At 37.2% G+C, this 117,856-nt stretch overlaps 3 protein-coding genes across 14 annotated transcripts; 2 read left to right on the top strand and 1 right to left on the bottom strand.

Annotated features, from left to right (window-relative positions):
- Nucleotides 1-26,215: 26,215 nt before the first annotated feature.
- TOR1AIP1 (torsin 1A interacting protein 1) lies at nucleotides 26,216-71,126 on the bottom strand. 9 transcript variants are annotated; one of them, XM_036859043.1, is made up of 13 exons: nucleotides 69,993-71,126; nucleotides 68,205-68,282; nucleotides 62,114-62,173; nucleotides 61,163-61,207; nucleotides 43,590-43,631; nucleotides 42,600-42,686; nucleotides 39,688-39,744; nucleotides 37,511-37,552; nucleotides 36,900-36,968; nucleotides 36,051-36,071; nucleotides 30,851-30,895; nucleotides 30,437-30,493; nucleotides 26,216-28,033 (listed from the first exon to the last, which is right to left on the bottom strand). In XM_036859043.1, exons 1-13 carry the CDS (start codon nucleotides 70,483-70,485, stop codon nucleotides 27,246-27,248), a joined length of 1,884 nt encoding a protein of 627 aa, XP_036714938.1. In that variant the 5' UTR covers nucleotides 70,486-71,126; the 3' UTR covers nucleotides 26,216-27,245. The 9 variants fall into 9 exon arrangements, with proteins under 9 accessions (XP_036714938.1, XP_036714929.1, XP_036714954.1 ...); XM_036859034.1 differs by having other exon boundaries at nucleotides 69,978-71,124; XM_036859059.1 differs by lacking the exon at nucleotides 36,051-36,071 and having other exon boundaries at nucleotides 69,993-71,119.
- Nucleotides 70,039-113,529, top strand: TOR1AIP2 (torsin 1A interacting protein 2). 4 transcript variants are annotated; one of them, XM_036859107.1, is made up of 5 exons: nucleotides 70,039-70,167; nucleotides 101,788-101,966; nucleotides 103,974-104,705; nucleotides 106,860-106,961; nucleotides 108,101-113,529. In XM_036859107.1, exons 2-5 carry the CDS (start codon nucleotides 101,933-101,935, stop codon nucleotides 108,859-108,861), a joined length of 1,629 nt encoding a protein of 542 aa, XP_036715002.1. In that variant the 5' UTR covers nucleotides 70,039-70,167; nucleotides 101,788-101,932; the 3' UTR covers nucleotides 108,862-113,529. The 4 variants fall into 4 exon arrangements, with proteins under 4 accessions (XP_036715002.1, XP_036715001.1, XP_036715000.1 ...); XM_036859106.1 differs by lacking the exon at nucleotides 70,039-70,167 and adding an exon at nucleotides 74,819-74,929; XM_036859105.1 differs by lacking the exon at nucleotides 70,039-70,167 and adding an exon at nucleotides 82,059-82,134.
- LOC118898629 (torsin-1A-interacting protein 2) lies at nucleotides 74,802-89,042 on the top strand. The gene is made up of 2 exons (XM_036859108.1): nucleotides 74,802-74,929; nucleotides 86,414-89,042. The coding sequence occupies exon 2, from the start codon at nucleotides 87,083-87,085 to the stop codon at nucleotides 87,476-87,478; it is 396 nt and encodes a 131-aa protein (XP_036715003.1). The 5' UTR covers nucleotides 74,802-74,929; nucleotides 86,414-87,082; the 3' UTR covers nucleotides 87,479-89,042.
- Nucleotides 113,530-117,856: the final 4,327 nt, after the last annotated feature.

The following is a 117,856-nucleotide window of genomic DNA, read 5'->3' as shown; positions in this document are numbered from 1 at the left end:
GCTCGAAGTCTGAAAATTGCAGCTTCTCAGTGTTTACGATGTTTCACCAGTTGTCCAAATAAATCTTCTGTACCCTAGTCAGTTTCAGAGTAATTGCAGCTCTGCGGCGGCGGCAGTTACCCACTGCTGGCACTGTGGCCGTTTCATTCGCGAGAGTTACAATTCTGTTCAGCATGCACCCTGTCTAGTGGCTTAAGACTCCAGAGCAAGTAAAACGGAGTTTCCTCCCCTTAGGTGTTGGCATTGATATAACTGTGCTTTAAGAGACTTTATGATCACCATATCGTCTACCATCCTTATCCACTTTCCCCAATCCCTGCATGGTGAATTCTATGATCTGTCAAGACTTAGCTTAAATGACATCTCTTTTGCAAATAATGCCACCTTCTGCTAGGTGCTCACTGCAAACAAGCTCTCCACCCGTCACTTTCCTCCACCTTCTGAACTCATATAGCTATTTATCCAGAGACTGTTTCTCGTCTTGAGGACTCTTTTTTTTCTCTTCTCTTTATACACCAACAGGGCCTAGCATAGTAACTGGAACATTGTAGGTGCTCAATAAATGCTTGTCGAGTGGATCTTAATAAAAGCTGGAGGCAGTAACTGCCCCCTCTCTTAGGGCCTATAGCTGTGCCTGAATAGGAGGTAAATGGATGTACAAAAATCCTGCACATATGTAAAATGTGTACTGTGTCTCCAGGAAGCTGTGCTGGGGGGAAAACAGGAAATGTGGGTATCCCAGTGGTGCAAGTGGTAGCAAGAAAAACAACATAAGGAAAGAGTTAAGTTTTCCCCAACCTTTCTATGTAAAGCAGTGGGATAGATGCTTTTCATGTTATTTTACTGAATTTATTCAACCATCTTATTAAGTATTATACTCATTTTGTTAAAGTGCTGAAAAGCTAAGTAATTTGCCCAATATTCCACCATGAATAAAAAGCAGGTGTAAAATTTGAGGTCTCCCTTACTCCAAAGGCTATTTATATTTTTTTCACCCCCATGCTACCCCCCTGGGCAACAGAGAAAACACCAAAATTCCTGTCACTGTGTGGGGAGCAATGCTATCCTCATATCAGCCTATGCACGATTTCTACCCCTTATACCTTGTACTGATCTTTGGCCTCTCCTTCACTTTGAAAATAACTTTGACACATCAATCCCTCTCCTTTTCAACATCCTATAACTCCTATTGTTTATACCCTACAGGTTGGCTCCTGAGTATATTGTTTTGTACTGTTTGCTCTTTCATGAGTGTAATTAATCTCTTGAACAAGATTGGAAGCTTAATGAGGAAAGGTTTGTTACCCTGCCAGTAGTGCTAGGCACAGTGCTAGGCACATAATAGGTATTTAATGTAGCTCCCTTTTTTTCCTACTTCTTAGTAGACACCAAGATCAGATTTTTCTGAACTTTATATTCTTTGTTGAGTAATGTAGCTTTGACTCTCAACTTTCTTGGAGAACTTGATCTTAGCCCCAAACTTCAGACTGAATCTCCAACTGTCTTACCCATCTCCACATAGATACAGAAGTCATCGTTACCTCCAACTCCCAAATTAAGTTTATTGTTTTTCCTCTCCTCAATCCCACAAAGCCAGCTGCTCTTCCTGTCCTGTATTTCTGTTAATGGCCATTGCAAACACATTTCTGAGAACTAAGAGAATCAAAAGTTTTAAAATACTATATATTCTTCTCTATGCCTTGCTCCTACCCAATCAGCTATTGTCTCTAAATACCAATAATACATATTTCTTATATCTACTCCCCTTTTGTCCAGGTGCACCACTGCTCTTCTAATTCAGGCTCTCATTTCTCCTGCCCAGATGATTTCAGCAATCTTCTTAGAGTTCAGCTTGAGTTTTTGTCCCTGGCCTGCCAAGATAAGTAAAAATTCCTCACCTCAGTCGTTAAGGCTTTTCTCAATATGACACCAGCCAAGCTTTCTATCTTCCTAAAGTAAGGCAGCACAAAAAAATAGAAAGGGCAAGGATGTGGTGTCAGGAAGATTCCAACTCAAATCTTGACTCCATCACTTGCCCATGACCTCAGAAACCTCCATTTTATTGTCCATAAATCATGACTAATATACCTACCATATAGGGTTGTGTTAAAGATTAGAAATAACATCTGCCAAGAGCCTGGCACATAAAAGAGAGAAATAAAGAGTGGCTATTATTATTTCCCTAACTGGTTGTAATGTTCAAGCCAATTTCGATCTCAGACATGGCCCGTTCATTCCTACTTCTAGACCTTTGTTCTGTAACCTGGATCACGTATCACCCTGGTTTGCAATTTCTGCCACATTCCTTAAGTACGAGCTCAAAAGCTACGTACTGCAGGAAAAATTCCATGACTGCTCATCCTTTGCAGGTACTGAGTGCAGCCCTGAACTCCACAATGCTGTGTACCTCCTTAGGATTGTACCTACTATAGATAGTTCTGCATTTATATTACACACCTTTGTCACATTAGACTATAAAGCTCTTTGTCTCCTTCACAGTGGTTTAAGAGCATAAACTTTGGAGTCACATAGACCTGGATCAAATCAAATAACTTTGGTCAAGTTACTTAACCTCTTTGTGCCTCAGTTTCCACATCTGTCTAGTAGAGATTACAATTGTACCTACTACTCCATAAGGTTTTGTGAGGGTTAAAAGAAACAACACATGTAAAGGACATAGCATGGTACTTTGTGCACAGAAGGTGTTCAAAAATGTTGGTTATTTTTACTGTTTTTTATCAACTGAATATGTGCCTTGCATATGCTAGGCACTCAATATTTGTTGAATTTAATTGAATGTTTGTTGGATTTAATTAAATTTGGGGTGAATAGCTACATGTTTTCTCTCCTGAGAATGTAATATTTGACACTGATCTCTAGACATAACAAATCGAGAAATAGAGAGATACAGCTATGGTGGTGTCATTCGCTATTTGAGGTTAATTGAATGAAATTATGTGTCAGGATTGGCTAAAGACATTTCTATTGAAATGTCAAGCCTAGGTGTCAAATCTGATCTGTAATCTTGTCCACCACCTTTTCAATAATAAATTCAACCATTCAGACTGCAAATTTCCCTTCAATTCTAACAAACTATGCAGACACCAAATTTAAGGATGGGTTTTCTGCTTACTTTCTTTTTCTAGATTCAGTCTTTTGGCTTAGTTTTGAATTTTCTAGGGCATTTGGTGTTCTGATGTGCAGAACTATAAAAAAACTAAAATTTATCAGTAAGAACTTTCTTTGACAAGAAAACAGAGACAGTCGTTTATCTTCATATATATAAATATTTGTGTATGTGTGAGTGTGTATGCCTGAGCACACAAGCCAAGGTAATATTGGTCAGAGAAGTCATTTGACAGCAAATCCAGAGAGTGAAAGGAGAATAGGGATATCTATAAAGGCAGCATTTAACCATATTTGACTGTTATTAGCAAGAATATTAAGTTGCAATTTTTAATTTCATCATTCCTTTTTCAATTGATATATAATTGACATACAACTTTATATTGGTTTCAGGTGTACAACATAATGATTTGATATTTGTATATATTGCAGAATGATATCACAATAAATCTAGTTAACATCCATCACCACACATAGTACCAGAATTTTTTTTCTTGTGATGAGAACTTTTAAGATTTACTCTCTCAGCAACTTTCAAATATGAAATACAGTATCACTGACTGTAGTCACCGTGCTGTACATTACAACTCCATGACTTATTTATTTTATAACTGGAAGCTTGTACCTTTTGATTTCCTTCACCCATTTCTTCTGCCCCCACTTCCCCACCTCTGGCATCCACCAATATGTTCTCTGTATCTATGAGTTTGGTTTTTCTTTTCTTTTTGTTTTTGTTTTTAGATTCCACATGTGAGATTGTACGGTATTTGTCTTTCTCGGTCTGAGTTATTTCACTTAGCACAATGCCTTCATAGTCCATCCATGTTGTCACAAATGGAAAGATTTCATTTTTTTTATGGCTGAATAATAGAATATTGTGGCATATATATATATTATATATATATCTCACATTTTCTTTAGCCATTCATCTGTTGATAAGCACTTAGTTTGTTTCCGTATCTTGACTATTATAAATAATGCTGTGATGAACACGGGGGTGAATATATCTTTACAAGTTAAGTGTTTTCATTTTATTCAAATGAATACCCAGAAGTGGAATTGCTGGATCATATGGCAATTCTATTTTTAACTTTTTGAGGAACTTCCATACTGTTTTCCGTAGTAGTGGCTGCACTAAATTTACATATCCACCAACAATGTACAAGGGTTCCCTTTGCTCCATGTCCTCATCAGCACTTGTTATCTCTTGTCTCTTTGATAATAGCCATTGTAACAAGTGTGAGGTGACATCTCCCTGTGGTTTTGATTTGCATTTCCCTGCTGATTAGCCATGTAGAGCATCTTTTCATGTACCTGTTGTCCATCTGCATGTCTTCTTTGGAAAAATGTTAAATTACAGTTTTTGAGTGAAGCCCTAAGGCAAACTGATAGCAGCAACCAGAGTAAGTTATGGGATGGGACTCCAAGAAGCACATTTTCAAAGGAGTCATATGAGACCAGTTATGTGATTCTTCACATAACTTCACCAAAGATCCTTCAACCTGGTCACTGATATGAAAGAATTGAGAGATTGTAGATTCAGAGGATTTGAGGGGAAGACTTTTGAGGAGAGAACAGGCAGTGGGAATGCAGAGGTAGCTTCTTCCTTACCTCAAGCTAGTGAGAGAGGGGCTTTGAGGAGAGCTACATATGTGCTTCAGAATTTGGATGCTGGAGTAGTCTGAGACTGGAATTGGGCCTGGAAAAAGTACAGCAGCTTCTGTTCTGAGTATCTGATGGTACTCGTGAAATTAAGTATTCCTTGCTCTAAAAGGGGAGCCAGAGATTAGTGACTCCCAGGAACTAGCTGTGGGACCCATGTCAATAGTATTCTACTCTTTGACTTAAGGTGGGAAGATATATAACATTTGCTTATACATACATAAAATATCTCTACAGAGGTACAGAAGAGACTGTCAATATGGAAGGAAACTAACAACAGGGAGTAAGAGGGAGACTTATCAGTTGTAGTCTCTTATACTTTTAAAATTTCGAACTTTTTTTTAAAGAAAATGTTCGTGGTTTTATTGTATCATGAGGCATTGAAACGTCTGAACAAATCAATATCTGGGTGGTGAGGCAGCTGCTTTCTCCTTCACTCCTTTGGGTTACTAGAGCAACTTGTCAGTAAAAAATGTGACTATACAAACCATTCAAAAAAATAAATATTTTTAAATGAAGAATAGGTATTTTCCTTTTTAAAAAAAAGAAATTAAAATTGAAGGAATCCTCCCAAGAGGGTGGCCTGAAGGAGTGAGTGAAATCCAGAGAAAGAAGAGTATTTGGCTGGGAACCAAAGATGAGGGGACCTTGGGAGTGGCCTGCTGAAGGGGAGGCAAGACGCACATCCAGGGAGTTGTAGCTATGGCAGCCAGGCAGGAGATCCTTTAAAGAAGCCAGGGAAATACCCCAAGAGAAAGAATTGGCTTTAAACATCCACCTTACAACAGTAGCAGTCAGGTGAGAATGTTCTTATAAGCCTCACAGCTCCTGCCCGCCTCCCCAACTTCCTGCCTTCCACCCCAGGTAGGGCAGCAAACATGAGGAAATGGAGATAGTCCAGACAGAAGAAGAAAAGCACCTTGCTCCCTCCTGGAAGGAGACAGCAAAAATGCAGGAAGCCCTAGATAGGAGGGGGTAGAAGTCACACCTTTGGGTAAAGATAGAAATGTTGATTCATATATTGGGCTGGACATTTTATTACTGAACTAACACTGTTTGTCAGCTAATGTGAGTTCAGACTTTTTATTAAGTAAAATTGATCAGAAAAGTCATGGGAACTTCTTGAGTTTTATCCAGGAGTAAGAGAAGGATTTCCCTCACAGAACAGATATAGAAGGACAGCGGAAGAATAAAGTAAAGTTGTTTTTATTATCACACCCCTGAGTCTTGCTTACTCAGCATGCAGTTACATGACCTTTACCATAAGTAGAGATAGATCCTGAGAGAACCTGAGCCAGCAAAGAGTGACAGTGGAGTTAGAAAAGCAGAAAATCAGTCATAGGTGCATTAGTAACATTCCACAGGCAACAGGCAAGAATGGAATGATCAACAGTGGGGAAAGAAAGAGAAGAGGGAGAAGAAGCAAGAAGACATAACAGAAGAAGCAATAGCAGACATAATCCACCTTTGGAAAAAGGAGTTAAAGAAAAAATTAAAGATTAGTAGCAACAGTCCAGAAAAGTTCAGTGATTTAAAAAAAATACCCAACAAGTTCACTGAAAGTGGTCCACATTCTCAAACTCGTTGTTATTGAACCACAGTAAGATAAAGAGCTTGTGTAAGGATGTAAATCAACTACATCAGTAAGCACACTACCTAGGTGAGCTGACTTTTTTTTTTTGAGATAAAACTTTCTTGATGAAAGAAATGGTACAATGGGACTTCCCTGGTGGCGCAGTGGATAAGACTCCGCACTCTCAATGCAGGGGACCCGGGTTCGACCCCTGATCAGGGAACTGGATCCCACATGCATGCCACAACTAAGACCTGGTACAAACAAATAAGTAAATAAAAAGAAATGATACATTGATTTATATTCTGATACAAGCTCCTTATCTCACCTCAGACTTGTATTAAATAATTAACTTCTGTAAGAAACCCAAGTACAAGAGATTTCATGAAAGCATTGTTTATAATCTGAAAAAATAGGAAATAATAGGTCCGTCAGCAGGAGATTGGGTAAGTAAGCTGGGGAATACTCATACAATAAAATACTAAGCAAAAATGAAAATAAATTAAAGGCTAAATCTCACAAACACAGTTTTTAAAAAGCAAATTGCAAAAGGATATATACATAATACCACTTCCATGAAGCTTAAAAACATGTGCAATATTGGTATAGCTTACTCAGGAATACAAACAAATGTAGCAAAATATTTTTAAGCATCAAGGAATAAAAAAAACTGAATTTGGAATGCGATTACCTCTGAAGGAGCAGAAGGGGAATCAATACGTGGTAGGGGTGACCGCAAGAAGCTTCAACTTCCTGTGTTGATAATGTTTTTATTTCTCAAGCTGGGTGTGGCTATACAGATGATTGTATTATTATTTTTCATAGCGCTTTTATATCCAAAATATTAAATAATATATGTTAAACATAAAAACAAACAATTTAAAAATCTATGTGGGGAATGGGAGGAAGAACAGCAAGATGGAAGAGTAAAAGAGCACAAGAATGTAATTTCACCCAGTAGAAATGGTATCCTACAAAGCTGGGGCTCAAGAAACTTCAACTTTGCAACACTGGACAGAAAAGTACAGTCATTCTTTTCATCAGAGTTTAAGCCAAGAAAAAGCAGCAGTAACTTCCTTGGGCGTAAATAAGCTTCAGTTCAAGTAAGGAGCAACCGTCACCTAGGGGATGCTAGTGTAGAATCAACTTGACTGGTCTCCTGATTCAAAGCTGCTGTCCCATACCAGCAAAGAGAGGTCATCCTATCACCTCAGCCCAGCCCCTCCTCTGCCTACATTCCTATGAGAGGAAGATGTGTCAGTGAAAAAGCAGTACAGCTGGTTCTAACTGCAAAGAATCTCAAAGATAATGTTAACATTGTCCACACTTTGATTAGCTCAGACAAAAATTAAATTGTCTTCTCTGGCATTTATTAATTGCACTCTTATTACATCTTTTTTTTTTTTTTGGTCAAAAATTTCCTAGGCCTAAAGGTCACATGAAAAGTTTTTAGTTTCGCTTTAGACTTACTTTGTGTGACTTTAAAAAAAATCAAGATACTAAAACTGGAAAAACTAGAAATTTGATTTTTTTTTTTTTTTAATTTATTTATTTATTTATTTATGGCTGTGTTGGGTCTTCGTTTCTGTGCTAGGGCTTTCTCCAGTTGCGGCGAACGGGGGCCACTCTTCATCGCGGTGCGCGGGCCTCTCACTGTCGTGGCCTCTCTTGTTGCGGAGCACACGCTCCAGACGCGCAGGCTCAGCAGTTGTGGCTCACGGGCCTAGTTGCTCCGCGGCATGTGGGATCTTCCCAGACCAGGGCTCGAACCCGTGTCCCCTGCATCGACAGGCAGATTCTCAACCACCACGCCACCAGGGAAGCCCTAGAAATTTGATTTTTAAGTATACATTTCTCTAATAATAGAACACCTATTTTAAGTCAAGAAAGAAAAAGAATGGTCAATAAGTGGATCTACTTGAAAAGTAGAGAATCAAGTATTAGTGACTTTAAATAAATAGAAAATATATTTCAGAAGCTTAACAACGTTAATATTGCAGATAGTATTTTCCAAAGATGGCTGTACCAATATATTTCATCCTACATGCTTTTCTTAAAATGGGATGTTGACATTCCTCTCTTGAGAGGTGGGGTCTGTGTACCCTCTTCTTGAGCTTAGATGGACTTTTGTAACTGCCTCTACCAACAGAATACAGCAGAAGTGATGCAGTGTGATTTCAGAGGTTAGGTCATAAAAATCAATATCACTTCTGCTTGGTGCTCTGTCTCTAGGGACATGTGCCTTGGGAATCCTTGTCTGACATGCAAAAAAAGTCCACTGGAAGCTGCCATGCTGGAAGACCACATAGAGATAGAGATGCCCAAGGAGCCCCAGGTATTCCTGCTCCCAATTGTTTAATAATCTTTTCAGCATTAACCACCAGACACATGAGAAAGTGATGGTTCCAGATGATTCCAGTCCTGATCTGTATTCATCAGGGTCTAATAGAACCAATGGGTTGTGTAAATATGTATATATAATAAAAATAAAATAGTTAATAAAATGTTATCTATAAATGTATGTGTATTTTCTGTATATGTTATACACACACACACACAGATATATATATGTATAGAGAGAGAGAGAGAGAGCGCACGAGGGATTTATTTTAAGAAACTAGCTCACACAGCTGTGGAGCCTGGCAAGTCCAACGTCTGAGAGTAGGCCAGCAGGCTGGAGACCCAGGGAAGAACTGAAGTTGCAGCTTCACCTCAGAGGTAGTCTGCTGGCAGAATTCCCTCTTCCTTGTGGGACCTCAGTCTGTTTTCTCTTAAGACCTTCAGCTGATTGGATGAGGCTCATCCATACCACGGAGGGTGATCTGCTTTACTCAGAATCTATTGATTTGATGTGAATCTTATCTAAGAAGTACCTTCATAGCAATATCTAGGCTGGTGTTTGACGAAATATCTGGGTACTGTGGCCAAACCAAGTTGGCACATAAAATTAACCATCACACCAGGCTTTAAGCCACCCTGGCTAACATCACTGGAGCAGAGACAAGTCCTGCCCAAACTGTACAATTGTGAGTAAAATATGGTTATTTAAGCTACTAAATTTCAAGGATAATTTGTTGTGCAGCATTAATAATGGGACATTAAATTTGTAAAATGTAGTTAGTCTACTTGTATATGCATTTGTTACATCATTCACTTTTTTTTTTAAATTAATTTATTATTTATTTATTTATTTTTTAATTTTTGGCTGTGTTGGGTCTTCGTTTCTGTGCGAGGGCTTTCTCCAGTTGCGGCAAGCAGGGGCCACTCCTCATCGCGATGCGCGGGCCTCTCTTGTTGCGGAGCACAGGCTCCAGACACGCCGGCCCAGCAGTTGTGGCTCATGGGCCCAGCTGCTCCGCGGCATGTGGGATCTTCCCAGACCAGGGCTCGAACCCGTGTCCCCTGCATTCGCAGGCAGACTCTCAACCACTGCGCCACCGGGAAGCCCCATCATTCACTTTTATTTTCACATTTGTTTTAGGCAAAAGTGATACTAAAACTTTATAATGTCCAGTAAGGTTTGGAGCCAATCAGAATGGAGCAGGGTCAGAGGCTCCCCTTTTGGGCTGGGGATAAACTCCTTAGTTGTTAGGTCTTGGGAATCAGTTTGCTGAGGGACAGCAGTTATTCAGCAGCTAGTGTAGAACTATTTTAATATTTAAACAACTAAACTAGTACAGACTAGTTAGACATCAGCTAAGAATTACGCACAATTATTGCAGTGTTTGCAGTGGGATTTAGCCCATTTGTTTAATCATCCCAATAGCCCTAGGAGAAATACATGGTAAGAATTTGCCTTTGGTAAGAATGCACTGTACCACCTCAGCAGAATCTATTTTTCACTGGACAAACCTGTAGGTATAACTCTAAGTATTATGTTTCTCATGATGGATGCCACTGAGTCCTGAGACCATGACTCAGCTCAGAGGAACTGCCCTGGGATTTTGAGATTCTGTGAGAGGACACATGATGAGGCCCATTGCTGATCAGAAATACATAATGTAAGAATACACCTTAAAGTTCTCTGAAAATTCAGCCATTCAAGTCACAGATAGAATCCATCAATAAGGCAGCAGTGTTTGTCTACCTCAGTGAAAAGAGGACTTAGGATTTGAGCTCACTCATGGCTCAGAATCTCACTCTTCTTTTTTTTAAAAATAAATTTATTTATTTTATTTTTGGCTGCGGTGGGTCTTCATTGCTGTGTATGGGCTTTCTCTCATTGTGGCGAGCGGGGGCTACTCTTCGCTGCGGTGTGCGGGCTTCTCATTGTGGTGGCTTCTCTTGTTGCAGAACACGGGTTCTAGGCGCACGGGCTTCAGTAGTTGTGGCTCCTGGGCTCTAGAGGGCAGGCTCGGTAGTTGTGGCGCATGGGCTTAGTTGCTCCATGGCATGTGGGATCTTCCCAGACCAGGGATCGAACCCGTGTCCCCTGCAATGACAGGCAGATTCTTAACGGCTGTGCCACCAGGGAAGTCCCTCTCACTCTTCTTAAATGTGAGAAGTTACTGGACCATTGCAGAAAGCCATAGCTCGGAAGAAAAGAAATCCTCATTAAACAGTGTCTAGCAAAATGAAAACAGAGATCTTCACTTCACTCAATTTACTTACAACCTCTTGTTGAGTAAATATTAAAACATTATTTTTGCCTTATTGCTAGGTAAAAGATTTAACCCTGTCGGAGAAGGTGAGACATCACTCTTAAGAAAGAGATCAGAGAGGTTTTCAATGTATGTTGTAGCTAAATGAGTTTAGCAGCAAACAACCCAAATAGGCACAAACTAACTTTTGGATGGTCTGGAAATTTATTTTTTAACTTTAAAAAAGATCTTAACGGGAATTCCCTGGCGGTCCAGTGGACAGGACTCAATGTTTTCATTGCAGGGACCTGGGTTCCATCCCTGGTTGGGGAACTAAGAGCCCACAAGCCTTGCAGCACAGCCGAAAAAAAAAAAAGATCTTAACATCCCCACTCCAAATAATCTATAGACACAATTAACATTGAGTTTGCACAAACCAGTTGCTGAGAATGAAATTCTTGTGATAAAATACCTCAGGATTCATAAGGACTTGAAATTGTCATATTCGAATAACAGGGTATTGTTGGTTCAAATCATATCTGATTCCAAACTCTCTACTCACACCCACTTGCCCTATGATTCTTTTTTTTTTTTTTAATAAATTTATTTATTTTATTTATTTACTTTTGGCTGCACTGGGTCTTCACTGCTGCTTGCGGGCTTTCTCTAGTTGCAGCAAGCACGGGCCACTCTTCGTTGTGGTGTGCGGGCTTCTCATTGCGGTGGCCTCTCTTGTTGCGGAGCACGGGCTCTAGGCACGCGGGTTTCCGTAGTTGTGGCATGTGGGCTCAGTAGTTGTGGCTCGCAGGCTCCAGAGCGCAGGCTCAGCAGCTGTGGCGCACGGGTCCAGCTGCTCCGCGGCATGTGGGATTTTCCCGGGCCAGGGCTCGAACCCACGTCCCCTGCATTGGCAGGCGGGCTCTCAATCACTGTGCCACCAGGGAAGCCCAATGCCCTATGATTCTTAAACAAGGAATTTAACCTGGATGGACCTAGTGTTAGCAGGGATTCTGGTTTTAGGGTGTGTTTCTATTTTTGTGGTGTGGGATATGACTCAAAGATGTGATGGAACTGTAGGGCAAACAGTTAAAATCAGTGGTAGGACCTACACTTTCTCCCATCCTGTTTTTGAGTTATTGGTTCATAGTGGTTGGTAAAGGTAGCTAGGAGTTAGGAAGCTGTAATGTGTAAAGTTGACATGAAAAGGACAAACATGCCCTTCACAAAGGGCATGCCCTTCTTTGCAATCACAAGAAAATGTAGACCTGTTTAACATAGTGCTATGCATTTAGCTCTAATAATTAATAAAAACTCATTGAATGGGGCTTCCCTGGTGGTGCAGTGGTTGAGAATCTGCCTGCCGGTGCGGGGGGCACGGGTTCAAGCCCTGGTCTGGGGGGATCCCACGTGCCGCGGAGCAGCTGGGCCCGTGAGCCACAATTGCTGAGCCTGCGCATCTGGAGCCTGTGCTCCGCAACAAGAGAGGCCGCGATGATGAGAGGCCCGCGCACCGTGATGAAGAGTGGCCCCCGCTTGCCGCAGCTGGAGAGGGCCCTCGCGCGGAAACGAAGACCCAACACAGCCATAAATAAATAAATAAATAAATAAAAATTAAAACTTAAAAAAAAAACAACAAACAATTAGGGATTTCTTAAAAAAAAAAAAAAACTCATTGAATGGATGGATGGATGAATTCATTCCATCAGTGAAGTAGACTGGGAGAACTAGCTGGAAGTCTAAGGAAGAACAAAATCCATTTCTTAAATATCTGGTTGTTCAGATCAAAGGAGCTTTGGGGAGACTGAATTATCTGGAAAATTGCTTCAAATCCACATTTTACTTTTGATAGATAATCCCTCTCTTAAGATGAGTACTGAAGTTCTCTTGGAATAGAGCCAGGCAATGACGTTAGATAGTTTCTTCCTTCCTCTATTTCTGGTAAGGTCAAAAGCAAACCAGGATTTAGCACAAACCTGAGGCTGACATTTTTTTTTTAATATGGAGGATTAGAATCATAGATTCATTCATTGTAGCAATTGTGAGAAATTAGAAACAATGGGTACATCTCAAAAACATTGTTTAATAAAAGCATTGTTGGGTGTGAAAAAGCAACTTGCTTAAACAGATGTCTACACTCTGACGTTTATGTAAATTAAAAAAATGATTCTATACTTACTCTGTGGGTACATGTATATATACAAGTATACAACAATACATAAAAATGATAAACTCTGGTGTTGGGGAGCAGATCTGGATCAGGGTGAGGCTGACTTTTGATCATTTTATCTCTATGATTTACTTCTGTCTTCCTAGTTTTCCTCAACAAGATTTATGAATGAGACAACCAATATATTTAAATCTAAGTACTAAGCCTTTCCCATTTTCCCCAAATTAAGTTTTATACTTGTTAAGAACAAATGTACTTCTGAAATGTGTGATTTTGAAAAGTTTCTAAGCTTTAAAAATTGTATTTTCCTGTATTTAATCTCCAAGAATCTTCAAAGATTGGTCTCTTTTAATGTTGAGTACCTTCTTTTTGGTATTTTACCTACTGGCATTGCTTGTAAATAGCTTAGCTAACAGACATGGTAATCCCTTTACTGTACAAAGGCAAACCCTGTTTCTTAGAACACTCTTAAAGAGAAAAACATCACTCTTTAGAGCATCTCTCGGTTTCAGTGCTGATTTATTGACTAATTATACAAATGAAATGTGTGATGAAACATCTTATAGCAAGACAGGTGTAATTAAAAAAAACCCTGAAGAATATAAGTCAGAATGAGGTTATATGTAACCAAACCAGGTTATGTTTTGCAAGGGGTAAACCATCCTATGTACAGGCGGTGGAAAATTTTAAACTCTTGACAGGACATTTTCTGTGGCCATTCCAAAAATAGAAAAAGGCAGCTGGGAAGAAGACCCACAGGTTTTAATGAGGCTTATCAGCCACTAAAAACACTCCTGGAATCCCAGGATTGAGTGCTCCCCACCTGTTGAACAAGAAATGAGAACATGTGAGCATTTGGTTACAAATCCTAGTGCATGAACAGAAGGTCCACATAATATTATAAGGGGGCAAAAGCAGCTGGAACTGTCTGACAGAAAAACTGACAGGAAGAAACGAGAGTGATGGTGAAGAGGTAGCTGGTTTTGGAAATATAAGTGATTGCATATATCAAGCATGAATTGAAAAGTTTGTGCAAAGCAAACATATAAACTGATGTAACATATGTCGACAATTATTTTACGTATATAAGTGGTTCTGGTATAACTATTACGTATGTATTTTACATAACTAATATATGTATTTATATAGTGTACACTATATAATTAACTCTTGTATAAACTCTAATAACCTCTGTTATTCACAGACATTGTCTTGTTTAATTCTCATGAAAACCTGAGCTGTATTAGCATCATAGGGATGAGGAAAGGTGAAGTGGCTTGCTCTCAGTCACAGGTTGGAGGGTGGTAGAGCTGGCACTGGAAACTCCACCTTCTGAACCAGAACATATTCTTCTACTACACAGTGTGGTTGCTCAAAGCAGTTAGATGTGGGAATTCCCTGGAGGTCCAGTGGTTAGGACTCAGCACTTCCACTGCAGGGGGTATGGGTTCGATCCCTGGTGGGGGAACTAAGATCTGTGGTGCAGCCAGAAAAAAAAAAAAAAAAAAAAAAAAAAGCAGTTAGATGCTCTTTCGAAAGAACACTGGGATGTGGATTTCTGAATAAAAAGAATATGAGTGACTAAGTGAGAAATAGTTGGATTTTGCTGAATTCATGATCCCTCTCTTCCCCCGAGCTCTCTAGTCACCTTTTGTTTTTTTTTTTTAACTGAAGTATAGTTCTAGTCACCTTTTAACCAGCACACACCGGTGATAAAGGAAATGTATATCTCTGGATGTTCATATGCAGCTCTCTGCCCTTGACCTCTGGTCAATAACTTTAACCCCGAGTTCAGGCCAAAATGAAGGAGCAATTTATTAGTTCTCCATTTTGAAATGTAGTTAGAGTTTACATGCAGTTAATATTATAAACCTTTGCATTTGTCCTGTGAACAGTTTACTTTTAGCACAAGTATTTGGTTAGTCGAATATAAACAATTTATATTTGTGATTCTTGTCAGAAGTAGTAATATGAAAATTACTGAAAATTTTCAGTAATATGAAAATTACTGAAAGCACTGAAAATTTTGTGTTTGTGAGGCAGACTATAAAAGATTTATAGGCGCTTGGATATTAGGACAAAGGGGAAAAGTGAGTAACATTTTTTTTTCATTTATTTATTTATTTATGGCTGTGTTGGGTCTTCGTTTCTGTGCGAGGGCTTTCTCTAGTTGTGGCAAACGGGGGCCACTCTTCATCGCGGTGCGAGGGCCTCTCACTATCGCGGCCTCTCTTGTTGCGGAGCACAGGCTCCAGACGCGCAGGCTCAGTAGTTGTGGCTCACGGGCCTAGTTGCTCCGCGGCATGTGGGATCTTCCCAGACCAGGGCTCGAACCCGTGTCCCCTGCATTGGCAGGCAGATTCTCAACCACTGCGCCACCAGGGAAGCCCCAGTAACGTTCTTGAGAAAGGACAAAAACCAAAAAACACCCCCTCCTCCCATAATATGTTCCCATAGAGATTACAGAATTTTCAGGGACAATTCTGAGTTGAGTGGGAATAGAAAGCATAGAATAATTCCTAGACCTCTCCTGCTCATGCCTCACCCTACTAAAAATAACGTATGACACACACACGTACACAAAATAACCATTAGGACATTGGATATTAACTGACATAATTTCACGATGGTTTTGTATTAGATACCGAAAATGGGTTTTACTAAATAACCTTGACCTAATGTGGATACTCTTGAATCTGGGAGAATTTATTTTTAAATCACCTCTTAAATTCCTCCCACAAAAAGCAACCATGACCTTCAACAAAAGCATTTTCATTGAATTGTTTACAGAAGATAATATCAGTTTTAAAAATACATTTAATACAAACTTACACCAATAAATGTCTTTTGGTATCTGGAAAGCTGACCTAGTGATAGTAACAGAAATGTAGATTAGATTCCTGAAATAAATTTCTGGTTCCATCAGCGACTCCTTGTGCATGCTTAAGCAAGTTATTTAATCTCTTAGTATCTTAGTCTCTCCACCTATAAAATGGGGGTAATAATGTTTGCTATTAGATAATGTCAACAAAGCACTTGGAGAACTCAGATGAAAGGTGCCAGAAGTATTTTGTTGTCTGAGGCATGACCTCATACTGTCTGAAAAAATGGACTTTACCAGGGTTGCTGATTATTCCAGCACCTTATTTCCAAACTTTTCTTGTTCAATTGTCTTTTGGCTTTATTCATTTCTATTTATACTCTTTATGTATTTTAACTTCATTGTTCTGTTTGTGTTGTTTTGAGGAGAGTTGATGCTTTGAGGAAACCATGATTTAATTTGTCTTATGTTTGGTTTGTTCATTTATTTAAACTCATATGCTTATGTCTAAGATTTGAAACAAATGAAAAGTCACTTAAACAACCTTCTAATTATAGGAGACAGCTATAGCTATGAGAGTGATATTAGCCTTATCTATCCATCCCTCTTATTTGCATTATTTATATTTTATTTCATAATAAAAGTTAATTTTTAGCATGCACAGATGCATATTCCTCCCTGCACACTCTGTGAAAGATTTAAGGCAGATGTTGAGACTGTAAATTTTGATGTTTGTGTCCCTTTTCTAGAGGAATGAGATAACATGCTATAAGGGCAAAAGATTAGTTACTTAGAACTAAATCTGAGCTAAATCTATAGTCCAATCAGCTAACACACACTGATCTCAAGACAAATGTTAAGGGTAAAAGGGCTACTTCAGTAATAACCCACATGACTCAAAGAGCAGAGCTGCTGATTCAATAACAGTAAAAACTTAGAGGTGAAGTCAGAAGTAGGAGGTTGGCTACATTTCCTGAACATGAAAGTACTTCATTCCCTGTGTCTGTCAACCTGCTTATCCAAGGCTAATAAAAATATTTCAGAGAAGCAAACCTTTGGTCTTTGGAACCTACCAGTTAACAACAGAAAATCTAATCCTTTGGGACTATTTCCAAAGGGAAAGATTTTACTGGAATTTGCCCACTAAGATGTTGTATTTCAAGTGGCAAGTATTACATCACTCAAACCCAGCTTGAGTCATCTGTTGAACAATGGACAAATTATTGGCTACAAGAGATAAAGACTCTTTCAGAGGCAACATCAAACAAATATTTTGGGCTTTACAGTATTTTCAGATATTATAACCTTTGCCAATTTTATAGAGTCAGCATTGACAGAGATTTAATTCAACCTACCTCTAGTTCAACCTACATTCAAATTTTGGAAATCAGAACCACAGTAGGCCTTTGTTGTTAGAAAGATATTCTTCCTAATAGAGTTTCAAATGTTTTTACTAGGTTTTATCTCTTTAGAGAAGCATAAATTTCATCAGATAATGAAGTGATCTTATAGGTCGTGCACTATGTTTCCTTAACTTACATCCATCATATGTTATGGTTTATAAGATATGGTTTAATATCATTTTCACTTCTTAAGAAGTAGATATTATTATAGGATAGAATGTAGCATGATGGTAAAAAATGTAGGCTCTGGATCAGACAATCTGTGTTCAAATTCTATCTCCACTGGTTACTAAGAGTATAGCTTTGTATCTTTGTTTCCTTATCTATAACAGTCATATACTAGCAGTATTTACTTCAAAGGATTATGAGATACTACTATATGTACGGTGCCTATCATAAGTATGTGCTTGGCACATATTTAGTGCTCAATAAACATTAGCTATTATTCATTCCATTTATAGACTACACTAAGCTTAGAGTGTGACACAGGTGGGGGTCTCTGAGAAGCAGACTATGAAACAAAATTTAGTGTGCTGGATGTTTACTAGGGAATGCGCTGGGTATGAGCACCTGTGGAAGGGAGGAGAAGGAAGCAGGATGTCACACTATGATACAGGTGCTATAGCCTCAGCCAACCTCATGCGGAAGCTCTGGAGTGCAAATGGCCTGTCCAAATTGCATTGTGTTGGGCTGAGAAGGCTGAGCCTCTATATTCCGTCAATCAGCCATTGGATGTACACCCCCTCCCCCCATGGCATGACATTGGGTAAAGTGACTCTCTGCAGCTGAAGCAATCCATGAAGTTGCTGATGGTGAAGGCTGTCCATTAACCGTATTCCCAGCAGCTGGCACAACAAATTCTTCCTCTAAGAGGGTCTAAGTGGCACATCTCTGTGTTTAACACAAGGTTGTCTGTGTAGCACTTGGAAAATAATCTCAGCAAATTACAGTTGCTTGAATAAAAATGAGGTCTTTAAGGCTGAGAGTAGGACAGTGAAGCTACGTAAGAATAAGCCATGGAAATATGAAAGAGCTATCCACATGTGATGGAAATCTTTTTTGTTCTTTATAATTTCCCGGATTTTTGGAAAGGGTGGATACTGGTAACTGGAAGCCCTTTGTTTAATGAACATTGTGATGGATTGAGGTTTGTGATGGAGGTGTAAACTGGGAGAAAGCCCAGGTACTCTGTAGAATAAGGGTCACTTAGGAGGCAGAAATATAAGCCAGCCACAGTTGATGCCACACAGATGTGGAGAGGAGAATCCTTGGTCAGAATTTAGATGAACAAAAGTGGCTAACATTGTACCGTTTGATGTGCTCAGCACTTTTTAAGTGCTTTGTATGTATAACTGACTTAATCCTCATAACACTACTAAGGTAGTAGTTATGTTATTTCCCCCATTTTAGAGATGAGGAAATTGAGGCGTAGAGAAGTAATTTGCCAATGTCATTCAGTGAGAAAAGTGTTGGAGCTGGGATTGTAGGGCCTGTGCTCTTATTATCCTTTCCCAACTGTTTATGTGAAATTACCAATGCTTTTGATGCAATTGGACTCTTCCTTAGGAATTCCAAGAAGTGCTGTTTTGCCTCAAGGCTGAGGGCGGGCAAAACAAAGGCTCCATGGTATACAGGGACAGCTAACACCTAGGCTATGTGGAGGTATTTCAAAAAAGATAAACTGTGAGTCAACACTGCAGGCCTCCAGTTACAAAAGCATGATGTCAATGTATGCAAATATGAGTCAACAGGTGTGTGTCTCACTCCACTCAAAATTCTTTAGACCCTGGGTGTGTGCAATATTGAATTCCACAGAGCTGAGCAAGAAGGAAAGAAAGAAAATGGCTTAAAGGAAAATCACAAATAAGAATCTACAAAGTTGGCACACAACTCAATATCAAAAAACCAACCCAATCAAAAAATCAGAAGACCTAAATAGACATTTCTCCAAAGACATACAGATGGCAACAGGCACATGAAAAGATGCTCAACATCACTAATTATTAGAGAAATGCAAATCAAAACTACAATGAGGTATCACCTCACACCAGTCAGAATGGCCATCATCAAAAATCTACAAATAATAAATGCTAGAGAGGGTGTGGAGGAAAGGAAACCCTCCTACACTGTTGGTGAGAATGTAAATTGGTGCAGCCACTATGAAGAACAATATGGAGGTTCCTTAAAAAACTAAAAATAGAGCTACAATATGATCCAGCAATCCCACCACTCCTGGGCATATATCCGGAAAAGACAAAAACTCTAATCTGAAAAGATACATACACCCCAATGTTCATAGCAGCACTATTTACAATAGCTAAGACATGGAAACAACCCAAACGTCCATCAACAGATGAATGGATAAAAAAGATGTGGTATATATACACATATTATATATATATATATATATATCCTATATATAATTATATATATATCCTATATATAGGATATATATCCTATACTATATATATAATATATAATATTTATGTAATGTAAATATTATATATCCTATAATATACTATATATAATATAGTAATATACTATATATAATATATATATAGTATAAGATATATATATATCCTATATATAATAATAGGATATTAGCCATAAAAAAGTATTAAATATCCTTTCATGCAACATGCATGGACCTAGAGATTATCATACTAAGTGAAGTAAGTCAGACAGAAAAAGACAAATATCATGTGATATCACTTATATGTGGAATCTAAAAAATAATCCAAAACCTTATTTACAAAACAGAAACAGATATACAGAGAAAACAAACTTAGGGTTACCAAGGGGGAAAGGAGGGGAGGAGGGATAAATTAGGAGTATGGTATATACACCATCATATATGAAAGAGACAAAAAACAAGGAACAAAAAACTGTAAAGCACAGGGAACTATGCTAAAAAAAGATATTCAATATCTTGTAATATAGTGGAAAAGAATCTGAAAAAGAATATATATATACCTATACATCTATATATATCTGAATCACTTCACTGTACACCTGAAACGAACACAATATTGTAAATCAACTATAGTTCAATTGAAAAAAAATTCTACAGTGTTGGAAAAATACTCCAACCTGTATAGAGCCTGAATAGATTGGGGAGAAACATCATATATCGGGTTCTAGAGACTCTCTGCATAGTGGTAAGAATAGATGTTTTAAACACAGACAGCCTGGGTTCAAATCTCTGCTTTACCACTTTTTACTTGGGTATTCTTGGGTGTCATTTTATCTTTCTGTGCTTCAGTTTCCTGTCTATAAAGTTGGGATAATATTACCACCTCACAGGATTATTGTGAGAATTAAATCAGTTAATACATGTAAAGAAGCTGAAACAGTGTTTGGGGCATTAATAAGCACTCAATAAATAGTAACAAAAACTAGAAAATGGTGAGGGACAACTTAATACATATTCAAAGGTCTCGATATAGATCTTTTCCATCTTCATGGTATACAAAGTAGGAGAAAGTCCATTTAAACTATGAAATTGAGAGTAGATTAAAAAAATTGCTCATCAAGAAATGCCCATAACTACTATGAGTAAATATTCTCTTATGGGCTATATAGAACGGAGCAGTTTCTCTTCTTGAGTTTAGCCTAAGAATGGTGCTCTCTAAAAGTGGGAAGAAAGGGATTTCCCTGGTGGTCCAGTGGTTAAGACTTCGCCTTCCAATGCAGGAGGTGCGGGTTCGATCCCTGCCTGGGGAGCTAGGATCCCACATGCCTTGCGGCCAAAAAACCAAGACATAAAACAGAAGCAAGCGACTTCCCTGGTGGCGCAGTGGTTAAGAATTTGCCTGCCAATGCTGGGGACACGGGTTCGATCCGTGGTCCAGGAGGATCCCACTTGCCATGGAGCAACTAAGTCTGTGTGCCACAACTACTGAGCCCATGTGCCACAACTACTGAAGCCCGTGTGCTCTAGGGCCCGCATGCCGCAACTACTGAGCCCGTGTGCCTAGAGCCCGTGCTCTGCAACAAGAGAAGCCACCGCAATGAGAAACCTGCGCACCACAATGAAGAGTAGCCCCCGCTCGCTGCAACTAGAGAAAGCCCGCACACAGCAACAAAGACCTAACGTAGCAAAAAAAAAGAGAACCAAAAAAATAAACAAAAAAAACAGAAGCAATATTGTAACAAATTCAATAAAGACTTTGGTCCACATCAAATAAATAAATAAATAAATAAATAAATAAATAAATAAAAGTCGGAAGACAAACTCTAAAAAGTCAAGTTTGAATCAGAGGTTACATGGTCACTTACTACCTCGCTTGCCCAAGAAACAGACTGAAAACTAAAGAAAGCTCAGTATGTTTGTGAGGGACTTACAACAAATTAATAATAGCCATTATACATGAAAACAGTACCTGAAGTTTTGTTAACTGTGCCTTTTTTTTTTTTTTTTTTTTTTTAGCATAAGAAACACAAAAGCAATGGGAAGAAATCAGAACACATTTGTAGCAGGGCTACAAAGAGGACTTGCTTAGGTCAAATTTACCTAGGCAGAGTTATGACCAGGACCTAGAGTTTAAAACTTCATTGTTGTTTCCATTACCTTTAATTCCCTTTCACTGATTTTTTAAAAAGGCAAAATGAAATGAATTAACCAGAACAGCATCACATTATGTAAAGGTCTATAAATCTGAAGATGTATTCAGTTGTCCCTTAACCGTATCTGCCCACTCCTTGGCCTGACCTCAGAAGACTGCCCTACTCTATCCCCAACCCATGGTTCCTGTTAAAGGAGTGACCTAGGCAGCTATGTTTAATCATATATTCTTTTCAGGGATAACCCATACACTGGACTGAGCCAATCAGGTTCACCCTCTTGGTGTGTTTAAGACACATGTTGGGGGGACTTCCCTGGTGGTGCAGTGGTTAAAAATCAGCCTGCCAATTTGCAGGGGACATGGGTTTGAGCCCTCGTCTGGGAAGATCCTATGTGCCACGGAGCAACTAAGCCCGTGTGCCACAACTACTGAGCCTGCGCTCTAGAGCCCGCGTGCCACAACTACTGAAGCCCACGCACCTAGAGCCCGTGCTCCGCAACAAGAGAAGCCACCGCAACGAGAAGCCCGCGCACCACTCAAAGAGAAGCCCCCACTCGCCGCAACTAGAGAAAACCTGCTCGCAGCAATGAAGACCCAACACAGCCAAAAAAAAAAAGACACAAGGGGAAGTTGCTGAGGCATAGCAAGCCAGAAGTAGAGAGGCAGAGGGAATGGCTGTGAGGTCTCCATCCAGAACAGTCCTCACAGTTCCCATATTTTCCCCTCTTGGAGTCTCAGATGTATATTCTTACAATACCCACCTCACCCCTCCTTTCCTCTTTTGCTGATTAGACAGGGTTTTTATTTACAATCAAATAATTCCTGACTAAACATGTGAGTCTCTACTTCAAACTGCTAAAAGTCAACAGAAAGACATGCAGAGATAAGAATTTAGTTTACCACTGTGTGCTTAGTATTTGGGGAGAGAAGATAGATGAGCTAAATAGATTGAGGAGGTATTTTTACTAGTACAGCGCTTTGAAGAGTCCTCTATGAGGTATTTTCTCTATAACATTACATTTGATTACCAAACCTTGTCATTTCTACTTCTCAAATATTTTTCTTATCCATCTTCTCTCCACATCCATAGCCATCTCTTATCTGGACTATAATTACCCTGTTACGCAACATGAAAAGATGTAAGGAAACTTCCTAGCTCTTTTAAGAAAACTCAAATTCCTAATCTTACTGTGGAAAGACCTTAAGGCCTCCCAGTTTTCTTTCTTAACATTCACCTTCCCCTTGGGGACCTCTCACTAATGATCCTTGCTTCCACCAGAAAAGGGCCAGGTTTCCCTTCTGAGATTGGTCCCCTTCCTCTTTCCTGAAATTATTCATAGCCCTACTGAAGCCAGGTTGAAATAGTTTATATAAAAAAGATTTAGAAAAAAAAGGCTCAGGAATAACAGGAAAAAAGCAAAACACTGAGAAAGATGCAACTTACCTATTTTTGCTAACCACACAGGGCTTGCAATTTTTATTTAACAAATATTTGAGCACTTTATATGATTACCACTATGCGTAGATTGATCACACTCTCCTGCTCTCAAGAGGCATATGGTGATCCAGCAATCCCACTCCTGGGCATATACTCAGACAAAACTCTTAATTCCAAAAGATACATGCACCCCTATGTTCATAGTAGCACTATTTACAGTGGAATATTACTCAGCCATAAAAAAGAACGAAATAATGCCATTTGTAGCAACATGGATGGACCTAGGATTATCATACTAAGTGAAGTAAGTCAGAAAGACAAATACAAATATCATATGATATCACTTACATGTGGAATCTAAAATGTGACACAAATGAACCTATCTATGAAACAGAAACATACAAAGAGAACAGACTTGTGGTTGCCAAGGTGGAGGGGGGGTGGGGGAGGGATGGAGTGGGAGTTTGGGATTAGCAGATGCAAACTATTATATATAGGATAAACAACAAGGCCTTACTGTATAGCACAGGGAACTATATTTAATAGCTTGTAATAAACCAAAATGGAAAATAACATGAAAAAGTATATATGTATAACTGAATCACTTTGCTGTACAGCAGAAATTAACACAACACTGTAAATCAACTATACTAATAAAATTAAAAAAAAAAAGAGGCATATGGTTGTGGGAGTGTGCTAAGTGCTGTGACAGGGGTAATATAGGATGAACAAGCGTGTAAAGAAGAGGCACCTGCACCAGTATTTCAGGGTAGGGAATTAGGTTAGGTTCAGTAAAGTTCTGCCTGAAAAAAAATAAAGCATTCACAACAAATAAGAATTAGCAGAGTGTGAGGCTGGGAAAAGGGAGAAGGCAAGATATGAAAAATATTCCAGAGGAGTCCAAGAGTGTGCAAAAGACAAGACTATAATTTGTAAATTGCAAGAGGTTTCTCCCTGTTCATGCTCAGGTGATGGGCTATATTTCCCCTACCATCCAGAAGAAACTGCAAGCCCACCAGGACTTCTCTGAATCGAGGCCAAAGATAGGTTTAAGGCAGGAGTTTCCTCTTTTTCCAAGTCAATGGCAGTCAATGGAAGACTTAGTTTGGTTTCCCAGACTCAGGACTCACACCTTCATCCCAGGTGGCTAATGCCAGTAGAATCTTCATACCATAAGATTTTACTCTGTGGCCTTGATAAGGACAATGTAGAAGAATAGTCCACTTTTTTTTTGTAATCAATGAGAAATGCTTCCTCATATTGACAACACAAAGGTCGCTTTCCGAAGACCTAAGGTCACAGGCAAATTGGGCTTTATATCTTTAGTTTAGGTATTAACTACGCAAACCCTTTCTAAGTTTCACTTCTCTTCGTAGAATGAAAATCAGGTTTATTTCCAATCATTGAGGACTGGAGGTTTAGAAAACCTCCTTAAAAGTAATATAAGAGTCATTAAAAGAAGGGAAGCAAATTAAGTTTTTAGAAATTTGTAAGGTCAGTTTTGCACTGTGGTTTTCCCTGGGCCAATGTTGTCACACAAAGTCACAATGTGCCTAATTTCTAGAGGCCCAAGTTCCTATTTTCAAGCCGATGATTTATTAAATTTTCCCCTCCAAACGGATTATGGTAACATGTACAGAACAAAATGTTTTAGGCATCAATGATCTAAAATACAGATGTTCTTGAGCATGCACTTTCAATGGGGGCAAAAAAACCTTATTCTTCAGGTGTATAAAGCATAAAAATATGCAGTCCATAAACACATATAGAGTATATATGCAGTATTAAAATTTCATGGGGGTAGATGATTAGGAAAAAAAAATCTAAAAAGGTTCTTTAGAGAGGTGAGAATGAAAAATTTGAGAAACATGGTGTGGATTCTTTTGCCAAGTGGAGAATACCTAAACTAATTCCATTTTAGTGATAATTCAAAATCCCTGGATGAAACAGAAAATCATAGTGATTATATTTCCTACCAGTGTACTTGTGAGTGGCTCCAATTCTTTGTTTGGCTTTTGTTTCTCCTAGCAGAAGTCACTAAAATTGTTCAAGTGTAAAGAAAACTCTAGGAATAATTTTTTTTAAAGGTATATGAATCATTCAGTTTATGACACACAAGAGTACAAACCAAGAAAGTAAATTTATTTAAATTACTAAAATAGCTTTTAAAGTCATTTACAGATCAGCTGCTACAATTATTTTTCCTGATATAAGTAATATTAATTACTTTAAAATTATTTTGGTCAATGAAACATTTAAAAAAACATTTGTTTCTCCATATAATATATATATATGTATAAAATAAGTCTTTTCAAAAACTCTTGTTTTAGAATCCTCTATAAATCAGAATATCTGACTTCTGACAGTCAGGAACAAATTACAATAAGGGGTGTAAATTTATGAATACTGGTAGTCCTAGTGGGAAGAAACGAGACTGTACTCTACCACCAGTCATGGGATCCTCAAAAGGTAAATGATGAAGCCATTGACAGGCTCTAGTATTCTAAAAACAATACTTTCATTTAAAGGTTTGTAGACAATAAAAAAATAAAGTGGATCCAGAATTTTAAGCTTCTAAGAAAACCAAAGCAGTTGACGGATGAGAAAGCTGTTAGTGATGCAAAGTTAAAACTGAAATTCTATAGTAGTACAGTAATGTACAGTAGTACATTTTAACATTCTTCATATATGGTAAACTTCACTTTCTTTTTCGCTTGAGGCACTCTTAGTAGAATTTATCACGTGCATTGTAAATCTTTATTCTTGTTACAAGAGTGTCATTAAAGGACTCAGAATGCAACAAGTAGACATGCAGAAAATCAAATCCTTCTTCAACAGCCCAGGAGAGCTGGTTAACAAATGGTTTACCAATTCCTGAAATTGTATTTCTTAACAAAACTTTCAGGATACGACCAAAATAAATGGCTCTGAACTTACCCATTCTTTTTTTTTTTTTTTGAACTTACCCATTCTTAAGAGCCAAGTGAACAAATATACTAAACCTCATCATACACATGTTTCAAAATCTTTGGGAGGAATAAAAATTTCTTAAAGGAAAAAAAAAGGACATGTGAAAAACAAGTCCCAACAGAATTCACTGAGAATGCAGTTCATATAACTATGTTTGACTAACCCTAAGCCTCAGTGGCTTTCTTTTTGGCCACGTGGGGCGGCTTGCAGGATCTTAGTTCCCTGACCAGGGATCAAACCTGGGCCCTCGGCAGTGAAAGCGTGTAGTCCTAACCACTGGACCGCCAGGGAATTCCCTCAGTGGCTTATTTTAACATTTCATCTTGAAGACTTTTTCCCCCCTTTCCCTCCCCATTCCACAACTTTTCCCATGTCTCCTTCTCCTTGCCCTCCAAAATCAAAGGAAAAAAGCAAAAAACAAAAAACCCAAACACACACTCGGATGGCCTTTCATTATTTTTGTTCCTACAAGCAGAAGCTGACTACGGAATTCACAGCTAAACGATGTAGAAGAGGACAAAAGGGGAAAACCCACAGTTGCGTTCAGGGAGCTGTCTTACTAATAACTCGACAAACTGTGAAAAAAATCTAAGTTAAAAAATTGGGTGGATTCATAGGAAGGAGACTAATCCCTCCCACTGGTCATACCATAGCAATAATGATTCAACCCAGAATCTAAGCAGATCCTCTATGGGACTGCATATAATTTACAGTCCTCAGATATCATTAACACAGATCTCAATGGAAACAAGGAAACGATTCTCTCAAATAACAGATAATTAGGTTGAATAAACGATTTAGATATTCCATGTTTACCTCAGAACTTAACCTCCTTTAAAAAGAAACCAGTTCTTTCAAAAAGAGCTCTGGATCCTGTCTATGGTTAGAAAGTTTGAAAAATTCTCAGAACTTGAGACATGACTTTCTCTTCTGTCTCCTCTTATAAGCAGATGCCCCTTTTCAGGTCATTTTCAGGTTGTACAGGCAGGACTAAGTGAGAAATACGGCTCCAGAGTCCACTCAATTTGTCTGGGTCCATATGTTTGTAGGAGTTGGGTGTGTCAGAGTTGGTGAACTTGACTTTGAGGAAATCCCTCACTTTTTCTTCAATTTCCTTTAGGCCTAGACTGGTTCCAAGTGTCTCCTCCTCTAACAAGACAGTTAGGACTAAGGCTACATCTTTGAAGGCTGCATTTTCATGGTCACAATACTTATAGAAGATCAAAGCAGAGCCTGCAGGCAGTGACTCAAAGCGGTGGACCACAGCTGCATTCTGGCCATTTAGGAATCCATTGCTTAGTTCCTGATCTACCTCTAGTTTGACAACATCACTGTCTTGAGTTGCTTTGCCCGCCCCATCAATCCGGATTGCAGGAACACTTCGGAAGGAAGAATAGGCATCAGCAATTTGTTCACTCAGACACTTGAGTGCTTCTTCAGCATCTCGGGCAGCAGTGAGCAGCAAGATAGCAGGCTGAGGCCGAGGGTGGGAGCTATTAAGATGTTTTTCCAGGAATGTTAGGCTCCTTTTCCACAGCTTCTCATCTTGACCTTGGTACTTATTCATAAGTTGCTTCATCTGGTTCTGGAACTCTTGAACAGCAGTGGTTTCTGCTTCAGGAGTACGAGTGTACCAAAAACACCCAATGAGAAAAGCAGCTATCAGGACACGGGGCAACCACCACTTCACCTTGACAAAAGATGCACTTTTGGGTTGTCCAGTCACTTCTGCTCGGGAAAAAAAGAAATGGTAGACACAAATATTATTTTCTTAGATTCAAGAGCAAGTGACTTTTAAAGCCAATATTAATCTTTATAAACATTAGATAAAAGAGGAAGGAATTTAAAGAAGGGAGCTGATAATTTACTTTCTTAAAGAAATAATTTAGCACATGTGTTTTAAGTTATGTGTATGAGTATGCATATGTCTCTTCAATGTCAAAATGATAAAGAGACTTAGAGGAAAAAGTAGAATTTAAGTATATGTAATGGCATGTGCAAGTCAGAAAGAATACAATTTATAAAGCAAAACTATTATTACTACTGCTAATATTTGGGAGGTAAACAATATTAAAAGACACTTTACAAAATAGTTTTAAATTTAGAAACTAACATGGATTATTATCCAAGGTGGAATGTTTATGTATATAAAGGGATAAAGAAAAGGATTCATTATAAGTGAAATCTTCCATATAATAGCTAGCTGTCCCTTTAATTGCACTGATGCCTATCTTTGGCTGTATGCAAGTTAACACTGGTAAAACTTCGTTTGCAACTCATTCCTAATTATTACTGGCAATGATGATATGAATTTACATTTACCTAATGCTTTTCAGTTTAAGCACTTTCTCATATACCACATCATTTAATAATTTAATATGACAGCAACAGTATTTTTACACTTCCTATTTATTGACTGCTTTAGACTAATAATTGTACCATGGACCCTCTAGAGCAACAGTTCTCAAAGTGTGGCTGGTGGGGTATCTCAAGATCTCTTCAAGGGGGTCCTTGAGGTTAAAACTATTCTCCCGACACTAAGATCTTATTTGCCTTTTTCCACCATATTGACATCTGCCCTGATGGTGTAAAAAGCCATGGTAGGAAAAATAACTGATGGTTTAGATGAATCACAGGGCAGTAGCACCAAACTAGGACTGTCTTTGTATTCTTCATGGCCATGTATTCGAGGTTATCAGTTTCACTTAAGAACATCCTTCATGAAGCATTTAAAAGAATTTATCTTATTAGAACTCAACCTTGATAGAAATCTTAACATTCTATGTGAAGAAATGGGACATATATATAAAGCACTTCTGCTACATAGAACAGTGTATGGCCGTTTCAAAGAAAAGAACTTTGTGCAACTGAGTTGTGAGCTGAAATAGTGCTTTTTTCATAGAATTCTTACTTGAAAGGACAAGTGACAAACTGTGGTTAGTCAGACTTTCACATTTGGGAGACTTTTTCTGGAAAACGAACAATGTGAGCCTGTTGCTTTCAAGAAAACAACTGACTGGGACTTCCCTGGCGGCGCAGCGGTTAAGAATCCGCCTGCCGATGCAGGGGACGCAGGTTCAATCCCTGGTCCGGGAAGATCCCACACGCCACGGAGCAACTAAGCCCATGCGCCACAACTACTGAGCCTGCGCTCTACAGCCCGTGAGCCACAACTACTGAAGCCCACGTGCCACAACTACTGAAGCCTGTGAGCCTAGAGCCCGTACTCTGCAACAAAGAGAAGCCACCGCAATGAGAAGCCCGCGCACTGCAATGAAGAGTAGCTCCCGCTCACCGCAACTAGAGAAAGCCTGTGCGCAGCAAAGAAGACCCAATGCAGCCAAAAATAAATAAATAAATAAATTAAAAAACCAAAAAAAACCCAATATATTGTATCAGTTTGAATACAGAAGCAGAATGAAACTCCAGCTCCATTTTATTAAGCCAGGCATTAGAGATCAGAGAAAATACAAAGCAATCTATCACTCTCCTTACTAAATTGTTTAAAAATAACTAACAAACATTAAAAAAATTTTTTCCAACTTTAATCTCTAGGTAAATATGGACAGGTATAACTCATATATATTTTTTTAAGTCTCTTTTTAAAAAAGGTCTCTGGGGGTCTTATTAATTTTGCTAGTGGAAAGTGGTATTGAGACCAAAGAATCTGAGAATCACTGTTATTTTCTTAGTACTCTTTCAAGATAATAAAAAGGCTTAGAGAACTAAAGAAACTTGCCCCAAGGCTATACAGAAGGTAAGTGGCCCAAACTAATTCAAATTCAGGTCTGTGAACTCTAAAAAACTATGGTATTCCCATTATGTCATGCTATGTGCATCTTTCTTTTGACTCAACAAGGTTCACTTGGTTAACAGTATTAGTTGCTTTACTTGTCAACTTTCACTTTTGGTCTTACGGATAATAAAGTAAAGGGGGAAGCCAGATGTTTTTTCACAGAGTTTGTCCTTAAAGACTTTTACTGCTGGTAAAATATATACTTTTTCCTTTGAAGTGCTTAAAATATAATTCGTCAAATAGCACGAAGTTCTTTGGTGTCAAAAAAATTTAAAAATCATTATGTTCACCAATTTTAGGGACTCATTTAATGAAAGCTGAATAGACAAACTTACGTTGGCTGGAGGTTGATGGAGATTGGTTTCCAAGCTCTGATTTCTGAACACCGTCATCTAATGATAGGAGTAATAAAGACTATCAATTTATGTTTCATAATTTCAGTATTTCCAACAGAAAAAGAAAATACAAATTTCACCAAGAGAAAATAAGGCAGAGATCTGTCAGAAACAGAAGAAAAAGCAGAAGATCCAAGTGTCTATTAGATTGACAGCTGCTTGAGACACAAGACTGATTTCTTTCATAATTAATGTAATGGTCGAGTACAAAGCATACTCTTAACACATTAGTTTTGTGAGAAAGCCTTGAAGAACTTGACCCAAATTATTTAATGGGAGTTGCGAAACTTCTGGGACAAGGTTAAGAGGACAAAGAAAATAAGCACAACTATAATAAAAGGTAACAAATAATACCATCTGAAAAACTGCCATATATCGAATGCTTGCCTGGTGATGACGCTGTAAAGAGGGAAAGAAGGACAAAATATGATTATGGATTACTGAGCTCTCTGGATAAGGGGTTTTAAGGTAAAACTCAATCTTAATCTTCACCAATTTCTACCTCAAACTGATTCAAATACTTCCTCTGGTGCTTCTGACCATTTCAAATATCAGTAATATTTTAGAAATTACACTGAAAAACTTTTCACCATTTCTGGTAATAGACAAGTAATTGTTTTAGCTTTGTGGTTAAACAATAGATTTCAAAAATAATTTTCCCACAGCTCCATCAAATCTCTATTTCCATCAAACTTTAGAAAACAAATGAAAAGCTCTTTCCTTTTCCTCTCCGTCCTCCTTGTAATAGCCACAGATTTTAACATCTAAGAGAGAGGAAATGGAAGGACAGGGTTCAGAAAGGGAAGAGGCTGAGTTACTCATTTGTATGATCTACATTACCAATACTGTCATCTAGCACTTGCCTGGAGTTTTATAACTTTATGTGTATAAGTGATCTTCCTAGTGTTTATCAACAGTTTTCATTTGAGAAACACTGGACTAAACTGGAGGAATAAAATTAGCACTGCTCATTTATTTATTTTATATATATTTTTTACAGAAATAGCCTTATTTCTGGTCATATGACAAAAACCCTCAAATGGAACAAAATGACATCAACCTTAACTCTAAAGGCATATTGTTTTGCAATTACTAGGTTAGCCTAGGAAATGGTATCATTTAGAAGCTTCAAAGTTAGGTAACCAAAGTTAAAACTGTCTTACTAAAAAAAAAAAAAAATTTCCATTAGATAATGTTTATCTTAAATACCTCACTCCATGGTTGCAAAGATCAAATGAGATAATATATGAAAATGCTGTGAAGTGCATGATGATATTAATAATGGAGACTAACTAAATAATAGTTATCATGAAACATATGTAACATTTATATAACTCATAAGAACATAAAATTAAGAAAACAAAATTAACACAAACAGAATTAAGAAAAACTCCCATTTACAATAGCATCAAAAAGAATAAAATATTTAGGAATAAGATTAACCAAGGAGGTAAAAGAATTATACACTGAAACCTCTAAAACACTGATGAAAGGAATTAAAGCAGACATAAGTAAATGGAAAGACATCCCATGGTCAAGCAATCTACAGATTCAGTGCAATCTGTATCAAAATTCCAATGGCATTTTTTACAGAAACAGAAAACAATCCTAAAATTCGTATGGAACCACGAAAGACCCCAAATTTGAAAGGCCAAAACAACTTTGAGTAAGAAGAACAAAACTGGAGGCATCACACTTTCTGATTTCAAAATATATCACAAAGCTAGAATAATCAAAACATTATGATACTGCCATAAATACAGATATACAGACCAATGGAAGAGAATAGAGGGTCAGAAATAAACCCATGAAGAGATAGTCAACTGATCCTCAACAAGGGTGCCAAGATTACACAATAGCGAAAGGATAGTCTCTTCAGTAAATGGTACTGGGGAAACTGGATATCCACATACAAAAGAATGCAATTGGACCCTTATACCATACACAAAAATTGACTTAAAATGGATTAAAGACTTAAGAATTGAAACAATAAAACTCCCAGAAGAAACATGGGGAAAAAGCTTCTTGAAGTTGGCCTTGACAATGATTTCTTGGATATAACAACAAAAGCACGGACAACAAAAGTAAAAATAGACCATGGGATTACATCAAACTTAAAAAGCACAATGACTTATGTGATCAAAATCACAATGAGAAATCAACTCACATTATCAAATGTATTGTGGCTATTATCGAAAAAACAGAAGTGCAAGGTATGTGGAGAGGATGTGGAGGAAAGAGAATCCCTGTACACTGTTGGTGGGAATATAAATTGGTGCAGTCACTATGGAAAAGAATTATGGAGGTTCCCCAAAAGGTTAAAAATGGACTACCATATGATCCGGCAATCCCACTTTTGGATATATATCCAAAGGAACTGAAATTACGATCTTGGAGAGATATCTGCACACCCATGTTCATTGCAGTAATATTCATAATAGCCAAAACAGGGAAGCAAACTAAATGTCCATTGACAAATTAATGGATAAAGAAAATGTGATGTATTTATATATATATATATGTATACACACAAATAAATACACAATGGAATTATTATTCAGCTTTAAAAAAGAAGGAAATCCTGCCACTCTGGACAACATGGAGAACATTATCCTAATGAAGTAAGTCAGATACAGATATGCAAATACTTCATAATATCATTTATGTGAGGAACCTAGTCAAATTCATAGAAACAGGTGGTTTCCAGGGCCTGGGGAAGGGGGAAATCAGGAGATATCAGTCAAAGGGTACACAGTTTCAGTTAAATGAGATGAAAAAATCCTAGAAATCTACTGTAGAGCATAGTACCTATATTTATTGTCCTATATATTAAAAATTTGCTAAGAGGGTAGGTCTTATGTTAAGTGTTCTTATCACACACATAATAAATAAAGAGGGTGGGAGGAAACTTTTGGAGGTGATAGATATGTTCATGGCATAGACTACGGTGATGGTTTCACAGGTATATACTTATCTCCAAACTCATCAAGTTGTATACAGTAAATACATAAGTTGTACACATTAAATGCATATCAATCACAGATGAATTGATAAAGAAGATGTGGTAGATATATAATCAATGGAGTATTAACCATAAAAGAGAATGAAATAATGCCATTTGCAGCAACACGGGTGGACCTAGAGATTATCATACTAAGCAAAGTAAGTCAGAGAAAGACAAATACCATATGACATCACTCATATGTGGATTCTAAAATATGACATAAATGAACATATCTATGAAACAGAAACAGACTCACAGACATAGAGAACAGACTTGTGGTTGCCAAGAAGGTGGGGGTAGGGGAGGAATGGACTGGGAGTTTGGGGTTAGCAGATGCAAACTATTATATACAGGATGGATAAACAGCAAGGTCCTATTGTATAGCAGAGGGAACTATATTCAATATCCTGTGATAACCCATAATGGAAAAGAATATGAAAAAGAATATATATATGAATAACTGAATCGCTTTGCCATATAGCAGAAATTAACACAACATTGTAAATCAACTATACTTCAATAAAATATTTTAAAAACCAAAATGAATGTATGTCAATCATACTTCAATAAAATAGTTTAACCTACAGTTAAAGAGCATGTGAAACACTTTATTTAGAAAAAAAAAATCCATCAAGATCATGTTTATCTTGAATACTTTAATCCATGGTTGCAAAGATCAAATGAGACAATACATAAAAATGTTAAGTGCTCTTCTATGATGATTTTAATGATATAGAATAGATAAGTAACAGTTATTATAAACCATATGAAATATTTATATAATTTGAAGAACACAAACTTAGTAGGGTATATATACTGCTGAGGCAACACACTGTCTAAAAGGTAAACTTTATCCTTATTAAAAATATTTTTAGAGACAGTAATAAAAATTCCTTTAAAAAGATAAAGCTCAGAGCTTTTCTAGTATGAAGAGTATGGTAACAATCAATCACCCTATAAAGTCAAAAGCAGAGGGCATGAATCTTTCATAGTTATTACTACTGATTATTACACAATATATTGTTAACAATAAATAAGCATTAATTATTTATGTGGTACATTTAGACTTAAAACATTGTGTTCACATATATAATAAGCTCATTAGAATAACCTAGTTATAGGCACTATTGTCCCAACTTTAAAGTTAAGAAAATTGAGGTTCACAAAGTTTAAGAGACTTTACCAAGATGACTCAATGAGTAAGTAGAAGATCTGGGACTGGAACCCAATAGCTCTAACTCCAAACTCTCCTCTTTTCTCTACACCACTTTTAGAGACAGGTTCCAAAGCATGTGTATTAATGAAGCACAGACTCAGAGGCCTCACTGTTTTATCACCTGGGACACAGCAGAAGTACAGACAGTGGTTCTATCTTTCCCCAAAGATCTGGATACAGGCAGAAACCTGAACTGGGGGACCTGTCTACCTAGAGAACTGGTGCTAACATAGGGTGATAATAATGATCCGAAATCCAGGTTCTTGAACACCTAAATCTAAAAATGAATTTTTTTTTTCTCACTGAAGCAGGCAGAAGTGTATAGTTAAGACAATGAGATATGAAACTTGGAATGCCAAGGAAAAGTTTTTTCAAATGATGTTAGATTGAAGAGAAATCTATAAGGCTGTTTGGAAATCACTGCACTCTTCTACTCTGATTGAAAATTCTTTCTTCCTGCAATCTTCTACTCTGATTGAAAATTCTTTCTTCTTATCTTAAATTCCTTCTGTGGTCAAAAATCTAAAAAATTTTGTTATCTGCACCCGAATGTGCAAATTTCTGCTATATAGTTTCTCTTTAACTCTGGAGTCCTGTATATATGGTAGATGGCTATCAACCAGTATACAACTATTTAAGCCATTAACAAATATACAAACTTAAGACAAAGTAGGAATACAAACAGAGAAAATACTATAAATGAGCTATCAATTTAGCAACCATAAAGATCTATTTCTACATTCCAACCAGATCTTCAATATAATTATTTTCCCTTCTGCATTGCATTTGTACAGTGTCTTAAGAGAGGACAATGCAAACATTTTTTGACAACAATATGTACTACACTTCACTTTTCTGGAAGTAATTTATCTGCTATTAGTTACCCAGAGTATATAGTTAAGAACTAATAATATCATAAAACTCTGAGCTTTTCATAGTATATACACTTAAACTCATGCAGTTTTGCTTCCAAGAGTAATTCTTAGATCTTCAGAATGTTTTAATTTTTGATACTGGTTATAACCATAATCTTAAAAAGCTGAATTAATATTTGGTTTCCTAACTATAATAGGTCAAGAAGAACAAATTTTAAGAGGAAATGGTCTTCTAATAGCAAGTATATACAGCAATAAGAAATGACAGCCAGGGAATTCCCTGGCGGTCCATTGGTTAGGACTCTGCGCTCTCACTGCCGAGGGCCCTGTTTTGATCCCTGGTTGGGGAACTAAGATCCCACAAGCTGCGAAGCGTGGCCAAAAAAAAAAAATAACAGCCAACAATAAGGCGAGGGCAAAAAGCTATTTCAGTTTTAGACAGCTGAAGAACTCACTTACGTGTATGGTAAAACTTCACTGCTGGGGAAAAAATGAATTGCAACCATTACTACTTTACTGATAGAAAAACAAAGTCACAGAGGTTATCTTGTCCAATTACAGTTAGTCATTTCATGAGCAAGAGCTATATGATGGGGATTTTTATATTATCTAAATAAAAGTAAGGGACACCTGATGACCTCGAGACCTACTGTGGCTACATGAGTAAGGAAGGGATAGAGGTTAAAGGTCACTTAAGGCATGGCATGGATTTTTTTTTTATACAGTCAAGGTTTAATGTGGACACACTGCTATAGAAATTATGATAGACAATGAATTCAAAGTATGTTTTATCGCACCTATTTATTTCTTAGATTCTATGACATTTAATCCATCCTAAACCTAAACATGAAAATACAATTTGAGGATTTCAGCATTTACAACTTAAAATAATGGGTATGCAAAGCTGCTCTAAGTGGTTATTTATACAACGGTAAACAACTGTTAAGAATAAAAACAGGTACTATCAAAAGATTAGAATTTCATTTTCATGTGCAGATTGTACTGTTGCTAGACAGAACTGACAACTTGTCAAGTACAGACCTACCATCCACTGGTTTTCTCGCAGCACTATCTACACTCTACACCCAGTCCATCTCCGGCCAATCCAAGTAGATGGAAATAACTAAACTGGTAATCATAAATGTCCTTTATTAATGAGCTCACAAGCAACCCAAATGCTTATCTGATGAACTAAACAGTTTTATATGTTAAATAATCAAGAAAACAGCAAATAAACTTAAAATTACTTCAATAACAGGTAGTAATTTAAAAATTTCTTCAGTAACAGGTAGAGATTTATCAACTTACTTTGCATCCTAGTCCTTATTCTCGTGGTTTGTTCAACCCATTCCTGAGAATTTTTTTGATATCCCGAGCCTGAGACAAATATATATATCAAGATATCATTTCACATACTTTGAAAATGTATACTATACCTCAATGTTATAAGGTAAATTTATCAGAAAGGCAAAACAAATTTGGCGAGGAAAACAACCAAAGCAATAGGTTCAAAAGTAAAAGATAATGTCAAAGGATCACATTAGTGAGGATGAGCCACTTCCCGCAGCAAAAAAGGCAGCAAATAAATACATAATCTCCTAATAGACAAAACTATGTACAAGTCCTTTGCTATGGTCTATGACTGCATTTATTAACACTTGAACTTCATTAACACTTTGGTGTTAATTAAGAAGAAAAAGGTTAACCATTTACTTTTTTAAATAAATTATTTTCAGGAAAGTAATCCTAAACATATTTCTACATCACAAAGTACCAATATTACATATAGTATCAATTCGTGGTGGATTAAAAGGCAAAGAGGGTAAAATGACTTTGAATCCTATTCAAATTTTTGTTGGCAGAGTAAGACTGGGCTAGAACTGGTTGATTGATAAAAGAATAGACAACCAACCACTTACTTAGCACTAATGGTTGCTTATCAAAAGCTGTGAAGTCTCGACCTGAAACAGAAAACAGAGATAAGGTCATAGAAAACGAAGAACGGAAATAAAAACAATGAAGATGTTCCATAAACATTTTACTTGTTTACTACTGACACCAAAAACAAAAACAAACAAAAAAAATCAAACCTTTCTTTCATCAGTCCCAAACATATACAATATATATGTATTTTCCCTTTTCTAAACTTCAAAATGTTCAGGAATTGGATAATAAGAAGCCAGCTTTAAGAGCAACTCCATCAAAATAAAAGCTAAATGTACTGAATGTTTACCAGGTACCAAGTATAATTTTATCAACTCTCACACTTTATGTGGTAGATACTATTATTCCTATTTTACAAATAAGTAAACTGAAATTGATAATTTTCCCCAAGATTACATATGTAAAAGGTAGTAGGACTGAGATATAAACCCAGGCAGTTCATATATAACGGTATATACTATATAAGCAAATTTGTGAACACCGAAAAGTAGTTATGCGGTGCAAGATGCTACTTCATGTTTTGGGATGGTATTTAAGGACAACTGTAAAATGATACAATGGGATAATCAGAAAATGTTATTACAAACAATTATAACATGGTAAATTTGCAAATCTGCCCTGAAGAAACAAGTTACTTCTAGCTACTGATACAAGTAGCAATATAAATTTATGTTCAACTTATTTTCTGACTAAAAATGCAGTACGTGCTGGCTGTAACAGAAATGCACCATTCTAGAAATGCATAACCTAAAAATTCATTAATATCTATTAAGTGCCTATTACGTGCAAAACATTGTAGGAAAACCATGGTGAATAAGACAGATGTATATTCCAGATTTGTTTTCAGTCTACACTAACAAAGAACGTTTTAAAAAACTAGACACACACTTTTTTGTATTGTCTTTCATTGACTCTGTGAAGTAATTTTTTAAAAATACCTTTGCTTTAGGGCTGCATCTTAGAATCAGTGGTATGACACAGTTTAACTGGATGGTTTTCTTTCTCAGTGATACATAAAAGCAATGGCATTTTAGATTCAAGGAAATATATACCTAATTGTATACAAACAACTCATTTTCCATAACTGAAAAGTATACCATTGCATAAGTATAGCATAATTAATATAAGGAGACACATTTCAGAGCTTCCAAAGATCAAAGATTTAGAATAACAAAGGGCAAACATATAAGATAATCCAGAGAGTAATTTTCCATAAATGACTGATTTTTGTTTCAGCTGCTTTTGTTTTGTCTCAGTTTAAATTCCAAACCCAGAACCTACTAAAAACTAAAAAAAATATATATATACACACATATAAAGTGGAATCCTATGAACACAGTAATTATAAAACAGATTTCCAAAGACTTTTTCTTTAAAAATAGTCCCATATTTTTAAAATGGTATTGTGGAAGGAAAAAAAAGTTCTTGAAGATTTTACATTCCAGGATATTTTTGGTTGACTAATAATTAATTTGAATTCTGGGACTTGATTTAAAAATGGAAAAAGAAAAAACAGTGTAATTTCTGCTTAACCTAAGAGATACATATCCATTGTAGATAATCTGCAAAATATAGAAAAAAAGGAAATGAAAAATGTCAACAATTCTACCATCCTGAACAAACACTGTTAGCATTTTAGTATATTACTTCCCATTCTTTTCATGTGTGTTACATTTTCTCAATATTTTATTACGAAAATTTTCAAAGTTGTAAGCCAGGCTGTAAGACTTTTATATACGCACCAACTAACTTACCATTAACTTTTTACTTTACCTGATTTACCAGTTATTTATTCATCCTTCCAAACTTTCACAACACAGTTTAAATCATACCATATAAGTAGGCTCAAACTACTATATTAGTTAATTAAACTAAAACAATCAACAAATTTATATTGCAAACAAGGACATTCAACAAATCAAAGAAAGCAGTAGTTTTTTGTGTTTTTTAAATTCAGAATCAAGGTTGGGTCCAGAGGTGATTAACTCAAGAAGCAAATTCAAGATGCAAGATGAGGGTTTTTTTAGCATTCACTATACCTCTTTTTCAACATTTTACATTAAACTGCAAAAGAAGATCTTCAAAAATAAGAATAGCATTTGACCACACCCACAGGTAGACTTTTAAGAGTAAAAATCATGGTTTTACTTACTTTGTGATGACTGCCAAAGTGATTCTGGATATTGACTTGATGATCTGGTGGTTTGGTCTAAAAACAAAAAAGAAATATAGTATACTATAAAGCATATTTAACTTTCTAAGTGCACATTTAACCAGAGAACGATGAGTAGTCAAAAGAGCAAAAATATTCAGATAAACCCAAGGGAATTCAACACTTGAATGTATAATTTATTTTAAAAAATAGTTTCTAAAGGGTCAAGTTATGTCTAAAAAATTAATTATCTGTCTTTTCTTTTTAAAGAGAAAAAAAGATATAGAGAATGGCTTGAGGTAAAGAAGATAATGAAACCTTTGAGCTGGGGAAAATCTTGAAAGTTTACAATAATGGATCTTCTGGAAATCATTACTATCCATTTTGTCTTAAATTTTTCTTGCAAGCGGTCGATATGTATTTTAGCCTTCCCTTCTTAAAAATCTTAATTTTTTTTCAGCTAAAAGTGGAATTTATAACAAAGTATGTCTAAAAGCAGTCAGACTGCTATCTTGGAGGCAAAAGCATTTGACACAACCAGGTGGTGGTTAAGTATTTTTGTTGGTGTACTCCTATAACTAAAAAAATTTTGAGCATCCATCTCCAAAATATATTTTTAATATTATATACAAGCATTACTAAAATAATATATTAACTAATGTGTTGTATATATTATAAAACAAACTAAAATAGACATTTTAAATGGATGAAATAAAAGATGTATATACACTAAATTCTAATATTTTCCTCCTGCACTCCAGTGGATCTTCTAGTACCTCTTTGGTAATAACTGGCCCAGAAGACAATCTAGAAAGATCAGTATTCTTTTTAATATGCCTCACATCTTTGTTCTTTAGCTAGAGTTTTCTTCTGTATGGGGTATGCATGCTTCAATAAGAATTTATTAGAATTCAAAAGGGATCACAGAGCCTGGGGTTTATGTAGCTTCAAAGAGCCGCACTGGTAGCAATGGCATCAAGCTACTGGCTATATGATTCATGACTTAATTAGTCTCTAATTTTTAGAGCTGTATGTATGCATATATGAAAACTAACAACAGCACTCAATTTGAGTGTCTACTATGTGCTAGGTACTCTCTAAGTAATTAAACCTCACAACAACCCAGATGAGGGAACTGAGGAACAGAGAAGTTAAGCAATTGCCTGAGGGCACAAACCTAGTAGTGGAAGAGCGAAACCCAGTGTAACTCCAGAGCCCAAGATCTTAACCACTACGCTAGAGTGTTGCATATCTCCTTTGGGATTTCTGTATCAAGAAAGAATGGTGGGGCTTCCCTGGTGGCGCAGTGGTTGAGAGTCTGCCTGTCAATGCAGGGGACACGGGTTCGAGCCCTGGTCTGGGAAGATCCCACATGCCGCGGAGCAACTAGGCCCGTGAGCCACAATCACTGAGCCTGAGCGTCTGGAGCTTGTGCTCCGCAACAAGAGAGGCCGCGATAGTGAGAGGCCTGCGCACCGTGATGAAGAGTGGCCCCCACTTGTCGCAACTAGAGAAAGCCCTCGCACAGAAACGAAGACCCAACACAGCCAAAAATAAATAAATAAATAAATTAAAAAAAAAAAAAAAAAAAAGAAAGAATGGTGAGGGACTACCCTGGTGGTCCTGTGGTTAATACTCTGAGCTCCCAATGCAGGGGGCCCGGGTTCGATCCCTGGTCAGGGAACTAGATCCCACATGCTGCAACTAAAGATCCCACATGCGGCAATAAAGATCCTGTGTGCCGCAACTAAGACCTGGCATAGCCAAATAAATAAATAAATATTTAAAAAAAAAAAAAAAGAAAGAATGGGGAAAAATGAGGAAGGGTGGGAAATATGTAGAATAAATGCACATAAACAGCTTCTGAGCTTATTTTTAAAATGGAATGATTAAGTAAAACATAGGAATTACAGAAATTCTCAAAAGGTGGTGAGGGGTAAGTAGAGACTTACTCTTTAATGGAACTAAAATATAAAATTATTATTTACACTGTTTACAAATTTGATCAGCACCCTCGTAAGTCTCAAGTTGGTATTTTTTTCTCTTCAGTCGATTCTTTCCTTGAATAAACTTAAACATCAATTCACACGAACAATCAGAAATTGTTATTGCTAACTGGATGTGAATTTGAACAATTCAGAGATAAAAGCAGTAATCTAAGTTTATTAAAACTTCCTAAAAGCTAACTAACACTCCTGATAGTGTAGTGAGTCAATGCCAGTGTGATCAGTTTCTGTATACAAATTTTTTTTAATTTTTAATTTAATTTAATTTTTATTTATTTATTTTTGGTTGCATTGGGTCTTCGTTGCTGCACGCGGGCTTTCTCTAGTTGCGGTGAGCGGGGGCTACTCTTTGTTGTGGTGCACAGGTTTCTCACTGCAGTGGCTTCTCTTGTTCCAGAGCATGGGCTCTAGGTGAGCGGGCTTCAGGAGTTGTGGCATGTGGGCTCAGTAGTTGTGGCTCGCGGGCTCTAGAGCACAGGCTCAGTAGTTGTGGCACGCAGGCTTAGTTGCTCCACAGCATGTGGGATCTTCCCGGAGCAGCGCTCGAACCAGTGTCTCCTGCATTGGCAGGCAGATTCTTAACCACTGCGCCACCAGGGAAGTCCCTCTATAAAATTTTTTTTAAAATCACGAATAACTCTTCTTTTGAGCACAAAAATATCTTATGTTCCATGAACAACAAAGCAAGGTAAAAGTGATTTGTTTGTTTAAATATTACATTACTAATCAAATGTATACATGGAATCAGTAATTTTAAAAAATGTTTAAAAGCACACTTTTTAAAAAGTAGTTTTAATAAATACTTTAAAATACTTTTTAAAAAAGCAAATTCGCAGAATACCTTTACACTTTAACTAAAAATATAGCTCCTAAGATAAGAGTCATATGTACATAAAGCAATGTTACCTCCAGACTCAACAGAATCCCCGGATCTGACCTTAACAACCGTAACATCACCGTCAGAGCTGTCTTGATCATTTTCCTCCATTTCCCCTAAAAAGAAATAAAAATATACTAGTATAGTCTTTATTCTAAGGCTCTAAAGATCTGGATTAAAAAATAAAAACAAGTAATTCAACATTAAAATGAAGCCTTTTAAATAACTGGATATAGAATTGCTATTTATTATGCTTACTATCCTGAGTCACAAAGTTCTAAATAAGCTAAAATTGAGCTCATTTATTTTATTTTCTCTGAGGTAAATAATTATATCCCAAACGAATATTCAATAAGATTATATTCTGAGGCTTTAATGTAGAGTCGAAAAGTAAACAAATGAACATTAAATAGAAGAAAAGTTTTACCTTATGGGGAGGAAAAGTACATATAGTTAGTGTATATAGTTAGTGTATAAATTCAGACAAGATTAGTTTATGCATTAGTATATTAGTATATACTAATATGCATTAGTATATGCACATATATGCAAACACATATGCATATGTGTTTGCATATATGTGTGTGTGTTTGCAAACAGGGTGTGTGGATACATACACCCGTATACAAACATTTCAGTATGCAGGTGACTAATCTCAGATTATGGTGAACTTAAAAATGGACTAAATTTTACTGTACTATTCAAACATAGACTGGTTATGAGAATTTGAAAACTGATTATTTTAATACCATAATCAAAGGCCAGCACATGCCAGAAACAGAAAATATTAGCTTTGCTTAAATTAACTCAAACAGACAAAAGATGCTTAAAATGCACAGAAAGGCTATCATTCTATCCTATTTTACCTGTCCATTTAACAGCTCAGATAAGCATGAAAATTTTTTTTTCCAAAAAGACACTATATTCTGCTCTCTCTCTTAAGTATTTAGCAAAATTGCTTCTAATCTTAACAACAAAAAGATTTAGAATATATTGCATGATATTTTAAGAGAAAATACCTTCTTCTGAGAAATTGACCTTCTGTTGGACACTGGTGGCTTCTAGAACAGAGAAGCATACATGTTGTATGTAACATCATAAGCCAAAGCTCAGGAATAAATAAGAGCATCTAATTTAGGAAAGTGAATATTACATCACACCAATTAAACTTTTTTTTGTTAAATTATAAAAAAAAAGAATCAATTATTTCCCTTTACATTATTTCAGGAATAAGTCTGCTACAAACTAGAATCAGAAAGAGTTTACTGTTCCTTCACCCAGAGGTCTATTTGTATTATAAAATGTAACCTGTGTTTGCAGAAAACATGAAACTCTATGTTGATAAATACAGTCCCTAAAGGTTTACTGTATTCTTATTCTCATATCTGCTAGATTCCCTATACTCTTTTGAAAAGCCAACCACACCAGGAGAGTTGAAAAACCAGTTCTTTAATGCATCAGTGCATCCAAAGAGGATGTAAGAAAGGTAAAGAAACTCTCCTAGTTCCAGCAGGTCCACATACACCACTATTTCTCAGAGCCAGAAAATCTGGACAAAGATAAACGAGCAAAATGTGTCAAACAAATGCAGTATTTTTACATCGGCTATTCTGACTTTTATTTTTGTATTTTTGGCCGCGCCCTGCAGCTTATGGTATCTTAGTTCCCCAACCAGGGATCGAACCCAGACCCTCGGCAGTGGAAGCGCAGAGTCCTAACCACTGGACCGCCAGGGAATTCTGTGATTTTTTTTTTTTAAATAAAGGAAGATATACCCAAATGCAAGCATTGCACAATTGGGCTAAAATACTACTGAATGATCATATGAGAGGTAGTATGTTCCACAAAGCTGAAAATTTGTGTTTGCTTTCAGATTTTCCTCTATTGATTTTAACCCCTATTTGCTTTACAAAAGAAAAAAAAAACTGTACTGTAGAAGGCAACTACCAAAACATTATATGGTGAATTTGGAAATACTTTTTAAAAATCAGTTTAATTAGATTGGTATAATACTAGTCAAACTACTCTTACTCAATAGTGGCAAGTGCAAATCAGTATTTGCCAACATTTTTGCTATAAAAAAAATTAACCCTGAGAAAATTGCTAGTAATACTATGCTACTCTTTCCTTAGAAAGACTGTCCTTTCATTTTATCTTTTTTCTCCAAGCAGAAAAATGGAAAGTCAAACTTGTCTTAGTGCTATTCCCTTAAAATTTGTTAATATTTCCATTCACATAAAAAGGTATTGTTCCCTTTTTGAAGTTTTGTTTTCTAAGTGCATAACTATTACAGTATTTCTTTTTTGGACAGCTGTTTTGCTTTATTCATTTATACAACTATTCACATAGCATGCAAACAAAAAATATTTTCTTAAGAGTCAATGGTCATGTCTTAGTTATTATTTTAATAATAGTAAGTCCTTAATATTTTCATGTTGCTAGTTAGTTTTCAAAAAACTTCATGTCTTTTCTGATTCCCATAATGTCATAAGGGAATACTATCATAGGTAAGGCTCAAAGATACTAAGTGAATTGTCTAAGGGTGTCAGGACTAACGAGTGACAAAAAAGGACTTGAATACAGACTCTTCTGATTTCTAGTCTACTACCCTTCTACCACTGCATCAGTTTTGTTCATAATGGCACATAGTAAGCACTCAGTAATTTGTTTAAATTTATTTTTAAATTAATTTTTAAAATTCATTTTTAAAAGCAGTTTAAGATTCATGAAATTGAGAGGGAGAGAGATTTCCCATATGCTCCCTGTGCCCAGACATGCATAGTCTTCCCCATTACCAACATTCCTATCAGAGTGGTACATTTGTCACAACTGATGAACCTATATAGACACATCGTAATCACCCAAAGACCATAATTTACATAACAGCTCAATCTTGATGTTGCACCTTCTATGGGTTTAGACAAATGTATAATGACATGTATCCACCATTATGATATCATAGAGTATTTTCACTGTCCTAGAAATCTTCTGTGCTCTACCTATATTCATTGCTCCCCCATCTCCCACCCCCACCCCAAACCCTTGGCAATCACTGATCTTTTTATTGTCTCAAGAGTTTTGCCTTTTCCAGGATATCATATAGTTGGAATCATACAGTATGTAGCCTCTTCAGATTGGCTTCTTTCACTTAGTAAGATTCACTTAAGGTTCCTCCATGTCTCTTCATGGCTTGATAGCTCTTAACACAATAATATCCCATTGTCTGGATGTTTACTTATCCACTCACCCATGGAAGGACATCTTGGTTGTTTCCAAGTTTTGGCAATTATGAATAAAGCTGCCATACGTGTGTGCAGGTTTGTGTGTGGACATAAGTTTTCAACCCTTTTGGGTAAATTATCAAGGAATGGGATTGCTGGATTGTATGGTAAGAGTATGTTTAGTTTTGTAAGAAACTGTAAAACTAACTTCAAAGTGGTTGGACCATCTTACATTCCCAACAGCAATGAATAGGATTTCCTGTTGCTTCACATCCACATAAGCATTTGGTGTTGTTAGCGTAGGTATGTAGTGGTATCTCGTTTTCAATTGCATTTCCCTGATGACATACAATGTAGAGCAACTTTTCAAACGTTTATTTGCCACCTGTATGTCTTCTTTGGTGAGGTGTCTGTTACGGACTTCAACCCATTCTTAAATCAAGTTGTTTTCTTATTGTTGAGTTTTAAGAGTTCTTTGTATATTTTGGGTAACAGTCCTTTCTCAAATATGTCATTTGCAAATATTTGCTCGCAATCTGTGGCTTGCCTTCTCATTCCCTTGACATTGTCTTTTGCTGAGCAGAAGTTATAATTCTAACAAAGTTCAGCTTATCAGTTATTTCTTTCATGGATAATGCCTTTGGTTTATACCTAAAAAGGCATCACCATACCCAAGGTCATCTAGATTTTTCTCCTATGTAACCTTCTAGGAGTTTTATAGTTTTGTGTTTATATTTAGGTCTGTGATCTATTTTGAGTTAATTTTTGTGAAAGGTGTTAAGGTCTGTGTTCAGATTTTTTTTTTTTTTTTTTTTTGCATGTGGATGTCCAGTTGTCCCAGTACCATTGGTTGAAAAGACTCTCTGTTCCATTGTACTGCCTTTGCTCCTTTGTCAAAGATCAGTTAACTATATGTGGGTCTATGTACAGGCTCTTTATTCTATTCCAACGATCTACTTGTCTATTCTTTTGACAATACCACATTGTCTCAATTACTGTAGCTTTAGGTTTAGTTTAGCTTGAGGCTGAGTACTGTCCTACTTTATTCTTCCAATATTGTGTTAGCTATTCTGGGTCTTTTGTTTCTCCATACAAACTTTAGGACTTATTTGTTGATATCCATGAATTAACTTGCTGGGATTTTGATTGGTGTTGCATTGAATCTACAGATTAAGTTGGGAAGAAATGACACCTTGACAATATTGAGTCCTCCTATCCATAAACATGGAATATCTCCCCATTTATTTAGCAGTTCTTTGATTTCATTCATCAAAGCTTTGTAGTTTTTTTCATATAGATCTTGTACATATTTTGTTAGATTTATATCTAAGTATTACATGTTGGGGTATGCTAATGGTAATTATATTGTGTTTTTATTTTCAAGTATCTCTTGTTCACTACTGGTATATAAGACAGTGCTTGACTTTTGTACATTAACCTTGTATCCTACAACTTTGCATAACTGCATAAGTTCCAGAAGGTTTTTTGTCCATTCTCTTGGATTTTCTACATAGACAATCATGTCATCTGTGAATAAAGACAGTTGTATTTCTTCCTTCCCAATCTGTATACCTTTTATTTCCTTTGTCTTATTGCATTAGCTAGAATTTCCAGCACAATACTGAAAACGTGTGAGCAAGGACATCCTTGCCTTGTACCTGATGTTAGTACAAAAGCTTCCAGTTTCTTACCATTATTACACGTTAGCTGTAGTTTCTGTAGATAGTCTTTATCAAGTTGACAAAGTTTACCTCTATTCCTAACTGAGGATTTTTATCATGAATGGGCGTTGGACTCTATCAAATGTTGTTTTCTGCATCTATTGATATGATCATATGATTTTTCCTTAGTCTGTTGTGTTGGATTATATGAATTGATTTTCAAATGTTAAACCAGCCTTGCACACCTGAGATAAATCCTATTTGGTTGTAGTGTATTAATTCTTTTCGTACTTTTAAAAATTTGATTTACTAACATTTTGTTGAAGGTTTTTGCATGTGTGTCCATGAGAAATATTTTTTAAACATTTTTTAAAAAACTTAAGTAACATTGATCTGTAAGTTTCATGTGTACAGCATTTTATTTCTACTTCTATATACCCTACAATGTGCTCACAACCACAGACTTATTTTCTGGGACTTCCCTGGTGGCACAGTGGTTAAGAATCTGCCTGCCAATGCAGGGGACACGGGTTCGATCCCTGCTCCGGGAAGATACCACATGCAGCAGAGCAACTAAGCCTGTGTGCCACAACTACTGAGCCTGTGCTCTAGAGCCTGCAAGCCACAACTACTGAGCCTGTGTGCCACAACTACTGAAGCCCATGCACCACAACGAAGAGTAGCCCCCACTTGCTGCAACTAGAGAAAGCCCGTGCGCAGCAATGAAGACCCAATGCAGCCAAACATAGATAATAAACAAATAAATTTATTAAAAAAAACTTATTTTCCATCCATCACCATGCAGTTGATCCCCTCTACCCACTTCCCCTTCCCCACTGCCCCTTCCCCTCAGATAACCACTACTTTGTTCTATCTACATGTTTGTTTTTGTTTGGTATGTTCATTTATTTTTAAATGTTTATTAGTTTTTTTACATTCCCCATATGAATGAAATCATATGTATGTCTTCCTCTGTCTGACTTAGCTCACTTAGCATAATGCCCTCAAGATCCATCCACACTGTCACAAATAGCAAAATTTCATCTTTTTTTATGGCTGGGTAGTATTCCATTGTATACATATACCACATCTTCTTTATCCATTCATCTGTTGATGGGCACTTGGGTTGTTTCTGTACCTTGGCTATTGTAAATAATGCTGTGATGATTATAGGGGTGGGTGGTGGTGCAGATATCTCTTCAGATTAGTATCTTCATATTCTTTGGATAAATGTCCAGAAGTAGGATAGCTGGATCATATGGTAGTTCTATTCTCAATTTTTTGAGGAATCTCTAAATAGTCTTCCATAGTGACTGTACCAACTTACATTCCTACCAACAATGTATGAGGGTGTCCCTTTTCTCCATATCCTTGTCAACACTTGTTATTTCTTGCCTTTTTGAGAATTTTAACAGATGTGAGGTGATATCTCACTGTGATTTTGATTTGCATTTCCCTAATAATCAGTGATGTTGAACATTTTTTCATGTGCCAGTTAGCCATCTGTATGTCTTCTTAGGAAAAATGTCTATTCAGCTCCTATGCCCAATTTTTAATCAGGTTGTTTGGGTTTTTTTTGTTTTTGAGTTGTATGTGTTCTTCATATATTTTGGATATTAACCTCATATTTGGTATGTCATTTGCAAATACTTTCTCCCATTCAGTATGTTGTCTTTTCATTCTATTGATGGTTTCCTTTGCTGAAGAAGCTTTTTAGCTCGATATAATCTCACTTGTTAAATTTTGTGTGTGTTTCCCCTGCATGAGGAGACGTATCTAGGAAGATACTGCGAAGACTGATGTCACAGAGCATATTGTCTCTGCTTCTTCTAGAAGTGTAGTTTCATCTTATATTCAAATATTTAGTCCATTTTGAGTTAGTTTTTGTGTATGGTTTGGTCTAGTTTCATTTTTCTGCATTTGGCTGTCCAGTTTTCCCAATACCATTAATTGAAGAGACTATCCTTTTTCCATTGTATGTTCATTGCTCCTTTGTCATAAATTAATTATCCATATGTGTGTGGGCTTATTTCTGGGTTCTCAATTGTGTTCCATTGATCTATATATGTTTTCCTGCCATAGCAACCATGCTGTTTCTATGTCTTTGTAGTATAGTTTGGAATCAGGGAGCGTGATACCTCCAGCTTTGTTCTTTTTTCTCAGGACTGCTTTGTCTACTAGGGGATTTTTGTGGTTCTATATAAGTTTTAAAATTTTTTGTTCTTTTCTGTGAAAAATGTTTTTGGGATTTTGATAGGGATTGCACTGAATCTGTAGTTTGCTTTAGGTAATAAGTACATTTTGACGATGTTAATTCTCCCAGTCCATGAGCATAGAATATCTTGCCATTTATTTGTGTCTTCTTCAATTCAACAGTGTCTTATATTTTTCACCGTACATGCCTTTTACCTCCATGATTAAATTTACTTCCAGGTATTTTATTATTTTTGTTGTAATTGTAAATGACATTGCTTTCTTTCTTTCCTTCTTTCTTTTTTTTTTTAACATTCTTATTGGAGTATGATTGCTTTACAATGGTGTGTTAGTTTCTGCTTTATAACAAAGTGAATCAGCTCTACATAAACAAATATCTCCATATCTACTCCCTCTTGCGTCTCCCTCCCACCCTCCCTATCCCACCCACCTAGGTAGTCACAAAGCACCGAGCTGATCTCCCCGTGCTATGCACGTTGTTTCCTTAGTTGCTCTGAAGCATGTGGGATGCTCTTGGACCAGGGCTCAAACCCGTGTCCCCTGCATTGGCAGGCAGATTCTTAACCACGGCATCACCAGGGAAATCCCCAGATTTTTATGTATTGATTTTATATCCTGCAACTTTACTGTATTCATTTATTATTTCTACTTCTTCCTTCCCAATTTGGACACCTTTTATTTCTTTTTTCTTATCTAATTGCTCTGGCTAGGACTTCCAATACTATGTTGAATAGGAGTGGTAAGAGTGCACATCCTTGTTTTATTCCTGATCTTAGAGGGATAGCTTTCAATTTTTCACCATGGAGTATCATGTTAGTTGTGGGTTTATCATATATGGCTTTTACTATGTTGAGGTATGCCCCTACTATACCAACTTTAGAATTTTTATCATAAATCAGCATTGAATCTTGTTAAATGCTTTTTCTGCATCTACTGAGATGATCTTATGGCTTTTATCCTTCATTTTATTAAGGTGGTGTATCACGATGATTGATTTTATAATGTTGAACCATCCTTGAATGGAATAAATCCCACTTGATCATGGTGTAGAATCTTTTCGATATATTGTTGAATTCAGTTTGCTAATATTTTGTTCAGGATTTTTGCATCTATGTTCATCAGAGATACTGGATTGTAATTTTTTGTTGTTGTTATCAACCTCTGGTTTTGGTATCACGGTGACATTGGCCTCTTAACACATTATTGACCAGGGGATTGCTGCAGAAACTAACGCCTGTGGCGTCTCTGGTCAATAATGTATTAAAGTGAGTTAGGAAGTATCCCCTTCTTTTCAGTTTTTAAAAAAAATTTATTTATTTATTTATTTATTTTTGGCTGTGTTGGGTCTTCGTTTCTGTGCAAGGGCTTTCTCTAGTTGTGGCGAGCGGGGGCCACTCTTCATCGCGGTGCACGGGCCTCTCACTATCGCGGCCTCTGTGAGCACAGGCTCCGGACACGCAGGCTCAGTAGTTGTGGCTCACAGGCCCGGTTGCTCCGCGGCATGTGGGATCTTTCCAGACCAGGCTCAAACCCGTGTCCCCTGCATTGGCAGGCGGATTCTCAACCACTGCACCACCAGGGAAGCCCTCTTTTCAGTTTTATGGAACTGTTTGAGAAGGATAGGTATTAAATCTTCATTGAATGTTTGGTAGAATTTGCCTGTGAAGCCATGTGGTCCTGGACTTTTGTTTTTGGGGAGTTCTTTGATTATTGTTTCAATCTCGGTACAAGTGATCAGTCTATTCAGATTTTCTATTTCTTCCTGATTCAGTCTTGGAAGGTTGTATGACTCTAAGATTTTGTCCATTTCTTCTAGGCTGTGCAATTTGTTGGTGTATAGCTGTTAATAATACTCTCTTAAAATCCTTTGTATTTCTGTGGTATCTGGTTTTTTTCCTCTTTTGTTTCTAATTTTATTTATCAGAGCCTTGTTGCTTTTTTCCTTAGTCAGTCTAGCTAACAGTTTGTCAATTTTATCTTTCCAAAGAACCAGTTCTTAGTTTCATTGATCTTTTCTACTGTCTTTTTAGTTTCTTATTTATTTCTGCTCTTATCTTTACTTTTTCCTTAATTATACTAACTTTGGGATTCATTTGTTCTTCTTTTTCTAGTTTCTTTAGGTGTAAGGTTAGATTGTTTGAGACTTTTCCTGTTTCTTGAGGTAGACCTTATTGATATAAACTTCCCTCCTTGTAAAGCAACCATACTCCAATAAAAATTAATTAAAAAAAAAGACATGGATGTACTCTGTAATGATCTATATGGGAAAAGAATCTTAAAAAAAAGTGGATATAGGTATAACAGATTCACTTTGCTGTAAACCTGAATCTAACACAACATTGTAAATCAACTATATTCCAATAAAAATAATTAAAAACAAAAATTTAAAAAAAAACCCTTCCCTCTTTTACTCCATCCCATAGATTTTGGTATATTGTATTTTCATTTACATTTGTTTTCAAGTAATTTTTATTTCTCCTTCTATTTCTTCATTGACCCAATAGTTGTTCAGTTTCCATATATTTGTAATTTTTCTAGTTTTCTTCTTGTAGTTGATTTCTAGTTTCACTCCATTGTGGTAAGAGAAGATGGCATATGACTTCAATCTTCTTAAATTTATGGAAACTTGTTTTGTGTCCCAACATATCGTCTATCCTTGAGAAAGCTCCACGTTCACTTGAGAAGAATGTATATTCTGCTGTGTTTGGATGGAACGTTCTTTAAAAATCTATCAACTCCATCTGGTCTAATGTTTCATTTAAGGCCAGTGTTTCCTTGTTGACTTTCTGTCTGAAAGATCTGTCTGTTATGTTATCACTGTTACGTCTTCTTGATAAATTGTCACTGTTATGTCTTCTTGATAAATTGTCTCCTTTATTATCATATACTGTTCATTTTTGTCTCCTGTTACCTTTTTTGGTTTGAAGTCTACTTTTTCTGATATGAGTATGGCTATACCAGCTTTCTTTTGGCTGCTATTTGCTTGATGTAACATCTTCCATCCCTTTACTTTTAGCCTATGTTTGTCTTTAGAGCTATGTTTTCTAGAGGAAACATATAGTTGTTTTTCAATCCATCCAGCCACTCTGTGTCTTTTGATTGGTGAGTGCAATCCATTTATATTTAGGGTTATTATTGATAGATAAGGACATAGTACTGCCATCATATCTTTTTTTTCCTGGTTGATCTATACCTTGTTTCTCCTAGTGCTTCTGTCTGGCAATTTTTATTTATTTATTTATTTTGATGTGGACCATTTTTTTCAAGTCTTTACTGAATTTGTTACAATATTGCTTCTGTTTCATGTTTTGGTTTTTTGGCCATGAGGCACGTGGATCTTAGCTCCCCAGCCAGGGATTGGACCCGCACCCCCTGCGTTGGAAGGTCAAGTCTTAACCACTGGACCACCAGGGAAGTCCCCTGCCATTTTGGTTGGGTGGTTTTCTAAGATATTTTTCTCAGGTTTCTCTCATTATGTTGTGTGTCTCTGCTCTATGTTAATGTTCTGTGTTTACCCTGAGGTTTGTATAAAACATCTTAGTTAAAATAGTCCTTTTTCTACTGATATCTTCATTTACCTATACAAGTTTCCCCTTTTATGTTTTTGTTGTCTTAAGTTATTCCTTTTCATGTTGTGAGTTTGTTATCAAGGTGAAATAGTTATATTATTCTGCTTTTTTTCTCCCTTTAACCTTTATGTGATGATAGAGGGTTTTAAAAAATTGATAGACCGTTGCAATTTTCTAGTTCTATTTATCACCTTGCTCAAAGTTTTGTATATTTTGGCCACTTTGTTTCTGGTTGAAGAGCTCCTTTCAATAGAGCTTGCAAGGCAGGTTTAGTGTTGATGAACTCTTTCAGCTTTCATCTGGGAAAGTCTTTTTCTCCTTCATATGTGAATGTTAACTTTGCTGGATAGAGTATTCTTGTGTGACATTTCTTATCTTTCAGTATTTTGAGAATGTCATTCTACTCCTGGCCTGTAGAGTTTCTGCTGAGAAATCCACTGATAGCCTAATGGGGGGTTCCTTTGTATGTAGGTCACCATTATTTTTTCCCTGGCTGCCTTTAGAATACTGTTATTGAATTTTGACAATTTTAATATTATGTCTTGGAGGAGGTCTTTTTGCAGAGGTAATTAAGTGTTCTCTTAGCTTCATGGGCTTGTATATGCAGCTCCTTCCCTAGGTTTGGGAAATTCTCAGCTATTATTTCTTTAAATAACCTCTCTGTTCCCTTCTCCTTCTGGGATACCCATTTTCCTAACGTTGCCCTTCCTAAAAGAGTTGGACTTCTCTCATAGGATTTCCTCGTTTTTAAAACATCTTATTTCTCTTTCCTCTTCTACTTGTATCATTTCTAGATTTCTATTTAGAGGTCACTATCTCTCTCTTCCATGTGGCCTGCTCTATTTCCAATACTTTCTAATAAATTCTTCATCTTATTTATTGTGTTCCTCAGCTCCAGAATTTGTCTGTCTTTTAGAATTTCAATGTCTTTGGTAAGGTATTCCTTCTGTTCATTAATTTTATTGCTGAGCTCATTAAACTGCTTGAGTTTTATTGTATCTCCTTCTGTACCTTTAGGATAGCTATTTTTAATTCTCTATCAGTCAGATTACAATATTTCATGACTTTAAGTTTTGTTTCTGGAGAACTGTCATTTTCTTTTTGTGGTATAGTGTTACTGTGGTTCTTCATGTTGTTTGATGATGAATTGTTCCTCTGTCAGCGCATTTAATATTAAACGACAGGTTAGGAGTTAGATTCCTTTGTTTTCCAGTCAGTGGCACTATCACATAAGTTTTTAGTTTTTCTTACCTGAGCTGCCACTGGTTAGTACATCTGAGTGGCACTTTCTAGCCTCCACTTTCTCTGTAGGAGGTGTGGCTCTGTGCCTTTGTTGTACCTTTTTGTGCCACCAGGGTTGTAGCTCCTTGCTTCTGCTAGAGTTGCTGTCGTCACCAAGATGGTGAGCTCTTTCCTTTCCTTGTGTCTGGGATCCCGAGACACAGGTTCCACCATCGGGGGAAGGGGAGAGGATGGAGGGGGAAGAGGGAGCTGGAGTCATGCAGGCAACTCTACCTTGTCTGTTGTAAGGTTTGCAGGCTATGCCACTGTGAATAGGAGGTGGAGGGGGCTGTGGATGTGGGCACCTCAGCAGCTGTTGTGATGGGGTCCTAGGCCCCACTGCTGCTACCCACCAGTTACTTGTGGCCATGGGTGCTGGTGCACTCAGTTGGCTCAAGTCATGCATGTAGCCTTTCTTGCAGTTACTGGGTTCTCTGAAGCTGTGGGCTCTGCTGTCCCATCAAGGGACTCAAATTGCAGGCCCCATCTCCACTGTTTCCTCAGTTCCACTTCCACTAAGTGTTAAAATTCACCCAGCTTTAGATGTACAGATATGTGGAATTCTCCAGCATCCTGTTGTTTTGGGCAGAGGCACCTTTGTTAATTTGTGGATGTTTCACTGGTTGTAGAGTGAAGGGGAGAGACAAAGGTAGATGCTTCACTCTGCTGTGTTTCTGACATTGGTCTATAGTTTTTTCTCAGGATGTTTTCGTCTAGTTTTGGTATTAGCATAATGCTGGCCTCACAGAATGAGTTAGGAAGTAATTCCTCTGCTTCTATACTCCAAGAGGTTGTAGAGAATTGGTATAATTTCTTCCTTAAATGTTTGATAGAATTCACTAGGAAACTCATCTGGGCCTGGTGCTTTCTGTTTTGGAAGGTTATTAATTATTGATTCAATTTACTTAAGAGATATAGATCTATTTGGATCACCTATTTCTTCTTGAGTGAGTTTTAGCAGATTATGTCTTTCGAGGAATCAGTTCATTTCATCTAGGTTATCAAATCTCTGGCACAGAGTTGTTCATAAAATTCCTGTGTTATCCTTTTAATTTCCATGGGATCTATAGTGTCCCCTCTTTTATTCCTGACATCAGTAATTTGTGTCCTACTTTTTTTTCCTTTTTTTTTTTCTTCTTTCCTTTTCTTTTTTTCTTAGTTAGCTTGGGTAGAGGCTTCACCTTTGAAGGATAGTTTTGCAAGGTACAGTATTCCAGGTTGGTGGGGTTTTTTTCTTTGAACACTTTAAATCTTTCACTCCAATCTCTTCTTGCTTGCATGATTTCTGAGATGTTAGATGTAATTCTGACCTTTATTCCTTTACAGGTCATGTGTTGTCTTCCTCTGACTTCTTTTGGGATTTTTTTCTTTATTTTTGACACTCTGTGGTTTAAAAAGGATATGCCTAAGTGTATTTTTATTTTTTGGCATTAATCCTGCTTGGTGTTTGTGAGCTTCCTGGATCTGAATTTAGTGTTTGACATTAATTTGGGAAATTCTCAGTCATTATTATTTCAAACATTTCTTCTGTTCCTTTCTTCTCCTTCTATTATTCACATTATGTATACATTATTACACCTTTTGTAGCTTTTGCACAGTCTAGGATATTCTGTATTATTCAGTCATTGTTCTCTTTGAGTTTTGGTTTCAAGGATTCTATTTTTTTTAATTGAGATATAACTGATACTTAACATTGTGTTATGGGTAAGGTGTACAATGTGTTGATTTGATACATTTATATATTGCAGTATGATTATCATCATAGCACTTACTAACACATCATGCCACATAATTATCATTTCTTTGAGGATTCTGTTGATATATCCTGTAGAGATTCTTTCCTTAGCCGTGTCCAGTCCAATAAACCCATCAAAAGCATTCTTCATTTCTGTTACAGTGCTTTTTTATCTGTAGCATTTCTTTTTGATTCTTTCTTAGGATTTCTATCTCTCGGCTGACATTGCTTTTCTGCTCTTGCATGCTGTCTACTTTATCCATTAGAGTCCTTAGCATATTAGTCATAGTTGTTTTATATTCCTGTTCTGATAATTCTAACATCCCTGCCATGTCTGGTTGATGTTGCTGTATCTTTTCAAATTGTGTTTTTTGCATTTTGGCATGTTTTGTAATTTTTTCTTGATAGCTGGACATGCTGTACTGGGTAAAAAGAACTGCTGTAAATAGATCTTTAGTAAGGTGGTGGTCAGGTGTTGGGGAAGGGGAAGTATTCTATAGCTCTAGGTCTCTGTTTTTAGTTAAGCTTATGCCTCTGGACCGTGAACTTCAAAACAGTTCCTCACCTTTTTTCCCTTCCCCTTTAGGTGCGACAGGATGTTCAGAGTGGTCTGGTGTTGGGTATTTCCCTTCCTTCAGGTCAGTCAGGCTTTGATAATAATAGAGTAGGTTAGGTTCCAGTTAACTAGATTTCCCTGAGGGCTTGCCTTGTTAAGAAGAACAGAATGCCCTGGCATATTTCAAAATGTTTCCTTTCTCCCTCTACCTTGCAGAAGTATGAGGGGATTTTTTGCTGATATTCATTATGGGAGCCTGGCTGAGCTTCTGGAGGTAAATTTCACAATATAGTAGGGGCCCACCTTTGACTGGGTCCTCCTGGAATTTTTAGCTCTTCAGACTTGTCCACGCTGAGCCTCCAACAATTCATCAACTGCAGCTCAGATTTTCCTACCCAGCACTACCTCCTGCAGAGGCTTCTGCTTGTGAATCTTGGCTCTAAGATAAGCCATGACCTCCTATGTTTGTCTGTTTCTCCAATCTTGGGGTCAGTGGTTTTACCTGTGTCATCTCCTCTCTTATGGATCTAAGAGTTGTTGATTTTTCAGTTGTCAGTTTTTGACTTGTTATTAGGCTGAAGTGGTGACTTCCAAGCTCCTTACATGTGGAACCAAAAAGTCTTCCTCAATACTTTTATTTATTTATTTATTTATGGCTGCATTGGGTCTTCGTTGCTGAGTGCAGGCTTTCTCTAGTTGCAGCGAGCAGGGGCTACTCTTCGTTGCAGTGCGCAGGCTTCTCATCGTGGTGGCTTCTCTTGTTGCGGAGCATGGGCTGTAGGCGCGTGGGCTTCAGTAGTTGCAGCACTACAGGCTCAGTAGTTGCAGCACATGGGCTTAGTTGTTCCGCAGCATGTGGGATCTTCCCGGACCAGGGCTTGAACCCATGTCCCCTGCACTGGCAAGCAGAGTCTTAACAACTGCACCACCACCAGGGAAGTCCCTTCCTCAATAATTTTTTGAATAAGTGAATGAATGATGGGAAAAGGCTGAGAAGTGAATTCCTCCTAAAATGAGAGGTTCCAACAACACCTAAGTGTAAGTCATGTAATACAGCAGCTTGGCTAAAGTTACATTTATATTAGGGCATTATGTTTTATATAGTTTAAATATTATTTGGTGTAGCAAACTTTCTTTAAGGCTGAACTGATGTTTGAATCTGCGTTAATGGAAAGAAAAGTATGTTGAAGGTTTATATTCATTCACCCAACTATCAGAAAAAATAAATTATACAGTAATCCTTCCCTTTTTCATCCTGATACAATTTATTTCCATAATACTTTTGAAGTTCCAGGTCAATTTGTCTAGAGCCAATTAACTAATAATCAGTCCTTCATATACCAGGTTGCCTAAAATTCAATCTCCTTTTTTTCTGTTTATGTTAGTGTTCTAATTAGCATGGGGGAGGATTTAAGAATTATTTTTTAACCAGCTTATATAACGGAGTTCCCCATTTACTTTTAATACTTCTAATATGTTATTATTATATTTGAAGTATTTATTTTTGAACACTTTAAAGACTTTTAATCTGTGTCTAAAAATCCTTTCTTTAGAATTCCATGTTCCTAACAGTAAATATTTATCAGCACTATACAAGACATAAACAGTAACTTGTCAAGCTAGGCTATCTTGATAACATCACTAAGAACAAAAAACGGTATTATTTTGTGCCTTACAATCCAGTAATATTTTATGAATTAGACAGCTTAAATAATAATAAATCTTGTACATTTAATAAGTAATCATCATTGTAATAGGCTTTCGTCTTGACTGTATATACATTTTTAAACATGTTTCTCACTCTAGAAAATGAAACTCTAGAAACCCAAGTCTACCAATTTAGAATGTCATTCTGAAAATTATTTAACATAAAATATCTCAAAGAGCCACAGTTAATGTGAGTGTTGCCTCTAATGTAAAGGAGTTTCTCATATTGCCTGAACTCTAAAGGTAAAAGAGTGACATTCTATTACAAAACAATTACAAGTATTGGCGATATTTGTAATTCTCCTTCCCCATTTTGCCTGCGATTCATCCTTCAAAATTAAATTCAAATGCCATCTCCATAAAACCTTCCTGACCTCTTCCAGAGTAGGGAACTTCTCTAGGCTACCATATATATATATATATACCACTGTTTTAAAACTTAAAACAATTTTCATTTTTTTAACCCAAGCTGCAGAGAATGTACAGATAAATATTCAAATACAATCTCATGGTGAATCAGCAGTATCTATGACTACATAGCTTTTAATTTCATTTCCCTCTTTTGTCATTCAGCTTCCTTTATTTTAAACCTCTTGGCTGCTACATGTGGAAGGTTAGAGCATTTAAAAAAATTTTTTTTAAAAAAGGTATTACTCTTCCCTACACTCATGCAGGAACTTTAAGAAATTAAAATCCCATTTGGAGCAATAATACCCTTAATCAAAAAAAGTTATTAAATTATAAAAGCTGTGGCTTTTAGACAAATGGCAATAATTAAATGTGCTACCAAGGAGGTGTCACTTTTCTAACAACTTCAACCAATTAGGAAAAGGTACTTTCAGAAGTCCTAGGTCTTTATGTCTGCTGTTAAAGTAGACCACTTACAACCACTTCCTCTGGTGGGTGGAGACCATCCACTAACTGTATCACTTTCTGTTCACTTCCTTTTTCCTGGTCATCGTTTTTAAGAAAAACACAAAGTCCCAGGTATATTTCTACTATAGATTTTCCTATTCCTAGAGACTTATGGACTGTGTTCGTCTGAGTAGTGAAGGGTCCTCAAGGAAATATAAACTTCGCTTGTGTTGTGTCTGGGGACAAAGACATGAAGATTCAGAAGTGAGACTATCATACCTTCTCAAAGAGAAGACTAGATAGAATACAGGAGAGTCACTGTGTCTCCTGTCTTTTTGTGTTGTCAGGAAAACCTAGTGTGGAATGTTACAATAAATCTATGTCCAGACAAGTATGGAACTCTCTGAATTTACTTAGAACAAACAAATGCTAATTTGGGTGATATGCTGTGTTTATTTCTGCCACTGATAAAATCAGGGGTTGGCAAACTTTCTCCATCAAGGGCCAAATAGTAAATATTTTAGGCTTCTCTAGCCACATGTAGTCTCTGTCATACATACACACACACACATACACACACACATATATGTGTATGTGAGTATAAAATGCAAAAATCTTTTCTTAGCTCACAGGTTGTACAAAAACAAGATTGCAGGTCAGATTTTACTCAGAGGCTGTAGTTTGTGGACCCCTGCTATAGATACCTTCAAGAAAGGTACCTTTTAAGACTGTTCAATGCCAATCATGTTTTGGAGAACAGAGTGGGAAAGCAAGAAAAAGAGAATAAAGAATAGTTTGGAAGTATCACTAGTGCTCGAGCTCCATGAATAGCCATTTTATATACTCCAAGATGTACTAGCATTACTATTAAAAAAAAAAAAAAAAAAAAAGAGGGTGTCATTCCCTATATTGATCTCACAGAAATTCCCTTTAAGCTGGAAAGCACTTTTTTAAAGTTAGTTTTTATTATAAAGTACTTATAGAAATGATTTCTAAATCTAGCATACAAAGAACATAAAAGTGCTAGATTATTTCAGCTCCAAGTTCTCTTCTAATTAAGATTCTGTGACTTAAAAAAATTTTTTTTAAAGTTTTGAAATAGAGCATTTGAGAAACTGGTGGGTGAAAGTACACATGATAAGTTGCGTACTACAAGGATCATTTTCAGTACCCAGACACTATAAATGCTGAAGTCTCTAAAAAAAATTAGCCTGAGCTTAAGTGAAAGAAATTTAAAACAAGTTGCAACTATTTATAAAGAAAAATGAAGCTTCCCTCCTTTTGACTCATCTCCAAATTTAGAAAAGAATTGTAACCTAAGTCCAACCACAATCAATGTAAATTCACTTAAAGCCGCAGATCTTGGTAGCTCATGTCTTACACCAAGGCAAACACTGAAAAGAATATAAACCACTTCAACAAACATGGCAAAGAACACTGAACTTACCTTGAAAAAGCTCAAATTCACTTTCTAAATCAAGAAAAAACCTTAATTGGTAAACTGATATCCTTTTCTCCCGATAGTGTGAACTTGACTGCTAGTAAAAACTAAAATATATGTTCTTATATTTTCTTACATGAATTTAAACAATAATATAACAAAAGACATAATTTTAGAGAGAATAAAAACCCAGGTGATTAAGAAAGTTTATGGTCATAAGGACACTGCCCCTCAAGCTGAGATAATGAACAAAGTAATAGTCTCAAGCCAGTGACCAAATGAATGTACTCCTGTATTCTACTGATAATTAGACACCTCAAAGAGAACCTACAAGAATTAGAGATAAACAAACCTAATTCACTCATTTTAGTATTTCCATTTGTTTTATATGACGAATCTGCAAGAGAGATAGCAAGAAAATGATTAGAGCTGAAAAGGAAATGCATCATATGGTTCTTTACCACAGGTTCATCATCAAAAACTTAACAGATTTTTATCATTTGTAATACTTAAAAGGACAGCCATCTATCAAAGAAAAAAAAAATCAACCGAATTCTCTTTTAAAGGGAATGATTGAGGAGTAGAAACCTCACGTGAAGATAAATAAGCTTCCTTTTTAGTTCCCACGATAAAGCACCCTTATGGGTCTGTAAACTCTAAAAATTAAGTAGAAGTAGACCTCTTGGAATGGCATTACTAGCTTTCTTTCATAGCCATGAAATCAATTTAAGGGCAATACTCTTTTAAGGTTTTAGTCAAAAAGAAATGTAATTAAGGCAGGGAAAGTTTATAGCCCTGAGCCACAAAGCCTCAGTCTTGAATTTTTTATTAGCATTATACTGGGAAGAATAAAAAGTCCCTGACCCTAATTTAAAACCATTTTGCTAACAAAAAGAATCATAGCAACATATAAGAAACAACCTCTTAAAAAGAATGAGGAAGTCCTTTATACACTTATATGGAAAGATGTCTCAATATATTTTAAGTAAAAATAAACAAACAATAAGACAGTACAGAAAGGAGTATTTATTGGGCTAAAAACTGGGTTAAAAAAATAGAGGAAAATATCATTTATACATGAATTTCTCTATATCTCCATAAAATACCTCTGGAAAAATACCTAAGAAACTGACAACATTAGTTGCCTCTGATGAGGAAACTGGGTGGGCAAAGGTCAGAAGGGGTAGGGAGACTTTTCATTGTATATTTATATAAACTTTTGAATTTTGAACCATATGAATACATGTAGTACCCTATTTAAAAATATAAGAAAGTTGAACCAACAGACAAAACAGTCTCTTACCAAATCTTGAGCTTCTTAGAGGGGGTCTACACAGGCTGATTACAGGATCTTTACTCACCACTAATACAGGAAGAGAAAACATTAAAAAAATATATAAAATGTCAAACATATTAGATTTATTATACAATCATCTATTTAGTCAGCCAAGTTTTTTCTGAGCTCTCCATTTTGCTAAGTATGGGAATACAATAGTGAACTAGAGAAAAGTTTCCTGCTATAAAAAATTTATGGACTTGATGGAAAATTTTGCAGTTTTTCTCACCAGACCATATTTGTATAACAAGAAAGGAATATCAAATAACACTCTTCTAAATTTCTCAATTAAGAACCAAAATCTGTACCATAGTACCAACTCAATTATCTACCCCATTTGTGGCATACCCTAATTGTGGATTATTTATGTCATATTTTAATTTGAGGGTTAACTTCCTGAGACTTAATATACTCCCTCCAATTATTTAACCTTGTGTGTGTTCAGGAAATGCAAACTCCAATTTTTAAAACAATGTTAATGTTAGCCAGGTTTCAGACTGTCTATGGTTCAATGGCATAGGGTTAATGAGGAAGTCAATCTCATTAAATAAAATATTAATGTTAGCCTAGAAATCCAAGGTGTGTTTCCTCAAACAGCCTCACACAACATAAAATAAAATGCAATCTACATCTAAATTTGGGTTATATTATGCTTTGTTTCATTTGTTTCTATAAAAAAGCAGTATGTTTGGCTCTGTATGAGAAGTGCAAAAACCACATTCTGAACCAGCTATCCCTGACCCCTGCCATTACACTGGCTGCCTATGTTTGTTTTCACAAAACTGACTTAACCCAATTTCCCCTTTACAGTATCGAGAAGAGAAATCTTGAAGGGACACCCATTCATTTGTTCTAAAAATACTTACTGAGCATGATTTTGTACCTCTTCAAGACAGAGATGTAGAGAAACAATTAAATTGACTTTGTGTAGCTCAAAAACACAGAACTAAGATCAAGAGAAAGTTACAGCAAAGTAGCTTTTAGTTCAATAGTAAAACGAAAAACCACCAAATTATTAGTGTTGTCTCCAAAACAGAATGGAGAGTGAGGGAGTGATTTCCACATCACTGCAGATGATCAACAATGCAGATACATGTTAACAGAGAAACACCTACACTGATAGAAACTGAGTAGATGACTTCCCTAAATTGTCCAGTTCTAAGATTCTATGAAATATTATCAGTTGTTAGAATTTCACATATCAGGTATTTAGAACTTATATAAGTAGCTTTAAAAAGAAATCTTGTACATGTCTGTTACTCTTATTATTACAACTACCTTCCTCTTTTTCTCCTCTGTATTCCCATCCTTTTCAGGTTTAATTAAAACCTAAAACTTAACTTACTCTATAGACATCAATTACTATTTCAGTCCCCATCTTTTCATTTAAGCTTTTCTCATATGCTCTACCATATATATAGCCCTATGTAAGATACCTGAAGGAGACAGAGTAGCCCAGAGAGGTATTAGAGAATAAAATAAGAAGTATCCTTTTTTTTTTTTTTTAAATTGAAAATGGCAGACATAGTGAGGCCGGCGAAGACTCAGCCACATCCTTCCATTGCTTCTTTTTTTTTTCTTTTTCTTTTTTTAAAGGCGAGGGCTTCCTCTAGTTGTGGCAAGTGGAGGCCACTCTTCATCGCGGTGCGCGGGCCTCTCACTGTCACGGCCCCTCTTGTTGCGGAGCAGAGGCTCCAGATGCGCAGGCTCAGTAGTTGTGCCTCATGGGCCTAGTTGCTCTGCGGCATGTGGGATCTTCCCAGACCAAGGCTCGAACCCGTATCCCCTGCATTGGCAGGCAGATTCTCAACCACTGCGCCACCGGGGAAGCCCCAGAAGTACCCTTCTTTAGTAGCAATCTCCTTCCTTTGCTGCTTTTGCTCACCATTGCACCCCCAGTCTCTAGCAAGGGGACTGGTATAAAGTAGGTGCTCAATAATATCTGGAGAATGAATGAATGCTGTAACTACAGCAGCCAAAGAATCAAATGTTCATGACAAAATAGAAGGTATTAAAAATATTTAACTATAATTATTTAGCTAGAAACCATAACTGTTAAAAATATTTAACTTTAGGAAAAGTAAATGAAATTTTCCTACTGTATTTTTAGATTATGAAATTAGTTTCATAAAAGGAATGAACCTGGCCATAGAAGAAGTTATACAGGTATATGTGGACTGAACTGACTGAACAACCTAATGGTTATTTCAATGTGAAAATAATGCAATTCTGAAACTTCAAACATTAAGCAGAGTTTAAACCATATCCCTATTCTAAACTAATACAATCAACATTTTTTCACGACTTCAAAAACAGGATGACAAATGATGTAGTTGTCTTTACTAGGTTGTTTTAGAAAGTGGCCCCCCCAAAAAAAAAAAAAAAAAAAAAAGAAAGTGGCCCCTTGCTTTAGGTCATTATTTTCAAGGACATTTTTGGATAAAGTTCTCTCAGACCACACCACTGGCCCTACATACAATTATGGCACAATTTTGAATACCAAAGTTAAATTTAAAGTCTATGATTCTACAAGAAGAAGGAAGGGACTATCTTTTTCTTTTTTAATTGACGTATAGTCAATTTACAATGTTGTATTAAGTTTCTGGTGTATAGCAAAGTGATTCAGTTATATATATATATTCTTTTTCATATTCTTTTCCATTATGGTTTCTTATAGGATACTGAATCTATTTCCCTGTGCTATACAGTAGGACTTTGTTGTTTATCTATTTTATATATAATAGTTCATATCTGCCAATCCCAAACTCCTAATTTATCCTTCCTCCACCCCCCTTGCCCCTTTGGTAACCATAAATTTGTTTTCTAAGTCTGTGAATCTGTTTCTTTTTTGTAAATAAGTTCATTTGTATCATATTTTAGATTCCACATGTAAGTGATATCATATAATATTTGTCTTTCTCTATCTGACTTACTTCACTTAGTATGATAATCTCCAGGTCCTTCCATGTTGCTGCAAATGGCATTACTTCATTCTTTTTAATGGCTGAGTAGCATTCCATTGTGTGTGTGTGTGTGTGTGTGTGTGTGTGTACACATATACATATACACATACCACTTCTTTATCCATTCAGCTGTTGATGGACATTTAGGTTGCTTCCATGTCTTAGCTACTGTAAATATTGCTGCTATGAACATATGGGTGCATGTATCTGTTCAAATTAGAGTTTTCTCTGGATATATGCCCAGGAGTGGGATTGCAGGATCATACGGCAACTGTATTTTTAGTTTTTTTTAAGGAACCTCCAAACTGTTTTCCATAGTGACTGCACCAATTTACATTCCCTCAAACAAGGAAGGGCCTATCCTTAAACTTGCACTTAAAGCAGTTTTCCATCAAAGTTGACTCCTGTTTAAATAATTCCTCTGCTACAAAGACTTTATAACCATTCATTTAATGACTTCCCTAAACTCTTTCTCCTTTTATTAAGAGGAATGATACAGGAGCATGCCAAGTGCTAGATGTAGTATAATTTTTAAAAGCACCTTTTAGAGTAAGAGAACCCCCAGTATCTCAAGTCTCCCAAAGATGCACATATCCTTATTTCTAGTTATATTGTAGCACAGTATGATATCGATATATTCCAGGTAATCTATGCATGAGTTCCATCGATCTATCATCTATACTGGGAAATGTTTTGTCTTTTCCATTACCAACTATAGCATGAGCTTCTTGAGAAAAAAGAAATGCTTAAGCAAAATTTTATGAACTTCACATCTCCTGTAAAGTGCTGTGAGGAAAAAAAACCCCACCTTATATCTGTATGTTTTACTGTGTACAAACTGACTTGGCAAGTACTGTATCATTTTTGCAGTGGCCTTGTGAGTTAGGCTGGGTAAGTCATACAGATAAAGGCCTGAGGTTCAAGGTGAGAAGCTAATTCAACCAAGGTCCACTGCTCTTTCCACAACATTATGCAGCCATGTACCTCAACAGCAGTCCTTAAATACAGGCCTAATGTGAACTCCAAAAGACTGTACGAGACATTCTATTGTATAATCGTTTTATAATGGTCTATAGGCTGGTGCTCAACAGTCTTCATTACATCAATTTACTTAACTCCATAATTTTTATAAATTTACTGTAGATTTTAAAAATGAGAAATTTTTGTTTCTCCCGGTATAAGGGCCATGAAATTAAATCTCCTGTAAATAAGATTTCAAGAATATGGTTTTTCCACAGGCCTAGAAGGACTTCCCTGGTGGCGGAGTGGTTAAGAATCTGCCTGCCAATGCAGGGGACACGGGTTCGAGCCCTGGTCCTGGAAGATCCCACATGCCACAGAGCAACTAAGCCTGTGTGCCACAACTACTGAGCCTGTGCTCCAGAGCCCGCAAGCCACAACTACTGAGCCCACGTGCCACAACTACTGAAGCCTGTGTGCCTAGAGCCTGTGCTCCGCAACAAGAGAAGCCACCGCAATAAGAAGCCCACGCACTGCAATGAAGGGTAGCCCCTGCTCACTGCAACTAGAGAAAGCCCACACACAGCAATCAAGACCCAACACAGCCAAAAATAAATAAATAAATCTTAAAAAAAAAAAAAAAAAAAAAGGCCTGGAAAATCTGTTTATAGCACCTATCACTCAAAGCATTTTTCTAAGGTAGTTTATAATCTTAACACAGTACCATAGGCTATTCAAGGAATTAAGCATAAAGGGTGTGTTATCTGGAACTAAACTTGAACCAGATATTTATTCATTCAAAACTGAGAACAGAACAGTTTAAATTATAAGGAATAATCTTATTAGAAGCAATGGGTAAGGAAAGAAGTCAGGATTTGGGTTTAAAAATAAAAAGCCAGAGATGATCAGTTTCAATAGCTACAATCATTTATTGCTGTGGACTTTCCTAATATCAAAAAAAGCAAACTGAAAATAAATGGAACTAAAAACCAAAGGATGTTATGCATTAATGACAACTTAATCCTTTCCCTTGCTTTTCAAAACAGTTTAAACAGGTTTTAAAACATTAAGTAGACTATCAAATGTAGCCTATTGCCATGTTACATTGATACTAAGATGCAAATATTTTTACACTTTAACATCTCTGAAAGTGGGATGTATCATAAAATCTAAGGCATATTACAGTGTAATTGGCAGCATTTCTTCCTCCTAGGTGGTACATAAAACAATGACAGTATATCTTACAACTGATGAGATGTTAGATTTGATGAAATATATTATCAAACTGAGATCGACCATATTGTGTCATGATTTTACAATGCAGACCATTTAATCCATTTTATTTTATTTATTTATTTTTGGCTGCATTGGGTCTTCGTTGCTGCGCGTGGGCTTTCTCTAGTTGCATCGAGCTGGGCTACTCTCTATTGCGGTGCACGGGCTTCTCATTGCGGTGGCTTCTCTTGTTGTGGCGCACCGGCTCTAGGTGCGCGGGCTTCAGTAGTTGTGGCTCGCGGGCTCTAGAGCGCAGGCCCAGTAGTTGTGGCGCACGGGCTTAGCTGCTCCACGGCATGTGGGATCTTCCCAGACCAGGGACACGGCACGTGTCCCTGCATTGGCAGGAGGATTCTTAACCACTGCGCCACCAGGGAAGCCCTTAATCCGTTTCAAATGGAAAGCAGTGTGACATATTCATTCATTCAACACTTAACAAGCTTTACTGAGTAGTAACTATCACACGGGACAGTGACAGTGAGGTACTTGGGGCAAATGAAAGGGCTTTGGAGAAGACAAACCTGGGTCTGAATTTGGCTCAGTTACATAGCAAGTAATCTTAGAGAAAAGTTAGCTACTCTGAGCTCCAGTTTTCTCACCAAAAAATGGGTACATCTATCCTGCATAGTTATGTGAATGAATTAACATACACAAAGCATATGGTACTTAGTAGGTACTCAAGTATGTGCCCTGTCTTTTCTTGACACATGCTACTATTGCTTAATTCAATAAACAACCTATAAAGAAGATTCACTGAAACCCTGAATGAGGTATGATCTGCGACCCTTGATAGACCAGGCTATAATCTATACATAAAAAAAGCAGGCACGTAAGGAAAACAACAAACTCACTCTTCTTACCTGGAGTCTCTTGTGTTCTCCTGATAGTTTTCTTTGAGACGGTTGGGCTTAAAACAGTTTGTGAAGATGGTTCATCCTCTAAAGAATAGATATGACAATTCTAAAATTCAGAATATGTGAACTGAGTAGAGATTATGCATATTAACAGCAATATATACACAGAAATGCAAGTAATTCATCCCTTTAGAAATGTGTTATTAGGTATACCAAAACTTAGGAATTTAACTAGCCAGAACTACTCTTTAAGACAATACAAAAATAAACTATTCACCAATGATGCTTTGCAACAAAAATACATTACTTTAGAAAATTTAAAAGATGGGCTAAAGCAGAATAATGAAAAACGTGTAGATCCTTATAGATTTACTAAAATAGAAGTATATCCTTTATGTGTTAAAAAAATTAGCTTATACAACTGCACCAGCCTGTGTGGGAGTCAATACAATTTAACATATATTTTTTTTGCCTTCTAGAGCATTCTTCCAGATATTGGAGATACAGAATGAACATAAGCACGGAAGTATAACGTGGTCCTTCAAATATATAAATATATATGTAGGGTCTTTGTCTTCAGAAGTTGACAATCTTAAAAGAGAGATAAAACTAACATATATATGGGTTAAACTGTCTTGAATTGCTACTCCCAATACTAATTTACATTATCTTTAACATAGTTTCCAAAATCAACACATCTTCCAATGTGTCAGCACTTCACAATGTGTTATTTAGCCGGTAAATGTGCAGCCTATTACTCTGCTCTAAACTGAAAATCCACCTCCTCTTCATCATATCCATCAAAAGTCTATCACTAACTATGTAATCCGATTATGATTCAAATCCCCTGATTTTACCTCATAGGTGCCCTACGGGGAGCCAACAGGAAACTTCATCTGTGACTCAGTGTTAGATGGGGGAGAGGGGGCAGGGTGGGAGAGGATGGATTAAGGGAGTTGATTCATCTGTGACTTTCCTAAAACTATACAATCACCTTGTCAGTATCCTTGCGGCCCATTGAGACGAAAACTAATTTAGAGTCTTGCTTTGTCTGGCTACTACTTAACCATTGACGGTCCCCAACATGCGAATTTTTGCCAGAGACCATCACACTCTAGAAAGAGCGATCAGCTCAAGTTTATCAGGCACTGGGAAGCTTCAAGTTCAGGATAACTGCCTTACCCCGTTTCGGTGTAAGTATTTGGGTGGGGTCTCAAATCAATTCATCAACTACACTTGTCCTCAAAACGGCCACTCACAAAATTCCCCTCCCTCTCTCCCCACCTGGGTAGTGATGGAAAAAGACTGGAAGGTTAGATGAGAACCAAAATTCTCAGCTAGGGACTTCTGGCCTCTGAGAGTTAAAGGAGGAAATGGAAGTGGCTTTGGTAGAAACATCCGCAGGACAAAGAGAGCCGATATGAAACCGAGCCCGGAGTGATTCAGTGTCCCGCCTGCCGCCTAACTCGCCGTCTCAACGTGCAAGCCTGCAGAAAAGAGGCAATCCTGACACCCCTAAATTGATGGCCAAGGATGCACGCGGCTCCCCAGCTCCGCTCAGGTCGCTCAGCACGACTGCCTTCCCTTCCAGTGCCCCCGCCCCTGCCGCTTTCCCGCCAGCGGTCTGGGCGGACCGGGCGTGGGGTCGCACGCGCATTCGGGCGGAGAAGCCCCGAGGGGGTGAGGTCCAGAAAGGCACACGCCCGGCCGAGGCGCACACACTCTCTGCGCGCGCACGCTCGCCGCACTCCCTCCCTGGCTCGGGGCTGAGACTCTTACCTCCGTCGGCCTCACCTTCGGCTGAATGGGAGTCCCGTAATCCTCTCCGGGTCGTAACCGGAGACGGCTGCAGCGGAGGCGGCTGTGAGCGCTGCTGCTGCTGCTGCTGCTGCTGGGGGCGAGTAGCTCTTCGCATCTTCATCTCCTCGGCTTCCTGGAATCGCGGCTGCCTCCGCTGCCGAGACCGAAGGTAATAGGAGCGTTCTCTCACTTCCTCTTTCGCCGAATCGGGCCGGAACTCTTTTAGCGGAATTTGTCTTCCCACCGGGGCCTTTTCTTTGGCCGCCCGGGGCTCGAAGTCGCCGTACACTTCGGGCGGCTCTTCTGAGAACCTCACTTCCCGCCGGCCGTGGCGCGACGGCGTAGGAGTTCCATACGCAGGCGCGTCACTGCCGCCGCCATTTTGAGGGGCGAGCCGGGGCCTCCCCTCCCGTAGCGGAGCCCTGGGCGTGACGTACAGCCCCCATCCTTCCCATTCCGGCTCCGCCCGCCACCCCTCGCCTGCCATAGTTGTTGACGTAGCTTGAGTCGATCGCGAAGGTGTTTTGGGGGGCCTCTAGAGTCTCCTGCCGTTGGTGGCGATGGCTTTTCGGGTGTTCGGCAGTGGTGTGGACGGTCAGGGAGGCAGTTGAGAGTCGCCGGGGCTGCCGCCTGCGTCGTCGCTGCTGTGCTGCAAACCCGCCTCTGGGCCCATCGTGTGTTCTGAGGGCTGTGGGAGAGGCAGTGCCTGTGCTGGGTCAGCTGCCGCGGGTCACTCCCGCCTCCTGGCTGAAGGCACCAAAGAGGAGGAGAAGAGGGAGGAGGACGTCGCTGTCCTCGGCCTTCGGGGAGGGAAGGAGGGGACGACGGAGAAGAGCCCACTGGTTGGGCAGAGTGCCGGTACTCAGCCAGCTGCTCCTGGCAACTGTTGCCGGCACGCAGGAGACGCCCGGCCCGGCCCCCAGTACCGAGTCCCTCGGAAAGGCGGAGTGGAGGGGAAGTTTCGGTCCTCACCCCTAGGCTGTTGCGCAGTTTTCCCGCAGCCTCTTTGATCGACTGCTGCCTCCGCCGTACCTTTCCAAGTGTTCCTTAGCAGGGGTGATAAGAAAGATACTTTTGCAGGTGTCATCTTGGAGAAAATTTTAGTTTCAAGGTCCTTGGGAAGGCATTTAACCACTTTTTAGGTTTTAAGTCCCTCGCTGAGTGTACGAAATCAGATCTACAGGCATACTCGGGTGGATTAACTTTTGCAGAATGTGCGCATAGCAAGCAGTCTTATTCCTGGTTTCGTATAAAAGCTCTAGTCCAGCAGCACTGTTCAGAAAGCTTGCTAGTGCTGTGTTATGGACAGTGAGAAATGAACAAATACTTTAATGACGGCACTGTAATTTTCACTTGTGATCCATTATTTTTACTTTGATTCTGGGCATGACTTGATATACTGCATTTGATACAGGGTTTTCCTGCGTTTAGTTTACTGAGTAAGAAAGCATGATAAAAGCCGTATGTTCCACCTCTGTGTACCGTATTTGCAGATGTGGATAATCTGCAAATATCTAACCAAATTTAGACACACCGAGGGAATGTTAATTAAGTTAGTATAAAGTCTGAACAATTATTGAAGAAAGATTAATCTTGCCTTCAAATATACACACACTTCTTGAACGGCTTTCTGTAATTGATTTTAGTGACTAGATGTAAAAAGTTGCAATTTGGATAGCAATTATAATGAACGAGCCTGAAAAATTTGAAGGTATTTGTTTATTCTTTCATGGATTTAAAATCACTTTAGATATGTTTTTGAGCAACTCATTTGTCCAAACTGGGCACAGATTTCAATTTAATGAAATCTTAAGGTGTTCTATGTTTTCACTAATTGTCCAAAAATTTGGCCACAGACAAGAGGAATTACATGCTTTAGAGAATCATCTAGGTTTTTGCCTTTTAGCAGCTTCATTTAGCTGAGCTTTTTTTTACTATATATAATATAACCAAAGAAACTGAAGGAATAGCAACATGGGAGATGCTACTTTTTAAAAAAATCTTTTGTCTTAAGGGAAAATTAAAAGCATGTTCTCCCTCATCAGCCTGAGTTAGACAATATATTTGGAAGATTCGTGGGACTTAGTCTTTTCTGACAAAATGCTGAAAAGTGTTGATACTTGGTTAATACCTGGCTTTTATTTAACTAATGCTTTATAAGGTACCTATTATATTACTCATTATTAACATATAATAGTAAAAGTCCTGTAATAGATGAAATTATTAAAGAATATAAAACTTTATAGTATTAATATACAAAGTTCATATTATGAACAGTAGTGCATATATTAAGAGCCTCTTTAAAACAGTTACCAGGACAGGTGACTATATAGAAACTTGGTTGCAGATTGTAAAACTTAGTTTTGGGGGACATATTAAAAAAAGAGAGGACGGGAGGTTCTATATATTATTGAATATTCAGTACATGTGTTATTTTGTAATTAAAAATGCTTGTAAGAGGAATGGTTTTCAAAGAAACATGAGAAGCATGAAGTAAAATCAGAGGAACGGCAACTTTAATTTAGCATTAACACATATATTTGCTTAGGATTTTCCCTCTTTATCTAGGTAATAAGGATACATAATCCTAGCTCTGCCATACGTGCCTCCCACACCTTAGCAACTTTACAAATACCAACTTTCATCACTAACTGGGAGGTAAAGGTAAACCCTTTTCAAACCAGATATTCTGCTGTAGATGTTTTCCAAACTACAAGGGTGGCCTAAAAGAGGTGACATTACAGAGACAGACTCATAGCTACTATTATAAGGGAATTGCTGGGCTGCCAATACCAAGAGAGGAAGCATAAGCTCCAGATGTTAAACAGTTACTTTGGGAGTTTGAGATATGTAGAGGAATTCAGTGAATCAAAAGAGGACAAGAGAAGAAATGATTACAACAAAGAATATACTCATCAATTTAGTTCATATATTTATTAAACACAGAATAGATGCTTAATAAATATATGAACTAAGTTAATGAGAGTGTTCTTTACCCTGAGGGAATTTGCCATATACTAGGGAAGACAGATGTACAAAAAATTGTAATTCAGGTCAAATGGCTGGCAATTTAAGGACCTAGCTATTAGGCCTAAGTCTAGAAATCTAATGTTCTTGACACTGGATTTCTAAATAAAGCAGCTATTTTTATGAAACATTTTATTTTAAAATAATAAGAATTTTTGTACATGAGTTTTTTGTTTAGGGTAAGCAGAAATCCTGTTTACTGAGAAAGCATTTATCAATTCATTGTGCATAATATCCACACTTTTGATCAGATAGAGAAATAACTTTGGGATTATATCTTAGTAGAAAGAGGAAACGTTATTTTTAATAAGGAAAAGATGATTGAAATATTAAATAAGAGGAAGTAAAGACACAGTAGCTAGCTGCATTTATTCCCCATTCTCACAAGTGATAGAAAAAATATTTTAAAGACGGCTAATACAAATGAAAATGTCTAGAAATGAAGTGACTAGAAAAGTCTTCCACTTATTCTTTGAATTAGAAATTGCAGTCAATTAAACAGCATCTAAGAATGTTTCCAAATCCCGTGTCTTCTGCCAAAAAAGGATGGTTGAGAGGTGAAGACACCAAAAAATCAGTTACATGAAGAATCAATAATCCAATAAATTATTGAGCTAGTGCTATGTACTAGGCAAACCCTGTTCTAGGTGCTGGGGATACAGCAGTAAAAGAAGAGACCAAAAGACAACCCTCCCTGCCTTCTAGGCTTTTTTTTTTTTTTTATTCTATGGGAGTCAGATAAAAATCAAAATAAGTACAATAGTGTGTTGGTCAGGAGTGTTAATGGGAAAAAATAAGGAAAGGCGAAGTGAGATTTATGTGAGTAGATTTCCTCTTATGTTGAATTGGTGCAGGTCAGGAACAGGACTTTTAGACTTACTTGACTTTTTTATTTTTATTTTTTATTTTTGTCTGTGTTGGGTCTTCGTTTCTGTGCGAGGGCTCTTTCTAGTTGCGGCAAGCGGGGGCCACTCTTCATCGCGGTGTGCGGGCCTTTCACTGTCGCGGCCTCTCTTGTTGCCGGGCACAGGCTCCAGGCGCGCAGGCTCAGTAACTGTGGCTCACGGGCCCAGTTGCTCCGCGGCATGTGGGATCCTCCCAGACCAGGGCTCGAACCCGTGTCCCCTGCATTGGCAGGCAGAGTCTCAACCACTGCACCACCAAGGAAGCCCTAGACTTACTTGACTTTGCCCTTAACCAATTATGTGTTCTTGCGTAAATTGCTTGCCATCTCTCAACTTTCATTTTTATAAAATTAATAGATTAAGATAATAGCTATTTTTTATTCATTATTTACTAATGTCGTTTAGTAGACACTGTTATGTACATTAGCTCATTTACTCACAACCACCTTATGAGGTACTATGTATGTAGCGTTGTCTGCATTTGACAAGAGCAAACTCAGGCTTAGATTAAGCAACTCGTTTGAGGACGCACCTCGTAATGGTAGAGGCCGGCTTCTAAGTCAAGTCTGACTGGTGCTTGCCAGTATCATTGGCTAGTGCCTCTCACTGTGTTGGTTCCATTGGTTCTTCGAGCCTATGAACTTTAGGTCTTTATGAGGGCTCAGGGTCCTCCAGGGTCTTGCAGGGATGCCTGCCTCCGGGTCTGGTAGCAGCCCGAGAACGCGGGGAAGCTTGGGGTTCTGCCGCTGCACTCACCACGCCTCCAGCCTCCAGCTCGGCCGCTGGCCGCCTGCGGGGAGGAGGGGCCGGCGCCTACCAGTCCCAGCATCCCGCGGGCGCCTACCCTCCCCGCGGAGGTCGCGGTCACGTGGTCAGGGACGGGACGACGTTCTGTTCCGCCGCGTCCGAGGGGTGCAGCCCAGCGTTGTGGAGCAGAAAGAACGCTCGAAGGGCTCTCCTGACATTGACAGTCGACGATTTAAAACCCCGCTAGAATTTGTAAGTAAAATGTGTATACAACTTTTCAATGTTTTAATATTTGATCTGATACCTTCTTTTTAAATATCTTTCAGAAACGGTCCTTCCCCACCCCCACCTCCTTACCGCAAAAACCTTAAACGGAGTAGGTTGGAGGTATATTTTTGTTTTGGAGTGAAAAAAGAGAAACAGAATCGTATAAACGTTAAACAGAATGAGGTGGGAATAAATGTTTGGTTTGGACTTTGAGACGAGAAGCAGAATTCCTATAGGGGTCAAATGTAAACGGGAAATCTACCAGTGCAGGTGTTGATTACTCCCTTTACCTTCATGCTTAACAGGATCTCATCATTCGTCTTTTTAATCTTTATAAGATAGTGTCCGTGTTCTCCCCCCGCCCCGCCATCCCTCACTTGCCACCCCTGCCTTTTAGCCTTAATGGTGCTAAAAAGAGCGAAGTTTTAAGTTTTAGTAAGACCCTGCAATTACCAATTAATTACATATTATATATGTATTCCCAATTGTATTTCATACCCGAGAAAGTTTACTCCTTTTCCCTTCCTTCAAAAAAGTTTACTCTCTACTTAATCGGTAGTACTTAATTGTTAGACTTTATACACAGTTCCAGAAATCAGTTAACCTTAATCTGATTCAACACACTGTTTCAATTTTACCTGTCTTTAGGTTTTAAAACACTTTATTTTGGATCTATATGAGAGATCCTTTCCTTGTCTCTGTTAAGAATTAGGGCTGTGGCTGTTATCCATATTTATCAGTTTTGTTTTTCAAGTACAGGATTAGTATATAAATGGTCAGTGGGAAATAATTTAATTTAAAAAGGAACTTACTGGTAGAGGAACTAAAACTGTTCCTGGAAGCCTTTGTGTGGATTAGAACAGTTTGAAAAACTGACATTTGCTGTGAAAACTTTGGGAGTCTCTCCTGAGTAATGCTTATTATGCTGAATGCAGAGCCCAGAACTTGATTACCAGCTTTACTGCTGGTTTATCTAACCATAAGTGACTCATTGAAGCTCTACTTCACTTGTTTTTCTTCCTAGTGTAGAGATAATACTAGCCTGAGAGCTTCTATAATTAACAAATAAAGTAACAAGAATTTAGCTAATTATTTGAGGATTATTGGGTATTTAAATAATGTATAGCATCTTGTATATAATTTATTTTTGCCTAGGAGGTAATTTTAAACTGTATACCATGGAAATCCACATTTCTCTGAAGTGCCACTTGAATTTCCTGAAGGAAAGTTTGCTCAGAGAAACCTTGTCTGCTTTATGCTGTTTTTCATTTTTCATTTAGAATTTTAATTGTGTTAAAATTTCATTAATAGTCTATATTTTATGATGACTACTGTGTCCCACAAGAGATAAGTCAATATAGTGATTATACTTTATCATAAGTTTTGCACAGCAAATCAAGCATTTGTGAATAAAGAAAGATGTCTCCAACATTGGTTATGAACGTAGACTTCAGAGTCAGAGCTGAGTTTGAATTCCTGTTCTGTCACTTTGTGGCTTGGGCAGGTTGCTTTATCTTTCTGAGCCCATTACCTCATCTTTAAAGTGGAGAGTCATAAGGTTATTTGGAATATTAAATGGGTTTAAGGACTCAGTAAGTGGAACCAGTTATTACTAATTGGACTACTTTCTTCTTTACTAATATTAAAGGAAGCGGCACATGGTTTTGATAATCAAAATAGAAAGGAAGAAAATTCACTTAAAATTCCACTACCTGAACAAATCAAATTGTTTTTATTTTTATATACTCTTCTTTAGCCCTTGATCATGGGTGTACATAATGTAAATATAATAACAGTTTTGCAAAAAGGCAAATTTAAAACATTAATTTGTAAACTTCTGGGGGTTTTGTTTTAATTATATAAATAGAGCTTTCTGGTTCTGCCTTTATTTTGATCTACTAGTGAAGAAACAGCAGAACTTTCCTTTAGCACAGTCTCCACTTGCTTTTCCCATTCCAAAAAATAAAACGTCTAGTTGCACTTTTACTCAACAGTTCAAATAATAATAAACACATCCTGAGACTTCTTTTGTGCCCCCATAGCCGTAAGTGCTGCACATTATCACTTTAACCCTCATAATGCTTATTTCATCTGGGTAGTTATTCCATTTTGTGGTTAAGAAAACCAGGGAAATAGGGCAGAGTTCACCAAGTCACGTGCTGGAGCAGTCATTCAGGCCTAGGCAGTCTGATTTTAGAGGACTGTGCTGCGAGGATTTCATATTTATAGATTCACTATATGGATGTTGAGTCATATATGTAGGCAGGAGATGATCCTGCAGGGTGACTTACAACTTCTTTGTATAAGAGTAACAGTATTTGTACTTTATAACTACCATGACCACCACATGTAAAAAAAATTTTGTAGGAAAACAAAGGAGAGTAGGGAAGTGTTCAGTGCCTTAACAGATGAGGCATTCACCTATAGTTTTATTAGTTGTGGCAGTAAAAATATAATTTATGCACAAGTTATTAAGAGTAAATTTTCCAAAAAAAAAAAAAGTAAATTTTCCCTTTTTTTATTAGGGATAAACATAGTAAACATAGGTTTTATAGTGATGGAAAGCTAACTCTTCTTCATTAAAGCAGTGTTTCGTAAGTGTTTCTTAAATTTTATAGGGAGCATCAGAATCATCTTGTGAGCCTGTTAAAACAAATTCCTGCATCAGACCCTCAAAGATTCTAGTCTGGTAGGTCTGGGGTGGGGCCCAAGAGTTTGCATTTCTAATAGGTTCCCAGGTGATGCTAATGATTTCCAGCTAATGAGTTTAGTAAGGAAACAAATAATAGTGGGGGTTGTCCAAATTGTTGGCCCCATGGTGAAACCCCAGTAGCAATGAGCACCCAGGTCTTGTTTTTAAACACTATCCTCTGATAAAAGGAACTAGAATTTTTTTTTTTTTTTTTTTTTTGAGAAGTACTTGATTCCAGGTCTGAGTCAGGGAAAATACAAGGTGAGCCTGGAACATCTTGTGGTGCTTGAAATTAAGTAAATGCTCAAAAAGGTTTGGGAGCTTGTTGAAAGGACACAGGAGCAACTTGAAGGAGCTTGATGGCCAAAGTTGGAATAACCTGAGTAATAAAATGAGTAATGGTAGTACTGGATTTTAACCCATAGAATAAAGTAAGTGGCCATGAGTCCATACTGACATAGTTGATAAATAAATAGGATTCAAGAAGGGACAGCTCTTTCTTAGAGAAGAATTCCAATGAGTAAACATGGTAAAAAGGAAACAGAAAATCACTATTAGACAAACAGCTGCGTAGTAATTATTGCAGATAAAATCTACCTATAATACTGGTAGGTGAAAGTTTGAGGAAAATCAGGGTATTTGCATTGTCTCAAAGTATCTCCCCAAGATAATTATTAGCTACAAAGGAAAAATAATAACTTTACAGTGGAGATACCGTGTTATAACCAACTGATTGAGGTTAACATCACCAGTAATAAGACATACAGACATCATGACCCCAGTGATATGATGCACTTAGAAGGACTCAACATCATTTCTGTGGTGTTATTCTTGCCAAAAATGCATAAACTCTTTATCTTTTTACTCACAAATTGAGGGACATTCTACAAAATAACTGGCCAGTACTTTTTTCAAAAGTGTCAAGGTCACAAAGACCAGGAAAGGTCACAAAAGATAATTTAGAGACAGAAACTGTCACAGATTGGAGACTCAGGAGAATTGACAACTAAATGCAGTGGGGGAATCCCAGATTGGACTGTGGAACAGAAAAGGGACATTAGTGGAGAAACGGGTAAAATTTGAGCAGTCTGTAGTTTAGTTAATTGACTTGTACCAATGTTAATTTCTTGGTTTTGTAACTGTATTTTATGAGATGTTGACTTTAGGAGAAACTGGGTAAAGGATATAAGGAACTCTCTGCACTATTTTTGCAACTTTTCTACAAGTTTAAAATTAGTTCAAAATAAAACGTTTAATAAAAATGTGCTGGCTTCCTGTAGATACTAAAGATGATTAGAAGAGTTGAGCTAAAACTGGGAATCAGTTATGCCACCCACTGTTGGAAATCGTAGCAAACTCTCTGATCTTTGTGTGTTGCTTTTTGCCTCTGCGTGGGTCAGCCTAAACCTGAAATACAAATCAAGGGAGTTGGGAGGGAGTAAGAAGGGTAAGAAGGAAAGGAAGACTTTCTATCCTCAGAAAAAATTTATCTCTGAACTGCTCCAGGCATCCAGTCCCTGTATAAGAAACAGTTCCCTAAGAAAGTAAGTGGAGTGCTTTTTGTTTCTAGTTTTTAGTACTTTCTCAACCTCCCTTTCAAAAATATGGAATAAGTACTATTTAGTGAAAACACTGGGAAATGAGTGGGAAATCTTGAAAATAATAATCCTGGCATATTATGACAGTGGATATGGTGCAGAGGCGTGGGCAAGACTTAGATACTTAGTTTTCAACACAGACACAAATAGCTGGTACAAGTATAGAAATACCTAACCTTAGCACTAGGTCTCACTGTTGAAAACTGCATATTAACTAAAGGTTTGGCTGCTGGTGTTTTAAATTGAAACTGTAGATAGAATTTGAACCATGGACTTTTGTCCATTAGGGCAAAGTAGATTGAAATGCACCAGTAAATTTCTAAACCAGTTGTTCCCCTTTATGGAATGCCAGCAATGCACAGCACACACCTGTTATGTTTGTCAGTTCCTTATTTTTTTATTTTTTTTATTTTTTTATTTTTGGCTGTGCTGCAAGGCTTGTGGGATCTTAGTTCCCCAACCAGGGATTGAACCCAAGTCCTTGACAGTGAGAGCTCGGAGTCCTAACCACTGGACTGCCAGGGAGTTCCCTGTTTCTCATCTTCTGGGTGACTCAAGATCATATTTTTTGTTTGGCTTATCTATTTTCGTAAGAGGGAACAGTGTGTGTGCTAAACAGTGTTGAAGATTGTGCCTTCTCTCTGTGATCTCAAGACTTTGCCAAATTAAAAGTAGTTCCTCACAAAACAGGCTGAAAACGTTTTTCAGGAGCATGTATTTTCATAATATATTTTAAGCAAAGAATTATTTTAGATTATGTGAATTTAAAAAGAAGAGTGATTCTTTTTTTTCATACTCTTTAATCTCCCAACATCTAAATTCAGAACTAGTTAATGAAATATGAAGTTCTTGAGAGTTCACTTCGTATATGAAACTTATCAGAGAAGCTGTCTCATACAAAAAATAGTTTTGATTATTGAGTAGTGTTAGAATAAATTATTCCATGGGAGAAAATATTTAAAATGGATACGCAAGAAAATTTAGAGCATTTATATTTTTTCTATGTGTCTGTTCTTTTGATTTTATATATCATATGAGGACTTGGCTGAGGCTGAAGTTTAAGTGATATGTTTGCCTGGAGAAGTCATCCCAGTCCTGACTCAATCTGAAACTTATATTATCCTATCACTAAAAAGAACAAGAGAGACTTCCCTTCTGGCACAGTGGCACTCCGAGCTCCCAATGCAGGGGGCCCAGGTTCGATCCCTGGTCAGGGAACTAGATCCCACGTGCATGCCACAACTAAGGAGCCCACCTGTCACAACTAAGACCCAGTGCAACCAAATAAATAAATAAATAAAAAGAACAAGAGAATTTTTGTTTATCAGAGGCAGATTTGAGCTAGCTTACTAACGTCCATTCAGGAAATAGCGAAGAATGATACAGACTCAATATTTAGAGATGATAATTATTTAATATGTATTAAGCTGCCATCATTAGTAGTGTAAATTTCACTGGTTTAAATAGAACTGCATTTTCTGTTTTGATGTTAAAGTGCTTATTTTCTAAATTTTCCTCTAATAAATCTGCAGGAAGAATCTTAAATTTGCTTTAGTTCTCATACACAAAAAGTCTGATCTGGGAAGTTCCCTGTTGGTTCAGTGCTTAGGACTTGGCACTTTCACTGCCAAGGCCCAGGTTCAATTTCTGGTCGGGGAACTAAGATCCCATGAGCCACGCAACGCAGCCAAAAAAAAAAAAAAAATCTGATAGAAAATATTTGTGAAAAAAAATTCAGAAAGTTCCAAAAAGCGAAACTTGAACTTGCTGTGCTCTGGCAGCTATTTACATAGCATTTACATTATATTAGGTATTATAAGTAATCTTGAGATGATTTAAAGTATACAGCAGGATGTGCGTGGGTTATATGCAGATACTACGCCATTTTATGTAAGGGACTTGAGTGTCCGTCTGGTCCGTGCATTTTGGTATCTGTGGGTGGTCCTGGAACGAATCCCCCACTGATACTGAAAGATGACTGTATAGCATTTATGTGGTAGGGAAGCCCTTTAAATTTGTTTTTTGCCCACTGTTGTTGGCTGCAAGGTTCGCTTGAAGATAAGGACATTCCAACTTCTGTGGGCCTTCCTGAATTTCCTGTGATCTCTACAGGCAGTCTTTTTATATCCATTGAAAAGCCTGTAGTCTTTACCTAAAGCATTGGTTCCAATCTGGATTCCCTGGACATCTGGAAGCTCTGTAAGATTTTTCTCTCTGTTATGTATAGAATTTGGCATTGGGCCTAGTACATGGTGGTTTCCTCAATAACTTAAACAATAATCAGTTGAGTAATGGTGGTTCCCAAGGTATTTTTTGCATTTCTACAAGCCTAGTGGTAATCATACATTTACCTCAAATCAACCACTTTTGACTTAAGCTAATGGAGTTGAGGAAGGAAGTAAATCCAGAATAGCTGAAATCTCTCTGACTTTATGTTATAGGCATTTTGAATATTATCTGTAATTTAAAATATTGAAAATTTCTAAATCAGGGCTATTAACACTAGTTTTTTTCTTGTTTTTATTAGAAGTTCTGATTGGCAGATCTACATGTCTAATTAATAAAATGAGAAAACGAAGTTATTACAAGAATGGTAGTTGTTCAGGGATCCTTCCACATTGAGATCTGGGGAGGGGGGTGCCAGGAATAAAAATTGCCTTTGATGGTAGAATGATTAGGAACCATTCATGCTCAATGGTTCTGAACCATTTCAGATTCCTTTGGGAATCTAAAAGTGTATGCAGTTGACCTTTGAACAACACAGTTTGAATTGTGTGGGTCCACTTACATGCAGATTTTTTTCAACAATAAATATTTCAGTACTACACGGTCTGTGGTTGATTGAATCCGAGGATGCAGAACGATGGCTACAGAGGAACTGCATATACGAAGGGCTGACTGTAAGTTACATGCAGATTTTTGATTACTTGAGGGTTGGCACCCCTAACCCCCACGTTGTTCAAGGATCAGCTGTACTCTCTTTCCAGAAAAAAATGCACATGTGTACATAAAAAATTTTATGTGTAATTTCAGGGGATTTAGGACTCCCTGAAACGTATCCTGGATTTTTGTGTGTGAAAGTGGAAAATTATGGGAGAGAGTTTCTCCCACCCCCACTTTAATATAATAGGCACAATTGAAGAGTATCCTGTAGCTTTGCAAATAGCTTATGAAAGGGTTTTCTAAAACTTAACAGTCACTGCTTCAGAAAGGCAGTATCTTATAGTGGTTAAGAGTACAGGCTCTGGAACCAATCTTCTTGAATTCAAATACTGATTTCTCTACAAAGACCTGTGTGACTCTGGGCAAGTTGCTCAACCTCTCTTTCTTTAACTATAGAGTGGATTATTGTAAGAATTACATGAGTTAATACATGTAAAATGTATTACATGTATTAGAACAGATAGTGACGCTCAATAAGTATTAACTATTGTTATTAAGTATTATTATCTTGGGGACTTCCCTGGTGGTCCAGTGGTTAAGACTCTGCAATTCCACTGTAGGGGGTGCAGGTTCAATCCTTGGTCGGGAGCTAAGATACCGGTATGCTCCGTGCACGGCCAAAAAAAAAAAAAAAGTATTATTATTTCAGAGATGGGAGTTTTTCTGTTGAATATCTGGCCAAGTGAGGTTCTTTGGGCTTCATCTTGCCTGGAAGGAGGGTACTTTTTTTCTAATTTGCACAAAGGCACCATATGAAAAAAGAAAGTCCTGTACACAGATGCATGCCTTTATGGAGTATGCCAAGATAAACTTTCTTTTCCATTAGGTAGCCTAATGGAAAAATTAATTCCATTAATTAACATTAGGTAAGCCTCTTTTACCTTATTTCTTTTTTCTTTCCATAGAGATTTTTTTTTAATTGAAGTATAGTTGATTTACAATATATTTTCTGTTACTTTATTTCCATGAAGAGATAGTTGCTTCCAATATTATGAGAAAAACAAAGATCCATGTCTTTCTGTAGGACTCCTCTTTTCCTCAGTCACCCACTTTGCCTCTGAGCAGAGTAACTGCTCCTGGTCTTCTTGTCCACAGTGTGAAAGTTGGTTTTGCTGCTATTTTCCACTCTACTCTTTTTTTAATTATAAAATATTGAATAGAGATTGGGATTAACATATACACACTACTATATATAAAATAGATAACTAATAAGAACCTACTGTATAGCACAGGGAACTAACTCTTTTCAGTACTCTGTAATGATCTATTTGGGAAAAGAATCTAAAAAAGAGTGGATATATGTAGATGTATAACTGATCCACTTTGCTGTACACCTGAAACTAACACAACATGTAAATCACCTGTACTCCAATAAAAATTAAAAGTTAAAAAAAGTAAAAATGAAGACAGAAGTAGAAAAATAAATAGACATTATGTAAACTATTATGATTTATGATGCATTCTTGTACCTTCAAAGAAAAAATGTTTACAATTATCTTTGAAATACTCTGTATGCCTTTCCCGATCCCATTCCCTTCCCTATCCCATCAAAGGTAATAGTTATCCTTGTACTTATCCTTTTCTTTTTAGCTTTATTGCATATTTATTCCTAAGCAATATATTGAAACTTCATGTAAATGGAAACTATATAAGAGAGTGAGTATGTGTGTATTCTTCTGCTACTTGCTCTTTATATTTCAGCTCAATATTATATTCTTGAGTTTCATCTATGTCTGTGTGGGAATACCTCAATTTTTTTTATCCATTCTACTGTCTTGGGCATTTTGGTTGTTATTTTGCTGTTATACAAAGAACTACCATGAATATTTTTATTCATGTTTTTAAATAAATGTGTAATTTTCTCTAGGGTAGTTACCTGAGAGTGGAATTACTGAGTTATAGGAAATGCACGTCCTCAGCTTTATTTGATAATGCCAAATTAATTCCAAAAGTGCTTATACTAATTTGTGCTCCTAGTGTTAGGGTATAAGGATTCAAATTACTCTATAGTCTCGCTATTTATTCATTCAAGAAATGTTTATTGGGTATGTACAGCAGTAAATAAAAACAAAACACCCTACTCTTGGAGTTTAGGTTTTAGTAGAGACAAATAGCTAAAATATTTAATATCAAAATGGTACATGTTTTATGGGAAAAAAAAGTAAAGAAGAGGAGGGGATATTATCTCACTGCTCTCAGAGCCATATGGGGATTAGAGACTAAGAGGATGAAGTATAACCAGGAAGCTCTGGGCTGCATGTGGTGATTGACATAAAAAGAGGTACAGTATGATGAGATTGGTTGGTCCTCAGGCTTTCAAGCAGATAATGGTAGTGAAGCTTGTGAGGGGGGGGGCCAGGGTAGTTCGAGAATCTTGCCAGGAGTATTTTCAGGAAGGAATGAGTTAGGAGGCTGGTAATAGGTGATCTTATTCTGAGCATTTAGTGCTTTGGAGCCCTGTTTTGACTCCCCTCTTGCCCACTGTGGTTTGGAGGACGAGGGGAGGGGTGGTCTTGTCTGGAACATATGGAACACTAGATTTCTCTTGATTCAGGAATACTTGGAGCTCTAGTGCTTGCTTAACTCTTGAAGATGGAGAAGTGAAGGTTGGGGGAAGGCCATCCTTCATTCTCAGCATTTGGAGCTTAGGGAATGGAGCTTTAGCCAGCAGATGTGGAGTTTGAGGGGAGGGTAGTCTTGCCTAGAGTATATAGAGCCCACATTGTCAAACTTGTTAATTTTTGCCAGTCTGGTGGATGTGAAATACAGTATCTTGTTGTGGTTTTAATTGAATTTCCCCTTTTCTTTCTAAAACCCCAAAATTCTATACCTTTTCAATGTCAGACTTAGTCATATAACTTTACTACTAACTTCTGTGATAAACCCCACGATCATGTGGTTTTTATTCATCATCTGTTTGTTTCATGTACTAGACACCCAAGATTTCCCAGATCAACAACTGAAACTTTTACTGTAGTGGCTCTTGACAGTAGACCCTCAGGGAAATCTGTTATACCCTATGTTGTCACACAAAGGTCAGGAACCCTACTTTCTGTTCACTCTGCCTGAGGAGCTGAATTGGTAATCTTCATGCATACTTCGTCACCTAACCTCAAAAAACACATCAGTGTATCTACACTGATTCTATCCCACCCCATCCGGGGCTCCCATCAAACTATCGGCCCCAGGTTGCAGCACTGGCAGAGGCTGCTCTTCAGTTGTCTTTTAAAGTTGCCATTTTAAAATCTGAGAATCACAGCTGCTATTGATAGTCTGTAAGGAAAATGCTTTGGCTGATCACAGCTAAGGGTATATAACTCCCTCTGCTTTTCAGGCTATATCTTTATACAGTTTTAACACTCACATCTTCCCCAGTGTCCCTTAGTGCTCTCACAGGATCAGGCCTCAGAATTCACAAAAGAACACTGGAGAAAGGCAGACTATATATTGTGCCCTGGTGATCTGTGGCACTCCCTAGGTGCCTGTCTAGTTGTTCCATGCATCCTGCTCTACCCTACCTTGTTTACTTGTTACATTCAGTGTCATGAAGGAGTGCAAAGATGATGAAAGCATCTGTAAATTCCAACTGATTTACTATATATTTTCCAAGAATAGCTCAGGACTGTGCCTTAATTGCCTTCTTAAACTTAAAATGTATATGAGCCTATAAAGACAGATGTGGGCAATGAGACATGTCCCTTGTGGTTTCTTTTTCAGCCTTCAAAAGGATTTCATCCAGCTTCCTATGGTTAGTTATTAAGAATATTATCTAATAATTTTGTAAGTTTTCCCTGCATGGATTGAAGTCTGTTTTAGAAGGCTGTCACCATTGTTAACGTTATCCCACCCATTATGGGAGAACTATATATATGGCACCCATTTCACAGAAGAGAGACAAGAAATCTCAAAGTTTTACCACGTTAAACATGATTATACAGACCTTATTATTCCCAAAGTGCAAAAGGAGTAGGAAAAAGAAATATATAGTCCTAAAAACAAAAATTAAGCTAGTACAAACCTTAAATGAACCAAAATCCTCCCTGTTGCCCAATCAAGCATAAGAATAACTCCCAACAGATAAATTGGTTTGAACCCATATGAAGTTGTTATGGGGAAACCCATGAGACAATTCTCACCCACCTTGACTGACCCAAATGATTTCCAAATGCATGTTTCTAATAATATTGTGAGCAACTCAAAGCCCATATGAGTCGTCTGAAGTTTTATTATTTACAGGTATGTGAAGCATTCCCAGACCCTTCAACCAACTCAACAGCAGCTACTTCCCTGTGACTGGGTCCTGATTAAGGTCCTCCCAAGAAAGACTTCATTGGATCCACGCTCAAGAGGACTCTGCCAGGTTTTCCTGACCCCTCTACATCGCTATAAAGTGCCAAGGCCTTAAGACTTGGGTACGTGTGTTACAACGGCAAGAGTGCCAGCGCCCACCAAAGACCCATTGGACCTGTCAGCTCCTCTGTTTCACCAAGCAGACATAATAACTTACCAGCAAAGCAGAGTAAGCCAGATGCCTCTGCATGATACCACCAGCTGATAACACACAAGAAAAAATAATTAACTTAGACTAGAACCCTATGTTTTCTTGAGAAGCTGGGATTTAAAGGAGCTATTCTGAGATCTGTGCTGCTAGTAAGTGACTGATAACATAGACTGGATCAGTCCCTGAGTTCAGAGACTGGGTTGCAAGTGAGTGAAAAATAGACAACGAAATCTTGAAGAATTGCACGGAGGTGCAAGCCAAATTTTACCCTCTCCAAGTAATGGTGGTTGGACTGAGAAAGTGCTAAACCAAACCTGTAATAGGACTGGTTGTTTGGGTGTTTCTCTTTATCATTGTTGCCTCTTACAGTTACATTGCTCTCTGTGTTGTCTCTCTAGGTCCCAATGTTCTCAGATAATTCACATTGCCCTGACTGTGGACAGCAATGGTTCCCTAGTTTAGAACTAGGCCATTGGTTGTACCAAACTGAACTGGTTGAGAATGAATGTTACCAAGTATTCTTAGACCGTATTAACAGAGCTGATTATTGCCCTGAGTGTTATCCTGATAATCCTGCTAATAGAAGCCTTGTTCTTCCTTGGTCTTTCCCACTTGAGTGGGCTCCCCAAAATCTTACCAGGTGGACCTTTGAAAAAGCTTGCCACCCATTTCTTCTGGGTCCTCCACTGGTTAGAAAAAGGATACATGACTCTAGAGTTGCTGGTTTTAACCCTGCATTACAGTTAATCCTGACCAGAACAGACAAAACCTTGAACAAAAAACTTGGCCAAAGCAAATAACTTCTGAAACAGTCAAAATCATGGAGACTCTAGAGGGTTTTGTACTAGTAGCCCAAGGAAGATGGAAAAATGACTCCTTTCTATATCTGATCCAGACTGTCACTGCTCTGGGAAACTGCTTAAATTGTTGTTGGATCTGCTTCCAGGGTCTGTGCATCTCTTCTTCAGCATGAATTTAATCAGTATTCCAAGCCAGATTGTTCATCTAGAACCTGACTAATCCATATTTCCTATGTTTTGGAATTAGCTTACTCCTAAAAATCTCCACAGCCTAATTATTGACGTTATTATGACACAGTAGTCCTGGAGGAGAAGCCCCATACTGTGTGTACTTTCATTATATTCTAGTGATAACTTTTGTGGGAAAGCATCCTTGTAGCTGAATTCTAGATTATTCCAGTAAAACAACTAGACATTTTAATAATAAACTATATTGTTCTAAATTCCACCTCTTAAATATTAATCAGTGATAATTATATATGTATATATATAAAATTTATTCATATATAACCATTTATTCATCATTGGCTCTATTTAGCTCATCCTCAGTGTGGCTATGACGTTATCGATAACTGGTCACTGTCAGAGAAATCACATTCAATCAGCACCTATATAGGTGACAATAAAAACATGCAGAAATGCCTCTGTCTACACCTCCTTGGCTCTACATGAGCAAAGACTATCCTGTCTTTGTGGTGACTGAACTTAGAATGTCCTCCCCTGGCAATGGAAAAGTACCTGTCCTAGGAGATAGGTGACAAAAGGAGTTACCCAGCTTGACTCCATATATATTATGAACAGTTTAGGGGAAGCATTTTTCTTAGAACTAAGAAGGTCTTACCTGACATTGGCCTCATTCTGGCCTTCACGTGTTCATAAGAATCATGGAACTAGAGTTCAGGTTAAGAAACTTAGAAAAAGCAGTTGAAAACATCTCAGAGGCCACTGAACAATTTAAAAATTCCACTTAAGATTCTAGATAATCCAGTGCTTGTGTAGCAACTCAACAATGTTCTCAAGGCCCCGGGTTCTTTCTGTCTTTCCCCTCTGGGATCTTTATCATATTGGCTTTTTGTCCTCATAGTTCTCACCGAGTACAATGTAGCTTGTTGCTGCTCCAGACATTTCAATCCCAATGAAAGGCTGGAAGTAAGGAGCAAAAAGCTTTCTCCTTTCAAGTCTGTGTCTTTTATTTGGGAAGAAGATCTTTCTCAAAAGTCCCTCACAGATTTTTTCTTACATCTCATTACAGCAAGGATTTTTCCTTACATCCTTGATTCACAAAGGAGCCTGGGAAACCTGGCAGAGGGGAATGGAGTTGCACTGCCTGGGTAGGACACATTGTCTCCCCTAATAAAATCAGGGCTCTTTTAGGAAGGAGGAAGTAAGGAATGAATGGCTGTTTGTATGCAACAAATCATGCCTGCCACATGTTAAAAAGTCACTTGTTAGTCTGCTTAAAGAATGTACCCCAGAGATCTGCCCTGTATCTGCCTTATGTCTGTCATGATGGAAGTTCTCTTCTGTTCTATTGCTGAATAAACTGTGTGGACTGCTAAATTGAGTGAAGACTAATTAGTTTATCATTTACCATTGGTTAAGAACTACACTATCCTAAAGCTCTTTCTAAAAAGTAAACATTTACTTTGAGGTATTGCTTTTGAGGATGGGGTTATGATCAATATTATTGTCTCCTAAACTTTTTCAGACACATACCAAAAAACACCACATATGTGCAATTTTAAATATCGGCAAAATAGAGAAAGGGTCTTTGTTTTTGTTTTAACCAATTTCATTCTTAAATAGTAAGGACATATTAAATGGATTTATACAATTGATTTTCAAATCAGTGCCTGGGTGAGCTTGTCAGAAATGCAAATTTTCCGATCTTATAGAAATTTTAATTCCTTAGGTTGCTTGTGGGGCCCAGGTAGCTACATTTTACAAATAGTGCCTCAGGAGATTCTTATGCAGGTACTCTATGAACTATACTTTGAGAAATACCATAGCAGCATATGCAGGGTATTTAGTTATCTGGCTTAAAAGAATAGGAACTGAGTACTCATAATACTGTAAGGTAGTGATAGTTATTGTACTTTGCCAGTGACATATAAAGAGGTTTCACATCAAAGTGAAGGTCACTGCTGATATTTCAGGTTATAACTCAGTCATTTTTCTCAACTGTTTGTGAGGAGGGCTCTACTGTAGCGCTCCTCAAAAACAGTTCTGTGTGGTGTCATTATAAGGTATGTGAGTATACAGGCAAGAGAAAAGAATCAAAAATACTAATTTTAATATTACATTAAGAAGGGTACTTTGCCTTCATACATGATTATCATCACATACCTGATATATGGTCAGCTCTCAGAACTGACATCATGGGGTAGAGTTCATAAAATTGAGCAAGGGAGAAAATTTAGAAAGCTTTGTAGCTTTTCAGCTTCGGTCTTTTTAAGTATGACTTTACTTGGCTTAAAATATTGCAGATTATTCTAAAATACTCTACTTCATAGTTATGAATAATGAATTTTAAAGTATAAGTGTATTCTTAAAATTCTCATGACAATTGATCCACTGTTTTGGATTATATGAGCTATATTAATCTCTACTTCCGTACTGTAGGAGAGTTGATAATAATTACTTACACGTAATGGTGGCCATTTCTAGACTTCTAGAACTACTCTCTGTTATTTTAATGCAGACCTAGGAGTGGACGTTTAATGGAAATTGTGCTGGGGCAACTGGAAAGTACCTACTAAAGCAGAGTCTGTCTTGAGTTGTGCGTGACTAAGTTAAGATTCATCTCTAAGTTGTAGGAGAAGGTAGCCCAGGCAGACAGGCACGCAAGAAAGAATTCCATGACATCCAAAGAGTATGTGGCAATCAGCAGGATACAGATATCTGTAAAAGTGAGTTGAGCCATACCCCTTCTATCTCTTCAGTCTCCTCTGGCAGCCCTTGAGTCTCCATGGAAGCTTGGGAACACAGCTTGAAAACTACTTGTTATAGAGGAAAAATAATAGCCTTGGAGCCAGTTGACCTAGGTTTGTCTTCTGATTCTGGCACTATTAAATGACCTTGGGCATTTTAACCTTTCTGTATCCAGTTTCTTGATCTGTGAAATAGGTTATGTAATAATACCTACCTCATACTGTTGTGAGATTTAAATGTGATAACATATGTCAATCATATGGCATGTAGTCCATCTTTAGGACTAGGAAGGGTATAAGAGAATGAGGCAGAAGTTAGAACTAGGGATAAGGTAGAGTCTTAGTTTTAGAACAGGGATTAAATCCAATTGTTAGAACTTGATGCTGAATTATTGAAAACTTCTTAAATCCTTCCTGGTGAAGGACAAGATTAATCTTTGGACTGAGGTCAATCCTGTAATTATGTGTGTCAAATGGTCTTAGATGTAAAGATTAAGAGGCCTGGTGGGATGAATGACCCAAGGCAAATCCTTGTCACATTTTTTAGGCCCATTTATAATCATAATTGTGGCAGATGTAGTTGCTACATGATTTATTATATCACTTGAGACTTTCACAACACCAAAATAAGCAATTTGAGAAAAGTTGAAGAATATGTGCAAATTTACCCAGGTCATATGTGCTAGAGTCACAATTCAAATGTAGAATGAGGATGCCTTATAGTATGTTTACTATTTTTTTTTTTTAACTAGTTGTGTGTTCTTGGGTAAGATTCTTAACATCTCTATATCTCAGTTTCCTTATCTGTAAAATAGAAGGAATATTAATAGTCCATACATCATAAGATTGAGGTTTCCAGGATGGAGTAGGTTGGGTGAGGTCCTACTGCTTTCCCAGCTCTGATTTTGTTCTCATGGGTAGCTTTTCTTTGTCCTATCTCTTCTCAACTGGATATGACAAAATGTATAGGAGGCTGTGGTTGAAGTGTGCCTCTGTAACATAAGTTCATTGTGTGTGGGCTCAGAGTTACCATTACAGGCCTTTCCTTTTTTTTGTTTTCTTTTGAATTTTATTTTATTTATTTTTTTATACAGCAGGTTCTTATTAGTTATCCATTTTATACATATTAGTGTATATATGTCAATCCAATCTCCCAATTCATCATACCACAGGTCTTTTCTTTTGATTCTTACTTTTCCTCACAGAAGCTAATATATTTTATTTTATTACTCATTTAAAAAATATATTAACATCAATCATATAGAAAAGTGCAGGAAATAACATTCACCTATGTACCCAGATCTAAAATACATTAACATAGGAAAGATATCCCATGCTCTTGGATTGGAAAAATTAATATTGTTAAAATGGCCATACTATCCGAAGCAATCTACAAATTTAATGCGTTCCCTATCAAATTACCCATGACATTTTTCACAGAAATAGAACAAATAATCCTAAAACTTATATGGAACCATAGAAGACCCAGAATTGCCAAAGCAATCCTGAGGAAAAAGGGAAAAGCAGAAGGCATAACCCTCCAGACTTCAGATGATACTACAAAGCTACAGTAATGAAAATGGCATGGCATTGGCACAAAAACATATATGGATCAATGGAACAGAATAGAGAGCCCAGAAATAAACCCACACACCTATGGTCAATCTTCAACAAAGGAGGCAAGAATATACAATGGGAACAAGACAGTCTCTTCAGCAAGTGGTGTTGGAAAAGTCGGACAGCCACATGTAAATCAATGAGGTTAGGACACACCCTCATACCATACAGAAAAATAAACTCAAAATGGCTTAAAGACTTAAACATAAGACATGACACCATAAAACTCCTAGAACAGAACATAAGCAAAACATTCTGACATAAATCATACCAGTGTTTTCTTAGGTCAGTCTCCCAAGGCAATAGAAATAAAAACAAAAATAAACAAATGGGACCTAATTAAACCTACAAGCTTTTGCACAGCAAAAGAAACCATAAACAAAACGAAAAGACAACCTACAGACTGGGAGAAAATATTTGCAAATGATGCAACTGACAAGGGCTTAATTTGCAGAATATACAAACAGCTCATACAACTCAACAACAAAAAAACAACTCAATTGAAAAATGGGCAGAAGACCTAAATAGGCATTTCTCCAAAGAAGACATATAGATGGGCAAGAAGCACATGAAAAGCTGCTCAACATCACTAATTATTAGACAAATGCAAATCAAAACTACCATGAGGCACCACCTTACACCAGTCAGAATGGCCATCATTAAAAAGTGTACAAATTTTAACAAATGCTGGAGAGGGTGTGGAGAAAAGGGAACCCTCCTACACTGTTGGTGGGAACGTAAGTTGGTGCAGCCACTATGGAAAACAGTATGGAGGTTCATCAGAAAACCGAAAAAGAATTACCATATGGTCCAGCAATCCCACTCCAGGGCATATACCCAGACAAGACTATAATTCAAAGAGATAGGGAATTCCCTGGTGGTCCAGTGGTTAGGACTCCGTGCTTTCACTGCCGAGAGCCCAGGTTCAATCCCTGGTCGGGGAACTAAGATCCTGCAAGGTGCATGGCATTGCAAAAACAAACAAAAAACAAAAAGATACATGCACCCCTATGTTCATAGCAGCACTGTTCACAATAGCCAAGACATGGAAACAACCTAAATGTCCACTGACAGATGGATAAAGAAGATGTACCTATATACAATAGAATACTGCTCAGCCATAAAAAAGAATGAAATAATGCCATTTGCAGCAACATGGATGGAACTAGAGATTATCATACTAAGTGAAGTAAGTCAGAAAAAAAAAGACAAATACCATATAATATCACTTATATGTGGAATCTAAAATATAACACAAATGAACTTATGTATGAAACAAAGACTCACAGACATAGAGAACAGACTTGTGGTTGCCAAGGGGGAGGGAAGGTGGAGGGAGGAGTGGAGTGGAAGTTTGGGGTTAGCAGATGCAAACTATTATATACAGAATGGATAAACAACGAGGTCCTACTGTATAATACAGGGAACTATATTCAATATCCTGTGATAAACTATAATGGAAAAGAATAAAAAAGAATGTATATATATGTATAACAAATCACTTTGCTGTACAGCAGAAATTAACACAACATTGTAAATCAACTATACTTCAATTTGAAAAAATAGATAAAATACACTAACATTTTGCCACATATACCTTTTTTTTTCTTTTTTTAGAGGCTTTACAGGTACAGTTGAAACTGATTCTTGTTCTCATCCTATTCCTGCCCTTTCCTCCATAGAAGCAAGCATATATCCTTTCTGTTCATGTGTTTATTTAAACAATGTACAGAGCAATAAAAGAGTTGAACACTTTCAAAATTTTATTATTCAGTAACATTCATATATAAACATGTATTATGCATCAATCTGTAGAGATAATCTTACAACATTTAATTTTATGTGTTGGAGTCTGCTAAACTTGGTTGTATTACTGCAGTGCAAAGGTCATTCTGTATACCAGACAATGAACACCTACCAGGTTGCCAAAACATTACCACTGGTACATTGAGATGGAGTAGAAAGGGTGCATCTTAAAGACCGAGCACAGGGCAGCCACAACAGAAGAAGAGTTACTGAGGTAAATTTGTGTCCCTCTTCAGGGAGGTCCCAGGATATTGAAATTAAGGAAGGCATCCCTCAGCCTACTATCTGTTGATTTTCTCCAGTTATGGAGAATGCAGCCTTACTACTTTAACCTGGTTCACGCCCTCATGGAGACAGTTAAAGCAAAACAGTAAGTTTTGCTGCAGATTTCAGGGTCACAGGGAAGCGGAGATAACTACCAGTGATAAGGCTAAGTTTTCTTTAAGTGGAAAAATGAATCATAACCTCCACAAATGGGGCACTGAAAACCAACATTTCACAATTGAACTTGTAAGGGATTCACTTCATCAGTTCCTTTTTGCAAAAGATACCATCAAAGGTATTTTTTTTGGACATTCTTATGGAGTGGTTTTTCCTACAGCTGCAGAAAGTCTCCAACATGCCCATTTTCCATCAGCATGAGGCTCTGCCTCACTTCTATTATGCAGTCCAGAGATTCCTAATGTATACATTTCCTGGTATTGATTGGACACTGTTGAAAAGATTGACCTGCCTCTGGAATAGTGGCCTCCAGATCTCCCAGATACCCCACCATGTGACTTTTTGTGAGGATGTGTCAAGAACCACTGTGTTTGTACCACTTCTTCCTTGTAGCCTTGAGGGACTATGTTTTGGCTATGAACAGCAATGTTACAAAGGGTCTGAGTGAAACGGGCTATAGGAATGATGTGTGCCTTGTGACAAGAAAGGTGTATATTGAGCATTTGTAAGATTATTGAAATATCTCTCACGATTTCTTTGCAGATTGCTTATTGACCACAACCCAGTTTCCAAGTAATACGTTTTTTAAAGCATTCAGTTGTTATTTGAAATAATGTTTTTTGAGGATATTCTACATGCAATAAAATGTACAGATTTTAAGTTTGATGACAAACACTACCTCAATAAAAATATGAAGCACTTTCATTACTCCAGAAGGTTTTCTCATGCCCTTTTCCAGTCAGTAGTCCTTCCCCTAGGAACCTCTGATCTGTTTTCCGTCACTGTAGACCATTGGCAATTCTAGAACTTCATATAAATGGAATCATTTGGCATATAATCTTGTGTGTGGCTTTTTTCGCTCATCACATTTTTCAGATTCATCCATGTTATGGTATGTATCACTAGTTCACTTTTTTCATTCATTCAATTTTTTTTTAACATCTTTATTGGAGTATAATTGCTTTACAATGGTGTGTTAGTTTCTGCTTTATAACTAAGTGAATCAGCTATACATATACATATATCCCCATATCTCTTCCCTCTTGCGTCTCCCTCCCTCCCACCCTTGCTATCCTACCCTTCTAGGTGGTCACAAAGCACCGAGCTTATCTCCCTATGCTATACGGCTGCTTCCCACTAGCTATCTGTTTTACATTTGGTAGTGTATATATGTCCATGCCACTCTCTCACTTTGTCACAGCTTACCCTTCCCCCTCCCCGTATCCTCAAGTCCATTCTCTAGTAGGTCTGCATCTTTATTCCCGTCTTGCCCCTAGGTTCTTCACGAACATTTTTTTTTTTTAGAGTCTATATATTTGTGTTAGCATATGGTATTTGTTTTTCTCTTTCTGACTTCACTCTGTATGACAGACTCTAGGTCCATCCACCTCACTACAAATAACTCAATTTTGTTTCTTTTTATGGCTGAGCAATATTCCATTGTATATATGTGCCACATCTTCTTTATCCATTCATCTGTTGATGGACACTTAGGTTGCTTCCATGTCCTGGCTATTGTAAACAGAGCTGCAATGATCATTGTGGTACATGACTCTTTTTGAATTATGGTTTTCTCAGGGTATATGCCCAGTAGTGGGATTGCTGGGTCGTATGGTACTTCTATTTTTAGTTTAAGGAACCTCCATACTGTTCTCCATAGTGGCTGTATCAATTTACATTCCCACCAACAGTGCAAGAGGGTTCCCTTTTCTCCACACCCTCTCCAGCATTTATTGTTTGTAGATTTTTTGATGGCCATTCTGACCGGTGTGAGGTGATATCTCATTGTACTTTTGATTTGCATTTCTCTAATGATTTAATGATGTTGAGCATCCTTTCATGTGTTTGTTGGCAATCTGTATATCTTCTTTGAAGAAATGTCTATTTAGGTCTTCTGCCCATTTTTGGATTGGGTTGTTTGTTTTTTTGATATTGAGCTGCATGAGCTGCTTGTAAATTTTGGAGATTAATCCTTTGTCAGTTGCTTCATTTGCAAATATTTTCTTGCATTCTGAGGGTTGTCTTTTCGTCTTGTTTATGGTTTCCTTTGCTGTGCAAAAGCTTTTAAGTTTCATTAGGTCCCATTTGTTTATTTTTGTTTTTATTTCCATTTCTCTAGGAGGTGGGTCAAAAAGGATCTTGCTGTGATTTATGTCATAGAGTGTTCTGCCTGTGTTTTCCTCTAAGAGTTTGATAGTGTCTGGCCTTACATTTCGGTCTTTAATCCATTTTGAGTTTAGTTTTGTGTATGGTGTTAGGGAGTGTTCTAATTTCATTCTTTTACATGTAGCTGTCCAGTTTTCCCAGCACCACTTATTGAAGAGGCTGTCTTTTCTCCACTGTATATTCTTGCCTCCTTTATCAAAGATAAGGTGACCATATGTGTGTGGGTTTATCTCTGGGTGCTTTCTATCCTATTCCATTGATCTATATTTCTGTTTTTGTGCCAGTACCATACTGTCTTCATTATTGTAGCTTTGTAGTATAGTCTGAAGTCAGGGAGCCTGATTCCTCCAGCTCCGTTTTTCTTTCTCAAGATTGCTTTGGCTATTCGGGGTCTTCTGTGTTTCCATACAAATTGTGAAATTTTTTGTTCTAGTTCTGTGAAAAATGCCATTGGTAGTTTGATAGGGATTGCATTGAATCTGTAGATTGCTTTGGATAGTATAGTCATTTTCACAATGTTGATTCTTCCAATCCAGGAACATGGTATATGTCTACATCTGTTTGTATCATCTTTAATTTCTTTCATCAGTGTCTTATAAGTTTCTGCATACAGGTCTTTTGTCTCCTTGGGTAGGTTTATTCCTAGATATTTTATTCTTTTTGTTGCAATGGTAAATGGGAGTGTTTTCTTAATTTCACTTTCAGATTTTTCATCATTAGTATATAGGAATGCAAGAGATTTCTGTGCATTAATTTTGTATCTGGCTACTTTACCAGATTCATTGATGAGCTCTAGTAGTTTTCTGGTAGCATCTTTAGGATTCTCTATGTATAGTATGTCATCTGCAAACAGTGACAGCTTTACTTCTTCTTTTCCAATTTGGATTCCTTTTATTTCTTTTTATTCTCTGATTGCTGTGGCTAAAACTTCCAAAACTATGTTGAATAATAGTGGTGAGAGTGGGCAACCTTGTCTTGTTCCTGATCTTAGTGGAAATGGTTTCAGTTTTTCACCATTGAGGACGATGTTGGCTGTGGTTTTGTCATATATGGCCTTTATTATGTTGAGGAAAGTTCCCTCTATGCCTACTTTCTGGAGGGTTTTTATCATAAATGGGTGTTGAATTTTGTCGAAAGCTTTCTCTGCATCTATTGAGATGATCATATGGTTTTTCTCCTTCAATTTGTTAATATGGTGTATCACATTGATTGATTTGCATATATTGAAGAATCCTTGCCTTCCTGGGATAAACCCCACTTGATCATGGTGTATGATCCTTTTAATGTGCTGTTGGATTCTGTTTGCTAGTATTTTGTTGAGGATTTTTGCATCTATGTTGATCAGTGATACTGGCCTGTAGTTTTCTTTCTTTGTGACATCTTTGTCTGGTTTTGCTATCAGGGTGGTGGTGGCCTCATAGAATGAGTTTGGGAGTGTTCCTCCCTCTGCTATATTTTGGAAGAGTTTGAGAAGGATAGGTGTTAGCTCTTCTCTAAATGTTTGATAGAATTCGCCTGTGAAGCCGTCTGGTCCTGGGCTTTTGTTTGTTGGAAGATTTTTAATCACAGTTTCAATTTCAGTGCTTGCGATTGGTCTGTTTATATTTTCTATTTCTTCCTGGTTCAGTCTCGAGAGGTTGTGCTTTTCTAAGAAATTGTCCATTTCTACCAGGTTGTCCATTTTATTGGCATATAGTTGCTTGTTCAATTATTTTTGAATCACTCTATATATTATTTAATGTCTCTTAAATTTTGTATAAATGCTTTAATATCGTACCTTTATAAATTTTTGATATCTAACTCATTAATTTATATACAATATTATGTTTTAAGAATATACTACAATTTTAAAATTCCACTTCCTTATTTATGGACATTTAAGATTTTCTCATTTTTCCTCATTTTAAACAATGCTGCTACAAACATCATTGGGCACTTGAGGAAAAGTTTCTCTAAGGTATATATCTAAAAGCAGAATTGCCGATTTATAGAATGTGTGTGTGTCTTAACTAGGTATTGCCGTATTGCTCTCCAAAGCTGTAACAGTTTACTTCATTGCCAGTAAAGATCTCTGTATCTCCAAATCCTCACCAACACTTGGTATTGCCTGATTTAAAAATTTTTGCTGGTGGTGGTGTGAAATCTGGTGGTGTGAAATGGTATCTCATCATTAATTCATTTTGCATTTCCTTGACTATGTTTCTTACCAATTCAGTAGACTTTTATTTATTTATTTATTTATTTATTTTATTTTTGGCTGTGTTAGGTCTTCGTTTCTGTGCGAGGGCTTTCTCTAGTTGCGGTGAGCCGGGGCCACTCCTCATCGCGGTGCATGGGCCTCTCACTATCGTGGCCTCTCTTGTTGCGGAGCACAGGCTCCAGACGCGCAGGCTCAGTAGTTGTGGCTCACGGGCCCAGTTGCTCCACGGCATGTGGGATCTTCCCAGACCAGGGCTCGAACCCGTGTCCCCTGCATTGGCAGGCAGATTCTCAACCACTGCGCCACCAGGGAAGCCCTCAGTAGACTTTTAGATGTCCTCTTTAACTGCTTGTTCATCTCTTTTGCCCACTGTTTTAAAAATAGCATTATTTGTCTCTTACTGATTTACAGTAATCTTTATATATTCTAGATATTAATCCCTTAATGATTACATGTGTTGCTGATATCTTTCTAGTCAGTGAATTTATCTTTTAACCATGATTTTGATGATTTGTCTAGAGATTACATTTTTAATGTCATTACATTTGTCAAAGTTCCCCTTATGGTTTGTATATTTTATATCTTAATCAAGAAAACCTTGAGATTATAAAGGTATTCCATGCTTTTATCCAAAAAATTCAAAGTTTTGCTCTTTACATTTAGGTCTCTTATCTGCAATTGATTTTTGTGGAGGTAGAAATCTAATTTTTTTCCCGTTTGAAAAGTCATTTGTCCCAAAACTGTTTATTCACTAATCCATTCTTTTTCTTTTGTCACTCAATTTCCTTTATTTACGTATGCATATATTTCTTGTTTCTCTATTCTGTGTAATCTGTCTCTTCTTACACCAATGCCCTATTGTTTTTTTGTTTTTGTTTTTTTTATTTTTTTAATGCTATTCTTGTCTGCTTACATTCTTTTTATTTATGTATGTATGTATGTATGGCTTTGTTGGGTCTTCGTTTCTGTGCGAGGGCTTTCTCTAGTTGTGGCAAGCTGGGGCCACTCTTCATCGCGGTGCGGGGGCCACTCTTCATCGCGGTGCGCGGGCCTCTCACTATTGCGGCCTCTTGTTGCCGAGCACAGGCTCCAGACGCGCAGGCTCGGTAATAATTGTGGCTCACGGGCCGAGTTGCTCCGCAGCATGTGGGATCTTCCCAGACCAAGGCTCGAACCCGCGTCCCCTGCATTGGCAGGCAGATTCTCAACCACTGCACCACCAGGGAAGCCCTGCCCTATTGTTTTTAACGTCTTGATATATCTGGTAAAAATAGCCCCCCTTCTTCTTCAAAATTCTTTTTTCTTCCTTCAGAATTATCTTGACTCTTCTTAATCCTTTACTGCTCTTTGTGAATTTTAGGGTCAGCTTGTTCATTCCATAAGAAACATATAACAATAAAAAAGTTGTCTCAAGGTTTTGTTTCAAATTGCAATGAATTTATAGATTAATTTGGAAAGAAGTGGCATTAAATGGCTTTGAATCTTACTGTCTATATGTATTTCTCTATTTAGGTCCTTTTTATGTCCTTCAGTAAAGTTTTATACTTTTCTCCCTAAAGGTTCTTTTTTTAAAACAGTTTTATTGAGGTGTAATTTACATACCATAAACTTCACCCCACTCTAAAATTCTTGCATATATGTTGTTAGATTTATTACTAGGTACCTTTTAGTTTTTATCATGAGGTACCTTACAGTTATTGTGAATAGCATCTTCGCTTTCTAAAATTTTTGTAACTGGACTTTATATTTATTTTTAAAGGATTTGGGGACTTTTTATTTTCTATCACGAAATAGGATAGGAGGTAACCCTCATTGCAACATATGATGGTAATGAAAAGGAGATCTAGAAGCCCAGTCCCAGGAGTCTGAAGCAGATAAAAGGGTGACAAGGAACCCTCCAAATCTGAGACTTGTTTCTAAGTGTTCACACCAGCAGAAAGGAGGCCTGTTTTCAACCCCTCCCTTCACATTCAGTTTATAGTTGACACCACTCTATTTGTACATTCAAGCATTCATTCACTTATTCATATTCTTTTGAATTAAAATATGGGGTTCTTGCTGTATACTAAGATCTGTGCTAGGCATTTGGGATTAAATTTTTTAACTTGTAAAATTAGATTTTACAAAAGAGTGTTGTGAGAAGGACACAAAAAAGGCTAGTTGGCTAACTTCTCAACGAGGCTATCCAAAGAATGTAGCACTTTACAAAGTTCTTTCACATATATTTTTGTATTTAGTCATCATATCAATCCTTAATCATTTTTATAGATAGTGAAGGTTAAGTAACTTTGAGTGGTATGGTTTTTGACAAAAAATAAGATTTAACTATAAAATGACATGATTAAGTTTTTATTGCTTATAAATTGCCTCTGATTTTTATTCCTTTTGTGTACAGCTCATAATCATTTATTTTTTTTTGTTTTGTTTTGGGTTTTGTTTTGGGTTTTTTTACGGAAACATTTAATTAAAGACAATATAGAGTAAACATAATGTCTTAAGATCATAATCATTTATAGTTAGTCTTCTTTGAGCACTGTATAGAAGGGCATTGTATAAAGAGATACCTGTCTCCATATTTTACAAAAGAATACTGTATGAAAACCACTAAGAAGGCAGTGACTAAACTCCAAATGTGTATTTCCTCTTCCTAACACCAAGACAGCCATCTTAGTTTGTAGGTAGCCCGTGTGCATTGTTACTTGTTAATGATAAGTGAAAGCTTCTGATAGGCAAACTCTGAGAAATTTATATGGGACAGAAATTGAAGACATAAAGGAAATCTGCAGTGATTAACTCAACAGTGACTTAAATTTTTACTCTTAGAATTACTTTTCATTTCAATTTCAAGGATGTTCTCTTCAAGATTCTGGTCACTTGGTCTTACTTTTTACATCCTTCCAGACACACTGGAATGTATTAAAAGGTTATGGCATCTATACAAGGTTAATAATCTGAAGCTTTTCTTCAGTTTGTAGTCTAGGATTTGGAATATGATCCTCATGAAAGCCAGAAAATACTTTTTCTTCACTAGAAAAGTTTCAGAGAGGAAATATTACTCAAACTAAACAGATTTAGTAAATAAAGCTGAAATTGGCATTTCTCCCATGTATGAATAAAAAAGTCATTTAATTTTTTTCATTTTATTTTAGTCACTGTATATATGCCTTGTTTCCTGGGTCCACGGGAAGCATGAGCCTGTTGGGACTTGGGACAAGAAGAAAACAAGACATCTTCACAAGGAAAACCAGACACTAACAAAAAGTATCCCAAAGTCTGAAGAGATAAAACTCAAACATGACCGACAGAGGACTTAGGGATCCTCCAGAGGGTAAGACTAGTTTGTACAGCACTAGGTTTGTGCTGTAGGAAACTAGGGCTGTGCTAGAGAGAAAGTCTCTGGTGACTAAAACTGAAGTTTGGAAGTAAAAAAGAAATTAACTTAATTGCTTAATTTGTTATGATTCTTATTCTTTGATATTTACCGAATTTTACCATAATACCAGACCCTAATTATGAAAAAGAGTTATGTTTTAGAGACTCCCACAGTAGGAACCTATAGTATTGGAAAAATTACAATGCATCTTAAAAAAAGATGGTAGACAGATCTTTAGAGTTATATTTTTAAAAATCAAGTAAGCTCTATGCTATATATTTAGAGGGGGATCTTTCAATTATAAGGAAAGATGAAATTTAAATTCTTCATCCTACTTACATGTGTGTGTGTGTGTGTGTGTGTGTGTGTGTGTATGTGATATAACATAGGCAAAATATGAAGTAGGTTTTTCAGAAGAGAAGGGCATATTTAAATATTTTATTAAGGATATTTTTAAATATATGAAAGTAGAACAGTATAATGAAGTCCCATGTACTCAAAATCTAACTTCAACTTTTACCTACATAATGGTACTCTTGTTGCCTGCCTTGGAATATTTAAATGCAAATCCAAGACATTATATCATTTTATTTGTCAGTACTTTAGTTTACATCTCTTAAAGATAGATTTAAAAAAAAAAAAGAACCAAAATAGCATTATCACACCTAAAAAATAAATTAATAGTTATTCCATGCTGTCATCATATATACAGCCAGTATTCACATTTCCCCAATTGTCTCATAATTTTTTTTTTCTTCACAGTTGGGTTTTTTAATTCTTTTTTCTTTACATTTGGGCCACATACTGCATTTGATTGATGTATCTTTTTGGTTGCTCTTTTTTTTTTTAAGCTTTATTATGGAAAATTTCAAACATATATAAAAGTAGAGCAAGGAAATGAATCTCATGTACCCATCAAACAGCTTCATCTGCTGTCAACATATGGCTAATGTGGTTTCATTTATACTCCCTTACTTCTCCTTACCCCCCTATCATTGAATTGAAGCAAATTCTAGGTGTCACATAATTTTAGCCATAAATACTTGAACACTTATCTCTAAATGATAAGGATTTCTTTGTAAAAACATTATCACAATACCTTTATCATAACTAGAAGATGAACAATAATTCCTGAGTCTCATCAAATATCTGGTGTTCAAATTTTTCTGATTATCTCATAAATATTTCTTTAACAACTGGTTTGCGGGACAGTGAATCTAAACAGTGTGGTCCACACATTGTTGATGTATTCAAGTATCTCTTAATCAATAGGTTACTCCTCCTTTTTTTTTTTTCTTGCCATTTATTTTTATTTCTTGCTGTTATTAAAGAAACAAAGTCTTTTGTCCCTTAGAATTTCCCTCATTGTGGGTTTTGCTGATTACATTCCTGAGGCATAATTTAATGTATCCCTCTATCCCTGTGTTTCTTGGAAACTGGTAGTTAGCTCTAGAAGCTTGATCAGATTCAGATTCAGTTTGGCAAGAATACTTCATAAGTGGTACGGTGTACTTCCTATTGCATTGAATTCGGGAGGTTAGTAATGTCTGGTTTTCCTTCTTTTTGTGGTGTTAAGATTGATCAGTGGGTTCAGCAGTTGTCAGTCTCATTCACCTCGTTCATAAAATTCCTCATCAGCCTTTTGCATAATGGTTTTAGTTGCTATTGATGATTATTGCCTAGGTCTGTTATTTCATTAGGGAAGAGGATGTATTGAATACTACCAAAAATTGGTTTGTCATTCAAAATAGTTTTACATTCATATTATTTGTTAGATTAACATGATAGTGAATTTGTTTAATCAGTCACCTTTAGTGAAAGTCAAGAGAAATAATGTTTAGGAAGAGTGCCTCATAAGCCATAAAAATCTACATAAATATTTCTATTAATCAGGGACCTTGTTAAAATACAAAAATATAGGGAAATTTTTTTAATAAAAATTATAAATTTTTATCTCAATAGACCCTCAAAAGGATTTGGAAAGTGATCCATCAATAAATTGTCAGGCACAGGAGACTACAGTCACAGCAAGTACCACTGAAGAAGCTCAGACCCCAAACCCTGCCTCTGGTCTTAACAAAGACCACCAAGAGGTAGAATCAGTTGGTCCAGGAAGTACAGATACAGATGATCAATCAGAAGGTCCAGGAAGTACAAATACAGATGATCAATCAGAAGGTCCAGGAAGTACAAATACAGATGATCAGTCAGAATGTCCAGGAAGTACAAATACAGATGATCAATCAGAATGTCCAGGAAGTACAAATACAGATGATCAATCAGAATGTCCAGGAAGTACAAATACAGATGATCAATCAGAATGTCCAGGAAGTACAAATACAGATGATCAATCAGAAATTCCAGATGAAACAGATTATAGGAAATATCCAAAGGATACAGAAGGTGAGAACAGCCACAGTTTCCAGGGTGGTGAACAAGGGCATCAACTCCCTTCAGAAAGTCTCGGTGAAGACCTCTTGGATCCAGAACCCAACTGTTCTCCAAGTGACAAGGTGGGAAGAACAGACGCACACTTAGTGAGCAGCTCTGCAGCCCTCCCTGAGCATGTGAGCGACAGACCCGGAGCTTTGCAGGAGCCACCTGTCCTTGACCCTCAGGATGCCCAGAGTCCTGAGCATTCCAGTACAGGGCTGGAGAGCCAGGACATGCTGAGGAAGCGGCTGCTGGCACCAGGTGAGAGAACCCCTGAGCTTGTCCTGTTTTGTACTGTTCTTTTCAGAGAACTTCTCTTTCCTTCATAGGATTAAGGCCTTTGCACCTTGCCCAAAGTCACATAAAGAGATATAACTGAGTTGAGATTAGAATGAGGTTTCTCATCTCCTAAACTAGCTCATTCCACTACATTAAGTTGCTTCCCACACATAAGCTGCATTTTTTAACAGTCTTTATTTATTTACTGTCTGTATGAATCCAGTATGATTTTTTTTAAAGGCATGACTTCTAAAAAATTTACCTCTGGCTTTTTCTTTATTTCTAATGAGCATATCTTCACTTTTACTTTTTAAAATCTTTTACTTTGGGGGAAACTAAATGCTACATAAATCAAGAGATAGGTATATTTAAAAACCAACATCAGTGGTATAGGACCCTTAACTCGGTCATCTTTCAGTTTTATAGGACTTTAAGCAAATTACTTAATTTTTCTATACCTGATTTTCCCCACTTGTATATTAAGGAGAACAGCATCGTATCATTCCTTACAAAGATAATAGTTGGAATGTGCAAAGTCTTTACACTGGAACTCAAGAGATGTGGATTCTAGTTGTGGCCCTACCACTTCCTAACTTGGGTGAACTTAAGCAAATCTAACTTCCTGGTACTTCAGTTTCCTATTTGCAGACTGAAGAAGTAGGACAAGATGCTATCCAGCTGGTCTCTTCCAGCTTTTTTTACCTTCTGTGATTTTATGGATTTGGACTGTGTGGATTTGTATTTTATAAGTACTCTGAAAGCTCAGTCTGAAATGCCTATTTGCCAGAGCAAAGAAATATAAAATATAAGACATTCTGTTCATCAGGGACTTGACTAAGGGCTAGAATTCCATGTTTCACCATAAGTCAATGGCTGATCTCAAATATATGAAGTCTGTAACTTCAGTGAAGACAAGGGCTGTGTCTCTCTCATTTATTGTGTTTCTGTGGCACTTGGCAGAGAGAAGTGACTTTATGAATATTTGTTAAATGAATGAGTGGCTATGATTTGTATGGACCATTATCTGCCATCAGAATTTCACCGGTATGCAGGTTCACTGAGCAGAGGAAGAAAATACTGTTTTAAAAATGCAGTTTATGTGTGGGAAGCAACATGATATAATGGATTGAGCTAATCTAGGAGATGAGGAACCTCATTCTAATCTCAGCTTGGCCATATCTCTTTATGTGACCTTGGGCAAAGCCCTTAACATCCCTGGACCTTTTGTCACAATAGGTGATCATTAAAGATCCTTTCAGTCCTTAAATTCTGTGACATGATATTTTAAAAACCCGTGTTTTGGTGTGATATGACTAAATGAACTGTCGTTTATAGGTGAAGATGACTCTACTTCTTTATGTTAATAGAGTATGCTATTTGAGTTATTTCTCCAGTAAGGGTTATGGGCAATAGTCAGCTTTCATTGTTATATGAGGTACCTGGCTGGGGTCAAGCACACATCTAGACTCGAGTGACTTAGCTCAAAGTCTACAAAATACTGCCCTCCTTTTCACCCATGCATTTTATGATTGGTGTCTCACCCCACACCTACATTTTTATATAGTTCATAAATTTTCTTAACCTTGTATTCCTTGCTTTGTATACCTCATTCACTAAGTTTCAAGCTTGCTTTTGTAAGCTATTTTGCAAAGGTAAGCTATTACTGTACAGTAATCTCTCCTGTCTCTAAACTTAATGTCTCTGTTATTTGTATATTAGGGGGTCTTGAGGAGCCTTTTGAGATGTGAACACTGGAATTAGAGCATCATTGCCCTGTGATGTTGAGTCTTGTGTACAATATTTCTTAAATCCCTTCTTAAATCACGTGTTAGATAGGTTTGGCTGCAATATTAGGATGCTTGTTTCTTTGTCCTTGATGTAAGAGCCAGTGAAGAATTGTGGATGTAGCAACAGTATCCTTAAGTGAATTTCACAGCATTTCATTTTATTCTAAGTAGAATAAAGGTAATGGTGAGCCTAAAGGAAAAGACAGGAAGTTAGCTTTGTATAAAACAAAATTTTATAAAGTATGGAAATCCTGTCAGGTAATTCTTTGCTTTGGTAAGAGGTATAAAGGTATACACACTCTCATTAGTGTGCTGTCTAAAAATAATGTTCCTTTTTTTTTTTTCCCAGAGGTTGAGAGACATCAACAAGAAACACAAAAATTGGAAGGAAACGAAGAGAATGCACAGGATACCATAAGAAGGATTAATAAAAAGGATTTTCTGAGCTATGGTGAGAACAAAACTGGTCTTGTAGTGTAACTGTAGTGATTCACATTCAGAAATCCTCAGAGAAGTGCCTAGAAAACTAGCAGATTTAAATAGTTTTAACATTGTTTTAATATTTTTTTTAATGTTTGATAGTAATATTAGAATAGAGCAATAGAGTTCTGGGGATTTTTCCCTTAGGGGTGGCGGCCAATATTTTGCCATCCTTAACAAAATGGGAATTCCCACTGGAGGAAGGGCTTTTCATAAACAAGAAACTAAACTGATTTTTTTTAATTGAAGTAAAGTTGATTTACAGTATTGTGTTAGTTTAAGGTGGACAGCAAAGTGATTCAGTTATATATGTATATTTTTTTCAGATTATTTTCCATTATAGGCTATTATAAGATATATGAATATAGTTCCCTGTTAAAGCTGTCTTTTCAATGAAAAAGAAAGTATTAACTTCTCAAATGGCATTTTTACATTTTGACTGTTTAGGAAAAAATGACCTATCTACAGGTAGGTAGTAGATATTTTTGAGACGGTAGAAGAATATACTGATAGTTTATTTCTAAATCACATCAGTAGTTATAGCAAAAAATATATAAACTTAGATTTTACCTTTTTTTTTTTTTTTAAATTTTATTTATTTATTTATTTATGGCTGTGTTGGGTCTTCGTTTCTGTGCGAGGGCTTTCTCTAGTTGTGGCAAGCGGGGACCACTCTTCATCGCCGTGCGCGGGCCTCTCACTATCGCGGCCTCTCTTGTTGCGGAGCACAAGCTCCAGACGCGCAGGCTCAGTAGTTGTGGCTCACGGGCCCGGTTGCTCCACGGCATGTGGGATCTTCCCAGACCAGGGCTTGAACCCGTGTCCCCTGCATTAGCAGGCAGATTCTTAACCACTGCGCCACCAGGGAAGCCCTTAGATTTTACCTTTTAACAAAGATGTTGTTATCTTCAAATTTCTTCTTAAGAAATTAAAGAAAAAGTATTTCCAGTAGATTTCAACAGCTGAAAGTTTAAAGGACTTAGGCAAAAGAAGCTCACCGCAGGCCAGTAAAATCTGACAGCGTATCTGCCTCTTTTCAGTTTACCACAGGCTTTATTTCTGACTCACATTCTCTCTAATTTTGTCTTTTATTTTCTCTTTCTCTGATAGGCTCCATCTTTCTTGGCTCCCTGGTTCTGACTCTTGTTTTGCTAAGTTCTGTTAATAGCTATTATTCCTCTCCGGCCCAGCAAGTGCCCAAAAATCCAGCTTTGGAGGCCTTCTTGGTTCATTTCAGCCATTTGGAGGATAAATTTCCAGGCCAGAGTTCCTTTCTGTGGCAGAGAGGACGTAAGTTTCTCCAGAAGCACCTCAATGCTTCACACCCCACTGAGCCAGCCACCATCATATTTACAGCAGCTCGAGAGGGAAGAGAGACCCTGAAGTGCCTCAGCCACCACGTTGCGGATGCCTACACGTCCGCCCAGAAAGTCTCTGCCATTCAGATTGATGGAGCTGGAAAAACCTTTCAGGACAGTGATGCGGTCAAGCATTCAGTTGACGAGGAGCTGAGCTCTGGGTTTGAGAAGGGCCAGAAGGCTGCTGTGGTCCACCGCTTTGAATCCCTTCCTGCAGGCTCCACCTTGATCTTCTACAAGTACTGTGACCATGAGAACGCTGCCTTTAAAGATGTGGCCCTGGTCCTGACCATCCTACTGGAGGAGGAAACATTAGAAGCAAGTGTCGGCCCAAGGGAAACTGAAGAGAAAGTGCGAGATTTACTTTGGGCGAGGTTTACCAACTCTAACACTCCCAGCTCCTTCAGCCACATGGATTCAGACAAGCTGAGTGGACTGTGGAGCCGTATTTCCCACCTGGTGCTGCCCGTCCAGCCAGTGAGGAGCATAGAGGAGCAGGGCTGCTTTCTATAAGCTAAGCACAGAGTTGGTTATGGTCAGCATGGGTTTATTAAAAAGGCAGTTTAAAAGCCTTCCATTTATATGGAAGGAGGTTGACGAATGTGAGGAAATAATAGCCTGGAAAGCACAAATGAGCTTATTTGAGAAAAGAAATTTTCATTTTTTAATTTTTGTAAAATCTTTCTAATCTAAGCATGACAAAGCTAAAAGTTGACCTGACTTTTTTTCCTTGCCTTTCAGGCAAATCAGGTATATATAACTGAGGAATGTTCTTCAATCCAAAAGTAGAGCAACAGAATCATTACATGGGAAGATAATCTTCTCAGTAACTACAGAGTGATTTTTGTTTTCTTGAGACTCTAAGGAGCCTTTTGGATAGTATTTGGACTCAGATTAAAGCAATTACAATCATAAAACAGTGAAAAATTTTTTAAAAATTTCTATATCACATGTTAAATATTTTTAAAATTCATTTTAATAACCTAGTTGTGGGATTACATCTTATGCTTTTTTGCACTTTTTAATAGTATGAAAAAGGAAATAAGAATTCAGATACTTATTTACCTAAATAGTATATGTAAGGCACTATGTTTTTGTTCCGTTAATGAGCTCTGAGGGAAAAGCAGCTGTGCTCAAGAAATGTTCTTAAAAATTGAAAACAATGGGGGAATTGTTTATAATCACTGCAAATGAAGAAATTCCAACTGGCTGTGTCTTTGCTTCAATTTTCTTGAATGATTTAGAGCAGTGGTTTTCAGGCTGTCTACTGGCACCCCTCCCCTTTGTATCAAAGAAGTTCTGCTTTTTCCCATTTTATATATTGGGCTCCTCCGTAAGATTTAATTGGATTTAATTGGCATAAAGAGTTCCACTGATAATGAAGTTTGAAAATCACTGATTAAGTGAAAAAGCATCTTGGAAGATAGGAAAAAAAATGAAAATATTAAAACTCATGAGTAGGTAGAAAATAAAATACAGGTTTATCAAGAGACATGCTATTTATGAAGAATAAAGACTTAACAGATGAATAGCAGAATGTATAAACTAGTATTTACTAGCATATTTCTATGCTTTTGTTAATCTCTGTTATCATTTCTGTCTCCCCTGAATGGAATTTTATAATTGTCTACAATGAGAGTTTGAGTGCTTTAAGCAGAACAGATTTTAATAACCAGTTGAATCGTAGATTTTTATATAGGTACATTAGCATAACTTTACCATACTGTTTACTTATTATACAGTGATGGAACATTTATCTAATGCAGTTCATTTCTTGACCAGCTAGTTAGAAGTATGATTAGGTTAACAATTAGAAAAATGCAAGAGATGTTATACTTAGTGAGAGGAAGTGGAAATGGTAGATAGATTCTAAGAGGTTTTAACAGCTAGTATTAATTGTTGGACCATGTTCTGTGATCGTAAGAAAGCTTGAGAAAGATGTTTATGGAGACAGTGATTGTTGATTTGCATCTCAACCCCGAAGGCAGAACTTTAGTAAAATGATCTTGACCTAATGAAGGATTTGTCCCATTACATGACATACCTAGGAACTATCACCATGAACCTGGAATATTTCAGTTAGGTTTTGGCCTCTGAAGTCGTGTGACTAAAGTATGGAAGGATTTTCGGAAACAGTAAGAAGATATAGGGGTCTTTGTTGATCCCTAAACAGAGAGCATAAAGACATGGGGGAAAGAATCTATTTGAAAGTGTTTGTCACAGGAGAAACAGATCTGTTCTAACCAAGACCTGACATTGTGCTCAATTGAGCGTAAGGCCATACCTAAAGGAACTGTTTTCATTTGGGACTTTGTGAAGGACTTTCCCGCTAGATTTGAGGAGAGACCTTCCTGAACAAAAAGTTAAAGCATAGTGAATATAATATCAATCCAATTTAAAATCAGCGGAAATTGAAGAAAAATCTATATGTCATATTCAATATTTTTTGATATTTCTAGATCTCAGATGCTAGCATTACATCACACAAAACCATTGGTGCCTTGTAGAACTGGTGCCTGCCGACCTGTGCTACCTCAGATTTATAAAGAACCAGTATGAAGTATGCACATCTAATCTGTCAGTGACTCAGATCACAGCTGAGACAAAGACTGTTTCATCTTTCAGTTGAATATGGTTTTTCATCATTTCCTTTCAGTATAATTTAGAAAATATTTCCAAATGTCACAATTTTTATTTTTACTGTTCAGCCTTTGTTAAAAAAACATGTCTCCTTCCATGTATAAGTGCAATCAACTGCAACTGTTGTCAGTTTTCTGTCCACTATTTCAAAAATCATTTTTAAAAGAAGCAGTATATTAGCTCTGTGTCCTCATGAATAAAATGATTATTCTTAAAGCATAAAACTTTATATTTTTTAAATGTACAAATGAAATCTATTACCTAATGTACGCTTAGGTTAATTTCTATTCAATTGTACCTATTTTTTACATTTTTCAAGTTTCTAAATTTTCTTTTGTGTGTCTAGTAGTTCATCTTTCATTACTATAACAGTTTGCTTGTTTGACTTAGAACAATGCCTTGTGGGCATGTGACATGATATATGATACCCAAACATCACCATTTAATTATTATCATAGAACAACTCTAATTGTTATATATTAATATAAATCACTTCTTGAGTGATACCAGAATTCTAGAACCAACTGGTAGAATTATAAACTGTCTCTCGACTTGAGATTTTTCCCCCTGTGGGGTAAATTTTAGGTTTCCCAGTTAGTTCCCAAGGGTTGGCAGAGGAGTTCCAGGGGATTCATATAACTAAAGGTAGCAATGCTGTTGTTTCTACTTCTAATTTTTAAATCAATAAAGTCATTTAAATATATTTCATTTGAAAGCTGCCAAGCTTATGTGGTAAGGTTCAGCAGGCCTGTGACCCACCATCCTCCAGGTAATGACACAGTTGAACAGTGTTAGCAGCTGAGGTGGTTTTGACCCTTTCACAGTTTTTGTTTGTTTTATACAAGAAACATAAGGAGCATTGATGATAAAATATAACAAATTCAGCATGTAAAAGTGATACTAATTCAGCAAGATGATCTTCACCGGGACTATGTTTGCATACATCTGACCAGTTTTTATGCAGCATAGTCAGGTGTCTAGTACTTACTTCAAAAACTAATGTTAAGTAGAAGATATAATCATTATAGCCGATTATCATTTACTGGGAATAAAGCTTATATCCATACACAGTTTATTTGTAGAGAAGTACTTTCAAATAGGAACATGATACCTTTTTTCTTTTATCATCTGAAAATAAAACATAACAATTATAAAAATAAACCAAGACATCTTTGTAAAGCCCTCAATATGTCATTTTATAAATGCAGTTTTTAATCTGCTTTTCCTGTTGAATGTATGGTTAAATATTAATCTTCATTTTAATATTTTGTCCACCAATCTGAGCATAATATATTTCATTTTGAAATTTGTTGAAAAGTTATAGTGGTTCTGTTTTCTGTTGTTTTTGGTTTTTTCAAAAATTAAAGTACCTTGAACACTCTATCACTTGTTCGACGGGAATGTTGATGTTTGTCTTTATATATGTATTGTGAATATTAATGATTATGAATCACTATCATAATCCATAGAAATATGATGAAATGATTATTTTAAAATATTTCTAAGGGTATCTATGAGATTATGAAATACTGAGGCTTATGAGTCACGCGGGAAATACTTGCTATGAATAACAATATATTTGCAAAGAAGGTGTTACCAATTCTAGAGAGAACTAAATTAAGATACCTGTGTAAAACAGTTTTTCCAGATGACTTTAAAATATGCCTTATTCCTATTATGTTAAGTTTTAGGTATTAGGTTGTAAAGTAGCTGATGATGTGGGCCTAAATTTGCCTCATTCAGACTGAGACTGGGCTACTGAAACTCATTTCCAACTAATACACGGCCCTATCAGTTCTGTATATGGCAGTGCTTCTCGACCTGTTTTTAAAAATATATATACAAACTAGTTAAGAGCACTAGCCTTATCCAAAGGGCCTGAGAACACAACCAGTATCCCCTAATCTGTAAATAATTGGCAAAGATATAAATAATTCAGTTTTCAGTGCCTTTCCTTCCAGGATTATATGCTGTGTTTATTTCAACTTGTTTCGATGTCTTTAAAACTCCATAGGTTGGTTCCTATACTGGGAAATGATCTCCCACTTTTCCTCATTGAGGCTTCATAAACTAAATTTGCCCTTGGCTAAGAGCAGTTACCTGAACCAAAAAGAACATTTTTAGACTTTGGAAGCACTGGGCTCAGTAGGTAGGGTAGAGCTGGCAAGAAGATGTGAAGGCCCATGGCAGTTCCAGCCTTCCTTCTCCCTGTGCCCACACTAGCCTCAGCCTTCTCAGCCCAAATCTCCAGGCAGCTGCTTCTGGTTGAGCGGATTACAGGAGATTTAAATCTGTTTGCCATCCCTGTCATAAAAGAAACAGCACATTGACTTTCAAACAACTGCAATTTGCTTTTTTTTTTTTTTTTTACCTAACAAAAAGAAACGGGCTTTGCCAGTATTAATGTCAAAATTCTTGTCATCCCCCTTCTTCCTTAGGTAACCATGACTGTGTTTGCATTTGTTTCTTATAGCTGTTGAAGAATGTGCCTTATTCAAATTAGTTGTGTGGTTTTACGAAAAATAAATCTCCTTAACTTTTCTCCGTTGACTCATTCTTGATTATAGTTCCCCAGATAGCAAGTTTATAGAAATGGGCATATGGTCATTAATGATGGGAAAGGAAACTGCCCTCCTTTGGTAATAAGTTCAAGAGCCAAAGAATCCTGTGCATGTCAGGAGGCACTCGGCCATCAGTTGCAGGCCTCATTTAGCATTCTGCGTGTGCTATTTCTACTTAACGAGGTTTTCTTCAGTAGGAGAGAGAGAGGGCTTGTAAGTAGAGCTCTGGGAATTGCTCCTAACCTAGTGTGCTGATTGGGAATGTGTTAATCTTAAGAGTGGACATCTTTCAGTTGTGTGTCAGGGGTGGGAGAGGACAGAGTGTGTTAAGAATTTCTGCCATGAAATGTTGTCAAACCAGAGTTAGAGCGCAGAAGCACCTGAATACCCATCTCAGCCCCTCACCCACCCTTCTCCCAGCTTTCTGTCCCCACTGTTTGTACCCAACTAAAAACAACAGACCTATCGACATTTTATTGAACAGTTTTCCACCAAATCTGAATTCAGTTTTGAAAATCTGAAAGATTTATTCCTGCAGTTTAGAAAAATAGGAACTCTTGGGAGTCAGCATGTCTTAAATAAGAGCTTTCAGTGGAATGGGCTAAAGTCAAAGGATAAGAGGAGCCTGAAGGCAAAGAACATAGGGTTTTCGGCAACATGATTTTTTTTTTTAATTCATAAACTCACCACTAGAGGATGTTAAGATACTTCTCCAAATATGTTGGAACAGACTTAAGCCTCAATACTGTGAAAACTGATTAATAAGGAAGAGGGGTGCTAGGAGTTATTTAGTTACTGTAGGAATTGTAATTTTAAATAGTATACAGTAAAAATGATGTCAAGTCTGAAGTTGCAGTCTGGGTCATGGAATGTTTGATGCAGAAGCTGACAATGATTCTTTGCTTGACCAAACTTTAGTCAGGCTCCTGAACATTTTTCTAGGCCTATCCGTGTGCTTCTTTGGAAAACATAGTTTTAGCAAGAATCCTGCTAAGTCAATTTAACTAGAACCCCACACCCTCAATATCCTACCCGGTTCCTCATCTTCCAGCATCCCCTAGGTGATGTCTGATCACTCTGGCCTGCCTTCAGTAAGAATTCTGATAGGTCACTTTAGCCAGAACCCCCGTTTCCTTGGTGTTTCCTCTTAGTAGTTTTCCATCCCTGCTCCTTGGTTATAAATTCCTCCTTGCCCAAGCTGTATTTGGAGTTGAACCCAATCTCTCTCCCCACTGTGACATCCCACTGCAGTGGTCCCTATACCTATAATGAGGGTCCTGAATCAAGTCTGCTTACCATTTTTAACACACATCATTGGATATGTTTTTCTTTAACAAAGTAACTTCATCAAGCTAAACTAGGGAATGATCTTAGCTACTGAGTGAAGTCCTTAGCTACTTAAGGAGATCCTGTTTCATATATGTGCAGGGCACACTTTACTGAGGAATCCACCCACATGAGACATGAATTTAGGGCCTGCGGAGGCCCTCATACACACAAGCAGTACAAATGAGACACAAATCGTCTTTTTTGACCTGTAGCCTGACACTTTTTAGGATCCCTCATTTTCTAATATACAAACCAGTACTTAAGATGAACCGTCAACTCTGTAATGCCTTTTATTATCATATTACCTAAGATGCCGTTTTAACATCTTTTTGTAACTCCAAACATGTAACAATAATAGATAGAATAAATTAAAGGGAAATTGAAAAACACAGAGCCATCATCATCACTAATTATTAGAGAAATGCAAATCAAAACTATAATGAGGTACCACCTCACACCAGTCAGAATGGCCGTCATTAAAAAGTCGACAACAAATGCTGGAGAGGGTGTGGAAAAAGGGAACCCTCCTATACTGTTGGTGGGAATCTAAGTTGGTGCAGCCACTATGGAAAACAGTATGGAGGGTCCTCAGAAAACTAAAAATAGAATTACCATATGATCTTGCAATCCCACTCCTGGCCATATACCCAGACAAAATTCTAATTTGAAAAAATACATGCACCCCTATGATCATAGCAGCACTATTCACAATAGCCAAGGCATGGAAACAACCTAAATGTCCATTGACAGATGAATGGGTAAAGAAGATGTGGTATGTATATACAATGGAGGATTACTCGGCCATAAAAAAGAATGAAATAATGCCATTTGCAGTAACATGGATGGACCTAGAGATTATCATACTAAGTGAAGAAAGTCAGAAAGACAAATACCATATGATATCACTTACATGTGGAATGTAAAATATGACACAAATGAACTTATCTGCAAAACAGAAACAGACTCACAAACATAGAGAACAGACTTGTGGTGGCCAAGGGGGTGAGGGAGGGAAGGATTGGGAGTTTGGGGTTAGCAGATGCAAACTATTATATATAGGATGGATAAACAACAAGGTCCTATTGTATAGCACAGGGGACTATATTTAATATCCTGTGATAGACCATAATGGAAAAGAATATGAAGAAGAATATATATATGTATAACTGAATCAATTTGCTGTATAGCAGAAATTAACACAACATTGTAAATCAACTATACTTCAATAAAGTTAAAAAACAAAAATAACGCAAAGCCAAGAGATGCACCTTTGAGGATCAGAAACAGTACAAACAAAGTGCTGAGTGGGGCTAAAGCCATAGGCCTCCTGGGCCTGCATCCAGTCAGGCAGAGGCTCTGGTGTGCCCCATGTGAGGCACACCAGTTTGGTTATATGAGCAAGATGGCTGCTAGGCAAGCCCTGCAAAATTAGTATTATCTACAAAACTTCAGTAACTCTTTTGTTTCAAGCAGCTTTTTAAAAAACATCTTGTTTGAATGCCTCCTATAAGTATGCTACAAGTCAGTTTCATAATTTCTTATACGCCATGTAGTTTGGCTGGAGAAAGATAATTTGAATATGCCCCACTATCTTTCTGATTATAGCCAGTAATTTCAGTACATGATGTGGGGCTATAATTACTCGTCAGACACATTACTGAACAGTGCAAACATATGCTTCTGGTTACTAAATCACCATGTTGGTCTACTGTCAATGATATGGCACAACATTTTATCAATTTTTCGTTCATTTGTTTATGAGTTTCACTGAGAAAGTAAGCTGTATGTAGAATATTCTCCAGGTAAAATCTAGATGAATGGCTTTTAGAAGAATGTCAGTATGCTTACTGGAAACTAACAAAAAAGTAACAAAACAAAAACTTTAGCGACTGCATTTGATTTGAAAATTTAAGTATACAGCAGCAGTCAGAATAAACAGGAGCCACAACAGAAGAGCTGGTGCCATTTTTTACAGTATACTCTTGGTAGGTATAGGAAGAAAAACGATTCTCCCCCTTTTTTTAATTAAAAAATATCACCCCAAATAATCACTACATGTGAACTCGAGGTAATAGTCTTTCTTCCTATAGAGTTGTCTTTAAACTTAATGCCTGGATTAGCAAATTTAAGCAAAGAAGGAAAGCACTTTTTACAAGAGCCATCAGTTCAATGGTTATTATTTAGTGGTGAAAGTCTGGGGCAGGATTACCAAGTGGTTAGCTATTCCAATTACAAAAGAAACAGCATAGATAAGGTGTATATTTCTTCAATCAGATTTTCACCATATTGCTTTCTGAATGATCAGGAATTCTCAGAAATTTCTCAGAAAGCAAGAAAAGCCGAAGCACAGATGAATTCATCATCAATCCAGCATGCTGTCAAAACCGTTAATGTTCTTTTCATATGACTCAATGTCCCTTTGTATTATTAAATAATATTATTTAATAAGAGTTGTTAGCATTTATATTGTACTTCTTTTCTTCATACACTCTGTTCTTTATTACATCTGATTTGTAGGTGTTCTTATACATAATTTTGTAATTATTTCGTCCCCATGATAGTTTGAGGTGGCAAAGTTGACATCTTATTTTTAATGCATCTGTACAAGATGTGAAAAATTCCTAATAAGACTTTTAAAAAAAAGACTCATGGGGCTTCCCTGGTGGCGCAGTGGTTGAGAATCTGCGTGCCAATGCAGGGGGTATGGGTTCGAGCCCTGGTCTGGGAAGATCCCACATGCCGCGTAGCAGCTGGGCCCCGTGGGCCACAATTACTGAGCTTGCGCGTCTGGAGCCTGTGCTCCGCAACAAGAGAGGCCGCGATAGTGAGAGGCCCGCGCACCGCGATGAAGAGTGGCCCCCACTTGCCACAACTAGAGAAAGCCCTAGCACAGAAACGAAGACCCAACGCAGCCGTAAATAATAAATAAAAATTAAAAAAAAAAAAAAAAAAAAGACTCATGACCTAAATGGAAATAA

This window comes from Balaenoptera musculus, chromosome 1 (genome assembly GCF_009873245.2).
Source record: "Balaenoptera musculus isolate JJ_BM4_2016_0621 chromosome 1, mBalMus1.pri.v3, whole genome shotgun sequence".
Classification (NCBI taxonomy): Eukaryota; Metazoa; Chordata; class Mammalia; order Artiodactyla; family Balaenopteridae; genus Balaenoptera; species Balaenoptera musculus.
The sequence above is the reverse complement of the archived record's forward strand: the minus strand, read 5'-3'. Positions and strand labels throughout refer to the sequence as shown.

What these genes read in the sequence shown, in the direction of transcription:
- TOR1AIP1 (XM_036859034.1), bottom strand. Translation starts at nt 70,485, where the DNA reads ATGGCAGGCGAGGGGTGGCGGGCGGAGCCGGAATGGGAAGGATGGGGG. An exon ending in GAGAACACAAGAGACTCCAG is followed by an intron (nt 62,174 to 68,204) that starts GTAAGAAGAGTG and finishes TTCCTGTATTAG; the next exon opens with TGGTGAGTAAAGATCCTGTA. An exon ending in TACTAAAATGAGTGAATTAG is followed by an intron (nt 43,632 to 61,162) that starts GTTTGTTTATCT and finishes TCTCTGTTCTAG; the next exon opens with AAGCCACCAGTGTCCAACAG.
- LOC118898629 (XM_036859108.1), top strand. Translation starts at nt 87,083, where the DNA reads ATGTTCTCAGATAATTCACATTGCCCTGACTGTGGACAGCAATGGTTC.
- TOR1AIP2 (XM_036859107.1), top strand. Translation starts at nt 101,933, where the DNA reads ATGACCGACAGAGGACTTAGGGATCCTCCAGAGG. An exon ending in GAAGCGGCTGCTGGCACCAG is followed by an intron (nt 104,706 to 106,859) that starts GTGAGAGAACCC and finishes TTTTTTTCCCAG; the next exon opens with AGGTTGAGAGACATCAACAA. An exon ending in AAAGGATTTTCTGAGCTATG is followed by an intron (nt 106,962 to 108,100) that starts GTGAGAACAAAA and finishes TTTCTCTGATAG; the next exon opens with GCTCCATCTTTCTTGGCTCC.